This window comes from Nicotiana tomentosiformis, chromosome 11 (assembly GCF_000390325.3).
Source record: "Nicotiana tomentosiformis chromosome 11, ASM39032v3, whole genome shotgun sequence".
Lineage (NCBI taxonomy): Eukaryota > Viridiplantae > Streptophyta > Magnoliopsida > Solanales > Solanaceae > Nicotiana > Nicotiana tomentosiformis.
In genome coordinates, this window is record NC_090822.1 from 122,040,298 (window position 1) to 122,184,476 (window position 144,179).

General features: G+C 35.8%; 8 protein-coding genes across 16 annotated transcripts; 5 read left to right on the plus strand and 3 right to left on the minus strand.

The window, feature by feature from the left end:
- The first annotated feature begins 16,661 nt into the window (after positions 1–16,661).
- Positions 16,662–29,086, plus strand: LOC104104237 (COP9 signalosome complex subunit 2). The gene is made up of 12 exons (XM_009612258.4): positions 16,662–16,802; positions 16,920–17,012; positions 23,706–23,784; positions 24,593–24,833; positions 24,940–25,014; positions 25,098–25,232; positions 25,920–26,107; positions 26,598–26,666; positions 26,821–26,911; positions 26,997–27,131; positions 28,477–28,589; positions 28,678–29,086. The coding sequence occupies exons 1-12, from the start codon at positions 16,793–16,795 to the stop codon at positions 28,766–28,768; spliced, it is 1,320 nt and encodes a 439-aa protein (XP_009610553.1). The 5' UTR covers positions 16,662–16,792; the 3' UTR covers positions 28,769–29,086.
- A 7,619-nt stretch (positions 29,087–36,705) lies between these two features.
- Positions 36,706–46,055, plus strand: LOC104104238 (OVARIAN TUMOR DOMAIN-containing deubiquitinating enzyme 5-like). Of its 2 annotated transcripts, XM_009612260.4 has the most exons (4): positions 36,706–36,878; positions 39,308–39,421; positions 40,116–40,998; positions 45,753–46,055. In XM_009612260.4, exons 2-3 carry the CDS (start codon positions 39,318–39,320, stop codon positions 40,993–40,995), a joined length of 984 nt encoding a protein of 327 aa, XP_009610555.1. In that variant the 5' UTR covers positions 36,706–36,878; positions 39,308–39,317; the 3' UTR covers positions 40,996–40,998; positions 45,753–46,055. The 2 variants fall into 2 exon arrangements, with proteins under 2 accessions (XP_009610555.1, XP_009610554.1); XM_009612259.4 differs by lacking the exon at positions 45,753–46,055 and having other exon boundaries at positions 40,116–41,313.
- Positions 46,056–63,907: 17,852 nt separating this feature from the next.
- LOC104104239 (CBL-interacting serine/threonine-protein kinase 3-like) lies at positions 63,908–70,773 on the plus strand. 6 transcript variants are annotated; one of them, XM_009612263.4, is made up of 15 exons: positions 63,908–64,056; positions 65,341–65,574; positions 65,826–65,888; positions 66,822–66,893; positions 67,108–67,215; positions 67,330–67,410; positions 68,137–68,190; positions 68,323–68,448; positions 68,536–68,625; positions 68,730–68,852; positions 68,957–69,067; positions 69,482–69,595; positions 69,711–69,767; positions 69,909–69,983; positions 70,382–70,773. In XM_009612263.4, exons 2-15 carry the CDS (start codon positions 65,404–65,406, stop codon positions 70,451–70,453), a joined length of 1,317 nt encoding a protein of 438 aa, XP_009610558.1. In that variant the 5' UTR covers positions 63,908–64,056; positions 65,341–65,403; the 3' UTR covers positions 70,454–70,773. The 6 variants fall into 6 exon arrangements, with proteins under 6 accessions (XP_009610558.1, XP_070044188.1, XP_009610556.1 ...); XM_070188087.1 differs by having other exon boundaries at positions 68,960–69,067; XM_009612261.4 differs by having other exon boundaries at positions 63,943–64,172.
- A 1,062-nt stretch (positions 70,774–71,835) lies between these two features.
- LOC104104240 (probable serine/threonine-protein kinase PBL3) lies at positions 71,836–76,479 on the minus strand. The gene is made up of 6 exons (XM_009612266.4): positions 76,179–76,479; positions 73,795–74,120; positions 73,559–73,694; positions 72,795–72,931; positions 72,566–72,689; positions 71,836–72,418 (listed from the first exon to the last, which is right to left on the minus strand). The coding sequence occupies exons 1-6, from the start codon at positions 76,237–76,239 to the stop codon at positions 72,012–72,014; spliced, it is 1,191 nt and encodes a 396-aa protein (XP_009610561.1). The 5' UTR covers positions 76,240–76,479; the 3' UTR covers positions 71,836–72,011.
- Positions 76,480–93,887: 17,408 nt separating this feature from the next.
- LOC138902102 (uncharacterized) lies at positions 93,888–94,322 on the minus strand. The gene has a single exon (XM_070189914.1). The coding sequence runs from the start codon at positions 94,320–94,322 to the stop codon at positions 93,888–93,890; it is 435 nt and encodes a 144-aa protein (XP_070046015.1).
- A 5,464-nt stretch (positions 94,323–99,786) lies between these two features.
- On the minus strand, positions 99,787–107,744 carry LOC104104241 (stomatal closure-related actin-binding protein 1). 3 transcript variants are annotated; one of them, XM_009612267.4, is made up of 13 exons: positions 107,596–107,744; positions 106,331–106,625; positions 105,975–106,103; positions 105,260–105,352; positions 104,707–104,847; positions 104,221–104,289; positions 103,067–103,150; positions 102,468–102,645; positions 101,889–102,005; positions 101,693–101,751; positions 100,751–100,885; positions 100,219–100,368; positions 99,787–100,128 (listed from the first exon to the last, which is right to left on the minus strand). In XM_009612267.4, the coding sequence occupies exons 2-13, from the start codon at positions 106,610–106,612 to the stop codon at positions 100,084–100,086; spliced, it is 1,482 nt and encodes a 493-aa protein (XP_009610562.1). In that variant the 5' UTR covers positions 106,613–106,625; positions 107,596–107,744; the 3' UTR covers positions 99,787–100,083. The 3 variants fall into 3 exon arrangements, with proteins under 3 accessions (XP_009610562.1, XP_009610563.1, XP_018628967.1); XM_009612268.4 differs by having other exon boundaries at positions 107,592–107,744; XM_018773451.3 differs by lacking the exon at positions 107,596–107,744 and adding an exon at positions 107,352–107,527.
- An 11,127-nt stretch (positions 107,745–118,871) lies between these two features.
- Positions 118,872–123,077, plus strand: LOC104110901 (uncharacterized). Its single transcript, XM_009620459.4, has 3 exons — positions 118,872–119,612; positions 121,257–121,420; positions 121,525–123,077. Exons 1-3 carry the CDS (start codon positions 119,003–119,005, stop codon positions 122,614–122,616), a joined length of 1,866 nt encoding a protein of 621 aa, XP_009618754.1. The 5' UTR covers positions 118,872–119,002; the 3' UTR covers positions 122,617–123,077.
- Positions 123,078–134,595: 11,518 nt separating this feature from the next.
- LOC104110902 (early nodulin-like protein 18) lies at positions 134,596–137,259 on the plus strand. The gene is made up of 2 exons (XM_009620460.4): positions 134,596–134,932; positions 136,590–137,259. The coding sequence occupies exons 1-2, from the start codon at positions 134,734–134,736 to the stop codon at positions 137,090–137,092; spliced, it is 702 nt and encodes a 233-aa protein (XP_009618755.1). The 5' UTR covers positions 134,596–134,733; the 3' UTR covers positions 137,093–137,259.
- Positions 137,260–144,179: the final 6,920 nt, after the last annotated feature.

Consider the following 144,179-nt stretch of genomic DNA (forward strand, 5'->3'; position numbering starts at 1 on the left):
GACAAATAAATAAAAGAAAATATATGAATCTTATACATTTTCCAAGGACTAATAGTACAAATCATGAGCTTCTAAGATTTAGATTTCACAAAGCTAGTGTAAAATAAATATATCATCTGTCCGAATTATACATAAAGCCATTTTTCATAAGTCTAGAGCTACCATGAACAAGAGGCAGCCATTATCGGAATGCATGTACATCTTCAATGCTAGCTCCCGTCATACACAACAGCGTCAGCATCCAAGTTTGCATGCAAGGTGCAGAAGTGAAGTATGAGTACAACCGACCCCATGTACTCAATAAGTAACAAACCTAACCTTAGGTTGAAAGTAGTGATGAGTTGGGACAAGGGTCAGAGTCCAACTCTAATAACCAGCAATAATGCATAACAATATAGTAAAAAATGATACACGAAGTAACTCAGAGATATGATGCTCGGCTTATTCACTGTTACGGAAAAATAGGCATGTTTTTCATGTATAACAGTAAATCCCAAATCTTTCACCGAATACACCAAAAGTATGAGTAAGTTTGGAAACTGTAATTTTTCTGAAAGCTTTCAACAAGTAAATGTTACATTTTCAAATGGCATGAGAAAAATACATCTCTATGCCTACATGTCAATATGTATAAGAAGTCATGAATGACGTGATACCGTACAACATGAGGAAAATGCATATCTATGATTGTATGTCAAAGGTGCATGTCGAATACGATGCAACTCAGTGATAAAACTACATGCATACTCTCAGAGTATAAATTCACTCAGTCTTCTCAGTCACTCGGTCCTCACAGTCACTCAATCCTCCCAATCACTCGGCACTCGCACTCAGCAGGTATGTGTGCTCACTGGGGTGGTGTACAGACTTCGGAGGGGCTCCTTCAGCCCAAGCTCTATAATAAGCCAATCATGGCATAAATCAAAATAACATGCTATGGGGTGCAGCCCGCTCCCAAATAAATATCACTCACAAACAGGCATGAGGCCTCAATCAATCATCAATCTCTCGAGTCTCTCGGGATCACAATGTCATGAAAGATCAGCCCAAAAATATTGATGTGATGTATCAATAAATGGTAATAGAGACTGAGATATGATATATAGATGAATGCATACGACTGAGTATGTAATTTCAACAAAAAGAGGTAACTCAACAGTAGAAATGACCCCAGTGGTCCCAACAGGATAAGCATATAGCCTTGACATGGGTTCTAACATGGATCACAGCTCAATTATTCTTGCACGTAGAGATTTCATGGATACAAATAAGATTAGGTGACTACACAGTACCACAGAAATAACCGAGTCACAATTCACACGGTTCACGCCCACACACCCATCACCTAACATGTGCGTCACCTCAACACAAAACATATATCATGTATATTCGGGGTTCATACCCTCAGCACTAAGTTTAGAAGTGTTACTTACCTCGAACAAGCCAAATCCCACATCGAGCAAGCCAAACGATGCTCCAAAAATGACATCACGTGCGTACCGACCTCCGAACGGCTCGAAACTAGCCAAAATAACCTCAAATACGTCAAATAAAGCCTAAGGAAACAATTTCAATTGATAAAGGTCAAATCTTTACTCAAAAGCCCAAAATCAACCAAAACGTCCAACTCGGGCCCGTGCCTCGGAACTTGACGAAACTTATAAAATCTGACAACTCATTCAATTATGAATCCAAACATACTAGTTTTACTCAAATTCGACTCTAATCGATATTCAAAACTCAAAAATTCACTTTATAAAATTTTACACAAAACCCCCCAACTTTCACTTTTGAAATCATCAACCAATTGCCAAAAATGAAGATAGATTTATGAAATATAATAAAATATTAGTATAGAATACTTACCTCAATCTATGTGGTAAAAATTACTTCAAAAAGCGTCCAAATACGAGCTCCCAATTCAAAATATGACCAAATAAACAAACCCTTGATTTATATGCTTCCGCCCAGCTGTTCTGCCTTGTTTCTCTTTCCAAACGATCCCTAAACTCACTTTTGATGCCTCCAATGGATGCCTTGTGAAATTCCAGTCAAGTTAGGCTTTTGAATCACTCCATTTGACCTTATAATGAAGGATATATGTTGGTTTCAATATTTGCAAATAGTGCAGATTTTTAAATACGAATTCAATGGCAATTACGTAATTAATCTGCAAAAATCTAGCAACCCAATTCTTAGTAAAATGATCATAAATTCTTCATACGATGTCGAAACTTGATGATTGCAGTTGCTATACTTCCAAAATTACGATACGGATCTAATGCTTCAATCAAAACAAAAATTGAAGCTCATTTGCTTAATGTGGTACCATTTATTGCTTGAATAAACGACGTCGAAACATAAAAAAACGAGTGCAACACAACCCAAACATATCTGAAACTCACCCGAGTACCTGAGGACCCCGTACGAACATACCAACAAGTCCCATAATATAACATGGACTTACTCGAGGCCTCAAATCACATATAACAACATCGAAATGACGAATCGCACCTCAATTCGAACTTAATTGAACTTTGGACTTTCAACTTCCAAAACTCTCACTGAAACATATCAAATCAACCCCGAATGAACCCAAATTTTGCATACAAATCCCAAATTGAATAACGAATCTATTTCAATTCCCGAAACCACAATTCGAATCTGATATCATCAAAGTCAACTCTCGCTCAAACTTATGAACTTTCCAAACCTTCAAATTTCCAACTTTCGCCAATTTGCGCTGAAACCTTCTAGAAACATCCAAATAGAAATCCGGGCATATGCCCGAGTCCAAAATTACCATACGGACCTAACTGAACCATCAAAACTCCAATCCAAGGTCAAATATTATAAAAGTCAAAAACTTGGTCAACTCTTCTAACTTAAAACTTCAATCATGAAGTTTATTCTTCCAAATCAATTCCGAATAACCTGAAAATCAAAACCGACAATTCATACAAGTCATAATACATCATACGTAGCTACTCATGCCCTCAAACTACCGAGCGAAGTGAAAATGCTCAAAATGACCGATAGGGTCATTACATCCTCCCCCACTTAAACATATGTTCGTCCTCGAACGTGCTAGGAGTTGTTCCAAAGCCATCAAACCGTTGTGTAACCTTACCGTGCACATACCCAAGGTGATTCTATGTCACCCTATTCCATATAGGCCCGACAACACAACATAACTGAAGATCATTACTTCAACCTCAGCCCGTAAACCACAAAATCCAATTTCCAACACTTGGAATTTCCTACAAGACCCGAATCTCGCTTCCACACACTATATAAGTCCGAACAAGTTGTATCAAGCCATAACCATAACTGAAGATGTAATACCATGACATACCATACGACTCACATACTCGTAGCAAAATTTTCGATCACATTAGCTGCTCAAAATAACCCAATGCCGGTAATAAACCTCATATCAAACAAAACCTCATTTTAGAATCTTCGTACACTGTCGATGATAAAAGAAACATGCAGAAACTCATAACCACTCATCAGATCAACAAGCCATGGAGATCCCTCTCCTTCGACAAGAACTATAGCCAATTTATAAGTCAATCAGAGACATTGTCCTTTCAAATATACCGCAATCAAATCTGATAGCACCCATTCTAGGTCCGACGATGTTATCTTATGAAATACAAGCTACTCTACTGACACGCCATACCAATACTTCACAGAGCCACAAACTGTGCAATCCGTGCACCAATACGCAACAATTCAAATGTACTCAAACATGAAAAATAACTCAAATGAGAGAACGGTCTCGCAAGTTCAATAAATACCACCACAACCACAATGCCATGAGTCCATCATACACAGTAGAACCACGACACACGAATCTACCAAAAAGGATCATATCTCCACATAACTCCGTTGCAATGAGTGACCCCATCCAAACACTATCCATATGGAATACCTCAAGCCACCATGCCCAAAATTAACAACCACGCACAATATAACCTCAAGTACCCAAGGTGCATGACCATAACCACAAAGGAACCAATAACACAATACCACAGTCCGGAAAGAACATAACCAAATGCAAAATCAATCATTCAACACCCTAATATCCATCTCGCCCAAATTTCGCTATAAGGCCCAAATAGGACCACACCATGTGTGCCTATAACCAACGGATCCCAACCCCTTGTAGAATAGAAGGGTAACTCATAAAATATCTTAGAACACGAATAAGCTCAACTCTAACAGAATGGCACATCCCTCAACAACAGTAGTACGAAGTCAACCAATCTGACCCGGTGTAGAATACACATACTCATTGGACCTGCAAGTGGACCCCAAATCCATTCTGGTCACCCACAAATAGATACATAACCCTCCGAAAGTCTACAACGACTAAACCATAACACATACTATCATCTGGCTAGCTTTTTCCACATCTTCACATTCCACAACTACGAAACGATCTGTTTCTGAGAACTTCTGGTCTCCAAGTCCATAGAACACATGAATCACCATATCTGATCCCAACTCCACCGCCTGAATGTCTAACACATCTCTCATACACGATCATCCCACGAGGAATACTTCTATAATTCTTTTGTGCCATATAGCAAAATCTGAATATCAGCAGGTCATCAACCATGCGAAAACCGTAATACCAATGAAGCATCCTCAAATCTGAACACAGTACCTTTTGAAATGCGCACCCTTCTCAGGAATTACTAAATAGTTATAGCATTCATCTAAACTTTGGAAACTATTCATATTGTCTAAGAATTTATGATCTTCCCTTTGAAACGAACCAATGACCTTGCACATGCAAATCTCAATCCCACATAACACGCCACATCTATCATACCATCATAGGAAAAGTACGAGAATCTCATAATCAACTCTGAGTCGCAAGAAAACTACATACTTAATTGGCCAGGAACCTTTCATTTGATCTCATCTAGGAGAAAATCACAATACGCAACATGTTCCTCACGCCGATAGGAAATATACAACTCTAACCGTGGTAGAAATCCTCGAGAGCACTTTGAAATCCATTTGCATACAATCAAGCCATCATAACTGAATCTCTCTAACTTAATCAAGCCACATGAGTCACCAAATCGAAGAGTACTGCTACAAAACACCTGTAGAGACTCACCTCATCATGAGAACCAAAAGAATCAAGCATACCATTAATCTATTGATCCAATCTACTACCAGGCTGCCCTATTTCTCCGAGTTCCTTCTGAATTACCCTCAAGTTGACACTCCTCCTCGCCATAATACCATGATACTCAACCAAGACTCACCCCAAAAGATCCTAGAATAAAACCACACTGCCCTAAGACCCATACACCACTGTATTCCCTCTTAAACATCGCAAAAGTACCATAACCGAGACAACCACTCTAAAGAGACCTTCTGTGAATCTAAAGTCATTTTCCTTCACCCTCCTGATGTCGAAATGTAGAATCCATAATGATATATAAATGCCATAAGTCTCGACACCATCCAATGAAAAATCTCAGATCCTAGCCATTTACAAATCCGAAAAAATTCACAATTGCTACATAAAAATCTTGAATCCATTAGAACTTTCTTGAGAGTCAACCACTCTGCTCATATATCAATTGCACCGCCCCAAACAGGCTGAACGACTTGTGCCCCATTAGCACAACAACACCTATAGAAGTAACCCTGTCTTAATGCAACCGAGCAAATTTCTACTCCATGTGCACTACATCCTTCACGAATGACACCTCAATCATTCCATGATTTCCATATACCCATAAAGTGTAACATAACCCATATCCAAAAATTCCTTTACTTGAGCCATCCTCGATCTTAATCTCTGCAAGTCATAACCGATTCACAAGTATGTGTCAAGCCAAAACCAGTATAACACACAACCACGCTATCAAATCGCCGATAGTAGACTCCCCCACTTGTCTCAAAGCCATAGGACAAAACACTGGATAACTTATAATACCCATGCTCTATTACTACCATTATCCCGCACCAAAATTCAACTCAATCCCTCATAAGCTCATGTAACACAAACCCTCGAGTACCTAAAATCATCTGCAAACCTCGCATTCATTCTCGTGACGGTCAGGTCAGCTATTACCACTGATCCAAACTCAAATCACACAAGTATAACCCACTTGGTAGAAAAGAAAGCCTTCACACAATATCATAAAAATCACACATCCGTAGATTACCTCGCAGGTTATAACTCACATGTTTAGCCCCAAACTGACATCTCTCTATAACCTTTCAGATCCACGACTAGTATGCAATCACTTAATCTTCCTGAGTCTGACCTCGCCAACAAGGCATGAGAACCTAATTCGTTCCACAGTTAAACAACATGAAAGATCCTCCAATACACTTATAACTTGAGACTATACGTCACATCAAGACAGAAATCAAGCACCCAATAGTCCTTTTCATATTTCAAGCAAACTCTTCTTGTCATATTCAATCCATCTGAAAACATCCTGCAATCACATTATACTCATCATATAGCTATCTAACCACTCATCGAGCCACAAATTCCACTCATAGGGACACTACCGGACATATAAGTTCTAAATCACGTGCTCATACAACCGAAATCCTCGTGCTTAAGCTACAGCCAAAACCCGACCTCAAGTCCTCCAAACTGGCCCATCATCAGCATACATGAATCACATCTCGCACCTCATCCATGGAAATCACAAGACATCGATGCACAGGTGATACTGAGTGCTCACATGCACATACGAATGTGTGTAAGTAATACAAAGAGTTATGTTTCAAGCTGAATTAATTTTGCATGATAAGGAAAGAAAGATGGAAAATTATCCTAGATGCCCTGTAGCCTCTCATAAATAGGTATGGACGTCATCATACCGATCCACAAGACACTACTAGACACTTGCTCATGACTCGTAGAACCTATGAACCTAGAGCTTTGATACCCACTTTTCACGACCCAAAATACAACTAGTCGTAATGGCACCTAACCCAACCCGCTACGTTAGCCAATTGACAATAAACCAATTCCAATGAAATTTAATAAACAAATAAATAAAAGAAAATATCTCAATCTTATACATTTCCCAAGGACTGGTAGTACAAATCATGAGCTTCTAAGATTTAGAGTTTATAAAGCTAGTGTAAAATAAATACAGCATCTGTCTGAATTATACATAAATAGATTTTTCATAAGTCTAGAGCTACCATGAACAAGAGGCAGCTATTACCGGAATGCAGGTACGTCTTCAATGTTAGCTCCCATTATACACAGCAAGATCAGCATCCAAGTCTGCACGCAAGGTGCAGAAGTGTAGTATGAGTACAACCGACCCCATGTACTCAATAGGTAACAAACCTAACCTTAGGTTGAAAGTAGTGACGAGCCGGGACAAGGGTCAGAGTCCAACTCTAATAACCAACAACAGTGCATAACAATATAGTAAAAAATGGTACATGAAGTAACTCAGAGATATGATGCTCGGCTCATTCACTGTTACGAAAAAATAGGCATGCTTTTCAAGTATAACTGTAAATCTCAAATCTTTCATCGAAAACACCAAAAGTATGAGTAAGTTTCAAAACTGTAATTTTTTCCAAAGCTTTCAGCAGGTAAATGTTTCATTTTCAAATGGCATAAGGAAAATACATCTTTATGCCTACATGTCAATATGTATGAGAAGTCATGAATGACGTGAATATCGTACAACATGAGAAAAATGCATATTTATGCTTGTATGTCAAGTGTGCATGTCGAATGTGATGCAACTCAGTGATTAAACCACATGCATACTCTCAGAGTATCAATTCACTCAGTCCTCCTAGACACTCAGTCATCACAGCCACTTAGTCCTCACAGTCACTCAATCCTTCCAACCACTCGGCACTCGCACTTAGTAGGTACCTGCGTTCACTTGGGGTATGTACAGACTCCGGAGGGGCTCCTTTAGCCCAAGCGGTATAATAAGACAATCATGGCATAAATAAAAATAACATATTGCGGCGTGCAGCACGCTCCCATAAATATCACTCACAAACGGGCCATCGACATCCCTCAGTCATTAATCTCTCTAGTCTCTCAGGCTCACAATGTCATGAACGATCAACCCAAAAATAATGATGTGATGTATCATAAAGGGTAACAGAGACTGACATATGATATGTAGATGAATGTGTATGACTAAGTATGTAATTTTAATAAATAAATAAAAAGGTAACTCAACAGCAGAAATGACCCCAATGGGTCCCGATAGGATAAACATATAGCCTTGACATGATTTCTAACATGGATCACAGCTCAATTACTCTAGCACGTAGATATTCCATGGATATAAATAATATTAGGTGACTACATAATACCACAGAAATAACCGAGTCACAATTCACTCGGTGCATGCCCACACGCCCGTCACCTAACATGTGTGTCAGCTCAACATCAAACACATATCATGTATATTCGGGGTTCATACCCTCAGCACCAAGTTTAGAAGTGTTACTTACCTCGAACAAGCCAAATCCAACACTGATCAAGCCAAACGATGTTCCAAAAATGCCATCCTGAGCGTACCGACCTCTGAACGGCTCAAAACTAACCAAAAGCAACTCAAATACGTCAAATAAAGTATAAGGAAACAATTCTAATTGATAAAGGTCGAATCTTTACTCAAAAGCCCATTTGACCTTATAATGAAGGAGATATGTTGGTTTCAATATTACAAATAGTGCAGATTTTTAAATACGAATTTCGTGGCAATTTCGTAATTAATCTGCAAACATCTAGCAACCCTATTCTTAGTAAAATGACCATAAATTTCTCATACGATGTCGAAACTTGATTATTCCAGTGGTTATACTTCCACAATTACAATACGGATCTAATGCTTCAATCAAAACAAAAATTGGAGCTCATTTGCTTAATGTTAATCCATTTATGCTTGAATAAACGACGTCGAACATAAAAAAACGAGCGCAACAAAACCCAAACATATACGAAACTCACTCGTGCCCCTCGGGACCCTGTCCGAACATTCCGACAAGTCCCATAATATAACATGGACTTACTCGAGGCCTCAAATCACACATAACAATATTGAAATAATAAATCGCACCTCAATTCGAACTTAACTGAACTTTGGACTTTCAACTTCCAAAACTCGCGCCGAAACATATTAAATCAACCCCGAATGAACCCAAATTTTGTATACAAGTCCCAAATGACATAACAAAGTTATTCCAATTCTCAGAATCACAACTCGAATCCGATATCATCAAAGTCAACTCTCGGTCAAACTTATGAACTTTCCAACCCTTCAAATTTCCAACATTCGCCAATTTGCGCCGAAACCTTCTAGAAACATCAAAATGCAAATTTGGGCATATGCCCGAGTCCAAAATCACCATCTGAACCATCAAAACTCTAATCCAAGGTTAAATATTTAAAAAGTCAAACTTGGTAAACTCTTCTAACTTAAAGCTTCAATCATGAAATTCATTCTACCAAATTGATTCCGAATAACCTGAAAACCAAAACTGAAGATTCACACAAGTTATAATACATCACACGGAGCTAATTATGCCCTCAAACTATCAAGCAAAGTGCAAATGCTCAAAATGACCGATCGAGTCGTTACAATAGTCCAAACATTTACGAGATTATCTTTCCACTGATGCCCGACATTTTATATGGTACTTCTGATCTGTTTGTTATTGGTAATTGATGCATCTGACCTGTTGAGGTAGAATACAAGACTGCGAAATTCATACTTTAAAAGAAATATTTGGAAGGTTGGGTAACTTACAAATTTACCCCATTATTGATGTGTGCTTCATATCTGCTTATGATTTATCATATTGCTTTGTTGGCCCTCTAGTAAGTGTCGATGTCGACCCTACGTCACTACTTCTCCGGAGTTAGTCTAGATACTTACTGGGTACGCATTGATTTACATACTCATGCTACACTTCTGCACTAAATGTGCAGGATCTGACAGGTTCAATTAGTGGTCATTTTGGCGCGCAGGCGCAGCTGCTGAGGAGACTTTATGTTGAGCTGCATTCCAGGCTATGTATCGCAACCCACAAAGTCTCTATCATACCTTTTACTTTATCCTACTTTATTTACATTCCGTACAGAGGTTGTATTATTTTTGTAGTCCTTAGTAAAAGCTCATACACTTGTGACGTCGGGTTTTAGGGATGTTCTAGAATTTGTTATGGATTGTTTTACACTGATTCACTTTTACTTATTATTTTAATGAAATTGTACGTAACTACAATTTATTTTAATGCACTAACCTAGTTATCCAAGAAAGATTTATTATTTTAAAAATCATAAAATGAATAATTAAGTATTTGCTTGCCTAACGGCGATGTCTGGCTCCATCACGACCTATAGTGGATTTTGGGTCGTGACATTCCATTATTGGTTATGAATTTTAGAATTGTAGTTTTCATACTTTTATGAGTAGCTAATTCTGTTATCTAGGGTTTTGATTGAACCTTTTGTAGGATAAATTCTTGATATGTTTTGATATAATTGAGTCTTTGAATTTTTATGTTTGTTCAACTACATGCTTATTTTAGTTAATTGAAGAGATCTCAATTAACGGTGCCTATTTATTATGTATTACTCGAAAAAGAGCACATATTTAGCTGGTTGTTGAACAACGTCACTCCTAACGTATATGAGAGATCAATACGACAGGTTTAAAAGCACGATTAGAGATAATAAAGTTTTGACATGATCATAGTGAGTGGTGAAAAAGTGTGAGCTAGCGTAATTCGAGAGAATTTGACTAGTACATTATTGTAGTTGCTCGAGAGAGAATTACGATAAGTCGAGTGCTCACGACAGTAGAGAATAATTAGGCAAATTTATAGAAGACATAGCGGGAATGATTCCAACAATTGGGGAAATCATAACTCTAGACCTCCTTAATCTTGTCTCCAACCCTTATTATCTCTAGTTGTTAATCTAATTTTTTTTTATTTATTAGTTAATTAGTTAGACATAAGAATCTTGATATTTATAGCTTAAAAATTGTTCGAGCTTGTCTTCTTAGTGATAGTGAACAGTTGTAGTTAAACCTTAATTCTCTGTGGGACTCGACTCCAGACTCTTAGACCCGATTATATCTATAGCGACCGCTTATCCTTTTTAAGACTAGAGTTGGACGTGATCAAATTTTGGCGTCATTGTCGGGGGACTAACGGTGTAGGTGTAGTTGTTTATGTTACCAGGTTTCAAGTTTGGTTTTTTATTTTATTTTTATTTTTTAATTTATTTTATTCTACTTTTTTATTTGAGATACATGACAACTTGGAATTCTGGGAGTTTAGGTGTTGGTCATTGTACTTTTGATCCTTATACATATTGCGAAGGAAACCACCCGTGGCAAAATTATCAAAATATTTATGAGAGCGAGTTATGTGCACTAACTCAATCTTATTTGTGGAATGTGTGTGATGTGTATGGTGATCAAGATGGACACTTTCATGGTTGTGCCTATAATTCTTATCCTCTACAAAACCCTTACTATGATGGTTCTGCTTTTTCTTGTGAAGTTAATAGGAACAAAGAACCCGGGGATGATAACCTGAAAGAGATCAATGATATGTTAAAGTGTCTTGTGGAACAAAATGATGAAAGACAGATGCAAATAGAAAGGCAAGAGGCAACTTTCATCTCATAACTTGTGTGGTTGCGGGAGGTTACATGAGTTTTTGTAGTGAATCGTGCTCATTACGTATATTCTTATATGTAGGAGAAAGTTGTTGAAGCTTTTAATGCTCAAAAAGTTAATATTATGGATAGTAGCCAGGATCAATGTACATTAGAGACAAAAATTAAGGTGCCAATAGAGGGGTCCAGAGTAGAACATCAATACTCTAACCAGCTAGAATTTGATTATGTCAATGATGAAGAAATGATACTAGAGTCGGACAAGGACATTGAGGATACAAATTTAATTGACTCTAGTATAATTTGTGTCGGGGAGGCTGAAAAACTTAAAGTTTAGGTATTTGAGCATGTCGGACCTCATTCCAAAAACTTCTCTACAGTATGTTCGGATAGTGAAATGAGAATTGATCCTTATGATCATAAAAAGAAGTCAAAGGAAGAGGTAGATGAGCCTTATATTTTGAAATATGCAAGATCGTCTAGGCAAGGTGACCTCGGTCGAGAACCAAAAAGTGCATGAGAATTTACTTAAATTTCAACTCTCAAGAAATTGTGCCGCCCCAGGAGCATAATCATAAGCTTGAATCAAAACTTGCGGTTTAATTCATAAGTTCGAAGTGGAGGCAGAATGTGGTTCACGTCGTGTCGCGACGTTAAATCAGGCGCTTGTTGGGAGGCAACCCAACTTTACTTGTTTTCATTGATTTTTAGTTTTTTTTCAATTATTTTAATTGTGTTAATTTTTTAGTATAGTTTATGATTTTCTAGGAGCATGAGAAGCAAAGCCGTTGGAAGGAAGCAAAGAAAGCAAGATGGTTGGAACTAAGTGTGGGGTGCTCGCATAAAGGACTAATGTCCACAGAGAAGTTTGAGTACCCCATGAGTTGCTAATGCTTCGGCCTTTGGCCTACCGGGGAGTTTCTTTTACCCTCTTATTATTTATAGTGTGCATTAGGGATAATGCACAATTTTAAGTGTGGGGTAGGAGAAGATTGTTTGGGTGATTTCTTGTGATATGTTATGTATGTTAAAACAATATACAAAAATAATTAGGTAGAAATAATCCCTCTTATTTTTTCTTATGGCCACAGTTCTTTTCCAAGGGATGACACTTTTAACCGGGTAGTAGTTTATTTAGGTAGAATTTTCAAAAAAATTGAACTTTTTTTGACAATTTCTTAGACCGTTTTCTTGTGGGAGTAAGGTCTAAAGAAAAAAATACAAAAAGATTTTCCTTTTATTTTTAGAAACGTTAACGGAATGAGAAGAACTTGAGTATCTATGCTTTTTGGCATGTTTTATGCTGGGACTTAGAGTTGTAATATTTGAGCTGATTATCTTCCTTGTGTTCTATGTGGCCACATGCCTTGAGAATATATGTGACTTTCTTTTGACGCTTAAGTTCATTTGTTGACTCCTGTAATTACTTTCCATGTGTTGAATTAATACGATGATTGTGCTTAGTTGTTTAACTTGAGTGTCAGGTTTGAGCCGTCTGGAGTGAATCATATGCATTGTATGATGTGAGGTCTTGATTACATTTTGTGATATCATGTATTAGTCTAGAACTTATCCCGTGTGTTAATCGAAGCGAAATAAGTAAGCTTTGTGAGTCTAAGAGATGATGTAGGCATTTCTTTGATTGTCCATTGAGCTAGTATGCCACTATAAAATTATCTTTAGATAGCCCATTTGAGCCTATAAATCTTTTCTTTGGTACCCACATTACAAGTCGATTCCTTTTTTGTTCTTAATTATATCTTTTTGAATCTTTACCTCCAAGAGAACTTAAGTCGCTAGAAGAGTAAGGTAAGAATTGAAGTAGCTTTTAAGTGGAACCACAGGAAGGCCAAATGGTGCACGTGTATTTTGAAAGATCATTAATCGGGCAACCCAAGTTTGGAGAGTGTTGAAAAAAAAAGAGAAAAATATCGAAGAAAATACAAAAAGAAAAAAATAGAAAACAATTATTCCTCTTAATTCGGGCTAGTGAATGCATAGTTATGCCTAAAGAAGAATGGCCAAATTATATATGATTTCGTGGCATTGCGTGCGTTGGTCATGAAAAGTGTGAATTTGAAAGTTAAGCGTAGTGTATTAAAATGCTTAGGAGGGTCAATCACTATATCCAAATATATCCTACTCATCTCATAGCCTACATTACAACCTGGAAAGATCTAATTGATCCTGAACTTCGCAAGCTTACATTAGTAGAGATATACACTATGGGCAAACCTATGGTACGACCTCGGGATGCACATGATTCTTTTTCCTGAGAGCGAGTGAATTCTTTCGATTTGTAAGTCCTTAAATTATACTTGAATGCTTATTTGAGTGTGTGGACTAATTTCTCCCTTTGATCGTGGTGAGCGCACATGATTTACAAAGGATTGGTAAAGTCCGGGCATATTGAGTTGACACAAGAAGTGAGTCATAGTAGGACATATATTGGAGTCACCTTTTGAGGTTATGATGTTAGAAGAAGTCGCACAAATATTTAAATAGACTTGGTATGAGTCTAATTTTGAAGAAAGATGTCAATAGTTCTTATATTGAGTTCTAAGTGTTGGTGTAAACCATTGTCATTGGTGTGATGCTCGAGTAATTTTTATTGGAAAGTGTTTCTTGCCATTGTACTTAATTTTGAAGGTTGCTAGAGGACAAGCAAGAGTTCAAGTGTCGGGTGTTGATAAACGGCTAAAAATGCATATTTTTCGGTGTATTTTCATCTCATAACTTGTGTGGTTGCATGAGGTTACATGAGTTTTTGTAGTGAATTATGCTCATTATGTGCATTCTTATGTGTAAGAGCAAGTTGGACGAAAGGTGAGCAAAAAAAAGTTAATTCGGCACCAAAATACAAAAGAAGAACTTTGCTCGTCCACTCTCGTGTTCACACGAGAGAGTGAACGAGCTAGCTGAGGAAAACTTGAAAAAACAAACAGCAAAAGGCATGGAAGTGCACAAGAGATTTAGGAGTAAAAGAAAAAGAGAAGTACTTCGCTCGTTCACTCTCGCGTGCATACAAAAGAGTGAACGAGCTAACCTGAAAGTCTGTTCCAAAGTTGGCTTGTATTATTTCTCCCCATCCTAACTGTATCCCATATAAATAGTCTTTAAACTCGCTTTTGAAGGGGGAAAATTCAACCTAAGGAGGCAAAAACACGCAAGGAGCAAGACGGAGAATTCTTCTACGAGTTTTTCACTTTCTTTGTCCTACTTCCATTATTGGTTATGAATTTTAGAATTGTAGTTCTACATACTTTATGAGTAGCTAATTATGTTATCTAGGGTTTTGATTGAACCTTTTGTAGGATGAATTCTTGATACGTTTTGATATAACTGAGTCTTTAAATTTTTCTATTTGTTAAACTACGTGCTTATTTTAGTTATTTGAAGAGCTCTCAATTAACAGTGCCTATTTATTATGTATTGCTCGAATAAGAGTACATATTTAGGTGGTTGTTGAATTTCGTCACTCCTAACGTATATGAGAGATCAATACGACGGGTTTTAAAGCGGGATTAGAGATAACAAAGCTTTGTGATCCAAGTGAACAGTGAAAAAGTGCGAGCTAGCGTAATTCGAGAGAATATGACTAGTATATTATTATAGTTGTTCGAGAGAGAATTACGATAAGTCGAGTACTCACGATCAGTAGAGAATAATTAGGCAAATTTATAGAAGACGTAGCGGGAAGGATTCCGACAATTGGAAAAATCATACTCTAGACCTGCTTAATCTTGTCTTTAACCCTTAGTATTTTTATTTGTTAATTTAGTTTTTTTAATTTATTAGTTAATTAGTTAGACATAAGAATTTTGATATTTATAGGTTAGAAATTGTTCGAGTTTGTCTTCTTAGTGATAGTGAGCAGTTGTAGCTAAACCTTATTTCTCTGTGAGATTTGATTCCGGACTCTTAGACCGGATTATATTTGTAGCGACCGCTTATCTTTTTTAGTACTAGAGTTGGGCGTGATCAACTAGAATAGAGTAGTGGGTAAATTGAACTAAGTAATTGTTCTGGATTTTCTAAAACAACAAGTATTCTGGAACAACTACTTATAGTAAAAACGAAAGTAGAAAACATAGGATCAGAGGAAATACTAATTAATACTTATTTTATATATATTATCTTTTATATGTCTTTTACACAGTGAAGGGCTGTCTGGTCAAGAATAAGGAATTACAATATTGGAATCAATTGTGACATTAGTTTATAGTTTATACCACTCTATGTGAAAACAATCCAGAGATTACTAATCTGGTGATTAAAGATAAAATGATATATTTTCTCTTCTGCAAAACTTTTGTTCTCAAGTCTTCTATGAAAATCAAGGTTAAAATTTAAAATAAAAATTTATTCAGGTTTATGTAGAATTTGTTTTAAATATGTTAAATTATCCCTCATATTACCCATTTTTAGTCAAGTAAACAGATGTTTAATATTAATTAGAAATATTCAGTGTTATAGCTTTAGAACAGAATATCGTTCGCCTTTACTTTGACTTAAATATTTACAAATAAAAATACATCTACTAAATAATCCCCTCATTAATTAATTTCTATATTATAATTTCATATTATAATCCAAGTATAGCTGTTCATAAGCACTTTAAAGCACCAGAAAATCTGATAATCACCCGAAATATGGCGCCCGTCAAAATTTTGTGGCTAATTGCATAAATATTTTGGCAACCATCAGAATTTTGTGACGATTAGCATAACTTGCAAATTTATAACAAACCATTATATTTTTTATAATGATCACTTTAACTTGCAAATTTATGGCAACTGTCAAAATTTTGTGACAATCACCATAAATGAAAATCTTCGACTGCAAGAATATTTTCCCCAAAATCTTTCTAAATGGGGTCAAAATTTAAACCGTGGCACTAAATGATCCTATTTGTGCAACTCTACCTTTTTACACTTTTGACCCGTAATCTAACCCAAGGCCCACAACCCGAATTAGACCTATACCCCTTTCGAAATTCATAAAACTGTTTCAATACTCCGAAGCGAGAGACAGTGACGATTCTCTTTTCAATTCACAGCTCAAAATCTCTCTTTTTACCTTCGTTTTCGATCTTCTCTGTCATTCTAATCAGCCATGGGTTCTGGTAATTTACTCTCATTTACCTCAATAATTTTTTTGTTAATTTTCTGTTTAAACAAAAATACTTTATTTAATCCGATTTTGTGAATATAAATGTGTGTGTGTGTGTGTGTTTTTGAAGATGCGGATATGGAGGATTATGGATTCGAGTACTCGGATGAGGAGCCCGAAGAGCAGGATGTTGATATTGAGAACCAATACTACAACTCCAAAGGTTTTTTTTTTTTCAAGTTTAAATTTTTTGTAGAGAACATGTGTTATAATTTTGAAATTTCAATGTCATAGATATGCTGATAATTCTTTTTTGCTTTATGTACATGGGCTATGCAAAATTGTGGTTTTATGTTATTTTCTTTTATATCCTTGGTGTTTGGGCCAAGTTTGCATGCACCTCGACTAATTCAGTGGGTACCTGCTACCTCCCACTCTATCCACCGAGGCTTGGACAAATGGAAAGAAACCTTCTACTGTTTTTGCCCCGGGATTTAGACTTCATGATCTCAAACAATGTGGTACTGTGCTATTATCTTATTAGTTGTCTTAGGAGAGGAAAATGGGGTGTGGACTCTCAAAGAGGCATTTGATTTGGCCAATGTATTAATTCAGAATTCTAATTTGATTGTTAGGTTTTACCATTGAACGCATTATACTTAAGAAATTATGGTTCAAAATCAACAACTAACAACAACAAACCCAGTGTAATCCCACAAGTGGGGTTTGGGGAGGATAGTGTGTACGCAGGCTTTACCCCTACCTTGTGAGGGTAGAGAGGTTGTTTCCGATAGACCATCGGCTTAAGAAACACAAACAGGAAGCAACCAACAATAACAACACAAGAAAAAGCAAAGACGCTATGTGTAATAACAAAGATCTAGGAACACGAAAATGTAAGAATAGTACTAATATTACTGGTACGATTAGGAGAAACTCTTAACTACCTATCAACCTACAATCCTAATTCTCGACCTTCATACCTTTCTACCGAGGGTCATGTCCTTGGTAAGCTGAAACAATGCCATGTCCTGCCTAATCACCTCTCCCCAATACTTCTTTGGCCTACCTCTACCCTTCCTCAGACCCGCCATGGTCAACCTCTCACACCTCCTAACTGGGGTATCGATGTCTCTCCTCATCACGTGCTCGAACCATCGCAGCCTCGATTCCCGTAATTTGTCTTCCACATGGGCCACTCCTACCTTATCCCTAATAACTTCATTCCTAATCTTATCTTTCCTGGTATGCTCACACATCTATCTCAACATCCTCATTTCTGTTACTCTCATCTTTTGGACATTTCTTGACTGGCCAACACTCAGCACCATACAACATGGTCGGTCTAACTATCGCTGTGTAGAACTTGCCCTTAAATCTTGGTGGCACATTCTTATCACACAAAACACCAGATGCGAGCCTCCATTTCATCCACCCCGCTCCGATACGATGTGTAACATCCTCGTCAATCTCCCCGTTGCCTTGGATAGCAGACCCAAGATAGTTGAAACTATCTCTCTTGGGAATGACTTGTGTAACAAGCTTCACGTCCACTTTTGCTTCGTGCATCCCCTCACCGAACTTGCACTTCCAAGTATTCTGTTTTCGTCTACTCAACTTGAAACCTTTGGACTCCAGGGTCTGTCTCCAAACTTCCAGCCTAGCGTTAACCCCGCAGCGTGTCTCGTCAATCAGCATTATATCATCTGCAAATAACATACACCATAGCACCTCCCTTTGGATGTGTCGCGTCAACACATCCATTGACATAACAAATAAAAATGGTTCAAAATGTAATATTTAAAAAAAAATTAGGGATCTTTACACAAATAGCAAAGATTCAGTATTTACTTTTCCTAGCTGGTATGAATATATATAGTTATCCATATGTTATACATTTATTATATATATTATACATGTACGGGCTATTTTTAGGTTAAGCGGTTGGGTGGATGACTATTTAGGTTAACTAGTATAGCACCTGTGCTATGCGCGGAGAATATAAATCTTGTTGTGTGATCTAATTTGTTTGACCATATTATATCATATTGCTTGAATTAAATTTTAATTTTCTTTTTCTTATCCAATGAAATATGACCAATAAGAAAATCGGATGAAATTAGAAAAAGATTCATAATAGTCATCGAATAACTTTTCGGTTCCTCACTTTTCTTTATTACATAATCTACTATATTTATTATTATTTTATTTTTTATTATGATGTTTTATTAGCTTGTTACTTGTCTTAATATTTTTGTTAATTATCTCTTTTTAATATAATTATATTATATATATAAAAAAAAATTTCTTACTCCTAAAACTTTTTTTTGAAACATTTTTTCCATTGTACATTTTCATTTGAATTCGTCAAAAATATAAATTAATTTTTTCTTTATTAGTTATAATCTACCAATTTTTTAAATAGTTGGCATTTTTGTATTGGGGCGGGATGGATGAAATGGAGACTCGCTTCCGGTGTTTTGGGTGACAAGAAGGTGCCACCGAAACTTAAGGGTAAGTTCTACAGAGTGGTAGTCATACCAACGATGTTGTATGGGGCTGAGTGTTGGCCAGTCAAGATCGCTCGTGTCTAGAAGATGAAGGTAGCAGAGATGGGGATGTTGAGATGGATGTGCGGGCACACCAGGTTAGATAGGATCAGAAATGAGGTTATTCATGACAAGGTGGGTGTGGCCCCTATTGAGGATGAGATGCGGGAAGCGCGACTTAGGTGGTTTGGTCATGTGAGAAGGAGGAGCACAGACGCCCCGGTGAGGAGGTGTGAGAGGTTGATAGTGGAGGGCCTACGGAGAGGTAGAGTTAAGCCAAAAGAAGAGGTGGGGAGAGGTGATTAGGCAAGACATGGCGCAACTTCAGCTGACCGAGGACATGACCCTTGATAGGAAGGTATGAAGATCGAGGATTAGGGTAGTATAGTAGGTAGTCTAGAGTGTTCATAACAATAATATTGGCACGCAGTCTCGCTTTCTGTTGGTAGTAGGTTTTTATGACTAACCGTTCTTTCTTTCATTGTTGATCACATTACTATCTAGTTGTTTTTATTCCGTTTTTATATGGCTTCTTGATACTGTCCCTTCTTGTCTATATTTTCATTAATGTGGTGTTTATGTTTTCCTAAGCCGAGAGTATTGGAAACAACCACTCTATCCTCACAAGGTAGGGGTAAGGTCTGCGTACACACTACCCTTCCCAGACCCCACTGTGTGGGATATTACTGGGTATGTTGTTGTTGTTGTTGTTGTAGTATTATATGCCTAGAAATTAAGTTTTACTTTTCATTTGATGTCTTAGTAAAATTTTAATTTTTAAGATTTAATTATTAAATTTAATTATCTTTTAAAACTATGCTTTATTGCTTGATATTCTTTCATTACCTAATATTTTTGAATTTTGACTTTATCTATTAAGATTTAAGTTATGTGATATTTTAGATATGTACGATTTTTGTCATTATAACTCAAAAACGCTTTCTGATTTGAAATTCTAATACATATTATCATTTTATATTTTATACCATTTTTTCTTCTTTTGTTTCTTTATTGTTATTGATTTATTTGTTGCATTATCATGTGAATTTTTATTAGTTTGTTTTTAGATTTAATGTCCTTGCTTATTACCTCATTTAATTTTAATATAATATAGATTTCCTATAACATAGATAATATAGATTTCCTACTCCTAACAAAGTTGATTATTAATTTAATACTCTTTTACTTGAAATTCATTCAGTGTTCTATATCTTTTTTTATTTTTGACTTTATCTATATACAAAATCTCGAAATGATATAATGTAATAAGAATATTAAAGATTATGTATTTTAACTTTTAAGATTTTTTAGCATGCCAAATTATCTATACAAATCTATAATATAGATATAGATTAAATTTTGTAATAGAATCTAGTTAAATGTAGCCTTTAAAGTGCGAAGTAGTATTTTCTCTATATGATACTTGACTTGACTTCATGCTTCACTATCACCATATTAGGAAAAAACTACTCCTCAATTTGAATTGACAGTTTTTTTCTTCTTATTATTTTCGTTTTTATTTTAGAATAATTTTAAAACTCCAAATTTATTGACTCAAAGAGAGTAGCTAATTATTAACAACACATAATGCATAGTTTAAATTTTTTAAAATTTAAATTTAAAAAAAACTAATTATTACCTAACTTAACTGACTTTGTCCTAAGTTTCCAAGTGGCCTATTGTGAGGTTGCGACTTAGCTTAATGTGGAGGCTTTTTTCTCTCCTTTTAATAATAATATAGATAGATATAGATTTTTTTATTTTATATATTATTCTATTATTTTCAATAATATTTTCTGAATAAATAAACTTTTTATTTTTAGAAAAAAACAAAAATTATTAAATCGGTCCATGGATTTTCCTTCCTTTTCTTTTGTCGCATTTCGCTCAAAGGGTTGAAGGGAGATAGTGCATGTTCATAAGGGCCAACTCGATCTTCTTCCCCAGAGATCTCAGATGAGGGAACCCTGGGAGAGCCGCCGACTCCAACTACCGTCCATGTACGATCCATATTAGATCTTACCAACTGCCCATCCTACCTCCTCTTCGTTCTTGACAACCCATCTTTGTCTCAATAGAGTCTTTCAGTGGCACGTTTCGGTCCTCTTCCCCATTACTTAGAAAAAGTGAGCCATTTTAAATTGGCAATTTTTTATTTTTTATAATTTTAGTTTTTTATTTTAAAATAATTTTAAAACTCCAACTTGAAACTACTCTCCAATTTGAATGGACAGTTTTTTTTAAATTTTTTTGTTTTTTATTATAAAATATTTTATTTTATTATTTTATAGATATTTAAATTCAAAAACAATAACCAATAACTAATTATTAACTACGTATGCCATGAGGCTTTTTTCTAGACTGTCACTTGGTTTAAGGAGAGGGCTTTTTCCTCTCTTTTTACTAATATATAGATTCTTAAAAAATGTAGTGATTTTTTAACATATATATCTATATCTTTGCATAAAAATATTGAGTTCAGTTGAACTCGTTGTTTACATGCTACATCCGTCTTTGTGTATTATGTCTGGACATTGGAACAAAGGACATGTGTTGTAAGTAGTTTGTAGAGTTAGTGAAAACTAATCGGGCACTTGAGTTTATTAAGGAAAAAGGCGGAGTAATAGACAGGCGTTCATGGTTAGTTCAAGTGGCAAAGATTGAGGGACTTGTGACTTAAGTTATAAAATCGAGTTCGCCCCCTGCAAACTAAGACCGATATATAAGTGGATAAGGGTAGAGGGATGGATCCATTATACCCGAGTTTCGAAGACTACGATTGATCCTAAGAGTCAGCCCCATACCTAGGCCATCACCGAAAAAAAATCGCCCCAGACTGCAATTGATCCTAATGGTGTGGTCTAATGGTCAATGAAGTGGGTTGAGAACCATGAGTTCTCACGTTAGAATCTCAGGGGATGTCAAAATTGATCACATCAACAATAACGTCACCAATATGAGCATATCGACGATTGCTAGCTCCTATGATTCGAATACACATCAATTCTTGAGCCCCGCTGTTATCGCTACTTTTAAATGCGTCTGAGGTTGAATCATTTTTTTAATCCGTTCTTTGAATGCAAAGGGCGAAGAAAAGAAAAAAGAAATATTTTTGTCCAAAAAAAAAAGAAACATGCGGTTTTGTTTCATATCAAAGATCTTATTCAAAGAGAAAGATCTCAAATATTTGGAATTTCTTTTTGTATATTATATGGATGATCCGATGCGCAAGGACCATAATTGGGAATTGTTTGATCGTCTTTCTCTGATGAAGAGTCGAAATAGAATCAACTTGAATTCAGGACCGCTATTCGAAGTCTTAGTGAGACATTGGATTTCTTATCTCATGTCTGCTTTTCGTGAAAAAATACCAATTGAAGTGGAGGGTTTCTTCAAACAACAAGGGGATGGGTCAACTATTCAATCAAATGATATTGAGCATGTTTCTCATCTCTTCTCGAGAAACAATTGGGCTATTTGGGTTGTAAACCATGAGGTCTCAGGTTAGAAACTTAGGGGAGGTAAAAAACTAGGTGATTTCTTCCCATTTGTCAAAACCTTAGTAGATAGAGTTACCGGTACTTTTGCCGGTGGGAGGTAGCAGGTATCGCTTGGATAGTCAAGGTGCGCACAAGCTGCTCCGGACACCACAGTTATCATTAAAAAAGAAGATGAAAAGTTCACTGATTATGTTTATTGGTAAAAGGGCACTTGGAGGGGACTTGGAAGGAAGCTTAGCTCGGTAGTCTCTCTTGAGATTTCTGGGTCATTATATTGATTTTGCTTTGCTTTAGTTTCTGTTACTGGGGTTTTATTGCTCACTTGTATCATTAGGTTAAGACGTTAAGTACAGGAGTAGTACTTTATTTATAGAAAATTGGAGTATGGTAACAGTGCTGTTTTGCTCATTTGCATCCCATCTCTTTCTATATGAGGGCACCTATGAAGTGGGAGTTCTATGTGAAGAATTTGGTGCACTCTGTTCTGTCTTATTGTGGAAGTTTGTGCATTGCCCTATGTGAAAGAGATCTTTGTTTAGTACAATTTCTTTTCCCAAAGGTTCCATTTGAATGTGATGACATACGATGGTGGAACTTGCCAGTAAGTTGCTTAGAGATTAAATAACCTTAAAAAAGAAACATACTGTAGCAGTAGTAGCAACAGGAAAAAACCAACAGCTGAACCCTGTAAAGTACTCCGTGGTTGTTAGCTGGTATAGTCATGCTATACCCCATGTAGTGGTGTTGATTTTATCAACTGTGTGCATACTCTATATATGCATCTTGACTACTTATCTTGGGCTAATAGCTCTTTTCCTTGTTCCTCTGTCTTCTCACCTGGTTACAAACTGATATCTGTGATTATAGGCTTGGTTGAAACAGAACCGGAGGCAGCACTTGAGGGTTTTGCTGAAGTAGTTCGTATGGAACCTGAGAAGGCTGAGTGGTAAGGAGTTGAAAGTTATATGCTTTTTGTGCAGTGTTGTAGCTGGTAAATTGTTCAGCTAACTCCCTTGCATGTTTGCTTTACCTATATAAAGAGAATAGACGAGCTGTGTATTTGTGAGATTTGTGATGCTGGAGATTGATGTGATGGATCTGTTCCATGTGAACCTCACGGTCCTTAGCAACTGCACTTTCTCATTGAGTTAATAATTAATTTTCTATCTCAAGCAAACTACTACTCCACAGTTTTGTTTTATTAACACGCAGCCTAAGACTCAAGCAGGGGTTGAACTAAGAGAAACAGTCTTATATGGCATATGTAGGAAAAACTCCAGTTATTTTATTAAGCTATATCGTTATCTTACAAAACCTGTGGGGGGGGGGGGGGAAGATACAATATATGCCATGTGTAGATGATTGTGCGACAGAAACTGGAAAGACTATCAAGTTTCTCCTTTTCAATCTCTCACTCCTGTTTAGTTTACGCGTATGACTTAATAACTTTTCAGAAATTGTTGGTATGAGCACTTAAAGGTGAGACTTCTCTAGTTGATTGTCAGATCTGATAGTGCGTAGACACACTTTGTCATTGTAGGCCAAAAGGTGTGGTACTGTTAAGACATTTGCTTCTCGTTCATGTGATTTGATACTTCTTAGAGACACTGTAATGTGATTTGATGCTATTTCACACATTAGCTTCTTGTTTCATGTGATTTGATACTTTTTAAGCAAAGGTCTCCCACAAGTTTTAAGATTCTCTAGAATATGCTTTTGTATGAAACTAATCAACTGTTCTTATTGTTTTTCAGGGGATTCAAAGCTTTAAAGCAAACTGTTAAGCTTTACTATAAGCTTGGGAAGTACAAGGAAATGATGGATGCTTACAGAGAGATGCTAACCTACATTAAATCAGCAGTGACAAGAAATTATAGTGAGAAGTGTATTAACAATATCATGGATTTCGTCTCTGGATCAGCTAGTCAGAACTTCAGCCTCCTACAAGAGTTCTACGAGACAACATTGAAAGCCCTTGAAGAGGCAAAGAATGAGGTCAGAACAATATTCCTTCCCGCCGGTGTAGTAGGCTGGATTTTAAGGTTCATACTTGAGTTTATGTCTGTTTTGTCAAGGGTCTCATAGTGTCCTTCTTTTGCAGAGGTTGTGGTTCAAGACAAACCTAAAGCTTTGCAAAATTTGGTTTGACATTGGGGAATATGGGCGAATGAGTAAGGTAGCATTCTTTTTCAGATTAGTATCTGCAGTTATAGTGACACTCTATAAATTTTCCTACCAATAACTTTAGTATTCAATTAGATTTTGAAAGAACTCCACAAGTCTTGTCAAAAAGAAGATGGCACTGATGATCAGAAGAAAGGTACGCAGTTGTTGGAGGTGTATGCAATTGAGATCCAAATGTATACGGAGACGAAAAATAACAAAAAACTGAAGGTATGTTATAACCTTTTTATGATACTGGGTTTTTTGCACCTTTAGTGACAATCCTCTTAGTTGATATGGCCTAAATATCCATCTCTCTATTTAATGTCAGGTTCATATGTAGTTCTTTGTTCTAAGTTACTCTCTGGTTTTATTTTGTGCTTTTACCACCTTTTTTAAAAAAAAATCTTTTCCCACTGCGAAACCAGTTGTTATACTTCATCTAGAAGGTAGTGAAAGACGTCTCCAAAAGAGAAAAAAAAAATGATCAAACTTTCACAGAAGATGAGAGACTTTCTACATCTATATATTTGTATAGAGGGTAATTAAATGCCCATTTAACTGCCTTCAAGAGGTGCAGCAAAAATTCAAAGATGAACTCCCCTCTTTAATTCTATGCTACTAAAGAATCTGTCAACATGGAATTCCAACTCTGTTAAATTGGAGATTCAGTGCTTCCAAATTTTATCTCGGAGGCTTCAGGCTTCTCTCCTCTATCTTTTAATATGCCTTGTTCATTATTTTGTCATTTTCTTATTTTGATTCTGGATATGTCATAAAGATCTAATTTATTCATTAAAGAGGATGCATGAATGCTGGAAGACATACTGAAACATGTCCGTGAATAGCTCAATTGCTTTTCTTTTTATCACTAATTGTTGCCTACTGAGATTCTCAAACAAATGTATATAATTTCAGGAGCTATACAACAAAGCACTTTCAGTCAAGTCGGCGATTCCTCACCCAAGAATAATGGGAATAATTCGTGAATGTGGAGGAAAAATGCATATGGCAGAGCGGCAGTGGGCAGAGGCAGCTACAGACTTCTTTGAAGCTTTCAAGAACTATGATGAAGCCGGGAATCAGAGGCGCATCCAGTGTCTAAAGTATGTATGCTGTTTATCATTGTGCTTGTTATACTCCTTGTTTATTCTGGCATTTTCTTCTGGGTTAGGACATATGGGAAGAGTATATTTGGAAAAAAATGAATCTCTCATAGACTACAAAAGTTAACATCTTCAACTATGTGATATTTTTTTTTTACTAAGAATCATCTAATGATACTTGAGAAAAAAGATTTAAGGTCATCGTCTGGGTTTGTTTTGTTGTTGTTACCTATGCTTCTTCTGACACATGCACTTTAATGCATTTCTGAATACAGCTTCATTATGTGATTTCTTTGACATTTTTTCATTCAAGGGAGGATGTGTCAGAACTTTCTTAATTGCATTATAACATAGAATTTATCTCTTCACCTCAGTTGTTATGTGGACCCAGAAAATTATTTTGCAGATTTCACCTTCATTTCTCTCCTGCGCTCCGGCAAAGAAACATTGCCCTTCCTAATATTTGTAGTCATTTTGTTTCATCTTACAGGTACTTGGTTCTGGCAAATATGCTGATGGAGTCTGAGGTAAACCCTTTCGATGGCCAAGAAGCAAAACCGTGAGTAGTCAAAGAGTTTTCTCTTCCCTTTTTTTTTTGTATAAAGAGATTGACCTGTATTCTATGAGTTTTGTTATTGGAGTCACTCGAGGAAGTACTGCACCTTAACTAAATTGCATTGCTATTGGTGCTTGACTGTATTTATACTTTTCAGCTACAAAAATGACCCTGAAATACTTGCAATGACAAATCTTATAGCAGCATATCAACGAAATGAGATCTTGGAGTTTGAGAAAATTCTGAAGGTGCGGCTATTAGAATATTGCTTCTATAAGTCCTTCAATTTGTAGTTATTATCATTCTGATTGTGCTTTTCATGGAATCCTTCAGAGTAACAGAAGAACAATAATGGATGACCCCTTCATTAGAAATTACATTGAAGATCTTTTAAGAAATGTCAGAACCCAAGTGTTGCTGAAGATCATCAAGCCTTACACAAGAATCCGGATTCCCTTCATTTCCAAGGTGATAATAGATTTTTCTTTCTTGCTAGAGAATATTACAGGGAGATCTTCCCCTATTAGCTCTCGTAGCTTCTCAACTTTGACGTTCCTATTTATCAATTAAATTTTCTGTTTTATTCTTTGTGTGTGTTGGGGGAGAGGGGGGGGGGGGGGGGGTTGGCAGGGCAAGGGAAGATTGAACAAGGTGTTAGTTTATCAACAAACTATCTTCAAGATGGGATAATGGTGGTGTACCACTTAGGGCTGGCAAAAATGGCCCAAGGCCGCCCAACCCGCCCAATATTTCATGGGTTGGGCATGATATAATTTTCTGATGGGCTGACTTTGGGCATAGCCCAAGTGCAACCCGTGAAATCAGATGGCCCAAGTGCAACCCGTGAAGGAACCCAAAGCTAACCCGTGCCCAGGTTTTAATGACAAAGAAGAAGATGATGAACTCACAAATGAAATTCTCTTTGCTCCATTTCCCAATATCAGTTAGTCTTTCTCTATTTCGTTAATAATAATACATTCACTATTTGACTAACTCACACTTAATTACTGAATTTGTATTCAAGAAAGAACTGAAAAATATTGTTTTCATGTTTTTTTTTGTTTCAGAAAACAATGCATAATGTTAAGTCTAATAAAATATGTAAACAAATAGACCTAGAAGTATTAGCTATTTTTTTTTCATTCTTTAGAAAATTATTAGACTAGAAAATAATAGCAAAATATAAAGAATTTTCTGATTGGTTTTGATTAAATTATTTCTTTTTTTGATAAGGTCAAATTAAATTATTTAGATAATCACTAAATATCGGTGTTACATTAATTAATTTTATTAGAGAAATATGTGAGTACTAGTAAAACTTATGACTAACAAAATCTAAAACGTCAACAACTCAACATAATTAGTTATGTGATGTCAAATTCTGAAATGTTTGCACTATTATAAAAATTTGCAATGGATTGTTTTGCTGCTGCAATTTCACGAGAATAAGTACATACTAGTTAAACTATGCTTTGAAAATTTGTAATGAGAAGATTGAAATTGTATTGTTGATTTACATTGGACAAATGTAAAAGTTGATAACATTGTAAAATTTTGGATCAAACTGGACGGGTTGGGTATTGACCCATTTATTGGTTCAACCCATCCTAACCAGCCCAAACATAACCCATTTGCCACCCCTAGTACCACTTTACCAGATAACGTATCCGAATTTGGGATATTCGTATATTAGCCAGGCATATTCTCGTTGGTTCTTATAAGTATCCATCGTCTTGTGCTTTATCATGAACTATTGTTACTAAGCTGTGCGTGTAATAGAATTCCTAATTGGCTGCTATTACCTAACATGCAGGAGCTTAATGTGCCAGAAAAAGACGTTGAGGAGTTGTTGGTATCACTGATCTTGGACAACCGTATCCATGGGCACATTGATCAAGTGAACCGGTTGCTAGAGTGTGGAGACAGGTGAAACACTGAACTCGATGTTGTGATAATTTGGTTGTTTTTGGCTGACATTACATCTAATTTGTTTTTCATGCTTTTACGCGTGCAGATCGAAAGGAATGAAAAAATACGCTGCCATTGACAAATGGAACACACAACTAAAGTCACTATACCAAACCGTTGGCAACAGAGTATGCTGAGAGTACCCTGACATGAAAAGAGTAGAGTGATTATATTATAGACTCTTAATTGTTTTTTTTGGGTTATTTCTGAACTGAACGGGATTCATGTTCTGAAATATTACAATGTTTAGCTGCTCTTTTTGACATGTAGGTTTTATGTACAAAATTCGATATTTCTTCCCCCTTGTTCGAAGAAAAATTTTGTTCATTGGATTGGTGTAAACATGGGACGCTGGCCGCTGTTTAAAAACCGAAGAGAAACCAACGGAGTATTGAGCCGCGCATGTCAAAGCAGTGAACTATTAAATAGCAAGAGCTTTTATCTGATTTGTGTTACTTTCTGCTTCTACTCTGTGACGACCAAGCAGCGATGAATTGCTGCCAACGCAAACGAAACAATTTAATTTTTTACTCCCATCTCATTTTTTTTTTTTTTGAATTATACTAGCTATCTGGAGAATTCTTTTTTTTTTTAATCTTTTTTGGTGAACATGGAATATTTATTCATTACTAAGTAGCGGAATTACGTAGTATTGACATCCATTGGAAATTTGGAATCGTCAATAGATTTGAGTAACATCCCTACTGAGATAACTAAACTAAGACCACTCAATTTTCCAAGCATAGACAAATTATTACAAACAGAACTAGAAACATTTCTAGTAATAGCTACTCCATTGCTATCTGCGAGGACGAGAAGAATGATATTTAATGATAAATTTATTCACGTATAATCTTTTTTCCATGAAAAAGTTGAGCATTCATGGTATGCTTGATTGGAGAAAGAAAATGTTTTTCAATTTCCATTGGTTAAAGATGTTTTTTTTTTCCTCTCGAAAATCAAGTTCCTTAAAAATCAGAAAAATGACTTTCTTGATAGGAGTAGGTAAAACAAGTTCCATAAATGAGTATTCTACGTAGGGGTGTTCATAAAAACCCGAAAAAACGAAACATACCGACCAAAAAAATCGATATTTTTTAGGTTTGGTTTGGTTTTGGTTTTGAATTTTAAAAACCGATCAAATTTGGTTTGGTTTTGGTTTTAATCAAAAAATAACCAAACCAAACCGACTATAGAAGTAGCTATTTAAATTTATTATTATACCTATATATATATGTATATTTTTATATAAAATTTCTAAAATTTTATGGTACATATTAGTCATTTATATTTTTAGTCTAGTTTTTTGCTATTATAATAATCTAATTCTTTGCCTTTAGATTCTAGTTTGGTTGGTAGTTTTCTTTTGCTAAGTACAAGAATTTATTTCATGTTAAAATTAATCAATTTTTAATTGAATACTTAAATTATTCATCACTATTTGATTCAATTATCATCATTATATCTTGGTAAATGATAGATTTCTCAATGAGCAATTGGTTTGATAGTGTTACGTCGAAAATGTAGTCTTCGAAATATGTGTTTGGTAGTGTATGTCTCATATTTTGAGAAAAAAATCGATAAATAACCGAAAAACAGACCAAAACCGAATCGATAGAAAACCGATTTAATTGGTTTAGTTTGGTTCTAATATGTGAAGAACCGAGTTACTTGGTTTGGTTTCTTTTTAGGGAAAAACCGATCCAAACCGAACCATGAACACCCCTAATTCTACATTCCGCCCCCCAATCCCCATCCTAACTGCGGATCCCCACCCCCTCACACCCAACCCAACAATCCTACCTAGGGGTGTCAATGGTTCGGTTCGGACGGTTATTTTCTAAAATTTGTACCATACCAATTTTTCGGTTATTCTATTATGCATAACCAAAATTAGACTTTTCGAAACCGTCATGTCGGTTTCTCTTCGGTATCGGATGGTTCGGTTAATTTTCGATATTTTTTTAAATGTCATGTAAAAATCACTAGTAGAAGTAGAATGCAATAACATACGTACTTTTATAGGACTTATCAAACTCTCAAGATATTTTTACTCTTTAAAGGGTGATGAATTAAGAAAATATTAAAGATGGTCAGAGTATATATTCATCAACTATTCTACAGCAGCGTAAAAGAAACTAAACAAAGATATTAAACGAGTAAAAATATATTAACCAAGTTGGAACTCAAGAATAAACTCTATAAAAGATTAAATATTCAAACAGATAAATCTAAATCAAATGAAAGAAAACATATTCAATACATTGTAGTTTGCTACGAATCGCTAGAATAACTTGTGTCTTGCTAGTGAATATGTTGGAAATAATTTAGTTTCAATAGGAGTAGCATTATATGTTTGAGAATTAATATTTTGAGTTTAATTACTTGTTTGCTTGTAACCGTTTTCACAATTCCAAAGCTCAAGGAAAATTTTAATACACTATTATTCTTAAACTTAATATATAAATATATTTTTCACATGTAAATTTATTCGGTACAATTCAGTATTTTTTCAGTTTATATTTATAAAATAAAAAACCTACCCTAATTATCGGTACGGTTATAGATTTATATAAAAACCTACGGTTTTATTAAAAGAAACCTAAAAATCGGTTCGATACGTTACGATTCGGTCGGTTTACTCAGTTTTTAAATATCCATTGACACCCCTAATCCTACCATCCAGGAGCGAATCTAGTGCAATAGGTATGATTTTACGTGAACCCAGTAACTTTTGCTTAGATCTTATTTTTTTATATAAAAGTTCATTAATTTTGTAAGAATATTTAGCTTAGAACACAGTTCACTCATCTGATTATTAGTGTATAATAATTTGAGATCATGTGAAATCCATAAGCTTAAAATCCTTATCCGCCTTTGCTATCGTCTTGCCCTCCATTCTATAGTTATTTGTCTATATTATTACATGTATGTTATAAGAAAAATCAAATTATGGTGGATGTCTACTCTTCCTCCATGATCTTCTCAAATGCTTAATGACATATTCAATGACATATTTATATGCTTAATGACATATTCAATGACATATTTTTCTTCACTTTTCATGCTTATATAAAGGCCTTGTAATAGATAGGAAAATATACACAATTGAAGAAGAAAATCTCTTCTTTCTCTCTATCTCCATTTCTTGTTCATGTTTTACTAAATTGCTTTTATTTCATAACAACATATCTTGTTCATGTTTTACTAAGTTGCTTTTATTTTATAACACGTTATCAGCATGAATTGCTCATTTCATGATCTTCTACGTCAAGACTATGTAAATTATAAGCAGGCAATGAGATCAAGTACAATGAAAAATGTCTTGGATGATAATACAAAGATAAGTTTTACATCCATCTAAACCCATTCATACTTTCATATCTTTGCATTAACTTTATGTGCAGTGTTTAGTAAAAATATTTTTTTTCAATTGTATCCAGTGAAATAAAGAACTGGAAAGGTATGTCTTTATTTACTATATCTCTTATAGGACAAATATAATATTCCAGCGTATATATATTTTTATGACCTTTTACATACTATGATAGATAATTATTAAGGTAATTTAGTAATAATATTTTTACCATAACATGATTATTTCATTGAAAGCAAAATTGGCATATATCCTAATGAAATACATCATGTTATGCCAACGCATTATGGCCTAGCATGCCTTTATATGGGTAAGGCATTGGGTTTGAGTCCTAATGCACCATATTGATAATAATAATAATAATAATAATAATAATAATAATAATAATAATAATAATAATAATAATAATAATAATAATAAATAAAAAAAAATAATAATAATATAATTTTCATGAAAAAGCATGAAGCTTGTCCCACTTGATTTGCTCCATTCTTAAAGTTCATGTGATAGCAGTGCATGATAAGTCTAAATAAAGACAAGTGGTTGACCAATGAATGCGGGCGTGCGAAAGGCCAAACTAATAATAGTTATCACTATGGTAATTATAAAAAGGGAGAAATTCTTTGAAAAGAATGTGACTTGTGATAAACATTGAGATTGCATACTCATTCCTGAAAGCGAATGTGGAAATATATATATATGATAAAGATTATGCATAATAATGTACTTGTGCATAGTTGAATAAATACTACAACTCACCTCTAAGGGAGGTTTGAGACAAAGAAAGATAATGAATATTATTGTGTAGTTACATGAATATATCATTGGTCGCATGCATGTGATACGCCAAAAAATATTTTGTCATGCCTTATGAAAGTTATTAAAAGCAAAATTAAAGCAAGAAATTATTTTGCTTGTGATGATTTTAAACATGACAATTATTATGATATGATTATCTTTGTGAAAGAGGCATTCATTATATGGATGGTGTGACAAAAGATCTTGTAGTACAAAAGCAGTTAAGAGTTCTGAAAGAACTAATTTGTTACTACCCGGATGAATGAAATTATTCATGACATTAATATTGTAGTAAGTATCAAAAAAAATATTTTGATTTACAAATATATTAGCCAAAGTGGTTGGCATATTGAGATTATAAATGAAAAGAATATTGAATATCTTTATATTACTATAATCATACTAGGTAAATATGAAATGTTACCTGACTTTTCTTCTATTTATACTACACAAGTATAAGCATGATGATGCAATCACAAGCCACAAGTAAACTAGAGGTTTACTGAAATAAATATTAGTTGGCATGACCGGTTGACCATCTCGGTTCAATTATGATGCGAAAAAAAAATTAGTTGAGAATTATATTGGCATATATTGAAGAAATATAAGATTCTTCAAGAATTCTCTTGTGCTGCTTATTCTCATGATATACCAGTTAAGGTTGGAATTGAATCCTTTGATTTCTGGAACGAATAAAAAGTGATAAATATATGGGCCCAGTCGCCTTCCATGTGGACCGTTTACTATTATATGATTTTAATAGATGCATCTATTATATGGTCATATGTGCATTTGTTATCAACTTGTAGTTTGACTTTTACAAGATTGATTGCTCAAATTATTAGAGCACAGTTCCAGAATATAAATTATGATGATTTATCTTGATAATACTGGTTTAAATCCAAGTTGGTTTAGCAGAAATTGTATGCCTCCAATTATATCTAAACCATTGGTTATGAGAACAAAATTGCCAAAATAAAATTTGGTATGTGATGTATTATTTAATATACAACAGCACTTGTATGCATCTCGCCAAGATATGATAAGTTCTCCCTATCACAATCGGTTCAGGGTCAGGAACCAAATAATTTCCATCTAGAAATATGAATGTGCTATATGATTTAATTATTCCACCACAATGCACAAAGATGGATCCCCAAATAAGGCTAGGGATATGTGTTGGTGGTCTCAACAATAGGGGGAGAAAATGGGAAACTGAAAAAGTAATGCATGTAATGAATTATTATGAGTACATCGAGATCCTCGTAAGAGAAAATGTGAACTTGAAGTTCAAGTGATAATTCATTTGTAAAATATTACCAGGCGTATTTGCTGACCCAAAGCTAAATATCATATTCAGCTGCTAATGCTCCAAATAAAATAAAGTTCATAATGAATAGAGTCCATGGCATGCATAAAGCATAATAGACTAATCGGTTCCAAAGATAAAACTCCTTGAAGAAGGAGAGGAGCAAATGTTCAAGATGGTCATAATAAGGAGGCAAGTGCTCTAGAAGAGTACCACGATATAACACTTCATAAGACCTCATGGGAGAGGCTCAGGTACCTGAAAATAATAAGATAAAGAGATCTCAATAAGTTATGTCTTTATTAGGTAATAGTAGAACCGATATAAAATGATCATCGACGATATTGTTAATATAATGTAGCGCTCAATATTATTAATATTGACGAGGATCTTGAGCTCAAACCTGTCATGAAATTTGGACAGATAAATGATTGGCCAAATAAAAAATACGCAATAAAAATTGATTTCACCTGAAAAATATGAAGTTGGACGGATAGTCCCAACACCTGAAAGTATAAAGTCACTGGAGGTATAAATGTATTCTTGTGAGGAAAAAAAAGGTCAAGTCGATAGACATAAAGACGACTTGTGTCACAAGAAGATTTGTAAATATTCTGGCATTGATTATATAGAGACATGTTCTCTTGTGGTGGATGTCGCCATTTCAGGTTTTAATCTGGCAATACAAGAAAAATGTGATATGTGTATAATGAAAATCATTGAAGGATTTAAATTGTTCTGAAGCATATTAAGGTTTTCAAAAAATTTATTAAATAAAGCTTCAAAAATCCTTATACGGATTGAAACAATCAGGGCGCATGTGGTATAATCACTTGAGTGAGTACCTGTTGAAAGAAGGGTACAAGAATGATTCAATTTGTCCTTGTGTCTTTATAAAAAGATTTGGATCTAAATTTGTTATAATCACCGTGTATGTTGATGATTTAAATATCATTAGAACTCCTAGGGAGCTTCCTAAAGCAGTAGAGCTTCCTAAAGTAGTAGACTATTTAAAGAAAGAATTTGAAATGAAAGATCTTGGAAAAATAAAATTTTGTCTTGGTCTACAAATTAAGTATATGAAAGATGGAATTTTTGTCCATCAATCAACATATACTAAAATAATTTTAAAGTGATTTTATATGGATAAAGTACATCCATTCCGACCTCATGAAAATAATGAAGAGCTTCTTGGTTCCGACGCACCATATCTTAGTGCAATTGGTGCACTAATGTGTCTTTCTAACATTACAAGGTCTGACATAACTTTTTCAGTTAATGTCTTAACAAGATATAGCTCTGCTCCTACAAGGAGATATTGGAATGGAATCAAACACATATTGCGGTATCTAAAAGTGACTACCGATATGGGATTATTTTATGGCAATGACTGCAGTCTTGATCTTGTTGGTTATGCCGATGCTGGGTATTTATATGACCCACAAAAGGTTCGATCTCAAACAGGCTATGTGTTTACATATGGAGGCACTGCCATATCTTGGCGATCGACTAAGCAATCAATCGTGGCTACTTCATCTAATCATGCTGAGATAATTGCTATTCATGAAGCAAGTCGAGAATGTGTATGGTTGAGGTCTATAATACACCTTATTCGAGACAAATGTGGTTTGAAGTGTAACAAACTACCCACAATTTTGTATGAAGACAATGCAGCATGCATAGCCCAGTTGAAGAGAGGATTCATAAAAGGGGATATGACAAAACACATTTCACCAAAGTTATTTTTCACACATGATCTTCAAAAAAATGGTGATATCAATATGCAACAGATCCGTTCAAGTGATAATATGGCTGATTTGTTCGCCAAATCTCTACCGACGTCAACCTTCAAGAAACTAGTGTACAAGATTGGGATACGAAGGTTCAAGGGTGTGAATTGATGCTCTCATCAGGGGGAGTTAATACGCGTTATACTCTTTTTTCCTTACAAGGATTTGTCCCACTGGGTTTTTCTTGCAAGGTTTTTAATGAGGCAATCAAAAGGCGTATTTCTAAATATGTGTACTCTTTTTCCTTCACTAAGATTTTTTTGCCATAGAGTTTTTTCCTAATAAGGTCTTAACGAGGCACATTATCTATGGACATCCAAGGGGGAGTGTTATAAGAAAAATCAAATTATGGTGGATGTCTACTCTTCCTCCATGATCTTCTCAAATGTTAATGACATATTCAATGACATATTTCTATGCTTAATGACATATTCAATGACATATTTTTCTTCACTTTTCATGCCTATATAAAGGCCTTGTAATAGATAGGAAAATATACACAATTGAAGAAGAAAATCTCTTCTTTCTCTCTATCTCCATTTCTTGTTCATGTTTTACTAAATTGCTTTTATTTCATAACAACATATCTTGTTCATGTTTTACTAAATTGCTTTTATTTTATAACAATGTAAACATTGTTGAAATATAATTCTTTTTTACTTAAGAGAATTATTTATTTTCCGGTAAAAAAATTTTTCCTACCAAATACAACTACTAAGAAGGCAAATGAAAATAAAAATAAAAATAAAGAAGGCAAATATTTTGGGAGGATAGATATTTCATCAAATCTAAGCCCTAATTGCTATTTTGGGGAAGAAAGTAACTTCAGAAGACCTATTATGGGTATTACCTCGCATGTTCCGTGGCCACTCTCAAACAAAATAGTGTACTAACATTCACAAAAGCCACTGTTCTCAGCGTATCTCTCATCGCTCAAAGGCAAAGAAGTATTGCTGCAAAATTTTCATTTTTTGGTGAGTGTTTTCTTTTCTTTCACTTTCAGAAAAATTATAGGCGATTTTCTCATAGAATAACTTTGGTATTTACATCTTTGCTTCTTCATCTTGTACTGTTGTCTAGTTAATTTTTGCTTCTTTTTTGGCAATTGGGTTTTGAGTATTTTCTGTAAACTTTTATGGGTATATACACTTTTGCTATTTCTTTGCTTTTTCATGCTCAAAAATGTTTTTTTTAAAAACTTGGGGTCTTTATTGTGAGTTATTGAGCCTAAAGTTTTGATTTTTTCTAATTTTCTAATTTTTCTAATGAAACCAATTTCATTGTTAGTTACTTTAGTTTCATTCTGGATATTGTGGAAAGTAAGGTATCATCTGTGAAATGGGTCAGTAAGGATTCATATAGCTGAGTAAATATTATTTTATTGAATTGAGTGAAACAAATCTATGTTGCACGGACTCTCCAAAATGCTGCCGCACCTGTGTCGGATCCTCCTAATATACACTACATTTGAAGGATCCGACAAGCACATTTTCGGAGAGTCCGAGCAACATAGAAACAAATGAAACATTGTGATGTGATGAGAGAAGGTATCTCCTATCTAGGAGTGATAAGTGGAAGCTATCATTTTGGTTCTTTTTTCTTTGCCTCACTTCAGATTCTGGTTGTATTTACTTAGTATATTTGTTATTCATTTATATCAAGTCTCTTTTAAGGTAAAATGGCATCCTTAGCTTGTCTATGGAAAGTAACCACTAGCGACTAATAGAGTATGGTCAGCTTCAAGCATTTGAAATAGCCATTTTTTCATCATTTTCAAGCCTCTTTTTAGGGTAAATCCATCCTAAAGCTAGTTTATTTAATGAAATTTCGCCAGTTTGGTCCCGAATTAGTAAATACCACTTTTGAACTACCAAAACTGTCATAGTGCGTTATTAAGTCGGGGGATGCCCTATAGATGGAATTGGTATTTTGGGGGCTGGGGCAGAAAACTTACATAAACTAGAAAGCAAATGATGAATGAGGAAAGGGACAAATATGAAGGACAAAAAACTGAGATTTGATAGAAAAATGAGTAGGAATCCATTTTCAAGGAATTAAGACGTTAGGGGTGACAGAGCAGGTGGCATGTAGTTTATGGCGGAATAGATGGTTTGGTTGGTTACCACAGTGTTATTAAGTCATTGAAATTAGTTCGAAATGAGTATTTATTGCTTCATGAATGAAGTCATGAGCTTCAAAGAAGAGTACACTTCAAACTATGACGTACAATTCTAACAAGAAGCGGTCGGTTCTTCGAATCTCAACGTTGAGAAGTTGGATTATATCTGCGCTATAGATACTGGATTTAGTTATTTAATTACATCTTGATTATTATAGTACTAAATCCATATATGTTTGATACTTTTAGCTTTTTCATTAATTATGCGCTTCACTTTAAAGAAGCGTGCTTTTAATTTCTCGTTTATTCGCTTCAAACCCCATATACCTTGTGGCTTTTCTGCACTTTTAAATTATAAAAACACTAGGTCATCAGTGGATTCAAGATGATCAACGTGAGAATACTAGATTTTATGGGGTAAAGATTAAAGAAGAGTTAATTCTGAAGGAGGATATGTTTTTAACACAAGCTTTATCATGCCACTTCATACATTTGGATAAGGATTTTGAATGGGAAGTTTATAGCTATGGGAGATGTGAACATTCACTCACCCTAGGAAGAGTGGTATGTAGTAAGCAGAGAGTGTAACTACCGTGGATAATTGCAAGGAATTTCAACGTTGTGAAATTTGCCCATCTGTTAAGATTGTGTTGGAAAGAAGGAAGAAATTTTGGAATATGCTAATAACTGTTGGAAACTTATTTTCATTTATCTATTGCACCTCACCTTTGCTCAACTGTTTGAAACGTTAGTTTTTTGGTGTACTTGGTGGCAACTTGTCACAAAACTCGAAGTGTTTAGTACATGGATTTTGATCTTCGTGAGAAGATGAACAGCACTGAAAATTGAAGAATGGAAGTCTTTTTGTTATATAATTGTGCTCGAAGAGATAGTCAAACACTTAATTTTTGGCTAGCTGAAGTGTTATTACCGATCATTCCATCACCCATTTCTGGTAAATAGTAATTTTGCTGCTTCATACCCTGTATATACCCTGATGTTTCAAAATAAAAGAGAACTTGATTTATTGGATACATATCCAGGTCTAGATATTCCCTGATATCTCGATTTTCTGGTTAATTCAGCAATACCTTCAAATAGTAGTGGACAGGTTGATGGACTAATGTTATTATAGTAATAATACTACTACTGATAATAATATTAATAATTTTTTTTTGTTGTTGTTGTTGTTGTTGTTCGTGTTGTCCTTTCCTTCATTATTATTGATTACTAAGATCTTGCCGTCTATATTGGGATGCTTATTTGTTGTCCATATTGTTTCAGGGTTTTTGAAATGGAGGATACACCTAAAGTAGAAGACCTATTGCCTGAGGGGCCCGCAGAAAGTGCGTCTGAGAAGATACCAGAAACCCTTGAGGAGATGCTTTCTAGGCATAGGTACTTCATAAAGCTCTTTTGGGACTTGTTGCCTTGGTTTTTGCTCTCCTCTCTTTGTATTATTGATATTCTCTGTATAACTTTCGACATGATTATTACATTGTTCTGCTTGTAAGACCAGTCATACTCTGCTCGCATCCCATCGTATTTATCCGAAAATGTTTTCAACTTTGTCAGCAATTGCTCGTATTGCTCAAATATGAGCTTATGGGAGGATTACTAACCTTTTAAAATGCTGATCTGCAGAGAAAGAACTGAGAAGTTTTTCTAATTGCAGAAATGAAAATTACAAGCTCTCCTCCCTTCATTCTTATTTAGTTGTCATGTTTACTAACAATAGTTTATCCAAAATACTTCTCATTTTAGACAACCAAGAAAGATTTAATTAATTTTTTCACCTTCACCCTTTAATAAATGTGGTGAGAGATTAATATAGTGAAAGCAAGAACAGTAATATTAAGATCTAAGAATTAATAAGGGCCATTTAGTCAAATTATCCTTTTAATTAATGTTTTCAGGGGGCATGCAAAAGCCAAACATGACAACTTGACAAGTAAAAGAGATAGGAGGGTAATTCAGTTATTGAATGTATGAGCGTTGATTGTGAAGCACTTGCTTAATTTATCACTTCAAAGTAATTATTTGGGAGCTTAAGTTTTTGTTGACACATATCACATCATATCGTTGTATGCAGGAAAGAAATCTCTCAGCTACAGGACAAAGAAATTGCGATGAAAAAGGCAGCGGCTAAAGGCAGCAAAGCTGAACAGAAAGCTAAGAAGAAACAAGTGGATGAAGAAGTAGCTAAACTTTCCGCGAATCTCAAAGAAAGGCATGCTGGGGAGCTTTCTTCTTTGGGCTACAGTGGTGGTAGTAATAATGGGAAGGAAAAAGGGAATCTTGACACGTTGGTGAAGGCTATTGCTGGGGTTTCCGTCGGTGGAACTGACCATTCAAAACCCAGCAAGAGTGTCAAGAGGCGTGAGAAAAGAGCTCAACAAGAAGCAGCCCGAGAGCAGAGAATACAAGAAGAGCAGAGCAATATCGTAAGTGATCGAGTTATTGAGAATGAAAAGTTAGAAAGTAAACTTGAGCCCCTTGGATTGACAGTTAACGAAATAAAGCCTGATGGACACTGTCTCTACCGAGCTGTTGAGAATCAGTTAGCCGTCCACTCTGGTGGTTCATCTCCTTATACATATCTTGAACTGCGACTGATGGTTGCAGCTTACATGAGGAAACATGCAACCGATTTTCTCCCTTTTTTCCTCTCTGAGAACGCGGAAGGAGGAGGAGAATCAGATGATTCTCTTGTGGAAAGATTCGAGAACTACTGTAGAGAAGTGGAGTCAACCGCTGCATGGGGAGGACAACTTGAGCTTGGTGCTCTAACTCACATCTTAAAGAAACATATAATGATATTCTCTGGTTCATTTCCTGATGTGGAGATGGGAAAGGACTACAAATCTGACAACAGCTCTGGCTCTTCGACTTCCAGTATAATGCTATCGTACCACATGCATGCTTTTGGGCTTGGAGAGCACTATAACTCCGTTGTTCCCAGTTCAGCCTAACAGGTTTGATTTCTATTATGTGCAACAAAGTGTTTACATCGACATGATAATAGCTCAACTGATGTCATGGTTTACAACAAACCTATCTACAGTTGATATACTTTTTTCTCAAAGCCCTCCGTTTTGGTTCAAGACTGATGGTGGCTGTTTATGCTAAGCGACAGTTTCTTTTATGTCATTTTGAGTCGAATGCGTTTTGTCATTCACAATGCTATTGGAGGACTAAAATCCTAACTTATGGGTTTGGTTTTCTGTTTTGTGATTTTACTCATACTTCCTTTTGTATTCCAAATTTAGAGCTTCTTTGGTTTGTTGTCAGTACGCGCATGCATTGTAATTTTTTCTTGTTTTTCTTTCTTTTTGGTGGGCTGTTATCATGCTACTCGAGTCATCCTCAAAATCAACCTCTTCAATTCGTAACCGATCCACAAGTATGCCTCAGTCCAAAACTAATTTGACACATGACCAGGTTGCAGCCGCACTTGCTAGACTGCTATTCTCATATCTCATCCTACATATACATGATGTGATAGAATACCAGGAAATATCTACGGGTTCTTTAAAATTTGTGGAGTTGTGGTATTTGTATTTTCTCACATCGTAGACCAGAGAGTCCATCTGAAGCAACCTCTCTATCTCACACAATGTAGGGTTAAGGTTTGCTTACGCTCTACCTTCCTCAGACCTCACATGTGGGACCACACTAGGTATGTTGTTCGCATCTTAGACCGCTTTAAAAAAAGAGAGAAGTTTGCCAATATGATCAGAATATCGCTTATTGTTAGGGGTTATTTGGTTGGGAAACAAGTTATTACATGATTAATTATCTCGGGATTAGTTATCTCGTCCTCCCATGGTGATAAAAAGACACTACATTCCTGGAATTAGTTATACCGTGATTTTATCTCAACCTAAAGCGGGATAAATTTATCTCAAATTTAATTCAGAGATTAATTATTCCTCCTTATAGATCAACTTGTACCTTTTAAATCATGAACTGGGTGACACTTCAATCCAGTAATAAAAAATGGGTGGCTGCTATCTTAATAATTCGAATACACATTAATCGAAACTCTACATTAGATTAAAAACTTATTAGTTTGGCTTCTTTTTTTCCCATTAAACACTTACAAATAACATAATTCAAGTGTAGTAATCTTCTTTCTCATTTGTATATATACTCTAAAGTCTTAAAGATGGAGAGAGTTAAATATATTTACATAATATTGTGGGAGAGAATGTGGTTTGCACCCTTATGTCAATATTGAACTTTCTCGCTCTAAAGTTAAATTGAAAAGGAGGAAGCATAAGTAATAAGAGCGTTAAAAACATGCATTTTACGGACAATTGTAATTAAGGACGATCCCTCGTGTTAAATTAAACATATATTGCATGTTTTAATTTTACATGAGCATTAATTAAGAGCTACTTTCTTCTTAATTTGTTGTCATGATATCATAGAACGAGAAGCCATGTAAAATACATATTATATTGGTATAATAATAGTAAATGTAACAAAATATTATTGTCATATGTTTATATTAAATGATCGCATGAGAAAGTGACACGTGGAGTCGAACACAGAAGATAGTTGAATCCGAGGGCAACGATCTCATCTGTTACCAGAGAGAATGATACTTATAAAGATGAAGTAAATGCCTGCCACCCGGTAGCATTTAATGAGGAATATTCTACAGTATTAAGTATACATATCGTTACAAGGGATATAGCATTCACTGCATGTCGTTACACATTCTTTAATGACCCTCATAATTGACATTAAAGAGAAGCTTGACCCTGTTCCCTAGGTGCAACTGTGGTATGTTGATTTGCCATTTCCCCCTCGTTATAGTTGATACATTAGCATCATGTTTGATTAAAGAAGCTATTGTTTGAATTCATTAAAAGGAAGGCATTTGGTTTTTCTCCTCCTCTCTCAATGTCTCCCTCTTTTGTGTGTTTTTGTATGGTTGTCCGTTCTTTTTTTGTATTTGGGGAGACAGGGGTTTAGTAAGTGAGGGAGGTGAACGGGGACAAAGAGTGGGGGACATGTGTGGGGGACAAGGAGTGGGAGACATGAGTGGGAAAGTGGAGCGAGGTAAGTGGGAAGTTAGGTATTGGGAAGAGTGGAAAAAAATTCAAGCACAATCAAAAATTAGGTGCTCACAACAACTATAAATAGTGAGCTCTATTTTCATTAGAAAGGAGGATGAATTTTTTGGCAAATACACGCTACACTCTATTCAAAGCTCAATATAATTTTTATCTTCTTGTTTATTAATACCGTTGCTATTGTCCCCGGAAGCCCTGCTCCCCGAATTACCATTTCTGCTATTTTATCTCCATCTCAAGGCCAAGTATTATATTTTTGTCTAATTCATTTGTTATTTCAGGATCAAATTAATTCTTTTGTTGTAACGACCCGACCGATCGTTTTGAGAGTAATAGCCCCGATCCCCTATTTACTGCTTTCCCCGTATCTGTTTCAACTTATGTGACTTGCCAGGAGGTTTTGTTTTGGTTTTTGGGGTGTTTTGGGACATTTAGTCCCTAAACGGAAGCTTAAGCCTTAGGATTTTGACCGTACTCGGAACTGTGTGAAGACGACTCCGGAATGGAGTTCCATCGGTTCCGTTAGCTCCGTTGGGTGATTTTGGACTTAGGGGCGTGTCCGGATTGTGTTTTGGAGATGTGCAACTCATTTAGGCTTGAAATGACGAAAGTCGAATTTTTGGAGATTTTGACCGGTAGTGAACTCTTTGATATCGGGGTCGGATTCTAATTCCGCAAGTTGGAGTAGGTCCGTAATGTCGAATATAACTTGTGTGCAAAATTTGAGGTCAATCGGACGCGATTTGATAGGTTTAGGCAACGTTTGTGGAAGTTCGAAACTTTGAAGTTTATTAAGTTTGAATTTGAGGGTGATTCGTGTTTTAGCGTTGTTTGATGTGATTTGAGGGATCTACTAAGTCCGTATGGTGATTTAGAACTAGTGGGTATGCTTGATTGAGGTCACGGGGGCCTCGGGTTGATTTCGGATGGTTAACAGATCAAATTTGGTTTTGGAAGAATAGCTGAAGCTGTTGCACCTGGTGTAATCGCACTTGCGCAACATTGACCGCAGGTGCGAGCCCGCAGAAGCGAGCCAATGGACGCAGGTGCGGTTTGGAAGGAAGAGGCCAGAGGTCGCCGTTGCGGAGGTATAACCGCATCTGTGCATCCGCAGATGCGGAAGATGGAGCGCAGAAGCGGAAGGGGCCAGGGCGTGAGGGATCGCAGAAGCGAAAGAATTTCTGCAGGAGGGGGCGTAGCAGGTGCAACTATGGGCCGCATGTGCGAAATTTCTAGACAGAACACTTAAATGCAAGGGTTCGCGATTTTTGCTCATTTTTAACATTTTGAGCTCGGGTTTGGCGATTTCTTGAGAGCAATTTTTAGGGATTTCTTGAGGTAAGTCCCTTGTGCTTATTTTTTATCAATAATCTTGCTTCCCCATTTATTTTTCCACCTAGTTAGTGTGTATTGAAGGTGAAATATGGGAGTTGAGACTAGAGATTTGGAGAGTTTGATTTGAGGATTTGAAGGACCATTTGGTGTCGGATTTTAGTAAATTTGATATGGTTAGACTCGTGAGTGAATGAGTGTTCATATTTTATGACTTTTACCCGATTCCGAGACGTGGGCTCGAGTCGACTTTTTAGGGCGAATTTCGAAATTTTTGTTAAAGTATTGATTTCATTAATTAGATGAGCATATTATAGTTGTATATATAATATGCAATTGTGTTTGGCTAGATTTGGGCCATTCAGAGTCGGATAATCGAGGAAAGGGCATTCTTACGGATTGATTGAGTTTGGTTCGAGGTAAGTGACTTGCCTAACCTTGTGTGGGGGAAACCCCCTTAGGATTTGGTATTGTTATGATATGTGAGCGCCGTGTACGCGAGGTGACGAGTGCGTACACGGGCTATTTGTGGAAAAACCTTATTTTAATTAAGTAATAGCATGTTTTTCATCTTATCTGAGTATACTAGCATGTGTAGTTATCCTGTTAGCCTAGAATAACATGTCTACATGTCCTAATTGCCTATTTGAACTCTTTGCAGCATGTTTAGTAAGACCTGTTACTTTCTTGACTTGTACTTGGCCTAAATTGTAGGTTTTCTTGTTGTAACTGTTATATTCATTTGCTTGAGTTGCGTATTTATTTTGGGACTACGGGACGGTATCCCGGGAGATTCCCCTGTACTGCATATTTACTTTGGGACTACGAGGCGTTTACTCGGGAGATCCCCATGCATTGCATATTTACTTTGAGACTACGAGGCGGTTCCTCGGGAGTTCTCCCTGCACATTTACTTTTGAGACTATGAGGCGGTTCCTCGGGAGTTCTCCCTACACATTTACTTTTGAGACTACGAGGCGGTTCCTCGGGAGTTCGCCCTGCATATTTACTTTTGAGACTACGAGGCGGTACCTCGGGAGTTCTCCCTGTATATTTACTTTTGGGACTATGAGACGGTATCTCGGGAGCGCCCCTGTTGTTATATCATTGTGCGGTGTTGTTATTGCTTTGTGAATACTTGTTGTTGTCTTCTCCGTTTTTACTTCATGTTTATCATAACATCTGTCTTATTATTATATACCAGTAGAGCCCAGACCTGACCTCGTCACTACTTTACCGAGGTTAGGCTTGACACTTACTGGGTACCGTTGTGGTGTACTCATACTACTCTTCTGCACATGTTTTGTGTGCAGATCCAGGTACTTCTTATCAGCCCCGCTACTAGCTGAGAGTGCTTGTTGCTGTACAGAGACTTCAAGGTATATCTACCGCGTCCACAGACCTCGGAGTCCCCCTCTATTCCCCCCTATGTCATTTACCTTCTTTACTTCTTTTATTAGACTCTGGTGTATAGAGATACTAGTTTCCTCCTGTAGCTTGTGACTTATGATGTTCCGGGTTTTGGGAATACTATGTATTATTAGAGTGTTGGTTATTGTAAATGCCAACCAGCATTGTTATCAGTTATTTAGTTATCTGTTACAGTTAGATGTTAAGTTTTGTTTCCCTTTTTGTTATTTTCGCATTTTTATTAGGCTTACCTAGTTGTAGAGATTAGGTGTCGTCACGACATCTTACAGAGGGAGAATTGGATCGTGGCAAGTTGGTATCAGAGCTCTAAGTTCATAGATGTCGTGAGTCATAAGCAAGTTTAGTAGAGTCTCGCAGATTGGTATAGAGACGTCTGTATTTATCTTCGGGAGGCTATATAACTGTTAGGAAAAATTACACTTCGTTGATTCCTTGTCGTGCGAAATTGTTGACTTCGAAATTCTAAACTTTTGTATTCTATTCTCTCACATATGGTGAGGACACATACAAACGGATTTGATGACTAGACACCCACGCCCCCTGCTAGAGCCGCGAGAGGCCGGGGTCGAGGTAGAGGCCGAGGACGTCCACACGATGCAACCAGAGCACCCGCACGAGCTGCTACAGAGGAGCCCCTATTAGCTCCGGCTGGAGGGCAGACACCTGAGATACCTGTTGCCGCACCAGCCCTCCAGGAGACTCTAGCCCAGTTTCTGAGCATGTTCGGCACCTTAGCTCAGGATGGATTGATTCTACTTACTCCTGCCACATCTCAGGCCGGGGGAAGAGCACAGACTCCCGTCGCCGGTACTCCAGAGCAACGGGTTCAGGTCGACCAGGTTCCAGATATTATACCGATGCAGCTGGTAGCTCCGGTTCAGCACGAGACTAGGACAACCGCTTCTGAGGTGGAGCAACTCAGACTTGAGAGGTACAAGAAGTACCACCCACCTACCTTTAGAGGATTGGCTACAGATGATGCTCAAGGTTTTCTGGAGGAGTGTCATCGTATTCTCCGTACTATGGGCGTAGCGGAGACAAGTGGGGTTTCTTTTACCACCTTCCAGCTTAGAGGAGCAGCCTATCAGTAGTGGTGTGCTTATGAGTTGGAAAGTCCGGCTAAGGTAGCTTCACTTACATGGACTTAGTTCTCGGATATGTTTTTGAGAGAGTATGTCCCTCAGAGCCTCATGGACTCATGACGCGCGGGGTTTGAGCAATTACGCCAGATATTATGCTCTTCCTGTTCGTACAGAGGCAGTTGCTTCTGACTCTGTCATTACATATATTATTCCGGTTTGTCATAGAGACGCGTCAGTCTTATTTGATCCAGGCTTTACATATTCCTATGTGTCCTCTTATTTTGCCCCGTATTTGGGCGTATGTCGGGATTCCTTGAGTTCCCTTGTTTATGTGTCTATTCCTGTGGGAGATTCTCTTGTTGTGGACCGCGTGTATTGGTCGTGTTTGATTGCTCTTAGTGGTTTTCAGACCAGAGCCGATTTGTTATTGCTCAGCATGGTAGACTTTGATATTATTTTGGGCATGGACTGGTTGTCGCCCCATTATGCTATTCTTGATTGTCATGCCAAAACCGTGACGCTGTCTATGCCAGGATTAACGCGATTAGAGTGGAGAGATACCTTAGAGTATACTCCCAGCAGAGTTATTTCATTTCTTAAAGCTCAACGAATGGTTAAGAAGGGGTGTGAAGCGTATCTAGCTTATGTGAGAGATGTCAGTATTGATACCCATACAGTTGAGTCAGTCCCAGTAGTGAGGGATTTTTCAGATGTATTTCCAGCTGATCTTCCGGGCATACCGTCCGACAGGGATATTGATTTTGGCATTGATTTGTTGCCGGATACTCAACCCATCTCTATTCCTCCATATCGTATGGCTCCTCCTGAATTTAAGGAGCAGTTACAAGAGTTGCTTGATAAGGGCTTCACTCGGCCTAGTGTGTCGCCTTGGGGTGCTCCTGTCTTATTTGTGAAGAAGAAGAAGGATCATTCTATGCGGATGTGTATTGAATACCGCCAGTTGAACAAAGTCACAGTGAAGAACAGGTATCCATTGCCTCGTATTGATGACTTATTTGATCAGTTACAGGGTGCCAGAGTGTTTTCCAAGATTGACTTGCATTCAGGCTATCATCAGTTGAAGATTCGGGAGCCAGATATCCCGAAGACTACTTTCAGGACTCGGTATGGTCACTATGAGTTTCTTGTGATTTCATTTGCGCTGACCAATGCCCCAGCAGCATTTATGCACTTGATGCACATTGTGTTCCAGCCCTATCTTGACTCATTCGTCACTGTGTTTATTGACGACATTCTGGTATATTCCCGGACTCGGGAGGATCATGAGCATCACCTGATGAATGTGCTTCAGACCCTGAGAGAAAAGAAGTTATATGCAAAATTCTCAAAGTGTAAGTTTTAGCTAGACTCAGTGGCATTCTTGGGTCATGTAGTATCGAGTGATGGGATCCAGGTGTATCCGAAGAAGATTGAAGCAGTGCAGAGTTGGCCTAGACCATCCTTAGCTACGGAGATCCGGAGTTTTCTTGGTTTGGCGGGGTATTACTGCCGATTTGTAGAGGGTTTCTCATCTATTGCAATACCTATGACCAGGCTGACCCAGAAGGATGCTCCGTTCAGGTGGACAGAGGAGTGTGAGGAGAACTTTCAAAAGCTCAAGACAACTTTGACTACAACCCTAGTACTGATATTGCCTTCAAGTTCAGGGTCTTATACAGTATATTGTGATGCGTCGCAGATTGGTCTCATTGCGGTGTTGATGCAGGACAGTAGGGTGATTGCCTACGCGTCCAGACAACTGAAGGTACATGAAAAGAACTATCATGTCCACGACCTTGAGTTAGTAGTTATTGTTCATGCCTTGAAGATTTGGCGACACTATTTATACGGTGTTCCTTGTGAGATCTACACCGATCACTGGAGTTTGCAGCATCTGTTCAAGCAGAAGGATCTTAATTTGCGTCAGAGGAGGTGGTTAGAGCTGCTTAAGGATTATGATATCACCATTTTGTATCATCCCGGGAAGGCCAATGTGGTGGCCGATGCTTTGAGTCGTCGGTCAGAGAGTTTGGGGAGTTTGGCATATCTGCTAGGAGCAGAGAGGCCATTGGCATTGGATGTTCAGGCCTTAGCCAGCCAATTTGTGAGATTGGATAGTTCTGAGCCGAGTCGAGTATTGGCTTGTGTGGTCTCTCGGTATTCTCTTTATGATCGTATCAGGGAGCGTCAGTATGATGACCCTCATCTACTTGTCCTTAAGGACACGGTCCAGCACGGTGATGCTAAGAAGGTCACTATTGGGGATAATGGTGCATTGAGGATGCAAGGCAGGTTATGTGTGCCCAATATAGATGGTTTGCGAGAGTTGATTCTTCAGGAGGCTCACAGTTCGCGGTACTCCATTCATCCGGGTGCCGCAAAGATGTATCAGGACTTGAGGCAGCATTACTGGTGGAGGAGGATGAAGAAAGACATAGTGGAGTATGTGGCTCGCTGTCTAAATTGCCATAAGGTTAAGTATGAGCATCAACGGCCAGGTGGATTGCTTCAGAAGATAGAGATTCTGGAGTGGAAATGGGAGCGGATCACTATGGATTTCGTTGTTGTGCTCCCACGGACTCAGCATAAGTTTGACGCAGTTTGGGTGATAGTGGATAGGCTACCCAAGTCAGCTCATTTCATTCCTGTGATGACTACCTGTTCTTCCGAGCAGTTGGCTCGAATTTATATCCACGAGATTGTAAGGCTTCATGGAGTACCGGTATCCATCATCTCTGACTGGGGTACGCAGTTTACATCACTGTTCTGGAGGGCTGTGCAACAGGAGTTGGGTACTCGGGCTGAGCTGAGCACAACATTTTACCCTCAGACGGACGGACAATCCGAGCGCACTATTCAGATACTAGAGGATATGCTCTGCTCTTGCGTGATAGATTTTGGGGGTGCTTGAGATTAGTACTTGCCACTTGCGGAGTTTGCCTACAACAACAGTTATCAGCCAAGCATTCAGATGGCACCGTATGAGGCTCTGTATGGTAGGCGTTGTCGGCCTCCAGTGGGTTGGTTTGAGCCGAGTGAGGCTAGATTATTGGGTACAGAGTTGGTTCAGGATGCCCTGGATAAGGTGAAGGTAATTTAGGATCGACTTTGCACAACCCAGTCCAGACAGAAGAGTTATGCGGATCGGAAGGTTCACGACATTGCATTCATGAGCGGGTCTTGCTCCAAGTTTCGCCTATGAAGGGCGTCATGAGGTTCGGGAAGAAGGGAAAGCTGAGTCCAAGGTCCATTGGTCCATTTGAGGTGTTACGGCGAATTGGGGAGGTTGACTTACCTCTTAGTCTAGCAGGAGTTTATCCGGTGTTCCATGTTTCTATGCTTCGGAAGTATCACGGTGACCCGGCTCATGTGTTGGATTTCGGCTTAGTCTAGTTGAGCAAAGATCTATCTTATATTGAGGAGCCAGTGGCTATTTTGGACAGGCAGGTTCGAAAGCTGAGGTCAAAGAACATTGCTTCCGTGAAGGTTCAGTGGAGGGGTCAGCCGGTCGAGGAGGCGACTTGGGAGACGGAGCATGATATGCGCAGCCGTTATCCTCATCTTTTTACCACTTCAGGTATGTCTTTATGCTCATTCGAGGACGGACGATTGTTTTAAGAGGGGAAGGATGTTACGACCCGGGCGGTCGTTTTGAGAGTAATAACCCCGACCCCCTATTTACTGCTTTTCCCGTATCTGTTTCAGCTTATGTGACTTGTCGGGAGGTTTTGTTTTAGTTTTTAGGGTGTTTTGGGACACTTAGTCCCTAAACAGAAGCTTAAGCCTTAGGATTTTGACCGTAGTCGGAACTGTGTGAAGACGACTCCAGAATGGAGTTCCGTCATTTCCTTTAGCTCCATTGGGTGATTTTGGACTTCGGGGCGCGTCTAGATTGTGTTTTGGAGATCCGTAACTCATTTAGGCTTGAAATAGCAAAAGTCGAATTTTTGGAGATTTTGACCAGTAGTGAACTTTTTGATATCAGGGTCGGATTCCGATTCCGGAAGTTGGACTAGGTCTGTAATATCGAATATGACTTGTGTGCAAAATTTGAGGTCAACTGGACGTGGTTTGATAGGTTTAGGCATTGGTTGTGGAAGTTCGAAACTTTGAAGTTCATTAAGTTTGAATTGGAGGGTGATTCGTGTTTTTAGCGTTGTTTGATGTGATTTGAGGGCTAGACTAAGTCCATATGGTGATTTAGGACTAGTGGGTATGTTTGGTTGAGGTCTCGGGGGCCTCGGGTTGATTTCAGATGGTTATCGAATCAAATTTGGTTTTGGAAGAATAATTGAAGTTGTTGCACCTGGTGTAATCGCACCTGCACAACATTGACCGCAGGTGCGAGCCAATGGACGCATGTGCGGCTTGGAAGGAAGAGGCCAGAGGTCTCAGGTGCAGAGGTATAACCGTATCTGCGCATCCGCAGATGCGGAAGAGGCCAGGGCGTGAGGGATCGCAGAAGCGGAAGCATTTCCGCAAGAGTGGGCGTCGCAGGTGCGACTATTGGAGAGTTTGGAAGTTGAGACTAGGGATTTGGAGAGTTTGATTCAAGGATTTGAAGGATCATTTGGTGTCGGATTTTAGTAAATTTGATATGGTTAGACTCGTGAGTGAATGTGTGTTCATATTTTGTGACTTTTACCCAATTTCGAGATATGGGCCCGGGTCGACTTTTTAGGGTGAAATTCAGAATTTTTGTTAAAGTATTTATTTCATTAATTAGATGAGCCTATTGTAGTTGTATTTATGATATGCAATTGTGTTTGGCTAGATTTGGGCCATTCTGAGTCGGATAATCGAGGAAAGGGCATTCATACGGATTGCTTGAGCTTGGTTCGAGGTAAGTGGCTTGCCTAACCTTGTGTGGGGGGAAATTCCCTTAGGATTTGGAGTTATGATATGTGAGTCCTGTGTACGCGAGGTGACGAATGCGTACACGGGCTATTTGTGGAAAAAATGATTTTTATTGAGTAATAGCCTGTTTTTCATCTTATCTGAGTATACTAGCATGTGTAGTTATCCTGTTAGCCTAGAATAGCATGTCTACGTGTCCTAATTGCCTATTTGAACTCTTTGCAGCATGTTTAGTAAGTCATGTTACTTTCTTGACTTGTAACGACGCATTGGTAATCTTTTTAAATGTATTAGATTTTAAAATCAAACAAGTTCTGGTGGATCCAGGGAATTCGGCCAATATTATACAATGGAGGGTATTTGAGCAAGCCAAGCTCACCAGAAACATCATTCCGGCCACAAGACTCCTCACCGGGTTTAATCTAGCAAGCCTGACAACCCGAGGAGAGATCTTGCTGCCCACGAATGTTGAATGGGTGATGAAGACGACCCTTTTCCATGTGCTGGATGGTGATATGGGCTACAATATTATCCTGGGAAGACTATGGTTTCACGAGATGAAGTTCGTGCCATCGACATATCACCAATTGCTGAAATTCCCAACTCCTAAGAGAATTAAACAAATAAGAGGTGACCAACCGGCGGCAAGGGAGATGAATGCAATTTTGGTCTCCAGTAGCAAAGGGAAAGAGCATGCGACATAGCAATTATAGGAAATGGTGCTTGCTCCCAAGTCAACTGAAGTCAACCAGATGGAAAAGGCATCAGAATCTTATCAGGTGCCAAGGTATTTCCAGGTACCAGAAGAGTCGGATGCAACAAAATTCACAACGGAACAACTTGAGCAAGTCGCATTATTCAAAAAATTCTTGGAGTGGAATTTCACTTGGGGACAGGACTGTATCGCTAACTAAGGTATGGATTTATTGAATTTCTTAAATTTAACGTCGATTGTTTTGCGTGATCGCATGCGGATATGATAGGTATCCCGACGGAAGTGGCCGTACACAAGCTGAGCTTGGATCCCAACACTCCTCCGGTAAGACAGAAAAAAGTCCTATTGTTGAGGCCAGAAACAAATTCATCAAAGAATAAGCAACTCGCCTACTTGATATCGGTTCAATACGATAGGTAAAGTATCCAGACTGGTTAGCTAACGTAGTAGTAGCTCCAAAGAAGAACAATAAATTTCGCATGTGCGTAGACTATAAGGACTTTAATAAGGCGTTCCCAAAGGACTCGTTCCCATTGCCGAACATTGATCAGATGATTGATGCACCGGTCGGGCATGAGTTAATGAGTTTCCTTGATTCTTTCTCCGGGTACAACCAAATTAAAATGAACCCGGAGGATTAGGAAAAAAAACTTCGTTCATAACGAATTTCAGCACATATTGCTATAATGTGATGCCCTTCAGCCTAAAGAACGCCGGAGTCACTTATCAGCGGCTCGTAAACAAAATGTTTGAAAAACAAATAGGAAAAACCATGGAAGTTTATATAGATGATATGCTTGTTAAGTCTTTGAACGCAGGTGATCATCTCAAACATTTACAAGAACTTTTGACATCCTAAGGAAGCATAACATGAAGCTTCACCCCGAGAAGTGTGTGTTCGGGGTCAGCTCCGGCAAGTTCTTGGGATTCCTGGTGTCACAGAGGGGGATTGAGGTTAACCCCGATAAAATCAAAGCCATTGAGGACATCTCAGACCAGTTATCAAGCGTAAAAGAGGTTCAAAGGCTCACGAGGAGATTGGCCGCGTTGAGTAGATTCATTTTCCGGTCTTCAGAGAAATGCCATCATTTCTTCTCGTTACTAAAAAAGAACAACTTCGAATGGACCCCGGCATGTCAGCGGGCTTTGAGGGATCTGAAAAGGTACTTGTCAAGTCCTCCGCTATTATTGAAGCCTGAGGAAGGCGAAAAACTTTTAATCTACCTAGCAGTCTCAGAGGTAGCAGTAAGCGTCGTTTTAGTCCGTGAGGACAAAGGTACGCAATCTCCTATTTATTACGTTCGTAGAATTTGAACGGGAGTAGAAACTCGCTACCCACATTTGGAGAAGTTGGCCTTAGCCCTCGTAGTCGCCGCTCGGAAGCTAAGGCCTTATTTTCAATGTCACATGATAGTTGTGGTGACCACTTTTACCCTGCGGAATATGCTTCATAAACCCGAGCTTTCGGGTAGGCTGGACAAATGGGCCGTCAAAATGAGTGAATTTGACATAGAATATAAACCTAGGACTGCGATTAAGTCACAAGTTTTGGCCAACTTTGTGGCCGATTTTAGTTCGGGATTATTACCTTTGGCTACCAAAGAAGCAGTGATGGCGTCAGAATCGACATTAGGACGTTAGACCCTACTATGGACTGAGCTTCCAACGTAAAAGAGTCCGGGCTCGGCATAGTATTAACCACTCCTTCGGGAGAAACCCTAAGGTAGGCCATAAGAACGGTTTATCTGACTAACAATGCAGCGGAGTATGAAGCTTTGATTGCAGGGCTAGAATTGGCCCGGGGACTAGATTTCGAGGTCATAGAAATCAAATGCGACTCCCAACTGGTGGTAAATCAGGTCTACGGGATCTTCAAAGCCAAAGAGGAACGCATGCAACAATACATATGGAAGGTTTAGGATCTTCTTTCTTGGCTTCGGGAGTGGTCAATTACGCATATCCCAAGGGAAGAAAATGCAGAAGTAGACGCATTAGCTAACCTTGGCTCGCCAACGAAAATGAAGGGATCGAACTCTGGTACGATTGTACAACTTATGCACTTGGTTCTGGACGCAGATAGCTACTATGAGGTAAACACGACTAATTTGGTATGGGACTAGATGAATGAGATCATTGATTACCTCAAGCACGGAAAGTTTCCTGAAGATCCCAAGGCATCCCGGACGCTGCGCGCTGAAGCAACGCAGTATAGTTTCAAAGGAGGCCAATTGTATAGGAAATCTTTCCAAGTCCCATTGGCCCTATGTGTGGGAACCCCCTAAGATAATTATGTTATGTGAGAAGTCCACGAAGGGATCTGTGGAAATCATTCTGGCGCGGATTCCTTAGTACTAAAATTGGTAAGGGTGGGATATTATTGGCCCCGAATGGAACAAGATGCCAAAGCTTTTGTTAAAAAATGCGATAAGTGTCAACGCTACGCACCGTTGGTACATCAACCAGCAGAACCATTGCACTCAGTTTTGTCTCCATGGTAGTTTATGAAGTGGGGAATGGATATCGTCGGACCGCTGCGGTTGGCCCGTGGTAAGGTAAGGTTTCTTTTGATTTTAACTGAATATTTTTCTAAGTGGCTTGAAGCAGGTCCTTATCAGAAGATCGGTGAACATGAAGTGGTGGATTTCTTATGGGAGAACATAATTTGCAGATTTGGGATACCAAAAGAGATAGTCTGCGACAACGTGCCACAATTTATAGGCGCAAAGGTTACGAAGTTCCTTGAAGACTTGAAAATCAAAAGGATCACATCTTCACCCTATAATTCGAGCGCAGATGGTTAAGTGGAATCAACGAACAAAGTGATTATGCAAAATCTCAAAAAGAGATTGGAAGCGGCTAAAGGCAAATGACCCAAGGAGCTGCCCGGTGTATTATGGGCGTACCGAACAACGGCCAAATCGAGCACGGGAGAGACTCCTTTCTCCCTTGTATATGGAGCAAAAGCCCTGATCCCGGTGAAAGTAGGGGAGCCTACCTTAAGATACTTCCAGATAAATAAAGAAGCAAACAATGAAGCAATATTGGTCAATTTGGAACTGCTTGATGAATGCAGGGACTTGGCGCATATAAGGATGGCAGCTCAAAAGCAGAAAATAGAAAGATATTGCAATCGAAGAGCCAACCTCCGTTATTTCAAAGTGGGAGACTTGGTTTTAAGGAAAGTAACTCAAAACGCCCAGGAACTCAATACAGGGAAGCTATATCCAACATGGGAAGGCCCCTACCGTGTTTAGCTATCACCGGGAAAGGATCATACGAGTTGGAGAAAAGTTGCCAAGCAACTAAACATGGCACACCTCAAGAGATATGGTTGCTGATGAACTTCACCTGTACTGAAAGTATGTGCTACACTCTTTTTCCCTTCGTCCAGTTTTTGTCCCAATTGGGTTTCTCTGGCAAGGTTTTTAACGAGGGAGAAACGGAAAGCATACTACTAAGGAAGTTTCAACGACAACAATAAGACCTTTTAATGATAAGTCACACAAGCGAAGAACCACTCCGGAGCGGTTAGATAATCTTTTGCTCGATAGAAAAGTTCCTACCAGGAAGTTAAGTTTGCTATCGAACAAATATTATCCGACCGTTCACAAGTGTAAGCCACTAGGGGATTGTTAGATAATCTTTGAATTGATAGCATAAATTCCTAAGGGGAAGTGAAATTTGTTATCGAATTGAAGATTATCTAGCAATTCATTAGTGGAATCCTCGAAGGTGTAAAACTTCCAGTGTTCAAACGCATTCTTCGCATTCGAACACTGGGGGGATGATATGAGGTTATAGCAACAATGACTGTTGCCTCGAGCGGAATACGAAACCCGGAAACATAGTTATGTCATCAGGACCGGGGACTGCGTGACCAGCCCCATAGAAACAAGTTGTACAAGTTAGCCACAAAAAAATGGCAACTTCCTTTTAGCACAATGAATGCTTATGTACTTTTGAAAATGGAAGGAATAAAGTAAAGTTCTTTTATTTCTATCTTGTTTCTTGTCTGAACGATAAATTGATTTTGTCATTTGAATGTTAAACAAGTACTTCAAATTCTAGTGCTGTAATGAACAGGAGACGTCTTCTTCAATAGCACCATAAACATAAGAGGGCCCTCTCTTATGAAAACCCTCATGATAAAGGGTTGATTTCGGAAGAACTTGTGCCCGAAATCCAAACGCTTTCGGGAAAAATACACCCAAAGCCTTGCATGATCAGACGCAAACAGTAAAACTTGCAAAACACTTAAACAAAAAAGGACGCAAACATTAAACTTGCATAAATGTGTAAACGAAAGTACGCAGAAAGGAAAACTCATGCAATACTTGAGGAAACATGTTTTTATTTACAATGAATTTTCCAAACGGAACAAGTACAAAAGTTGGAAAAAGAAATCGAAAGCTAAGTTGTTGTAACTCCGGAACCCGGAGGAAGAGAAGCATCCACGCCCCCAGGAGAAGTGGGTAGATCCACCACCGACTCGATGTCTTGGCCTTCCGGTTCCTCTTCAATTCTCGAGAATTTGAAACCGGAACCAGAAGAATCGGTAGCATCAGGCTTGGCTGGAAGACCCCTTTTAGGAGTTGACTCCAGCTCACGGGCTTTAGAGATTTCGGCATCAAAGTCAATGACACCCGCTTTAGCCTCTTCCAAGGTGTTTCTCCTCATGTTGTACATAACATATGTTTTTTCAACAATGAGGGAAGCCGCTCGGCGCTTGAGTTCTTCTTTAAGTTGGTTAACCTCGGCAGAGAGATTCTCCCGCGCGGATCTAACAGACCGGAGGCTAACATTGAGATCACAGGAAGTGGAGCTGAAAAGTCTATTATGCTCAATGGTCTTATTATACTTCTCCTCCAATTGGGTATCTTTTACCCTGGCAGCAGCAAGCTCTTCAGTTTTGGAGTTTAAGGCTGCCTCCAAATTATTTATTCTTTCTGCTGAGCCAGCCTCGCGATCGGATGCAGCAAGAACGACACTATGAACTTCAGCCCATTTGGCCCCAGCCTCTTCAAATTGAATCCTCAACGGGGCGATCTCTTGGCTTAGGGTCTCTACTTCTTGCTCATTTTGCTGCAACCGAGCCTCCAACACAACAACCTCAGCAACTTTAGCTTCCAGTTCTGAGAGGCAAGCAGCAGTTTGGTCCCGCTCGGCCAAAAGTTGATCCCGCTCGGAGGTAAGTTACTCCTTATCTCGAATCAACCTTTGGAGTCCCTCGGAAGCAAGAAAATTGGCCTGCAAAACAAAAAAGGCAAACTCAAAATACTATTGTATCAAAGATATAAGAGATAGCAAAGGAAACGAAGAATTACTGTTGCGACATTATGCATATAATTGTTCAACAAACACTCTCTCGAGAAAGCTTGTATCTTTTACCTATTTTTTTCTGAATCCAAAGGCTTCAAACAGTTAGAAAGCTTCACCGGTCGGGACAGCAAATTGCATCTGGTAGAGCCCGAGAGAGTAACGCTCCTCCTCCTTTACATATCTTCTGAGGGGGCGGCATAATTTTGCCCCAAGTTCCCATGAACTAGGGACTGGGGAGATGAACACCCTCTTCTCGGACAGATACAACTGGTGGAGATGATGTAGTAATTATTGGTGGTAAAGGAAGAGTTGGTGAGGAAGGAGATGAAGCTAATGGCATTGAAGGATGATAAGTAGTTGCGGCAAGCGCAGTGCTAGTTGTTGGTTGCTCGTCAACTGAAGACGACAGAGACCCCGTTCTCAGCCTCACGGTACCGGGCGCAGCGACTGGTATTCGAAAATAGGAGCTGGCATTTTCCACCATCTCAAACTCCTCCCTAGAACGCCGAGGCATCGTCCTCGGTTGGTGTAACTAACTCAACAGATTGAGCAGTTTGTTGAGCTGAGGAAGGTCGTCGTCTTCTATGTAGAGAAGCCCTCTCCTCGCTGGCTTCCCCATCATCGTCAATCATCACAGTGCCTATGGCCGGCCCGGGCGGGGGGATCGTTACCACAACTTTCGGAGACGACTCAGGAGCGACCTTTTTTGCCCTCTTATTCTTTCCCCCGGCCGCAGAGGAACGTCTTCTCTTTGGTTGTTTGTTCTTCGGCCGGGAACTCCGAGAAGAAGCACTCGCACTAAAAGTATGCCCGGAGACACCTGTCTGTGTAAAGGCCTCCTGCAGCAGCCTCACCGCATTAGCAGGATTAGCCAAAATGTCTTCCTCAGGGACGACAACTGAGCCAAGGGTAGACCTGAATTCAATAGAAGAGAATGGTCAAACAACCTCCTTATATGAGAAGGTAAAAACAAGATGAGTTCGACTTACCATGATTTTTGGCCTTCCACCCGTATTTTAGGTACAGTCCTTTCCACGTGCGGGTTTTGGGCGTAGTGACGTCCAAGATGTTTTGGACCCATTGGTCCAAGCCTTCAACCCTAGGCGGAACCCAACGAGTCACTGAAATAAGTAAAAGAATAAGGGTCGATAACGATGAGGAATGATCTTTAATGGAAGAAAAGAATTAATGGTGGACTTACGAGTACGGTTCCATAATTCTGGAAAGGCTGGAGTGGCGGCCAGGATGATGTCACTGCTGGCGACTGAAATAAACCGTTCCATCCATCACAGTCGTTGTCATCATCCATGCGAGATAGCAGAGTATGGTGGCCACGCTTGCTGAAATTTATCATTCCCCCACGGAAGATCTTGGGAGAATAGAGGTTCATCACTCAAGCTAGGGATAGCTCTTCTCCCGTCTCCTGGCACATGCGCCGAAGACAAGCGATTGTCCTCCACACGGAAGGACTTACTTGTGCCAAGCATACCGGGTAGTGGAGGCAGAACTTAACGATGACGGAGTCAAGATCCCCACTCAAAGAAAACGCTCCCAAAGTGAAGGGATACGTGTAAAAATACTTAAAACCCTTCTTGGGTAAGGTTATCTGCTTCGCTGGGTCGGGAGCGATAATGTCCAAATCTTGACAGTGGTACTCTTCCTTCACAACATGGATAATAGAAGAACGAATGGAATAAGGGTATACGCTAACAACTCACATACGAGGGTAAACAGAAGGATATTTCTCTTCAAAATCTTTGGTAGTAATTAGATTCTTTGGGATAATGGTACTCACCATAGGGGGAGCATCATCATCAGTTTTACCTTTGCTCTTTGAAGAGCTGGGTTTCTGGGAGATGAAGCCATTTTTTATCAAAAGGAATGTTTTCTCTCAAAGAAGAAAATTAAAGAAAGCTTAAAAACGAAGTATGAGTTGAGTAAAGAAAGTTTGAGAAAATTTAGAGTATTATGAAGAGTAAATGAAGGAGGTTGATGCGTATAAGTAAATGTATAAGCGGCTAAACTCGTGGCCATAATTACCTCGATAACCGAGAAAAGTGATGTTAAATCGTGGGATGACGCGTGTTCGGCTCATTAAATGCGAAGAGACGTACGTCTAATCAACCGTCAAAAACTTTTCAGAGGAGGTCAATGAATTTCCTGCCAAAGAGGGTGTTTCTACCAACTTTCTGGTGACACAAAGTTATGCCACCGGAAAGCAGGGGACTATCTGTATAGGGTAAAATATGTTTATATTAAATGATCGCATAAGGAAGTGACACGTGAAGCCAAAGACATAAGATAATTGAATCCGAGGGCAATGTTCCCGTCTATTACCAGAGAGAATGATACTCATAAAGATGAAGTAAACGCATGCCACCCGATAGCATTTAATGAGGAATATTCCATAGCATTAAGTACACATACCGTTACAAGGAATATAGCATTCACTGCAATAGTGAGCTCTATTATCATTGCAAAGGAGGACGAATTTTCTGGAAAATACATGCTACACTCTATTCAGAGCTCAATATAATTTTTATCTTCTTGTTTATTGATATCGCTGCTATTGTCCCCGAAAGCCCTGCTCCTGGAATTACCATTTCTATTATTTTATCTCCATCTCAAGGCTAAGTATTATATTTTTGTCTAATTCATCTGTTATTTCAGGATCAAATTAATTCATTTGTCTATAAACCACGTATAAATTCAATTGTACCGTTTTACGGGTAAACACATATACTGGTGGAACGTAGCAGACATCTCGTGGAATTAGTCGAGGTACGTGCAAGTTGACCAAACCATCACGGTTAATAAGAAAATATTATGGTCACATATTGATGGGAAATAACAGATATCTTGTGAAATTAGACGAGGTGCGTGCAAGTTGGTTCGGACATCACGATTATTTTTAAAAAAATATTATAATCACATAAAACACGATATGAACGTACCAATCGTTTTTCATACGAACATTACAGCATATTATGTGGTCAATACAGCAAATCAACTTCTAAAACCATACAAATACATGGTTATATGTCGTTGTCCTCCTCTTGAAATAAATATAAGTATAGTTAACAAGTTTTTAATATATTATAGTATACATATATATTATATACATATATTACAATATATCAAGTTTATTTCTGTCATAAGAACGTTATGATACATGCATTCATAAATTTAATATTTCAAATCCATCTCTAAATGAAACTAACCAAGCTAACAACTTGTTTGGATAACGTTTTTCTTCCTCCTTTGTTCTCTATTAGGATTGTAATATATTCGTTCAAATCCAATTGTAGGTAAAACTGACTGAAACCCCTGTTTTTGCCAGCATGACAACAAGCACGGATTGGCAGCAAGGAGTTAATTGAATGATCAAAGCATCGGTTGTCGAGTCTTATGTCGGTCATATAGAACACCAACACATAAAAAAAGGGCTGAAGTGACCGCTTCCATGTTTTCCCCGAATTTCATCCGTTCCAGGCTCAAGTGCATGTTCATCCATCTTCATTCCAAAAGAAAGGTTATGTTAAAAGAGATGGCTATGAGACTAGTGCAAACAATATGTTGAAATAGTAGATTGTTACGTATCGTTTCATAATGTATCGTATTGTACTGTTTTGTACTGTATCGTTTGATGAATACAATGTTCAGATAGATTGTGTCATTTGTCGTCGTTTCATGATATCACGCACCAGTAATATGAAAAATAAAATTACAATATTATAAAGAAAAATTATGATACGGGTTAAAGTTAATAAAAAGGCAGGATAAATGATAAAATAAAATTATTTAACAATAATTAAGTGTGAGATCGAGAGAAAAAGACAAGGTAACGACTCGACCATATCAAATCGGTCGTTACATAAAGTGACACATTTCGTCGTTACGTAATAACATATTTAACGATACGATATAATAAAATTTACGTAATAATCAAAACAAACATCGTATTTAAAGTAACAATATTATACAATACAATAGATAACAACCATCCAAACAACCTATAAATGAATAACATAACAAGGATATTTAAATGAAAACCAAAAAGAAAAGGTAAAAGGAAATGATAAGGAATAACAAACAAAGAGATAAGTACAAGAACACAGTACGTACATAATAAGGACAAGGGAAGATAAGTGCAGTTGTTGTCCCTAAAGATTTTTCTGAGTTCAACAAATAAATTGTTGACTCATTGGACCCACTTACCACATGTAACACATGGACTAGATTCTCCTTTCCAAGATCATTATTTTTTATTTTTGGCCTGCCAAAATCATATCCTTTTAATAATATTGTGATGATTAAATTTGCCACCTAAATAATCATAGATATAATCAAGGTTATAGTGGACAAATATAATTCGTCCACCTTTAATTACAGGCTTCGCCTTCGAGTTCGATGACTTAAAAAAATCCTGATAGTTAACAGTTTTACTTTAATTAGTTTTATGTATCGTGAATCCGAATTATTCAAGGTTCCAACGATGATAACTAACATTTGGTGGGAAAAAAAATTGTTAAGACTCAGAAAATTGAGTAAAAAACAAAGAAAAAAGTACGACATACCACGAGCAAAGTGAAATAAACATATTAGCATGTCGAATTTAATAATTAATTAATTTTATCTAGGAGTCACAAATTAAAGTGACATATTTATTACTTAATTATGGTTTAAATAATAAAAGTTTTATATTCAAGATACACATATGTATTTATTGATTTGATATAGACATTGCATGCAAATAAATATTTTTCATAGCATAAGTGTGAACCTTTTTCATATTTGTTACTTAATTAGGTGTCTCTCTAATTTAAGTTTGTTCTGCAATTTTTTATAAAGTTTTGAACCGAATGTCCACTTGCTGAAATTAACAAGTGTAATATTGACTATTCAGATGAGATCTAGCTTTACGTTACAAATAAAATATACATAATATGTTACAAGATTGAGACAATTTTTCTTTTCCTTTTCTTGCTGAAATTAATTACTCCTAAAAGAATAATGTCCACTTGCTGAATATAGGTACAAGAACTCTCAAGGTAATAGTTTATTATTAAATTTAAGAATATAATATACCAAAGATACCATGTGCTTTCATATGCTTACTGAAACAGATTAATTAGTTAAATAGTTTGACTAGAAATAACAGAATATTTGGTAAAAAATATGGTTGGTAAGGCATGTAAAGTTCTCATAATCTACATGAAACATATTATATATGGAGCAAGTATTAAATGTATCATTGATGAGGTCAATTTTCTTTATTTCTTTTACATTCTTTTAATATCACATAAAAAGAAGAAAATTAACTACCAAAAAGACTCTGATGCACCTAAGGTGTGACCTAATAGTCGATAAGATCGATGAAAATCACGAAAAATTTACGTTTAAATCATCGCAAAGACAAATGATAATTCTAGGTAGCGAGTACACGATAGCAAAATAAAATGTGCTTGCAAACTAACCTATATATCACTGTCATAATTTTTTCTTTTAAATAAAAATAATAATTGCAAATCCAATTCAGACGATTACACCTACTAACATCAATAATAACAAACTCAGTGTAATTACATAAGTGGGATCTGGAGAGTATATTGTACAAGCAGACTTTATCCCTACTTCGTTTAAGTTAAAGATGTCGTTTTCCGACCGACGTGAGCACACCTACCATAATAACCGAACTATAAGCCATCATAAATCAATAAAAGTTTTCTGTACATGTATATAGAGACATAAAGACTAAAGTCTTTTAATAGATGAATTTTTCACTCCACTTATAAAATATACAATTAGACCTCTTTATAATAGCATTCATGTATAACAGTCGTTCATTATAAAAGTCACAAAAAATTAGGAATTGATATTTTATGTTATATTATAACTTATGTGCTCTGTAAATTATAATAACACTTCACTATAATATCCAAAAAAATATCGGAACAAATGTGGACCTTTGTATATTATTCCAATTACTACAACAATTTTAGTTGTGTGGTGGTGATACAAAAAACCACTTGACATTCATTTGAAGAGAGGTAAACTACTTTTTTTTAATATAAAAAAGAATCATTTTTTTTATATCTTTTGTTGGGACAAATCACAAATATTTGCAGTGGCATTTTACAATGCTGAATTTCAAGATTTGGTTGCTGGGATTTTTCCACTGACCATATATTTTTGTCCAAATCATTCAGAATTGTAAGCTGCTGTAATCTTCATATTCTTGACCCAATAAAACACCAAAGGCCTCCTTCCTTCTTGTTCCTTCTTCATATTCATTTTCATAATATACCCCATTTAAATTTCTGCTCAAAGTATGTCTATTTTTTTTTCTCTTTCTTGCTTTTTTGCTTTGAATATTTTTTTAATAATCGTGTGTCTCGACAAACTTGCATGCAAAATAGCTACATATTAAGTTTTCTTTTTTTGGCTTTGGAATTTGTTTGGAAGATTGGAATATTTGTATCGTTTTTATATGTTTATGAGTTTTGTTCATGTGAGGAATTGGCTGTATTTAAGAACTTTGCTTTTGGGTTTTCTTGAAATTGTGAACTTTGGGATTCTGAATCTTATTAGATTGAGATCTTTTCCTCCTTTTGAAGTTCCCTTGAAATAAAAGCTTTCCCTTTTCTGCATTTTTTTTTGTGTACTTAGCTTTTGAAAAAAAGGGTTATTTTGTTGTTGCTGTTTCTTTAATTGGACTTCAAATTTGGCTCCTTTTTTTTGAGCTTCTCCTTATTTTTATCAAGAAAGTTTGTATTTTTATGAAAATTGTGAAGCTAGCTGATTTTGGGTTTTGTTGGTTGATTGGATTTGAAGTTTATTTTTTGAGTTCCCTTTCTATTTCAAGAAAATTGGGGTTTTTTCTTTGCATTTGTTTCTGGAATCTGTTGTGAAGCCATAGAACTCATTTCTAGCTGCATTTTGCTGTGATCTTTTGCTGATTTTGCCACAAAAAGGTTTTGGGTAGTGGCATCTCTCTCTCTCTCTCTCTCTCTCTCTCTCTCTCTCTCTCTCTCTCTCTCTCTCACACACACACACACACACACACACAATGAGACCAATGTCGTTTTGGTTATTGATTGAATCAATAATTCTTTGTTTTTAATTCAAGTCTCACTTTTTTCTTTATTCATTTCCTTGAAGTGTAATACTATTATAATTGACTTATTTTAAGTAAATGGTGTTGCGCCTTGATTCTTGCCCCTTCTCCTTAAACATATAAGAGAAGTAAATAAACAAACTTTTGTGATTATAAAAGCATTAGTTGTGTGCTTTTATGCGCAGTTAGTCAAGTTGTTTTAGAATATCTGTTTTATTTTAATTTTATAATTGGTCTGAGAACTGTCCGAATTTACGGAATGAATGTGATGACTAGTCTGATTTATTTGCTTTACTCCAATGGTTTGCTATTACCTGAGGGTAATATATGTTAGGAACTAGGAAGTCGGGTGTCTTACCAAAGTTTTAATCATTGTGCAGTAAAAAGTTCTCTAAGGAGGATTGCGACTGAACTTTTTAGAGGATCGTCCCTGTATCTTAGTAATGAATCAGGCAAAAATCAAGCGTAGAGTTGGTAAATATGAAATGGGAAGGACAATTGGTGAGGGAACATTTGCTAAAGTCAAGTTTGCAAGGAATTCAGAGACAGGAGAACCTGTAGCAATCAAGATTCTTGATAAGGATAAGGTCCTTAAACACAAAATGGCTGAGCAGGTCAGTCTTCAATATATTCATACGTTATGCTTTCTCGAACTTTCATATCTTTCTATTGTATGATGTTATCCACTTGCAAATCATAACATAGATTACATGAACGCTATGTGAATAATGTTTCTTCGACATCTGACATGACGATTGAGTTGTTATCCATTTGTTATCCTTCCTTTTACAGTTTTAAGTTTTTTGAATGATTGATTCGTTTTGGCAATGTTAACTATTTATAACTCTTGTTCATAAATTGACAGATAAAGCGGGAGATAGCTACAATGAAGTTAATCAGACATCCACATGTTGTTCGATTATACGAGGTTGGTCCTCTCTATGTCAATGCGCATGTGCTTGTGTGTGTTTGCGCGCGCCTATGTATGTGGTCTCTGTGATCATAATGGATGTGTAATTGGATCCTATGCCACTGGTTTCCGTACATCCAACCTTTAGGTTAATTAGTAAGCAACCCATTACTTTGCATTTGGTTATGCATAATATGTTGTGAACTTCACTTTAGATCTTCACATCAACAATTTGTGAGAAGTCTTTAACTCACTATACCGGAGGGATAACCAACTGGCCTAGCAAAACATATTTAGCATTCTGTTGAGAATTTATGACTCAATTTTGGACAAAACAAGGTCCATTGTACAGCATGTATTTTCAGTATTACTGACATGCATTAAGACAGATTCTGGCCTTTAACATAACCTATATTGGCATGCAGATAATTTGCTGGTATCCATATACTGCAGTGGAATTGGCTAATATACTGGAGTAGTTAGTTAATCTTCTTGATCTACTCATATGGTACTTTCCAAATTTTCAAGAGTTATACTCTTTTTGAGATGCACCATCAAAATCTTGAAAAATGAGAGAGCTAGAAAAGTTTAAGTCAAAATTACCCAAAAGGGAGCTGGAATTGTAAATTTCCCATGCGGGAACAGACCTGTATTTTTCTCTCCTGTTAAATGTTCAAAATTTTGTTAAAAGACTTTTTGGGATGTTGTATACCAAATGCTTGCCTAATATAACAAATCCGTTGACGAACATCTCAAGTATCGAATATTTTGTGTCCTTCGAGTTTTTAACAAGGCTGTTAATCGTGCAAAAGTCTTATACTGGCAATAACCTACTTTTGTTATCAAAATCGGCAATAATGTACTAAAGAGAAGATGCCGTTGTGGCTTATGATGACGGCTGGGGTTTCACATATTAAACTTTGAATCCATATCCTTTTCATCTGCCTGCAGGTGATGGGTAGCAAGACGAAGATATTCATTGTTCTGGAATGCATTACAGGTGGAGAGCTCTTTGATAAAATTGTAAGGGCGATTCTTCCTTTCTTCTAATTCATTCACTCCTCCCTACCCTTGGAGATAAAGAATTTGACCAAAGAGCACAAAACTTGTTTCTCACTGATTGCGAACTTAGTTTTCATGTATCCTTCTGAAGCTATTCAAACCTATTCGGCACTTAAAAATCTCTCTGGCGACTTAGCATGTGATTAAAGATATTATCTGTTTTATTGGCACACAGGTAAATCATGGACGGATGCATGAAAAAGAAGCAAGGAAATATTTTCAGCAGCTCATTAATGTTGTTGATTATTGTCATAGCAGGGGAGTCTACCATAGAGATCTAAAGGTGGGAAGTGTTACTTTTGTAGCATTTTTAGTTGTTAATTTCTGTTCTGTTTTTGCCTTAAAGCTTCTGGCTTTGTTTTTGCGACCTTTATTTTGACATTCTTTAATGATGCAGCCTGAGAATTTACTGTTGGATGCCTCTGGAAACCTCAAAGTTTCTGATTTTGGATTGAGTGCTCTGTCCCAGCAAGTCAGGGTAAATATCTGATCATATGTTCTCCCACCCTTTAACATATGTCTCCAACATTTGATACGAGTCGTTTAAGTTGTTAATTTGTGGTTCTCAGAAGTAATTCAGTGAATCTTCAGTTGTGTAACCTGCTAGTAGATTGTGTAACAATGTCTTAAGTCTTAACGTCCTTTACTGATCGCCTTTTGTACATTTTGCCTTTGAGAATTGTGGTAGTGATGACTCATCCCCCCCCCCCCTCCCCCCCAAACCAAAAAAAAAGAAAAGAAAAATGGGACCAGAAATCTCCATGGAAAGCCCATCGACAATCAAGTGATAGGAATTTTAAAATCGCAAATGGCTATAGAAACAAGCCAGCACGATACTAATATCTATTTCTGCTTCTTCCTATGATGTTAACTAGTCTAAACATCATTTTCGGTTCACTTTTTTGAAGCAAAAATGGATGGGCCTTGGGACATTGGCAGTTAATTTGTGATTGACGGATGATTTGTTCTTTGCTTTAACTACTCTTGAGAATTGTTCAATAATGGACTTTTTTTCCTTTTAGCTAGAGAACCCCAAAATCATGCTAGTCATTACTTTCTCTACATATATCATCTTGTGATTAGTTCGGATTTGAAATATAGCTTCAAGCAGCAGTAGTACTGCAATATATTTCTTCCATTTTGGTGATAGTTAATCTTTCGTTTGGAATCAAATGTAGTTCTTACTTTTAACTCAAATTTCCAGGATGATGGTTTACTCCATACCTCGTGTGGAACCCCTAACTATGTTGCTCCCGAGGTATGATGAAATTGGTCTCCACTACTCTCTCTTCTTGTTCACTTCTTACCCCACACACAAAAAAAAATCCTGTTCATGTGCACCTTTTTTCTTATTTTTCTCTTCATCTAAAAAATCAGATTCCTTTCTTAGGTACTCAATGATCATGGATATGATGGCACAACGGCGGATCTTTGGTCGTGTGGAGTCATACTCTTTGTATTGCTTGCAGGTTACTTGCCTTTTGATGACTCTAATCTTATGAACCTGTATAAGAAAGTGAGCATTTCTTACTAATTCATTGTAAAGTCAAATCTACTTTTGTTTTTGTTATTAGTTCCATAATGTCTATCACGGTCTGTGCAGATCTCCGCTGCTGAATTTTCTTGCCCACCTTGGATGTCTTTTGGCGCTATGAAGTTAATTACTCGCATTTTGGATCCAAATCCTATGACAGTAAGCATACTGAATTTCTAAATACAGCTTCTGGATTTATAGCTTGCAATCGAATATATAACGTCATCTATTTCTCTTATTTATTACATGTGTTTTCTACGCAGCGTATTACCGTCCCAGAAATTTTGGAGGATGAGTGGTTCAAGAAAGATTATAAACCTCCTGTTTTTGATGAGAAAAAAGATGCCAACCTGGATGATGTTGAAGCTGTATTCAAGGATTCTGAAGTGAGCATAGCGGAATATGGAACAAATTTTGCATTGACTTCAGAGGAAAGAATTGATTGATGTATGAAGTTATCCTCACATGGTTCTCTCTTTTTGGCACAAAGCAGGAATATCATGTAACAGAGAAAAAGGAAGAGCAGCCAACTCCTATGAACGCATTCGAGTTGATCTCAATGTCAAGAGGACTCAACCTTGGGAATCTCTTCGATGAACAGGTTACTGCCTATGAACTTCTGTCTGTCTGTTATTTCTCTTGCATATTTTGGAACTTCTGCTTGATTAGCGTGGTGCTTGTGCCTGGAGTTACATCGTGTACGATTATTCTGTCTCAGTAGGACACGCTTTAATGAAATTATTGTGAATTTCAGACAATTTTGGTAACTCGGTATAAGGATATGGTTGATGAAAAGTCACTTTTTATTGATGATAATACCTTGGATTATTTTTTGTTTGTAAATGTTCACCAGTTATTCATATGAGCGAGGATGAAAATACGGAAGTTAAAAACATAAAGTTTTTAAACATTGACGATTACGAAGTAGGTCCTCCACTTTGTTGGAAACATTGATGATGTGTATATTACGATATCCTTCCTCCATTGACAGATGTTTTGATTCCATTGTTCGCAGGAATTTAAGAGAGAAACAAGATTCACATCTAAATGTCCGGCCAATGAAATAATCAGTAAGATTGAAGAAGCTGCAAAGCCCCTTGGTTTTGATGTTCACAAAAAGAATTACAAGGTGGTGATGAATTTCAAGCATGCATTTCACTCGGCATCTAGATCCCTAATTAGTTAAATTAATATTATCTAATATTGATTCTGTGCACTAGCCTGATTTTACTCTTTTACCTCAGATGAGGCTGGAAAATGTTAAAGCTGGAAGAAAAGGGAACCTTAATGTTGCCACTGAGGTATGTTCAATTTATTAATTGGTCATTTTTTTAATCTTATTTGTTATTACTTTTTTCTTTTTGTATTAAGATTGCCATCATTATTTCGAAATGTGCATCTTTTGCCGTTGTATCCTGAACATTGTTTGGCCTGCAATTTAGGTATTTCAAGTCGCCCCTTCTCTTCATATGGTTGAAGTGCGAAAAGCAAAAGGAGATACTTTGGAATTCCACAAGGTACCATATTTTGCTAATTGCCAAAAAAAGTTATCTAAATGACAATGCTGAACTGTGTATACCACTATTAGTAGGCTTCGATAGGCGAAAGCATTGTATAATCACAAGCCGATTGCTCTAGCAGGAACATGAACCTCCTTTGAAAGAAGTAATGATGTTTAGCTAATAAAAGATCATGCTTGTGTAGTAGCAATCTATCTACTTATTTCCGAAACGCATAGGTTCTTGCTGTGTTTTGCATAACCTGAAATTCGTTAATACCTCGTTTTTTAAATCCTATTAGTCTTTGCATTATCCTCGTGTTCCTGACCTCTTTTAGCTACTAATCAATCTCGAACGATATCTATTTTTCCATCAATTATTCATTGTTTGATGATTTTGTTGTACACTTCATGCAGTTTTACAAGAATCTTTCAACTAGTCTAGAGGATGTAGTGTGGAAAACTGAAGAGGACATGCAAAATAGGTAGTATTTACTACCATGTGAAGAGCAATAGCATTAGCTTTTGCTGGTGCTACCACATATGTAAAAACTTTTACAAGTTCTTTCTTTCTTTCTTTCCTCTTTTTGTTCTTTTTTGGTCTGTTCTTTGTAGTGGGACTTTTTTCTCCCTTGAGAAGTGACCATGTGAGGAATTTCCATTTGTTTTATCATGAGTAGGACTTTGTTCCTAATCACTTGCTGTTTGTGTAACTGGTATACTCTTTTGACTACTGTATAAAGCTTATCAGCTCCCTCAACCAAAAAAAAAAAAAAGAAGGAATCCACCAAGGAGAATTATCATTTTCATTTTCCTTGTCACATTTGTAGTTTGTATAATTGGTATACACTTTTCACAATTTTTAAAGATTATCAGCTCCTCTTATGCTTTCCTGAGCCGAGGGTTTGGAAACAACCTTTCTTTCTATGCTCACAAGGTAAGGGTAAGGTCTGCGTACACACTACCCTCCCCAGATCCCACGGTGTGGGATAATACTGGGTATGTTGTTGTTGTTAAAGATTATCAGCTCCCTCAAGAATGATGTGTGCAATTGGAAATGTTGTTCAGTGCTCACTATAAGCATAATGAACCTAGAAGTCTAGAACCACTAGTCATATAACCTTATAGCTTATTAGTGGTATACATTGTTAGGTCAATGTGATTTTTGCTAAATTAATATACACAGACCAAGTAGATCACTTTGTAATATTTAAGAGCATATGTTTAGCTTACGGTCCCTACTTAGAAACTTAATAAGCCATTGATGCTTGTATCAAGTCTTCAGGGTAGGCTACCTATATCACACCTCTTGGGTTGCGGTCTTATCCTGTGTGAATGCCGAATAAAATATATATATATATATATGTTGTATTTATGTATTAATATAAACCATGAAGGACCCACTTTTTGTGTTTTCAAAACTTTATGAACAGCCAAAACAGCTTTCAAAACAATAAGTCATTGAAAACTATAAGGATAAACCATTGTCAAAATTGGACAACACCAATCAAATGAAGGAACTAGAAAATGTCCCAATTCAAATGTCATTTGGCCCACTCTACTTATTTCCTTTTATAACCTTTATATATACCACCTACTCCTGTCAATTCTCTTTGTTGAAAGAGCATGCCTAGTATCATTAGCTACTGCAAAATCATCATCATTATTACACGGTAAACTTTCTCAGTAAAAACTTACTTGCACCCGGTGTGTTTACACTACCCCAATTAATACACTACAATCACCAAATGGTTTAACCATGGTAAATTAGTATAGTTTGGTGTAAATATCGGATGCGGAAAGTTTTACTATGCTTTCCCTTTTTGAGGAAGAAGTCATTCTCTTTGCGACAGAAAAAAATAAAACATAAGTTCTGAAACAAAGAGTACTATAAATATACATTCTAAATATATACATTTTACATATTACACTCGAGCACTATAGTGATATATTTCTTCCTCATCAAACAAGGGAAACAACAAACAAATAAAGAAGAAAAATACCACATATCTTCCTTAAAATATATATGTAGAATGCGTTGGTACAGTTATCTTGAATGTGTGACAACTCTCTTTTGATGATGACTTATCTTGTTATTTGCTGCATTATTTGCCTGTAGTGGTGAAATCCTAGGAATATCTTTTGGTGTTGGCAAAAGCTCTAGTGTAGCTAATAATACCTCATCCATTATTGGTCTAAGTTTTGGATCTACATGAAGGCACCGTAAGGCGAGTGCTGCTGCAGCTTGTGCACCTTTCTTCGAGTACTGCCCTCCGAACCTTGTATCCATGATTCTCAGTACTCGTCTGCTATCGCTTAGGAAAGGTATCGCCCATTCTACCAATGTTTCCTCAGCGCCTCCAGGGTTTTCCTCGCCTGTAGCTCGTTTTCCTGATAGCAGCTCCAATAGAACAACCCCAAAACTATAAACATCGTTCTTTGGAGTCAAATGACCTGTTACAAGTAATTGGGGGGTTGACTTGAGATAAGATATACAAGATACCAACCGTGTTCAACATGGTTAAAAGTCTCGAGTCACAGTAATCTCAACACGAATAGTTTAATGGAGAAGGATTAGTTGACAAACTGATTGAAATTTACCTGTTGCGACATATTCTGGTGCAGCATAACCCCGAGTTCCTATGACCCTGGTTGAAACATGAGTTCTATCTCCATCAGGACCATCCCTTGCGAGGCCAAAATCTGACAGCTTCGCATTAAACTCCTGCAGATGTTCAATGGAATATTTCAGTTGTGACCTTAGCAGGTTGTATGATCGAAATCAACAGTTTTCTGATGCTAATCAATATCTCAGGCGTAGAGATTGTACCGAATCAAGTAGAATGTTTGATGCCTTGAGGTCCCGATAGATGACATTAGCATCCAGACTGTGCAAGAAGGCCAGTCCTCGTGCAACATCTACTGCAACGCGCATCCGTTTACTCCAAGTCATAAGCTGAACTCCTTCTGCACAAAAATGGAAACATCACTAGTCTTCATCAGCAACTTTCTGGAAAAGCGTACTATGCACTGATTTTAAATGTATCAAATGGAGGCAGTAGATGAGACATGCTACAAGAAAAAATAGGATTATAATCGATGAGAATAAAAGCAAGCAGGGAAGAAAAGCTTAGAAAAAGATTCTCAAGTCAAGCCTAGATTGAGTTGGCTTTGTTGTCCAAGCGTTCGAGTAATGAACTGCTTTCTTCAGAAGATCATAGAAAAGATCCTTCAATTGCATGAACCATTATCTTACTAAGAGATAATACCAATTCTGGAGTATTAGCGTTATATCAATGCTTGAGAAAAATGTTTGGCACTGCTACACAAATAAAGCATACAAATCAGACACGGATCCAGGATATGAAGTTTACGGGTTCTGGTCCTTCTGGATTCTTTTACTGGGTTCTAAATTTATAACTTCTACACACTAAATGAATTTTTCATGATAAACATAGGGTGTGAGCCAAAGTTATTGGGTTCTGCTGGTGCCGTATACAGTGCATACGCCCCCGTAAAAAATCCTACCTAAATGACAGGAAAAATTGAGAAAAGTGATCATAAGAATTCGGCAAATGAAGAGATTTGACTCACTTCTGAATAGATGATTTTCCAAGCTTCCTTTGGTCATATACTCGTAAACAAGAAGCCTGTTATCACATTCTACACAATATCCAATCAGCCTCACAAGATTTTCGTGACGAAGCTGCCCTAAGTAGTTAACCTCTGCCTGCAGATTTGATGCGAGTGAGACAAAGTTATTATCACTGAGAACAAGTGCCACAAACAAAATATTAAGAAATTTTCTGAAGGCTTAGAAATGAACATACAAGCCATTCTCTGTGCCCCTGAAAGCTTTCTGGCTTAAGTTTCTTGACGGCCACTACCATCCCTGTCCCTGGTTTGCAGGGCGTAAGCGTATTTTCATCCAGCCATCCTTTGAAGACATATCCAAATCCTCCCTCACCAAGAAGACTATCAGCTCGAAAGTTCCTAGTTGCATTCTTGAGGTCATTGAAGGTAAAGGACTTGAGATGGCTGACGGCAGATAGATCACTTTTGCAAGACTTGAGAGCATGTCCTAAACTGCCCTCAAGTGTCTGCTTACAAGGACGATTGTATTCCTTTCTCTCACTTCCAGGGCCTGTTCTAGAATCTAGAATTACAATTACAAAGAAATAAGCAGATAAACAGAACTCGATTTGCAAATATTAAAAGCTAAGTAACATTTTTTTTTCGTTTAAAGTTCCAAGTCACTCTTTTATTGCCAATGTTGTGCAAAGCACTGTAAACAAGTCTTACAAAGTGGACAATATCACTAGTGAGTCCCTGGGGGCATGTAACACCCTAGGTGAATCCCACATCGACAAAATACGGGAGAGTTGCCGGGTATATAGCCTTAGACCCTAATTACGCGTTTTAAAGTCGTGCGGGCCTACGCCCAAAGCGAACAATATCACTAGTGGACTGGGTTGTTACATAAGGAGGGGATGACCTAACCTTCTTGTACAAAATGATAACCTGCTAATCAGATTATACAGTATGTTTTAATACATTGTAGTGGTAACTGCCAAAGTAATACTCGATACAAAAAGCTAAGTAATATTCAATACAAAAAACGAACAAGTCATGGCACAAGCCATACATGCTTTCACAATGTTATGTATCTTATCGATGCCAGTGCTGCTACTAAAGAGATTTCCCAGAACCTAGAAAATGGCTTTTAGACCCAAAATTTCAGGGGTCAGTATGATGCAGGAGAAGCAATGTCTAAAACACCAACGCGCAAGATCACTTTGAATAAATTTAAGTAACTTCTTTGCTGTAACATATAATTGCTCTCACTCTCTTATTTGCAAAGGGATGCAATAAGTAAATTCACGAGAATGATTTACTATACTCCATGAGCCTACTTTAACAACACCAAACTAGACCAAGAACAAATACACACACACAACTCTTTGAACAAAATTGCAGGATAGCACATACAGTGTCCCCATCCAACCTGAAACTCTGCAACCTTCTGGACTACGATATAACGAACAATAACCTCGCATGTCTATTTCTTTTGCTTAGTTTTTGTTTCCAATGTGGAATAGAACTTGAGATGCAAAGGGGGGAAAGAGTACACAATTACTCCAGAGTCAAAACTACACAAAGCTCTTGGGAGCCAATTCGCATAACTTTGAAATGATAGTGAGGATTATCCAAATAATTGGATAGCAATAGCACAAAGTACTAAGAAGCAAATAACAAAACAGCACACCGTATTATTTGCTTCTTAGCCAACTAAATTCAGACTTCTAAAAGATGATAGAAGGGTAACACCAAAATCACCAAACAGCAATTTGGGCACTTGAGAAGTATCCTTTTACTCAAGCGAAACTTAAAGACTTCTCAAAATGGAAACTTTTCTACACAGAAGTGACTTGAAAAGCAATCCACATCTTTTTTCTTATGATGTGGTGTCGGGGCCAACTTTCACGCTCCTCGACTATTTCACCAGATACCTACTACCTCAACCAACACAGCCACACAGGTACCATTAACTTTGCCCGCGAAGCCTTAGGCATATGTAAAGCAATCCATATCTTTCTAGTTCAATGCTTCGTAAAAGCTATTCATTAGAGCATACTGCATACCTATTCTCAATAGCTAACATACATATTCTACGAAATCGCAAAATCTAACTCTAGACTTAACCCTGAACTATAAATAAAAATAAGGTCTTGAACAAATTACAAAAGCAATCCATATCTCTCTAGTTCAATGCTTTCTGAAAGCTAGTCATTACAGCATACCTATTCTCAACACACCCCCCCCCCCACACACACATATAAAAAAGGGCAACCGGTGCACTAAACTCCCGCTATGCACAGGGTTCAGGGAATGGCCGCACCACAAGGGTCTATTGTACGTAGCCTTACCCTGCATTTCTGCAATAGGCTGTTTACACGGCTCGAACCAGTGACCTCCGGGTCACATGGCAGTAGCTATGTCAAGGCCTCTTCACGCACGCACACACACACTATATATAAATATATATGTGTGTGTGTGTTCTACAGAATTGTAAAATTGCTCAAGAATTATCCCTGAATTAGAAATAAAAATAGGATCTTGAACAAACTACAAAAGCAATTCAAATATGTTTAAACTGAAACAAGAGGGAAACATGCAAAAAGACAAAGTGAAAAGAGAATGTTGGAATTCATACCAGACAGCAAGCTAGAAGATGCATGAGCAAGCTTTACAGGTTTACCATAGCAAATCCCCATATTAAAACAAATATCAAGATTCTCACTTTATAACTAACTTTTCCTTTAGAAAATTTGAAAACCAAGAAAACCCCAAAAAGGATAAAGGAGAAGGAGGAGGAATAAGAAGAGAAAAGGGGTTGAATTAGTACAAGAATAGAAAAATGAAACCATTGTTAATTGTTATTGTTAAAGAGGAAGAAGCTATGAGAGAGAGAAAGAGAGAGGCCCTTTTAGTCTTCAGTCAAGAGTGAGGAAAATCTCCATTGAAAATGTTGTCACAGCTACGGTTAAACATATGGTCATATGTGGGGTCCATTTTTGAGGATGTGGGGCTTAGTTATGTCTATGTCGTAGGGGTGAAGTATTGAACTGTGCCATCACAAATTTTGACTATCCATAGCCATTGAACGTTGTGATTTTCAACTCGTTGGCCGTTGCCTACAGTAAACACCACCCAAAAAAACAGATAAGACATTTTACGTTCATAATCCTAAAGTATAAACTACCTAATCTAATGTAAGTATTAGTGTAAACGATACCCACTTTTCTTTTCTTTTTCCGTCTCATTTAAGTGAATCAATAGTATTTTCACTTGTTCTTGACTACTAAATAAAGAGCTGGATGAAGAGATAATAGAGCATCTTCGACAATTGGCATACACAAAAAATTTCGTAAGCAATGTTAATATTTGAAAAAGTAATCAAATAAATAAATTATTATAACAGTAAACAGTGTTATTTATACATATATATTACGAAAAAATTCGACAAAACCATATCACGTGACATTGTTTGGAACAAGGTGTCTATGCCATGCTCTTCGGCCAACTTCGGAGCGAGCTAGCCAAAAATAAGCTAAGACTTACGGTTGAAAGAGTCAAAATAGGGACAAGCGTCCAAATGATCTTATAGACTTCTTTTTAATAATACCAATTTCGTAAAAGAATTGATAGTATCAACTTCTCCTAAAAAAAATTAAAAGTGGACGTAATTTAGCTTGAATAAAGTGAAAGGGGTAATAGACTTACCGTTCTCAAATGAAATCATGCTACATTCAATTCAAGGAATACTACGAAATAAATTATCTTAACTACGTCTTAATCTTGAAATTTCAAATAAAACGAATAAAATAGAAAAATAATGATAGTTCTATCATATAAGCAACTTGTAAATTAGCTTAAAAAGAAATACTAATCATTTGACTAGTCGTAGGTAGCTGATTTTTTATTCTAAGTCAACCCTAGCTTTCTTGTTGGTTATATTTTGACCACTTAACTTGTCAACGACTTCAATTCTATGTGCTTCAATAATATCAAAATTAGCCTTAGCAAAAGTGGGACTAATTTGGCATAACATTGAGAATTGGAAGGAAAAAATTGTAGCAACCTTTAAAGCATATTTCAATAACATTATGCAATAAAGATTGCTATAATAGAATAGTTTCAATGTTCTTTTTTACTTTATCTATAGCCAGTTGAGTTTATTTCTTTCAAAATTCAGAAGCATTTAATTATGCCTTCGAAACATACTTTTCATAAAATTTCACCCGCATTTGGATATATTCATGCAATATGTTTGTATATAGACTCCTCTCACGACGAAAAAATATATAAACTCCTATCACTTAACCGTGGTTGATTTATAGATATTCTTACCTCATTAAATTGCTTAACTACTACAAATTTAAGTAAGTTTAATTTTTACACATATTTTCTTGTTTCCCTCCACATTCTTAGAAAAGGACAACTGTAAACTCTATAAATAGAAATATTTAAAGGATTTCTTTCCCAAATGGTGGCCTTACTAAAAGGAGAAATTAAAGAGGAGAACAAGTTGAATCACAACCCTACTATATTTGAAGGACGACTTCGTCCATATTTGACTTTTATTCAATAAAAAGAAAATAAGGCATAAAAATACATTAAATATTTTTAAAAAATTAGAGGAGGCTATACACTCAAAGATTTATACTTACACCTAGCTATTCCGTTTCTCACGTGATAAATTCAATGTGTTGGTCAAATGAAAAATAATATAGTTGTCTTTGAATTCCATTAAATTTTATTTTCGAAAATTTATTTTTATGGAGCTTTCAATCATTTTCAGCAATAGGGCAAATTTAGTTTCTTCCGCAGCCCTTAGCGTCGGCTGCTCAAGAAATTTGACTAATTGCTTCTTCAATCTAAAATGAATTCAGAGCGAAAAACAACGTCGCATTTTATAATAAAAAGGTGTTCGTTGTTGTAGGCTTGTAGCAAGTTCAAACTAAATAAGAGGAGAAAAAAAGAATCCTCTTTTCTTAGCGATGTGACATAAGATAATTAATGAAAAGAGTTGCAACAAATTAAAAAGTTACCATTCTTCTAAAGTGGAGTGCATGCACTTGGAAATGATTTGGTCTTTTTTTAATTTTCATTTAAAGCAAACTTTCTAAATTGACATGCTACGTTCTTTTGTAGCATTGAATAATTAAATATATCAAATTAATTAGAGTTACAAAAGAAGATTTAACGCATGTACTACAAATTTTCTGTCACTTTAAATAAAAGAATAATGGAGTAGCTTTTTAGCTTCAAGAGAAAGATTTTAACTTTTTGGTCAAAGACAAACTTTATTTTTTCAATCCTAAAAGTTTGCAAAATGTTGAAAAAACTTACTCCATATGAACTTTTCTACTACTTTGACTTGTCTCAGTTTATGGGTTTAATCGTTATTTCATTGGTTAAACTTTTAACTTGTTACCAACAAACTTTTATTGTGGAATGATAAATATTTCTTCTTCCTTAATAAGAGGTATCTAGTTCAAGCCTAAGGTATAACGTTGTCTTTGTTAGGGAGCGCTTTACTCTCCCAATGTAGGACTTCTCGGCGCAAATCCGAATTTAGTCGGACATCAATGCAAGTAGCGGACACCGGATGAAAACCTAAAAAAAAAAAAAATTGCTCTTCTTCTTTTTTTAGGATTATATACTCACTACAACTTACAATAACTCTTATACTTAATCAGGGGTTAGATTAGAGCCTTGAAATGAAATGATTTTTACGTTGCACGAATTCGAATTAATGATAACTCATTTTAAGAAGCATATACTTGCAAAAGGCAGATTGCAATCAACGATATTCCAGTAGGTTTAGGACATTGTTTAGAAACTTTTGGAAAAGAATGACTTACTAGTCTGGCAAAGGATATATTGGGACTTATCGAAACAAAAAAGTACTAATTGGTAATTTTTGCATTTTTTAAATTTTATTCGAGAAGCTATATTCTTGTCATATATTATGACTCATATTTTTTATCCTACAGAATATCCAATAAATATTTTCTTCTTAATGTTATCATTTCAATCAATGAGCGGATTAATATCCAAATATATCCATTTATTATGACTCATAGTTTATTTGTGAATTAAATTTGACTTTCCCAATAATCAAAGGATAAAATACTGGTCAATCGAAGGGAAACGTCATAGGTGATGATTGAATTTTATTGTTTTTTCTTAGTTTTTGGCTATAGTCAATTACAAATAATTTTTTAAGTGAAAAGAATCTTTAGACTTATTTATTTCTTCTTAAACTATAACAAATTTGTAGACTTGTCTTTTCTCATATTTGATTGCTGAATATGGAAATGGGTTCTTCAAAGAAACTAAATAATTATTAAGTTTTTCAACATTTTTTTAATCATTTATTAATTTCATATAAATTATTTTATTGATCACCAAATTTGGTTCCACAAAATGACAGTTTAGCAGTCAATTTAATGAATCCAACATACAAAACAGATTTTTTCTTAATTTCCTGTCTTATTATATTAGGTAGGTGCACATACTTCCCCTTTTGGACAATTCTAAAACTTTTAACCTTATTATAAATCGGAGAAGAGGATTTGCACTGAGCCATGACAATGATATCAGTGTACGGCAACTATTGTTTGTCCAATTTAGGAATGTTCACTAAAAATCGAAATTCAATTCAACTCGAGAAAGAAAACTAATATTTTTTTTGTTTGATTTATTTTTTGGTTCTTTAATTTTAAAAACGATAAAATTCAGTTTGCTTTTGCTTTTAAGTTGATAAGAAATTATCAGACACTTGTTATGATCAACTTGTATATAACTCGACTATTCTATCAATTTGGCATTGGCTAACAGATGAGAAAAAGTTTGTATTTATTCGAATTTGAACAATAGTCTCAAAATTTTCACCTACCTAACTAATAGCTAGACGATACCGTTGAGTGCAATACTAGAGCTATATTACAGACCAATATAATGAAGGGCAAAGGTCCAAATATGTTCTTGTACTGTACGAAATTAAGCACATTTGCCCTTCGTTAATACTTTAGTTCAAATATGCCCTTACCATCACATAATTGGTCCATATATGCCCTTAGAGTTACATAATTAGCCCATATATGCCCTTTTCGAAACGAAATTCACCCAAATTAATTAGCTCTTTCGTTAATTGTATCAAAGTGTATTACAAACACTATTTCCTTTTTATTAGTATTTTTTCTTTACCTTTCTCTTTTCTTTCTTCTTTTTTCTTTTCTTCTCTTTTTTTTCCCTTTTTCTTTCTCCCTTATTCGTTTCCTCCATTATTGATTTCTCCATTTTTGTCACAAATTTCACTTGACAAAACTCATGAATTCCAATTACTAAGAAAAATCTCCCATAAAGTAATCAAGTTCCAGTTTCACTAGCCCTCTAAATAAACGAAATTAAATTGTTCCAAAAATTATAGTTTAAACTTTAAAATAATAAAAACATCTCAACCCTTAACGATACTCAAAAGACCAAAATATTTAAATTGTTTTCAGAAAGATAATTTAATGATTAAAAGCCTAGAGTTCAAGTTGTAGTGTTATAAATTTGAGTTTTTAGTCTTTTTTCAGCTTGACATTTTTTTTTTTATTAACTATGTAAATTAGGGGTGTACATGGAACAGGTTGGTTTCGCTTTTGTCAAAACCAAACCAAACCAATTATATCGGTTTGGATTGTTTGGTTTTGTAGGATTTTTTGGATTTTTTGTTACATAAATATTATTTCAATCTTACTTTGTTAAATTTTTTGGAATTAAATATATGTTTAGTAAAAATTAAAAAATTGACAAACATATGATCTATTAAAATATTCTTATGCGAGAATTTTCTTAGTAATTAGAATTCATGAGTTTTGTCAAGTGAAATTGGTATAGAAAATGGAGAAGACATCAGTAATGGAGGAAATCGGATAAGGGAGAAAGAAAACGGAAAAAAAAAGAGAAGAAAAGAAAAAAGAAGAAAGAAAAGAGATAGGTAAAGAAAAAAAGTACTAATAAAAAGAAAATAGTGATTGTAATACACTTTAATACAATTAACAAAAGAGCTAATTAGTTTTGGTGGATTCCGTTTTGAAAGGGGCATATATGACCCAATTGTGTAACTCTAAGGGCATATATGGACCAACTATGTAACGGTAAGGGCATATTTGAGCTAAAGTATTAACGAAGGGCAAATGTGCTCAATTTCGTATAGTACAAGGGCATATTTGGACCTTTTCCGTATAATGAATTATATCAATGGTTCAAAATTGTAACTATCTTAATACAGTGGTCGTTTGGACATAAGAAATTTTTTTTTTTTTTCCAAAAAATTTTTACTTTTTTTTCGAAATCAGCGTTTGTTCATAAAATTTCTAATTTTCGCTTGAAGATACATTTTGGAAATTTTCGAAAATTTAAAAAACTCCAAAAAGCTGTTTTTCAAAAAAAATTACTCAAATCACTCACAAAACTTCAAAAATAACCCAAAATTATATTCATGTCCAAACACAACTCTAAATTTCAAATACCATTTTCATTTGAAAAATAATTTTCCTCTATTTTGAAATTTTACAATTCTTATGTCCAAACGCCCACTTAATCAAACTCAAATTTTTGCTTTAATATTCTAGCCAAAATAATAGATTATAACCTTTGTTGGTAGGGAGCCATATATATTTGTGTGATATCACAACGTGAAAGATCTTTGTATTCAGCCTTTGTCTTATAGGTGGTTCTCGGTTGCCTCCACATCGGCATTGTATTGGGCCACCCGAAGAGAAATTACAAGAAGGCGCTGGAAAAGTGAAGACGCGATGTTGCCAGAAAGGAAAAATTTCATATGTACATTCCAAAATATATTTACAAAGGCCTGATAAAGCGACCTCAAGACAAACAAAAAAGAATATACATAAGAAAAAACAAAAAAAAACTGAAAAGATGCTAAGGCATCTACGATTGGTCTTCACCAGGGCCTGACTCGTCACCGGAACCATCGGAGCCCTCAAAACCCTTAGAGCTTTCGGCACCCTCGGGCTCATAAAGCTCCTTGGCCTCAGCCCCGAGCCTCTTAGCTTCCTCGATCTCAGCCGATAAGTTGAAACCTCGGGCGTGAATCTCTTCGAGGATCTCTCTTCAGGAAAGTCGCTTCATGTATTCAGCCTTTGTCTTTAGGCGGGTCTCGGCTGCCTCCACATCGACCTTGTACTGGGCCTCTATTTCCTCGGCATCAGTGGAGATTGTGTCCAATTTGGACTTCAGTGCCTCATATTCTCTTCCGAGTGCATCGCGTTCTGCGACGGCCGAGCTCAACTGTGCTCGGAGATCATCATTCAGTTGAGGCAACTTATCAGCTTTGTCCTTCGACACCCGTAGTTGGTTCTCAACCGATGCCAGCTCCGCCTTCGCAGTTTCCTTCTCCGAAGCCGGCATGTCCATCCTGCCCTTCCACACTTCGGTCATAGCCTTGACCACGTTCATCTCGGCTCGGAGTTGGTCGATCAGGTCGATCTTCTGTTGAACCTGCGAGGTTGTGTTGTTAGTCACCATGACTAGCTCCTCGTATTTAACTTCAAAGACCTTTACCTTTTCAACCAGGTCGGCATGCTCCCGCTTCAGTATCGAGGCCTCATTCTGAACTTTGTCCAGCTCGGTCTAGAGGTCTTTAAGAGCCTCGTCCTATTGCTCACTCATACTTGTACATGTCCTTCTTCCGGACCTGTTCTTTGAGCTCGAACTCGAGCTGGCTGATTTCCAAGCGGTACCGGAGGAAGCTTTCATGATGAAGCACTGAAGCCTGTAAAACAGTGAAACTAGTAAGAGATATCAAGGGAAAACTTAGGTGGGATTCATGAAGGGAGTATGAAAGTGTTAAAACCTTACCTGGTTCAGCGCATGCTATGCCTCATTAAAGAGACTTGGCGTGCCCACCTCGTTCATCTTTATCTGGTCCTCCTCGGTCACCAGGCATCGGAGGTAGCTGACTACATCCATCGGAGCAGACAGGATCCGGGCATCCTCCAGGACTTTAAGAACAACCGTTCTCTTTCACTCGGGGTCCACGCTCGGGGCAGGGAATTGTTTCACCAACCTTGGGCTCGTACTCGGCCCATTAGCTCTCGAAGGCATGTCCTTCTTCGGGATCTCCAGGTGACCCAGCCCGGAGAAATCTTCCAATGTGGACATGTCCATGCCATCGAAGAACAAGTGGAGAGGATCATATGTACCCTGAAATCCTTCACTTGACTTTTCCTTACCCGTTTCGGCCTCTTCAAGCATGGACTCGGTATAGGATGGCTTCTCGATGATGTCTATCACACTGGTCGCCTTCTTCAGAACAGGAACGACTTCCTGGGAAGTCACAGCCCCCATCTTCATTTCGGCCTCTCGAATCGGAAGGGGATCGGCCTCGTGTCCCCTTTCCTTGGTCTTCGCCTGCTCCCCAGCAGGGGTTGATCCATGGGCGACAAAGATGCCGTCTTGTTCGGGCCCACCATGAATAGTATGAACTGAGCCTTACCCGGTGGATCAAACGAAGTAAGAGTACTAATATATGAGATCGAAATCGAAGTTGGGAACTCTTTGTATCAAGGTCCGAATGGGGTGCCCATCATCGGACCAGATGAGATAACATTCCCCGAACCCAGAACGAGATCCAAGACCTCGGAAAATATGGCAAACGACTGCACACGACTAACAGAGGACCGTGATATCCGTACCCAACCGGATATCATGATGCAAATCTCACCCAATGTCGGTAACAAATCAGTAATTAACGAAAAAGGGGGATTTTTACCTTTTCTAGAATTGTACTAGGGATGAAACTCCCCTACTATATAAAGGGGAAGTTTTTTATTTAATAGGACATAATGTAACACACATACCAAGGCAATACAATTTCATTTTTTGCTCTCTAGCTATAGCAAAGCTATTACTTTACTGTTTGTTATTCATTCTCTGTTGGCTCCGAACCGGGGGTCTGATCGAGGGCAAAACTATTGTCCAATCCAAGTTCAAGTTGGGCCATAACGTTACGACTGGTTTGATTAATCATTGTGTCTTTAATTCATTTATCTAGCATTCTTGATTATTTGTGTTGAATCTATCCGCATATCCTTAAAATCGCGTACAAATTTAATTATTATCCGTTTTAAGGGTAAACAATCTTCAATATGAAAATATCAAGTATTCGTTTAGATTAATGGAAAAGGATTTAGAATTAATAGCAACAATAAATAAGGAAAAAATATTTAATAAAAACATTGAATATGTATTAGGTTTTGGACTTCAAGTTCAGAATTTTTGACATGATATTGAGAATACGATTATACTGAAAAACTTACATTAAAAATGTTACTTTTTCCCCTCTTTTTTTTTTTGTGATTGAAACTTCTCAAATGCCAAATAAAAAGACCAATAACTTCAAAAAGATTTGCATCTGGAGAACGAATCTTTTAATTCAATTTTTCAAGTTCTTAATGGTAAAATTTTATCTAATATTTTGGACTTTAAATTAAACTACTCAAATTTTTATATCACTCAATAAAGTTTTTCACAACAAAATCCCGTGTATTACATTATATCACATGGCTAATATTTGTTTAAGAACTAAAGGTTTTGTGTCTTGTAAAAATAGTACCACTATAAACTATTAGTATGAAAAGAATGCGGCACTAACTCTACTTGAGTTTCTTTTGTATAACTAAGCAAATTAATTTCCTTCCAAAAATTATCACGCTAACCTTGAATATGTGATAATATTAACTCTCGTATGATTTAATCCACACTAGGCTAGAGTGTTGCTCACTTGATTCTTTACTGCTTCAAGTTTGAACGTTTGACGTAGAAGTTTCTTTTAACAAATGAACCTTTTGGCCTTATTAAAAGGAACTTTACAAAATTTGAGATAGTAACACAATTTAATACAAGACACTCATTTAAAATAAAAGAAGATTATTTATTGATGAAAAACTTACCTACAAAATTTGTTGACCTTCATGTGAAGAAACCTTCCAACACAATTCACAAAGAGGTTTGTTTCTACAGTTCTTACAAAAATAGGTACAATATTGGTTATTGTGTGTCTCACATACTATTGACTCGTCAAAATCAGTTCTTAATAAAGTTGACAATCATGGTGGATAATTACTCCTCTTCGTATCAAAAATTTAATTGAACAAATAGTACCCGGGGCTTTGGCAAGAAGAATGAAAAAGAATATTAACTAATTACTTCAATATATAGTAGCATAATCCCAAACTAGACAAGCGCTAAATATATATAGACATGTCAAAACCTTAATCCTAACCGGTAATGGATTTAAATCCATGTAGAACAATATATTGCTTTTCCTAATAATTTTCGGAAAAGGAAGAAATTTGGAAATATAGAACCTCCACTTAAACTATTTTTTGTTATAAATTTAGTGTTCGGACAGACTTGCATGCACATTAGCTAAGAGGCATGTTTAACTAAGCTTTCAAAATTTGCTTTGTTATGTTTTTTCGTCTAAGTGAATTTTCAGAGAATTATTTTGGCCTTACTAAAACTATGTTGGTAAAGGAAGGGATGTGTGATAATGAAGGAGGGAACTCAGTCATATGGTCGCGAGGCCAAGAGATGTATGGAACAACAACACAACAACAACAACATACCCAATATTATCCCACACTGTGGGGTCTGGGAGGGTAGTGTGTACGCAGATCTTACCCCTACCTTGTGAGGATAAAGAGACTATTTCTAATAGACCCTCGGCTCAGGAAAGTATAAGCACCACATTAATGGGAAAAAAAAAGACAAGAAGGGACAGTACCAAAAACCATATTGTATTAGTAAAAAAAATAAATATTACACGTGGAATTATATGAGGATGACAGGGCAAGATACGTGGATTACTAAGAAGATGACAACTGGAGTGTCGCATTAAAAGATTCACAATTTATAACAGGTACGAGCAAATCACTCACGAGACAAAAGGGTACGGTTGCTCGAGCCTAAATTACTCAGTGAAGAGAAATAGGCAGGATGAATCAAGACAGTAAAGAGGAAAGATTCATGAACCTCTAATTAATGTGGAAGAAGAATCGGAACCGTTACAGAATCTTCATAAACAGTTTCGGTTGCCAATTATAATATTTCATTAATGTCATTAATGCTCATAATGATTCGGTCATAAAAGGGAAGAAACGTTATATTTGTAAATTCCTATATAAGAGAAGGGAATTTCACTTGTAAAGACAGGCTCTGATTACTATTGGAATATAACTACTTTCTTGTGCTTTCAATCGATTATTTTGTCATTTCTTGTTCTAATTTCCTTTCTTATTTCTGAGAGAATATTAAATTTTTTGATTATCAGTAACCCGAGTACTTCTAAAAATAGGCTTTGATTGAGAATCAAATTCTTTGGTTAAACAAATTGGTTCTGTTACCGGGAATCTGATAATTTTCTCTTACTTTCTAAATCACTCTCTCTCAACTGAATCATGTCGAATGTCAATGACAACAACCAATAGGTGGAAGGAACTCCAGTTCCATCACCTCAGGGAACCCCACGCAATTCAAGAGAAACATCACCAGAAAGATCCACTGCTCATAACAATGAATAACATGGAAATGAACAAATTGTCGAGCAGGATGCTGTGAAGCAGTTAATTGATGAGTACGTGAATGATGCTCTCCATGCTTTCGTGAGGGGACTACCAGTTGTGCCACCCACACCTCCACCAAACAATACTGCAACTGTGAAAATTTCACAGTCAGGGTTGGTTAATTCTGGAAGCGGAGGAACTCCTAACGAGTCACGTGATGGGAGACCAGGTACGCCTAATAATTCTGATTTACAAACTTTAATATTAACCTTGCAGAAATAGGTTCTGGAAGAACAAAACGACCATATTGAGCAAATACACGGCGTACCACCTGTGATCAAAGGAGTTGATTTTGATAAATATTCACAACAACCATGGAAACCAAGCACAGCTCCATTACCAATTCCCAAAAAATTCAAAATGCCTGACATCCCAAAATACGATGGAACGACCGATCCACGTGACCACATCACTGCATTCACCACGGGAATAAAAGGCAATGATTTAACCAAGCAGGAGATTGAATATGTGCTGGTCAAAAAGTTTGGGGAAACACTTACTAAAGGAGCGTTAACATGGTACTCTCTTTTACCTGAAAATTCTATTGACTCTTTTGCTGAGCTTGCAGATCGATTTATAAAAGCACACTCGGGTGCACAAAACATTAAAAAGAGAATGGAGGATATATTCAAAGTAAAGCAAGGAGATACAGAATTGCTTCGAGAATTCGTAGACAGATTCCAACGTGAAAGAATGTTGCTACCAAGAGTACCCAACAATTGGGCAGCCATGGCATTTGCAAGCAATTTAAACGAGAAAAGTTCAAAAGCTACGAGGAGGCTTAAAGAGAGCCTACGAGAATTCCCTGCCACGACATGGAATGATGTCTATAATAGGTACAGTACCAAATTATGAATCGAAGAAGATATCGTAGCTCAGTCAAGGGTTGAAGAAAAAACAGGTTCGAGGCGGTCTGAATCTGAGAAGAGGTCCGGTAAGAATAGGTACGAGCCTTATATGGGACCTTCGGGGCGAGAAGCTCGTTCCAAATTCTAAAACACGCGGGCTGATGACAGGTTCGCAAATAGAGATTCAGGTTCGTCATCGTCGAGATTCAGCAAATATTGAGGTGAACGCAACAGAGATGCTAATACAAACGCAAGGATTGGGGACTACAATTTTAACGTAAGTACATCCGAGTTGGTCGTTGTTTTAAGAAGCATGGGGGATAAGGTACGATGACCTAAAGAGATGAGATCAAATCCAAATAGAAGAAACCTAGACTTTTGGTGTGAGTTCCATAATGACCACGGCCATAGAACATCAGACCGTAGATTATTACAAGGTGAGGTGGAATATTTATTGAAGCAGGGCTATCTGACAGAATTGTTCAGCGAGAAAGGCAAACAAGCTTACATGAAAAATAGGCAAGAGCCCCAAAAACCTCCATCTCCAAAGAGAACAGTAAATGTGATAAACGGCGGAGAAGAAGTCAACGGCGTAACCTATACAGCTGCGAGAAAAACAACAAAGTTCACAATAACTCACGGGAAGCGAACTCGCCAAACTTTGGAAGACGGCAACATAACCTTTGATGATGCAGATGCCAATGGATTAATGATTCCTCACAATGATGCATTGGTAATATCTTTACTTATACATGATACTAATGTAAAACTAGTTTTGATTGACTCAGGTAGCTCCGTGAACATTATTATATTACGAGTGGTGAACGAAATGATGATGGGCGATCGTGTAGTTCCAAAAGCACGTTCCTTATCTGGGTTTGATAACTCAACCGTTGTTACAAAGGGCGATATTGAACTAACCACATACACAGAAGGGGTCATCAAAGAAACAAAATTTCAAGTGATAGACACGGATATGATCTATAATATGATTCTTGGGAGGCCGTGGATTCATGATATAGATGTTGTGCCATCCACATTACATCAGGTTATCAAATTCCCTTCAAAATGGGGAATTCAACAAATTCGAGGAGATCAACAAACTTCAAGGAGCATCAATTCGGTGATACAGCCAAGTCAAAAAGATACGAGTGCAAGTCAAAATGATGCGGGTGCGAGTGAGAAAGATGCGGTAAATCAAATTTCAACAGAAACTATATCAAAACAAACAGACGTGGATTCCAGACCACATGTAATTCAAGAGCCAGAGGAGAACGAAAACATTAAAACAACAATTGAGGAGCTTGAAGTTGTTCCACTTTTCGAACAATGGTCAGATCGAAGAATTCATTTCGGAGCAAGGTTAAACCTAGAAAGGGGAGGTAAGTTAATTGAATATTTAAAAGCTAACGCTGATTATTTTGCATGGTCCCATTCAGATATGACAGGTATACCTCCAAAGGTGATGACTCATAAATTAAATGAAGATCCATCATTCATACCTGTCAAACAAAAGAAGAGGAAGCAAGGATCATTCAAAAATCAAGTGATCGATAAAGAGGTACAGAAACTCTTAAAGATCGGTTCAATACACAAGGTAAAATATCCTAATTGGTTAGCTAATACTGTGGTAGTTCCGAAAAAGAAGGTAAATGGAGAGTTTGTGTAGATTACACTGACTTAATTAAAGCATGCCCGAAGGATTCATTCCCTTTACCACATATAGATCAGTTGATTGATGTTACCATGGGTCACGAATTATTAAGCTTTCTAGATGCGTATTCTGGTTATAATCAAATAAAAATGGACCGCTTAGACGAAGAAAAAACTTCATTTATTACAAACAGGGGGACTTATTGTTACAAAGTCATGCCTTTTGGCTTGAAAAATGTTGGAGCCACGTATCAGAGGTTGGTGACCAAGATGTTCCAAGAACACCTGGGGAAGACGATGGAAGTGTACATTGACGATATGTTGGTCAAATCTACACAAGCGGAAGATCATTTTCAAGATCTTTCAACTACCTTCGAGATCCTCCGCAGATACAATATGAAACTGAACCCAGAAAAGTGCGCTTTTGGCGTAGCTTTAGGTAAGTTTCTAGGCTTTTTCGTATCTAATGGAGGAATTGAAGTAAATCCTGCACAGATTAAAGCTATTGAAGAAATACCCTATATACTCACAAGCAAAAAAGAGGTACAAAGATTGACAGGTAGGATTGCAGCTCTGGGAAGATTCATTTCAAGATCTTCAAAGAAAAACTTTAAATTCTTTTCAGTATTAAAGAAGCAAAATCAGTTTGAATGGACTGAGGAATGCCGACAAGCCCTCAATGATTTGAAGGCATACTTAACAAATCCTCCCCTACTGTCTAAACCAAGGGATGGAGAAAGACTATTTGTATATCTTGCAGTTGCAGAAGTAGTTGTAAGCACAGTTTTAGTAAGGGAGGACAAAGGTAAACAATCTCCTATTTATTATGTTAGTAAATCTTTATTAGATTCTAAAACTAGATATCCTCATCTAGAGAAACTAGCTTTAGCATTAGTCATGGCAGCTAGGAAATTGAGACCATATTTTCAATGCCATCCTATCTCCGTAGTAACTGCATATCCATTAAGGAATATTTTACATAAACAAGAATTGTCAGGCAGACTAGCCAAGTGGGCAATAGAACTAAGTGAATATGACATTATTTATCAACCTAGAACAGCAATAAAATCTCAAGTTTTAGCAGATTTCGTCGCAGATTTTAATACAAAAATAATTCCTGAAGTAGAAAAGGAGTTATAAATTTTTACTAGAGCTAATCCAGGTACGTGGACTTTATTTATTGATGGCTCTTCAAATGTCAAAGGAGCCGGTTTGGGTATTGTCTTAATCCCACCCTCAAGTGAAAGTATAAGACAAGCAATTAAATATTACCCTATTACTAACAATGAAGCAGAGTATGAAGCTGTAATTGCAGGTTTGGAACTAGCACGAGAACTCTCTATAGAGCAAATCGTGATTAAAAGTGACTCTCAATTGGTAGTCAATCAGATGCAGGGGACTTACACTGTTAGAGAGCCACGAATGCAACAATACTTGGAAAAGGCACGAGAACTAGTCAGGCAATTCCAATTATAGAAGATCGTGCAAATACCCAGGGAAGAAAACGCAGAAGCAGGCGCGTTGGCTAACCCTGCTTCAGTTGTAGAAGTAACGAGTGAAGAAAATGCTATTGTAATACATTTATTTCATTCAGCACTTGACTAGGATAAACATGAGGTAAGCTTTAACAATTTAACCTGGGATTGGAGAAACGAGATTGTTAATTTTTTTGCAGTACGGGATCGTACCTGAAGGCAAGAAAGAATCTCAAGTGCTTCGACGAAAAGCTGCTCGTTACTGCCTAATTCGAGATAATTTATATCAAAAAATATTTGGCGGTCCTTTAGTAAGGTGCCTTGGACCCAATCAAACGTTGATGAGGGAAGTACATGAAGGACATTGCGAAAATCACGCAGGTAAAAGTTCTTTAGTTAAAACACTAATCAGGGCAAGATACTACTGGCCTAAAATGGAAGAAGATGCAGAAAATTTTGTAGCCAAATGTGATAAGTGTCAACGATATGCCAACAATATGCATCGACCTGCAGAGTTATTACATACAGTTATTTCCCCATGGCCATTTATGAAATGGGGAATGGATATAGTAGGGCCTTTACCACAAGCTAAAGGAAAGGTACGGTTCTTATTAATATTAACAGATTACTTTTCAAAATGGGTAGAAGCAGGAGCTTTCAAACAGGTACGAGAAAAGGAGGTGAAAGACTTCATTTGGTGAAACATTATATGCCGGTTTGGAGTTCCAAAAGAAATCGTATGTGATAATGGCCCACAATTTATAGGCTTGAAAATCACTGAGTTCTTTCAAAGTTGGCAAATCAAACGAATAACCTCTTCACCTTACTATCCCGTGGCAAATGGACAAGCTGAGTCAACAAATAAGATTATCATAAATAATTTGAAGAAGAGACTAGAAAAATCGAAAGGGAATTGGCCTGAAGAATAACCAGGAGTGTTATGGGCTTATAGAACCACAGCAAAAACAGCCACGAGAGAAACTTCATTTTCGCTTGTGTACAGTTCAGAAGCTTTAATCCCGGTTGAAATAGGAGAACCAAGCATGAGATTCACATTGGCAACTGAAGAGTCGAACGATGAGGAATTAAGGACAAACTTGGATTTACTCGAACAAATAAGAGAAACAACTTTAATACGGATGGCAACACAAAAGCAAATCATAGAACGATATTACAACAGAAAGGCTCACGTCAGGTACTTCAAAATTGGGGACTTCGTTCTTAAAAAGGTTTTCCAATCAACGAAAACAACCGGAGCAGGAAAGTTAAATCCAAATTGGGAAGGACCCTATAAAGTTTGAGGTATCACTGGAAAAGGTGCCTACGAGTTAGAAACCATGGATGGCAAGGTTTTACCCTAGAGTTGGAATGATGTTCATTTAAAGAAATACTATTTCTGAGCAAAAGAAATACCCACAGTCAGGTATCGTTCAATTGCGATTTTTGTTTTGTACAGTTAAAATTATACTAACAATTTTAGATGATAGGCAAAAAGCTAGCCCGCGCCAAATGATGATATTAGACCTGAAGGACATGCGGAAGCAACATTATTCTCGGTCTAGGGTTGCAACCTTTTTTATGAAAATATAAAGGGTTAAGCAGTCATCATCTAAATTATATATACCTCCGAGTCCCGTATGTTTTTCCTTTTCAGGAAATGGACCACATGGAAGAAATAATCAAGTGCTCGAGATTTCATACTTCAAAGCTCAAAAACTTGGGGGACTATATATATATAAGGAAGGCAAAGAAGACTGGAAAAGTCAGAATTCAGGTCAAGCCTATGGTCTACCCAACAAATCAAAAGTTAAGAGCAAAGTCAAGAGCCAACAATGCAAGCGTGATTCAAAAACTTATAAAGAATACACTCGTGGATGTAAACTTCAAAATCTTACAAATGTTTAGGTTAAAGGCAATATTTAATCATGGGTTGCAATATATACCCTTGAATTTTGTAAAATCTGTTGTAAAAAAATAGTTATGAAAGAGTTATAGATGATACTTGAATACATGTAAAGTATTATATAATTTGAAAGTTCGAATGATACAAAACTTCCCCAAAGTTATCCAAAGAAACGTGTGTGTTCCTATTTCTTCTTTAGTATGTTTACACCATTATGAAGTTGAGACGGCTTCTTCATTAAGTGTTGTTTATAAAAGAGCCCTCTTTTATAATTCGTACATGTTCAAAAAGTCAAGGAGTATTGAAGCATTTTTAAATGAATAATAAAAGAGTAGAATAGAAACTCAAAATGAAATATTATAAGAGTAGAACAGAAACTCAAAATGAAATATTATATAAACCCGATTAAAACTAAGTGTAAACTTAGTTCAAACCAAAGTATTTGATATTGAACCCCAAAACGGATTAGGGGTAAAACTTGCCAACCATTCCATAAATAAAAAAACAAATACAATAAACTTTCCAAACACAAGTTCATTACGGGGTAGATTCTAAAGTAGTACTATCAGTAGCGGGAGAAGTCATGATGGCATCAGCAGCAGCAGCAGAAGGTTCGACTTGAGCAGAAGATATTTGAACCCTAACTTCACCAGGAGTAAGTTTATCACCCTCGGGAATGCCGACCTCAGGTGAAGAAAAGTTTTGACTTTGCTGAGTTTTTCAATGGTTTCCTTAGTTTTTGCAATCTCAGCAGTCAAGTCAAAACCTTCCTGGTTAGCCTCCATCAAAGTCTCGAGGCGCGCGTTCAAGAAAGCCCAACCTACATCAAGAGTTGATTTATCCTCTCTCCCATTGCTCAATTTCGGCCTCCAACTCTTCTTTTTCAGTCAAAGCAACATCATAAGAAGTTTGTAAAGGGGCGAGTGATCTCTCTAAGAATTGAACTTGGTTAGAATACGCACGGAGATCTTCTTGAGTTTGGGTGAGCGTTTGAACAAGATCCCAGGCGTAAACTTCTTTTTGGTTCAGTAGTTCCTTCAAGCCCCTAATTTCTTCAGTGGCTTTGGAAAGCTGCTCAGCAAATGAAGACTCGAGAAGGTCTTTATCTTTGCCCGCTTGACTGGATGAGGCTTTCTCAACTGCCAACTCTACTGACGATATCTTCACCTGCTGCTCCAAGGTACACTTTTCTTCCTCTAAGACTTCTTTCTCAAACTGAAGACCTTCGAATTGTTCCTTCCAGTTGTCCGCTTTGGTGCGACAGTCGTTCATTAACTACTCAGTATAGACGATCCTCTTCATCATCTCTGTACCAATCAGGTTGATCTACACAATGAAAGGAAAATGTGATTGTCAAATATAGATGAAAAGGAAATCACATGCAAAATAAAAAGCTAAGGCTTATACCTTTAAAGATGAATGTACAATATCATTCATCCACGTTAAAGAACTGTGGTTTTCCAATTTAGACTTCTCAACTGGGCCAATCAATGGTTTCAACCATACATGAGCTTGGCCAGATTTCTTCATAAGACTACCATCCTCAGGAACCTCGATGGTAACTCTTTTCATTACTTTACTGTTACTGGAAGAACCAACTTCAACATGAGAAGTTGTAACAAAAGGGGTAGTTAAGGGAGTCAAAATAGCCATGGGCGAAGCAGTGGTAGCAGCAACAGGTGCCGGGAACTGAGCATCAACTGGAACAGATACAGAAAAAGAGGCCAAAAGGAGTTTCCTCAGAAACAAAGCCGAAGTCTTCATTATCAAACCCATGAGAAAAGAGCTGTTCAGTAGAGTCACGGGGTACAACAGGCATCTATTCATCAGAGCTCACTAAGGTAGCACCTTTGGGCTCGTGCATAGGAACAGAACTGGGAGAAGGAGTAGCTTCGTCATCTGAAATGACACGTCTCCTAGCTTGAGGCTTACGAACTAACGAGCCTTTATCACGTTCCTCGTCACCCTCAGAATTGTGTGCTCTATCAGCTTTTCTTTTTGATGAGGAACTCAAGATCATCTCTTGAGCCATCGATAGAGAGAGTCTCGAAGTGGCAATAGATGTGGCACTCACACCTCGAATGGAAAATCCTAGTAAAGAGAGGAGTTAGTAAATTGTTTATGGAAGTAAGTTAGAAAGTATAAGAGAAAGATACCATGAGTCTTCACTTTCCAACCAAACCTATTAGAAAGGTACTTCCAGGACCTTTCTTCCATAGGAGCAACAATTAACAATGTTTCTACCCAACCACGGAAGTTTGGAATCTCCTCAACAGCTTTCATGGTTGCTAAAAAAATAGGAAAAGAAAAACAGTCACGAGATTGCAGGTTCTTCACAAAAAAAAAAGAGAGAAGGAACAAATCTGAAAAGAAACTTACGTGCAAAGTTCCACTTTTCTGGAAAAGACATGTTCTCTTCACCCGCTAACCCACTTGTGGGAGCAGCAACAAATCGGGCATACCAACCACGATCCTTGTCATCTTCAGGGCTCACTAAAACTCTCTTACTCCTGACCACGAGAGTAAAAACCCCAGAACGAAATAACTTGGGGGAATAAAGATGAATCAAATGATAGAAGGTGAAGGGTAAAGAGGCCAAGTTTGACAAGTATCTCAAGCATGCCACAGCTCTCCATACAATAGGGTCAATATGTCCTAAGCAAACGTTGAAAAAATAACAAAATTCTATAATGACTGGGTCGATAGGTGGTCTAAAGCCTAATGTAAAGGGATATGTATAAATAAAAGAATAACCAGCTTTGTATGAAGTGATCCTTTGATTTGCATTAGGGACTAAAATTGGGAAATCAAATTTCCAATGACATTCTTTTCGCACAAGATAAATCAAGCCCTCAGAAATCTGGAAAGGGTAAACATCAGCACGATCATGAGAAGTCATGGAAGTAACTTGATTTCTAATCGATTCTCTATCAGTAAAAAAGGAAAGTTTAACGGGAATAATTTCATCAACAGTGGGTTCATGAAGCGGTTCACTAGACTCCCTATTTCTGGCAGAAGATCTATGAGTTGAAGAAGCTCTAGTTCTAGAAGAAGGAGGCATTGCAACGTTGGGTTAAGAAGTAGAATCACGAACAGATAAAGATCCTAAGCTACGCAACCTACCGCCTCTTCTACTCCTAACAGGAGCAATTGAAGGGGGAAGTTCATCTACAATTACTACTCTGCAAGGATCAGGGTTCGATGAAGACATGGTTGTACTGTAAAATAATATGTGTTGATGTATAAGAACGATTATGGAAGAAGAATACTGTAGATTGAAGGTTTTCGTGAAAGCAAATGCACAAGAGGTATTTATAAGAAGAAGCAACTGTCATGTAAAGGGAGTCATGGCGGAAACGTCATAATGAAACAGTCACTTCGTGACTGACGCGGCCGCAAGAAAGCCCAAAAAACCGCTGAAGAATCGCAGACCCGATCGATAAATGCCACGTGGCACATGCATTAAATGGAAGTGACATACGACGCGTTGGTTCTGAAAAAGACACAATGTGTGCCACTTCCCAAATATTCAATTGCTGAATATTTGGCAAGTGGGGGGACTATCTGTATTAGTAAAAAAATAAATATTACACGCGGAATTATTTGAGGATGACAGGGCAAGATACGTGGATCACTAAGAAGATGACAACTTGAGTGTCGCATTAAAAGATTCACAATTTACAACAGGTACGAGTAAATCACTCACGAGACAAAAGGGTACGGTTGCTCGAGCCTAAATTGCTCAGTGAAGAGAAATAGGCAGGATGAATCAAGACAGTAAAGAGGGAAGATTCATGAACCTCTAATTAATGTGGAAGAAGAATCAGAACCATTACAGAATCTTCATAAACAGTTACGGTTGCCAATTATAACGTTTCATTAATGTCATTAATGCTAATAATGATTCGATCATAAAAGGGAAGAAATGTTATATTTGTAAATCCTATATAAGGGAAGGGAATTTCACTTGTAAAGACAGGCTCTAATTATTATTGGAATATAACTACTTTCTTGTGCTTTCAATTTGTCATTTCTTGTTCTAATTTTCTTTCTTATTTCTGAGAGAATATTGAATTACTTGATTATCAGTAACCCGAATACTTCTAAAAATAGGCTTTGACTGAGAATCAAATTCTTTGGTTAAACACATATAAAAGCAGAATAAAACAACAAGATAGTAAGGTAATCAATAATGAAAGAAAACAACGGTTAGTCATAAAAACCTACTACCAACAGAAAGCGAGACTACGTGCCAATACTATTGTTATGAACACTCTAGACTACCTACTCTACTACCCTAATCCCCGACCTCCATACCTTCCTATCAAGGGTCATGTCCTCGGTTAGCTAAAGTTGCGCCATGTCTTGCCTAATCACCTCTCCCCACCTCTTCTTTGGCCTACCTCTACCTCTCCGTAGGCCCTCCACTATCAACCTCTCACACCTCATCACATGAGCGTATGTGCTACTCCTCCTCACATGACCAAACCACATAATTCCCGCATCTTGTCCCCAATAGGAGCCACACCCACCTTGTCGCGAATAACCTCATTTCTTATCCTATCTAACCTGGTGTGCCCGCACATCCATCTCAACATCCTCATCTCTGCTACCTTTATCTTCTAGACATGACCGATCTTGACTAGCCAACACTCAACCCCATATAATGTCGTTGGTCTGACCACCACTTTGTAGAACTTACCCTTAAGTTTCGGTGGTACCTTTTTGTCACACAAAACACCGGAAGTGAGTCTCCATTTCATCCATCCCGCCCCAATACGATGTGTGACATCTTCATCAATCTCCCCATCCCCCTGAATAATAGACCCAAGGTACTTAAAACTTCCTCTCCTAGGGATGACCTGCGAGTCCAGCCTCACCTCACATTCCCCTCCTTGAGTCTCGCCACTGAACTTACACTCCAAGTATTCCGTCTTGATCCTGCTCAACTTGAAACCTTTAGATTCCAGGGTCTGCCTCCATACCTCTAATTGCGCATTGACACTGTCTCGACTCTCGCGTCTCGTCAGTCAATACAATATCATCTGCAAATAGCATGCACACGGCACCTCCCCTTGAACGTTGCGCGTCAGTACGTCCTTCGCCAGAGCAAATAAAAAAGAGCTAAGCGCCGACCCGTGAGTGGAACGCTTTAGTTCTACTTCTGTTCAGAGTCTACATGTGGTTGAAATACTGGATGAAAACCCCATTAAAGTCGAAGCATTGTGCAAATATGGCATGAATGTGTATTTCACTATCTTTCTTGTAAGGACTTCGAGAATGAAGTGATAAAGAGACGAAAGCTAAACGCTAAGAGTTTTCCTATCAAAGTTGTCGAGATGAAAATGATAATTTGATTTCAATAGATAGTGATACATACCTGCAAAACTACATTATGAGATCTTTGCATTAGGATTATAATATTCTTTTTTGAATCAAATTCTTCCTTTGACTAATTGTAAGTGTTATTTTACCCCAAAAACTGCATTAAAATTATTATTTTAGAAAATCAAGATAAATTAATTGCGTTTTTCAACTTTATTCTTGCTATTAATAGCTCTAAAGTGATTAATAGTACTTACTTTCTCATAGTAGTATTTAAATAGTCAACGAACATGTGGCTAATTTAGTAAAATAAACATTGTACTTAATAATTTTCATTGTACGCACTAAAAATTTACTTAAAATGGACAAAGAAAGTAATTTACTTCTCGAGCATTAACTCCTCAAGTTCATTTAAGTGCCAAGTAATTTCTACTTTGAAATAATTGGCTATTCTGTTCTAACTTTGACCAAGTTTAGAATGTGCGATCACCTTATATGATGAACTTCGCAGAAGTTTATTCTAGGTTTGTCTAGAATTTTGGGTACAATTTCTTTTCTCTAATATTTGGATAAATTTGGTGTATAACTTCATCATTTATAGATTTTAAGTCAAAACAGACTGTATAAAGAATCAGGTAGTAAGCTATCTCATCAAGAGTACGTCACGACACAACCATTTCATTTTACGGACCGATGCCTGCTGCTTCATTTGGGAGAAAAGAATCATAGATATGCCGGTAATTAGAAGGAAGAACCGCCATAAAAAGATTTCTCGTATATCATCTGTAGCAAAACTATGAACGGGAGCTAGCAATCCGGACCGTATTGAAAAGGTTCCTGAGACACAGCATGGAAAAGTAACAATATTAATAAACGAGGTCCAAGAATGAAATTCGCACGTAAATATTAGGAAATGAAGTTTTTCAAAAGACCTACAATTTCTTGAAATTTACTCAAGTAAATATTTATTATCATTATTTATTTATTTATTTATTTATTTATTTATTTATTTTTGTACAAAACATCTAAGATGAGTTTAAATAGAATGGCACAACCAATAAGAATTTGTCCATGTTTCCTCAATCTGACAATATCCTATTATTTGACAAATATCTTAGGAGTATTAACCATAAATTGTTAGTCTATAGGCTTATTCGCACATTTTCAATATTTCCTTATTTATTTGACAAAAACTAATGAAAAATATAAAGTTTTAGCAGTTTATCCTGGTAGAACTACAAGGATTGCAGTTTTAGTTAGATTTTGCTAATATATTTAATACTCTATTGCAATATTCAAAACTTTAATGTGCGTCTAACCCCACACATAACATGTTGCACTCTTACCGGGAGACTAAAGCCTTGCAAAAAAACATGACTATAGTCTTTTATTCAGCTAAAACAAAGATGGATTGTCATTTGAAGAGCATAGACAATCATTAGAAGCCATTCCAAACTCAAAGTAGTGAGAAGCTCAATTACAATCACTTGTCAAAACAAAGAAACCAGGACCAAAGAATCATTACAATCAAATGGAGGCAGGTAAAAAAAACAATGCCTTGCTATCAAGATAGAGATAAAGAAGAAAAGAGAAGGTGGTGAAAAAAGCCACACAGCAATCAAGACTATAGCATATTCACTACTACAAAACCTATAGATACATCAGAGTCAGTATAATTACAACTTCTCCCGCGAAAATTTATAGTTTCTTAAGATCCAAGAGCCGCTCTATCATCCGGACCAGCTAGCATGATCTACAAATTAAAGTTACGTAAGTCGTTTTTGATAAAGATAACAAGAACAGCAGCTTTTCGCTAGTTGTTTAATGATAAGTCTATGCTTACATTGCAGTCATAGGCAAACCTTCTGGCCAGCATAATAGCTGCATTTCTTTCTCTCTCCGTTTCAAACGCTAATACAAAAGAAAGTCCTGTCTTTACTTGCCAAAATGCTGCCTGAGCTGCAGCATTTCCACCACCTCTGACTCCACATAACTGTGGTAAAAGGGCAATGTTACAAATGAGTTAGGGAAAGAGAGTTGGCAATTGTTTAAATGCTCGCGTATAAATCGCCTATTGTTTATGGACAAGTTTGTGGGCAGTCCTATCCTTTTGCTAGTTATACAACAAGATACTATTGTTCTTTCCGTTATTCTATAAGCTCTCACAACACTATCTCTAATTTACATAATAAAATACATGTTTTCGCCACATTTCCAAGAGCTCAAAAAAGCTTCAAAATACTTGGTTCATCTTCTTTATCCCCAACTTGAAAAAACTCTTTTAAGTATTTCAAAATTCTGATCAGCAATAAGTGGTCACTCAGTTCGATCAATACCTAATGAACGAAATGGCTAGGGAGTAGGCTCCTAAATACCTGCATTGAAGCGGAATAGTATTCTTTTGCTACACTTGTCTTCCCTTTACGAAGTTTCATTCTCATCCTTCCAATGTGTAGTACATGGATACTCTCTGATGTATGATCTGTTCCGTTCATCTGGACGACAACTACCTAGAAGACATCACCAATGAAGATATGCGTTAAAGGAGTTGGAAAAAGACAAATGCAACTACAATGTCAATAGACCAAGATGGAATCCTTCTTATTCTTATTCACATTCTCAGGTTTATGTTCTTTCAGAAATTGGAAAAAGTGTTGATGAATTATGTTATCGCCTTATTTAGAAACTTAAACTATTAAAGGATAACCACTTTTATTTATTTAATATGGCCAAATACACCCCATTCGTATGCAAATACATTTTGTTATTGGGTGGTGGTGAACCTTAAGCATATGACATTTGTCTACTTTGATACCATGTTGAAATGAGCGAAACAAGAGGAGACAATGAAAGAAGGCAATTGGTGGAATAGCCCAAGGCCTAAAAATCCCTTTAGCAGTCTTCACCCCCAACTATATAACTCAACATACTCACGCACATGTAACTTAGTTTTGGTGTTCATGTGGGAATTATAATGTGGACATACAAGCATGAGAACAGACTAACATTGATACAAGTATTGAATGTGTAATCGCCTCATCTAGACGTTAATCTATTAAAGATTTGGCATTTTTATTTATTTAATTATGTTAACGTGTGCAAACGTGATGTGTCTGTAGGGAGTGCACAACTACAGGGCAGAAGGATGATTTAAATTGGTGAATAGAGAGAACACGCTGAGACGTCTTGGTAAAGACAATGCAGCCACGCGGAAACAATTAGAAGATACATAAAAGTAGGCGGTAAATTAATGAATAAAGAACTCAAGTTTCATTTATTCCTAATAAAAGTGCAAAATTAAATTGAAGGACACATACATTGAATTCAATGTCATGCCTCCGCACCAGAGCTTCAACATAGTTCCCTAAGCCTGCAGCTGTTAAAGGAAAGCCGTGTCAATCATTATAAAGGTATGGAAATATAGAAGTAATTTAAGCTAAGCAAATATCTAATTCAGGCCAACAGCTACTAGAATTGAACAGCACACAGAAAGCACTACATATCGAGACAAACCTGGATCAATAGCACTAGCAGTTGTCACTGATGTTATCTGGTCTCCATATGTTATCTCGGCTTGCAAAACTCGTCCAACGTCAAATGGTTCTGGAGCATAAACCAGTTTGGTGGCCCCTGAACTCAGATAGTTGAACACGTCAGAAATGGACAAAAGTTAATACTACACGTTAAATTGCAATGCAAGAGCACGTGTCACTTTAAAAAATGAGGAAGATACTTCATCAAGAAATATGAGGAACATATTAATAGAGAACCTTTAAGCCAGAGAGAAGAGCCATGAGCGGTTTAATTTTAGCTAAACATGAATATAAGAAGAAAACCATAATAAAGCCAGTAGGAATATTTCAACATGTACAAGCTCTCTAGTGTGAAGAACTGAAGACGGTAGGAAAATTTCAACATGTACAAGCTCTCTAGTGTGAAGAACTGAAAATGGCTATTTGAAAAGCTGTGTAAAAGATCATCCAAAGAAAAACCCATGACAAAAATTCCCTTTATCTTAATGCATGAAGTATCTAGAGAACATTGATTAAGCAGCATAGACAAACAGGGCAATGTAAACTAACTCTCAGCTACCTGAAATAGGTTCTTTTTTTCCGCCTTCACAAGCCAAGCGAAACCACTGAATTGAACATTCTGAAAGTTCTGGAGAAGCCAGAGAACAGGGCTGTATTTGCAAAAACGAGCCCAGGGCTTCTGTGCCATCTAATTCATATAACTGTGATACAGTTTCCTCTCCCATCTTCCTTGCCAGCTGACAAACAAGATGGTATATCAGAACTATTTTACTCTGATATTACAACTTTGCCTAGCATAACTTGAACTCTTACCAAACCCTGTTAGAGAAAATTTTATAAGAGACAATAAGAAAAAGAAATTGAAGTAACATTGTTTTGACTTATTTTCATCGACTGTATTCTCATCAATGTCTTGTGACTTCCAGTGTTTCTTAAAGACGTAGTACTTTCATTTCAGTCAAACTGCTGAAAACTAAGACTGCCCTTGTCTGTGGAACTGAGAATAGTTCCTAGAGCCAACAAATTTATTTATTTTCTTTAATATACACAAGTGCTTCCGTCAGCAACGCTATTCACCATACTCAAAAGTACCCATATATGAACCACATAGCATCTAAAGATACATGCATATACTTTTGAACTAGGTTCTGCAGATACCTCTTTCTGAAGCTGTACTGAATACTTGGCTTTCTCAGCAAGCTGCACTCGCAATGCTTGAAGCTCATGCTCCATGTCCATGACCTGTCAACAATAGCATCATGTATTAGATATGTCGTAACTCGAATTTATTTAGTCATATATTAGAATGTTCTAGATCACCATCAATAGTATAGGATACTCTTTCCAACTCTGTCATAATTACGAATCTTGGTTTTAGTAATTTTCGTTGTTCAATGACTGTCCTTATTTCATAAGGTAAGTTTAGTATGTCAAAACTTGCTGAAGACTAAACTCCTAATATAGAGAGCTTCTTGTATATTGTCTACAATAAAACCTCATCCATGTATTTATGAAATGAAAAAAAACTACCAACTCGCACATAAGCAATCTAAGGAAGTTTCCAGTTCAGAACTATTAAAAACATACAACATCGACAAATATTTTGTGCTTTTACTTCCTCTGGCACTGGAAAACTGGGCTTTTAGCAATTTCTGAAAGTAGCACACTTGGTCTTCAATTCTTCCACTGTGGCCGTTTTAGTGTTATTAGCAAAACCATCCTAATTCCTTTAAATGTTATGGTAACCCCGAATTTTAACTTTTCTTTACTTAGAGAGAATTAGAAAATATTGCAAGAGGGTAAGGAGAGGTATTAGCTGGCTGGAGCAGAAAGAAGTTCCCATGGACTAGGAGTGAGTGTGACTTGTGTGAAGTGCGATCAGCGGCGGTTTCTTTCGTCAAGTAAAATAAGTTCATGTTTTCTCAAGTAAATAAAGAAGTTCCACGTTTAAAGTGCCACATTTCTCTCGACTACAGAACATCATTTGGAAGTCTTTTTATTATCTTTGGCTGGGTTTTTTTTTACAATTTGGATAACATAAGGCTAAGCTCCAGACTATAGAAGCTAAAATATGAATGTTGTGTTATCTTGGGGATCAAAGGCACAAAAAGATGATTGAGTATCCGTAAAAGGTCATTTCCTAAGGCTAAGAATTCTCCTTCATATATATGCATATGTCGGCCAGCACATATATTAACCAGATATATGACCAAGAGTAAATAATATAACAAAATAGAGAACAAAGAAACATGTGGGAAATGTTGAATGGAATTAATGCAACATCACAGTAGAATAAGTCAATATGCAGATACCTTACTAGGCTGATGTAGCATTTTGATTCGCCTTGCCTCTTGCACTTCCTTCATTAATTCTTCCATGTCCTAAAATCCACCAAATTATATTAGGTTAGCAATGATCAAGAGACAAAAAGTTGCGGGCTCAAAACAAGCTGCTAATATTAAAGATTTAAAAAAATGTGAACTATAACCAGGGACGACTCAATAAAATTGCCTAAAGCCAAAATCTAATAAGATATAAACTTTTTAATATGTTCATGTATATTTTCATTTAAAGTTCACTCTTCTACGTTTTTGAGATGCAAAGATATAAATTAATCTTTTTAAGAATTAATACCTTCAAAATTTTCTTTTAATGAGATATATAAACAGTTGATTCAAAAAAATCGAGTTAAAATTGGAAGTCGTCATAACCAGGAAAAATGGACTTTATTTATAGGGTGAGATACATGAAGAAAATATTGACTAAGGGAGAAAAGACAATCAGAATGCTAGGAAAACCTGCTTTCCTGAGGCCCCGGACATTCGTTCATACTCCTGAAGAGCCTCTTCCACTCTCTGAACAGCTGCTCTTGCATTCTCAATTTCGGCCCTTGCATAAGCTCTTTCTTCCTCAACAAGTTTCTTAGCATCTTCAGAAGCCTGTGAACAAATTGCGTTTAAGATCATAATCAATAAGGACAACTCATAAAGACGAACATAGTCACTAGTTATCCCTAGAGATTGCTTCTAGATTATGACTTTTTAAGTTACTCGTACAATCTATTTAAAGCACATTAAAGAACTAACTACTTGGTCAATATCTGAAATTGGTAAAATTTAACGACAGAAATGATTTCCTAATAACACCAGTCTACTGTCAAAACAGCAATAGCTACTTTCTAAATAAGACCCTCTTATTAATTATGTCATTTACCATGAAACTATTTACTCAACAGACAGAATAAGCATCCTACAATCCAGGAAGCATAGTAGACTCGATTAAGTTTTATTCAGAGTCCATAATAGGAAATGAAAAACTCATGACCATTTCTCAACACATACTATGTTTTACCTGCTTCAGAAAAGTTGCAAGCTTTTTCACTTCGGTCTTTTCCTGAATCAGTTCTCCTTCCCTCTGACTTAATTGTACTGCTAAAGCTTCAACCTACGAAAAAAATCAAGATGACAAAGATATACTGCTAAAAAGGAGGGTCAGGAGAATTTTTCAACAGCAACTACTGCCAAATACGGGAGATTATTCACACATATTTTATTTTATGAGATTTATGTAGCATAAAAGCATAAGGAAATGCAAACTTGTAGCACTAAACTAAATGTGACAATCATAAATCACATATAAGCAATCATTCAAGCAACTTGATATTTCAGCTCAAAACCTAAAGTCATCAGTAAACTGAGGATGCTGAGAGTCAAAATATGAAAGTGTGGAACTGATCTGCTCTAGTGTCATACATAGTAGTGAGTAATGACAATCTTCATTTTTTATTTTTTTTATTTTTGATAGGTAGTAATGACAGTCTTCATTGCATATATACTCTATTTGTACATAATATTATTTCCAAATATTCTACAAATCACAAGCTATTTTAGCACCGACATGCAAGCATCAATAAGTAGCGTACCCTTTATCCAATGTTACAACTTACATTACGAAGTAGGTTTCAGATTCTCTCCTAGCAGGAATATTTATCTTGCAAAGAAGCATATCACTCAAAAAGGGCATACCGAACTAGTCAAAGAAAGCCTATAAAGGACACAAAACTAACCATTGCAATAGCTTCCTCCACATCATCCTTGTTTTTCCCCGCCACACGTCCTCTCAAATCTTCAAGTGCATCTCTGAGCTTCTTTAACAGCACATGCTTCTCCAGTGAAGCTGCATCTTTGAGTCTTGCCTGAACCCCACGTATAAGATACTTATAAGACACTTCTTTATGACAAACTCAACATTACCAACGGGGAGTTGGCCAAAAAAGGAACATATTCCATGTTCTTTTCTTATCCCTTTTTTAGTTTTAGATTATCACACGGGTAATTGGCCGATAAGGAAACTCCTGAGTTATAACTATGGAACTATCCATTCAAGAGTAGTGGAAATGCAAACTCATAATTTAGGCCGTACCTCATCAGACAACTTGGCGGCAGCAGCCAAACCCTTTTCAAATTTACTGGCTAGATCGCGAACAGAGAGTCGTTTTTGCTGCTCTAGTAACTGGGCAGTTTCTCGAGCAACCACCTCTTTCATTGTAAGAGCCGTAGAATCCTCCTTCACCTCCACAATCTGATTGTTAGCTCCTATTTTGTAATTTGGAAAGCGGCTAGAAGGGAAGATCACATCTGCTGATACAGGAGGAACAGCATCCCTTTGCATCGTATCGCCAAAATCACGAGTTACCCTTGTCATAACTCCAAATTATCTACACCAGAAGTCCTTAACCAATCAACCATAATCTACCAAAAGCAGTGATATATGGTCTATCTAACTTAAAACTCACACAACAAAAACAATCTGCACTGTTCATTTTTACAACTAAAAAACATGGAGGTTACTATCCACCAACCAAATATTACCTACATTACCAAAGTAATCCAAATTTAGAGAGTAAAAATCAAGTCTTTGGATCTAAAACTAGCAACTAACAGCCCAAAGATTACAACTTTACAGCAGTTCATGGCTAAAACAACCCAATCCCTGAAAATTACCTACATTACCAAATTAATCCAAATTTAAAGAGTAAAAATCAAGACTTTGGACCTAAAACTAGAAACTAACAGCCTAAAGATTACAACTTTACAACAGTTCATGGCTAAACCAACACAATCCCTGAAAACTACCTACATTACCAAATTAATCCAAATTTAAAGAGTAAAAATCAAGTCTTTGGACCTAAAACTAGCAACTAACAGCCCAAAGATTACAACTTTACAGCAGTTCAACGCTAAAACAACCTCATCCCTGAAAATTACCTACAATACCAAATTAATCCAAATTTAGAGTAAAAATCAAGACTTTGGACCTAAAACTAGAAACTAACAGCCTAAAGATAACAACTTTACAGAAGTCCATGGCTAAAACAACACAATCCACGAAAATAATTCACCAAAACATCAAAACCTAAAAAGTAACATTCATAAGTTCATACCCAAGTCGACTTTTAATTAACATAGGATTCCAAAAATAGCAAGAAAAATTGTTCCATAGCTAGAAAAATATTCCAAATTACAAATATGGAAAGTTTTCAAGAACGCCAACAACTTGATACCCTAAACTCCATATTTATTCACCAGAAAAGAGAGAGAGAAACACAACCACCAACACAAAGAAAAAAAAGAAGTGCAGTAACAAACAGATAACAAAAATAAAGTATAAAGATTGTACATACTCACAGATCATACAAGTATGGTGGAAGCAAAGTTATATCAGTTAAATAAAAAATTTGGGTCCTCTAAAAAAGTTGAAAAAATGGATTCTTGAATTGGTTAGCAGTATATAGCATGAAGGCTAGTCTTGATGATGTTTTTCAGACAGAAAATGTGAGGAGAGAGAGAGTTAGAGAGTTTATATGCTTTTTAAAAAGTTAAGGGAAAAAAGGCCACCCCAACCCCACCATTACCCAGGCCCCAAGGCCAAAGGTGGGGGGTGGGTGGGGTTAGGCCTGAATGGCTCTGTCTCCTAGGCAAATATATGGAGTAGTAAGTATAGCATCTTTCAATATGTAGTACTAGTATTTGTTTGGTAGCTACTTCAAAAGGGTGCTAAATTTGTAGTACTATTTTAAGTATTTTTGTTGTTATGTTTTTTATTAGTGTAAGAGTATAAATTTTTTGGTAGGTTTTGTCCATGGCTTAAAAATAAGATGAAAATTATTACAGAAATAAGCAAGTAGTCAAAGGGTATTTTTCTTGTCATCTTTTATATACAATGATTAAACTTATAGTACCTACTACCTAGTATGGTCAAAAAGGATTAGCTTATTTGGATTTCTACAAGTCTAAGTAAAATATCATTAAGTATTGTGAATTTTCAAAAAGAAAAAAAAAGTGGAAAAAGATCTCAAGTGAATTAGAGCTGTGGTCGGACATGAATTCATCTTGAAGTAAAATTTAAAATTTTTATTGATAAACACTGATTCCGAAAAAAATAAAAATATTTTTAAAAAAAAATTTGGCCAAGCAGGCCCTAAATATTTCTTATGTGTTTTTAACATTTTGCGATGGAAAATCTGTAATTGTATAGTATGTTATGTAATTAAATCTTCCAAAAGATGATTGATTCATTTTTAATTCACTTTTTTTTTTGTTTATAGAATTTGCCCTATATATTAAATCTTTCAAATTGTTTCATCTGTTTAAATATTTCAAAAAATGATCTTCATTTTTAATAATTTAACCATTGATTTCAAGAATCCTCAGTCTAATGGGGTTTTAGTGCTTCGTAGAAAGCTTAATTGCAAGGACACGGAACCTGAATAAATCTTCATTATTTAGCCACACCCTTGGTATATAAAATAATAACAACATACTCAGTATTATATCACACCATGGGGTCTGGGAGGGTAGTGTGTACGTAGACTTTACCCCTACCTTGTGAAGGTAGAGAGGTTATTTCCAATTGACCATCGGCTCAGAAAAATATAAGCACCAATTAAAAGATAGACAACGACGAACAACATCAAAAAGCCATGTAAAAGCAGCATAAAAACAACACAATAATAAGATGATCAAAATGAAAGAAAGCGTCGGGTAGTCATAGAAACCCAGTACCAATAGAATACGAGAGTGTGTACTAATACTACTCTTATGAATAATCTACCACATAATCCTCGATCTCCACACTTTCCTATCAAGGTTCATGTCCTCGGTCAGCTTAACTTGCGTCGTGTCTTGCCTAATGACCTCTCCATACTTCTTCTTCAGCCTACCTCTACCTTTTTGTATGCCTTCCAGTGTCAACCTCTCACACCTCCTCGCTGGTGCATTTGTGATGCTCCTACTCATATGTCCAAACCACCTAAGCCTCGTTTTCCGTATCTTGTCCTCAATGGGGGTCACGCGCACCTTGTCGCGAATAACCTCATTCATAATCATATCTAACCCAGTGTGTCCGCGCATCCATCTCAACATCCTCGTCTGTGCTACCTTCATCTCTTGGACATGGGCGATCTTGACAGGCCAACACTCGGCCCCATACAACATAGTCGGTCTGACCACCACTCTGTATAACTTACCTTTAAGTTTTGGTGGCACCTTCTTGTCACACAAAATACCATAAGCGAATCTCCATTTCATCTATCATGCCTAGTGGCGAAGCCACATGGTCACGAGGGTGTCAACTGACCACCCTTCGTCGAAAAATTGTACTATGTATATAGGTAAAAAATTACATTTTAGAGGTATGTAACACATATTGTACACCCTTTGTCGGGAATTTTTTTTCACTTATTTCAAATTTGAATACCCTTGAAAAAATTCCTAGTTTCGCCACTGATCCTACCCGATATGATGTATGATATTTTCATCAATCTCCCCATCCTTTGAATAATAGACCTAAGGTACTTAAAACTTATGCTCTTAGAGATGACTTGCGAGTTTAGCCTCGCCTCCCCTTCCTTAGTCTCACCACTGAACTTACACTCCAAATATTTTCTCGCTACTTAGTATAGAAAATATTTTCGTCAAATAGCTATCAACATAGTCGTATATGTATTTTCAAAGTTTATATTATTACTGCAACATTAAAAATATTAGATGTCTTATTATCAATCAGAGCATTTGATGAAAATTTAGATTTTCTTGTCAGTTGCTTCGTACATTTAAAACTTGTTATAATTCTCTCCGAACATTAACAAATTTGATTACTAATAACTAATGACAAAATAGAATATAATTGTGAATTACAAGGAATATACTATAATTAAAAGAATGTGCTAGTTCTATGTTTACTGATTCAATTTAAGAAAATGTACAATAGAAAGGGTATATGACTTTCCAATATATTGAAAAGTTATCAAAAAGGTCTTGAAATCAATTATTTAATTAGGGATGTATACGGTTGAACCCACAAATTAATGACGAACTAAAAAACAAGAGTTAGAATGGAAATTCCAGAAAGTCCAAAATCAACCAAAACTTATATGGAAACAAATTAAAGAATTGGACCATAATATTAGTTGGGAACTCGTACAAAAAGGCAAATTTAAATAGTGGACCATAAATTTTAAAAATGTTACAATTGTGGTTAAACAAATTAAAGAGCTGGACCTAAAAATTGATTGACAATTCTTACAAAGGCAACAAAATCTCTTTCTAGATTGTGGAATTTTTACTAAATAAGTCAAGCAATTATGGTTAAGCCTTATAGCTAGTTGTAAATTGTAATACTCCAACAAATGATAAAATTATTACTAGACTCTCCATCAAATTGTATATCAACGACCATATATGTATTATAAAGATTTTTCAAGAATTAATTAGCTTATGACAAGTATCCCTTTTTATCCGAACTTAGGACTGATAATACGAGCAAACTCGCATAAATGGATTAGTTTTTTATTAACTGATTGTCTTTTATAGAGTCAAAAATAGGTATAAAATAAATAATATAAAAGAAAAAGGTCACCGGGTTCAAACTTGTACCAAGTGTACTTATTGTCTCGAGCTTCAATTTTTTAAGATATTTCTAATTATTTTTTCTCGTTAATAATTCAATCAATCGTTAACTTCTTAATAATATTTCAAATAATTTTCAAGCATGTTATAGATTTTCTACTCATAGCTTTTTATTTATCTGTGCTTAACAAGTTAATTTTTTTATCTATTATTTGAAAGTACATCAAAACAATAGTATTCTTTACTTTTAAATTTTTTATTTTTGATAGTTGTGCGACGACCAAAGTTAGAGCTGTCAATTTCTTAGGAAGAATTTGTTAGGCAGTTGAATGTACTTAATTAAAGTAATTATGCTTAAATCTTAAATCACCTGTCAAATGGGCTCCACCTCTTCCAAATACCAATTTCCTAAAATACCCATAATATGTCTCTTATTTACTGAAATATCTCAACTAGACGGCTGACGTAGGGGCTCCCCATAATTTGCCACGTGTCCGCCGACGAAGGGGAACATACGAAAGACCGCACGCAAATTTGTTTTTCTCGTGAATTTTAGTAAACCAATATATTGTACTATTTGTTGTCTGTATCTCATTTAATAAAACATTTCACATTTTATTTATTAAATATTTAATAACTTATTTAATTGAAGTGATTAATTAATTGGAGATTGAAAATTTGAAAGCAGTCTTGAATGGGCGGTTTTCAAATTTGACTTCAAAAAGAGTTGCTTTTGTTTAATAATTCTCCACCACAAGTCATCTCAAACCTTTTAAAACTTTATTTGAAAAGTTAGGCAAGGAAAGAGGATGGAAAAAATATAAATTAAAGACAATAATATCATTTAGTTTATTAATATCATTATTATTATTATTATTATTTTTGGGCCAGCTAATTGAAAGGGCTAGCAGCCTTTAATTTATGCAATAGAAAGTTCTTCAGAATATGTTCGAAGAATTGCTCAATATTTGTTAAGTTAGTGGGGTATTTAATTGGGATTTGGAGTTATTAAGTCTTTTAAATTATAATTGTTTTTTTTTAACCCCAGAAAAACCCGCAACTGCTACGGTCTCTGTCACAGCCTCTGCCCTTCGGGTGAGCACTCTGTGCGCACTGGGTAAACCTCTCACTGTGTAATAGCCTGCCAAACACATATGGGATGTAAACCACACTAGGCAAGCACCGTGCGACGGGCTCAGACCCAAAGGGCATTGAGGGGAGATCGAGCGCCGCCCGTGTGGACAACACCCTCCAAACCAACTGGCTCTTATTATACTCGTAGTCTCTAGAGGATGAGAACCAACTATGTAGCATCTACATCGAGAATTCAAGTATTGCATACGTCATTAGTCAGATCCTTTGTAGGAACTACCCGTAATAACGAACTTGCAAAATTGATCTGTTTATCATAAAGAGATTCGTCGTTCTTGACTCTGCTTCACCTTAATTATTATTTGGACAAGTAAAAGTTTTGTCTTGGTCCGAGTGGGGATAGCATTTCTCTTCTGCATGTCCATAGAGTATTGAAAAATCCAAACATCTCAGAGATATACAAAGAGGTAGTAACTTCTCGAACGAACCGCACTCCTTCGTATACGTCAGGAGTCCATTGATAAGAAGGGGCTGGGGAAAGCTTGAACCCAATTCCTACGGTAATGAATATGAGTGCAGTTTAAATTCCTGGGGAGTTATACATTTGTGTATTGATAAGACCGTTTACTATTTATTTAAGCTCAGTCTCTCCCCCGGATGAACCATATAGCCAAGAGAAACCATGAACCAGAATAGAAGAGTTTGCCCCACCCATGAGTAAATATTTCATAATAGCCTCGTTAGACCGTACATCTTTCTTGGTATATCCAGATAAGAGGTAGGAGCATAAACTGAAACATTATGAGGCTACAAAGATATTTATTAAATCGTTAGCACTGCATAAAAAATATTCCCTCTAGAGTAGTTGTTAATACGAATAAGAGAAACTATGTTATAGCCATTTCTGTACATTCAATGTACTATACGGATAGAGGAATGCATAGAGTTGAACATAGTAAAATAAAAAATTGAAAGATTTCGTTGACACTGTTCGTTTGGAAATTTTCCGAAAAGCTAATCATAGGTTCTTCTCTCCATCGGAACAATAGGGTTGTTATGCTCATTACTAAACTTGTTGAAGAGATGAAATATAACCAAGGTATATCTTTTTTATCATAGGTTGAATCGATCATCAGAAGAAGAATTAGGCCAAAAAATAGGATACATTATGGGAAAATCAAACTTCCATCGAGGAGAAGCAAATGAAAGGCTTTCATAAAAATTCTCATAGAATCGAGAATGAAGTTTTCATTCCGTACATGCTAGATCATGAATTAGTAACTGCTTCCAATTTTCAAAAAAAAATCCAATTTTGTCGAACTTTTCATTTTTGGAATAGTTACTTAATCTCCATGAATAGGATCAAACATTATTCCATGGTATTTACATTAGTATTTACATGAGGCTACCTTCACGGCACTATAATTGTTAATTTGATCATAGTTTAATTAATAAATGTACTCCCTCACGTCCCTTTAAAGCGATTTTTAAGAGTTTGATGCACAAAGTTAATTAATATTTTACTAGAAGACTTTATCTCTCCTCAATGATTTCTTTCCTGGATTTTTTTTTACTTTATTACACATTTATTGTATTTTAAAAGTCTATAAATACCCGTTTGTTTGTACATCCATTCTATTTCTGATGTTTGTCCTTCTCCCTACTATGTCTAAAGCAATCAATATAATTTGGAACTAAAATCTAAATCAACGTTGTATGGGCCAAAATTCGCCTAATGGCACTCAATGGTTAGTGGTGTTGCTAAAAGTAATTTGGCCGGGGTCGATAAGTAACTAATGGGACTCATCGCCTAGCAGCCAATCATGGCCGAGGTCAAGTATTAAAAGGAGCAGTAACGGCTAGTTTAGTAACAGGACCTTTAAGAGAATATTCCGTTGGATATTCTTTATACTTATACTTTTAGGGTTAATTGGGAGCATGTCCCTATAAATAGAAAGGGATTCCCTGATAAGGGTGGCAAGTGGGCCGGGGCCGGTCCTAAGTGGGCTTCGCGGGCCCGGTCCTAAATGGGCTTCACGGGCCCGGTCCTATGCGGTCCGGTCCTAAACGGTCCCGGGTTTCACGGGCTTATTGTTGGAACCGACTCGAGACCGGGACCACGAACTAACGGTCCCGGGCCTAAGTGGGCCGGTCCCGGGCCTAAGTGGGCCTAAACGAGCTTAAGCGGGCCCAACAGAAACTTTCTATTTTTTTTTATTTTTATAGAAGTTAGAGAAAAAAAAATAGTAATAAAGATATATAAGCTATATATATATATATAGTAAGATGTATATATAGTATATCTTAAGATGTATACCATCGAATATGACTTATAAACTATGTATATATATTATAGTATATATATATATATATACACACACACACACACACACACACACACACACACACACACACACACACTATACTATATATGCATAGTATATAAGTCATATTCGATAGTATACATCTTAAGATATATATAATATATATAGTAAGATGTATATATATTATAGTATATACTATAATATACAACTTAAGATATATAAGCTATATTCGATATATCCGATATACACACACATATATATAAGCTTATATATATACTATACTATAATATAATATATATACATCTTACTATATTTAAGCTATATTCGATATATCCGATATACACACATATATATATATATATATAAGTTTATATATATACTATAATATAATATAATATATATACATCTTACTATATATAAGCTATATTCGATTTATATACTATATATACATCTTAAGATATACTATATATACATGTATATCTACTATACTATACTATATATATATATATCTAGTATACTATGTATATATAGTATATCTTAAGATGTATATATAAGCTTATAATATATATATGTATATCGAATATACCTTATATATCTTATGAGATGTATATATAGTATAGTATAAATATAAACTTATATATATATATATATATATATATATATATATATATATATATATATATATATGTGTGTGTGTGTGTGTGTGTGTGTGTCGAATATAGCTTATATATCTTAAGTTGTATATATAGTATATATATACTATACTATACTATATATACATAGTATATAAGCCATATTCGATAGTATACATCTTAAGAGATACTATATATACATGTATATCTACTATACTATACTATATATATATATATATCTAGTATACTATGTATATATAGTATATCTTAAGATGTATATATAAGCTTATAATATATATATATGTATATCGAATATAGCTTATATATCTTATGAGATGTGTATATAGTATAGACTATAGTATAGTATAAATATAAGCTTATATATATATACATATATATATATATATACTATATATATATATCTTAAGATGTATATATAGTATAGTATAGTATATATATAAGCTTATATATATATATATGTATATCGAATATAGCTTATATATCTTATGAGATGTATATATAGTATAGACTATAGTATAGTATAAATATAAGCTTATATATATATATATATATATATATATATATATATATATATATATATATATATATATATATATATGTATGTATGTATATCGAATATAGCTTATATATCTTAAGTTGTATATATAGTATATATATACTATACTATACTATATATACATGTATATCTACTATACTATACTATATATATCTAGTATATCTATTATACTATGTATATATAGTATATCTAAAGATGTATATATAGTATAGTATAGTATAGTATATATATAAGCTTATATATATATGTATATCGAATATAGCTTATATATCTTATGAGATGTATATATGGTATAGACTATAGTATAGTATAAATATAAGCTTATATATATATATATATATATATATATATATATATATATATATATGTGTGTGTGTGTGTGTGTATATCGAATATAGCTTATATATCTTAAGTTGTATATATAGTATATATATACTATACTATAATATACTATATATACATAGTATATAAGCCATATTCGATAGTATACATCTTACGATATACTATATATACATGTATATCTACTATACTATACTATATATATATATATATATATATCTAGTATACTATGTATATATAGTATATCTTAAGATGTATATATAGTATAGTATAGTATATATATAAGCTTATATATGCTAGAAATAAACGGCCATGTGTGACGTGAATTAATTATTCTATAAGCAATAATGCGCTTTTGCATTATCCAGTGCTCATCTATCCAATGACTGGTAACAGTAAGGTAATCACAGTCATTACCACTTCTACCAATATCAGTTGTAATAGCAAGATGATAATTTATATGAGTAAATAAATAGCGCAAATATTGTTCATATTCATGTTTATATTTATAAATATCACTCTTTACGGTTGTGCGAGGAAAACCTTTATAAGTAGGATTATAAACTTTTCTAATATAATGCACAAAGTGGGGGGTAGAAGGAAAACTATAGGGTAAGCACATAACAGTAACCATTTTTGTCAATTCTTCCCGATCTTTTTTTGGATCATAATATAAAATACCACCGGTAATAGTGTTAATTCCCGGTTAAAATTGATTTGACTCGGTACTAAGGTCAGCCTGACTAGGTGCACTTGTCCCCTCAGCCAAAGCTTTCATACGAAAATATCTAGCTTTATCTTGAGGGTGTAGCAATATGTGTCTAGTCAAACTCCCCCCCCCGCCCCCCCCGACTTCCAACATATTGAAAAACTAACTCTTTGCCACAAGTTTTACACTTAGCCCTATTTTTTTCTCTTAGTTGAGTAAAAAATTGCCAAACAAGAGATGTTTCTGCCCGTTTAGAAGGTTGTCTAGAAAAAGTAGGGGCACTAATAGGAGGGTCAGACGGGGGATCATCTGGATTATTATTAGTTGGGTTAACTTCAGGAGCATGACTAGTGGGTGTATCGTCATCCGGTTGCGTTTCATCAAAATCTATTTCTTCATCATCATTTTTATCAATAGTTGGATTACCATAAAGAGCATTCATATATTAATAGTTTAATTGTTCACCGGGTGCAATATTATGGCAAAATTGACTCTCGGTAAATTGTAATAAACTATTATCGCTATCAAGAATAGGAGGTGTAGGACGGGTAACAGGTTTGGATCGGGGAGCCGGGGGAAGTGGAGGAGGAACAGATTGGCCACTAGATTCACCACTCTTCGATTTTTCCTTATTTTTACTAAACATATTTTTTAAGGAATAAGCCATCTTAATTAATCAAGCAAAGTAAATAAAACAAACAAAATTATAATATTAAAACTTAAGAGTTGGAACGAGTTTACCGAATTGACGAACAACTTGTTGGAAATTAATTATCGTTGAAGACTTCAATTCACCAACTTTACAATTGTTTCACAAATTGTAACAATAAAGTAAGCAATAGTAGCGATTATAGAAGTAAATTAGAGAGAGATTGTGATAGATTGATGATTTTGTAAGAAAAAATGAAACAATGATGGGGTATTTATAGTTGAAAATAGGGAAAAAGTGTAATTATAAAAAGTTTGGGATTAAAACAAAGTTGGGGGGGGGGGGGGGGGTTAAATGACTATTTTATAAATAGCCAACGACTATTTTTGATAGCCCAACGGCTATTTTTTTAATATAAAAAATAGCCGTTGGGACCGTTTGGCCCGCTAAGGGTAGTTAGTAGATATACATGCAAAAAAGTTCGAACAAATTATGCTGAAAATTTTTCTGATTTTAACCAAGGGTATTTTTTTTTTCAGATTTTCTTTTCACATAAAAAATATTATATTTTAATTGATTTTAAAATTATAACTTTCTAATTAGCAGTTAAAAATTAATTGTTATAAATCAGGCTAATTCTGAATTTCTAAAGAAATAAGATAAAAGAAAACATTTGAAAGGGGGTAGAAATGACACCGTGTAGCCATTCTAAATGGGTGCTATTTAAAAATTAGTAGTCTATCATTAATTTCATTTTTTTAGTTCATTTTTTAGGACAAAAAGTCTTGAAATTAAGATTTTTAATTAAAATTTTCAGGACAAAATAAGTAATGGCCAAATCCTAAATAGCAGTCCTAAAAATGGCTATTTGTGTACTTCCCACTTGAAAGGGAAGCGGGCCACGAGGACTAGGCACCCTGAATAGCCCAATTCTAGTAGGGCTGCACAAATATAGTATGACCATTTTAGAGGACACACTTTAAATTCTGGCCTTGTTAATTTAGTTGATCAAATTTCTCCTTTAGAAATAGTTTGATGAATCTTCCTTCCTTTTTTCCAGACAAATTAGTTCATTGAGCTAATATGAGACAATATTAAAATAATTACACTAATTTGAACTTCCCCCAACTTTATCAGTATAATATTACTAAAATCATTATCAATGTTATTTTTATCATCAATATAAACGAATAAAAAATTAGTTTAGGTACAATGCTCAAGTTCGAAAGATTTACAATCATGACTTAAATTAATTATTAAATTAGTTAAAGTTAAATGCAAATTGGATTTACTAAATTCGCATCAACCTTTTAAACTAGATTATTCCCATTGTCTCAAATTATCTGTCGTGATTGCTAAATAGTTGTTTCAAATTATCTGTTATTTTAGAAGCTCAAGACAATTAATTTTATTTTTCTCATTTTACTCTTAATAGTAATTGTTCTTGAAGATGGTAAGAGCACATAAACATAGTTAATATTCAATGAAGAGAGATTATATTTTAAGATATTAGTAAGGATAGAATAGTTTAAAATCTCTCTTAATTAATATTTTCTTAGGTGTGTAAAAGAGAAATTAGATAAATAATTTGAGACGGAGGGCTGAAATTGCATCAGAGTAGAATATCAGATGTTATGCTGAGCTCAAAAAAACAAACTCAGGGGACTACAATTGTAATTATGACAAAGTATTGGGGTGCAAGTCCAAGTAAAACTCCCTTTGATCTTCAGTATTCACACTCTTCTTCTCCCTTCTTCCACTCTCAAGCACAACTCTCAAGATCCAACATGAAAACTTTCTGTGTTATAAAATCCACAAAAACCTCAAAAAAGTGATGATACAATTCATCAAAATTACAATCATATGGCACAACCCAAGAAAACCCTGAAAAATTTGATCCCACTTTTCATTCTCCTTACTCTTTCTGCTTTTTTCCTCTTCTCTTTTCACCCATCAAACTTAAATTCCACCAAATCTTTCTCCTTTAACCCCTACAACAACCCCCAAACTCACCAAAACTTCACTTTCATCATCAAAGTTCTCACCTTTAATCGCTTTGAGTCCCTTTCAAGGTGCCTAAATTCACTTTCCAAAGCAAAATATGATAACCATGTTGTTCATTTACATATCTACATTGATCATTTTCAAGATTCCTCAAAAGGGTATGTGGAAATTGATCAAAGATTGAATCTTGCGAAAAAAATTCTTGATTTTGTTGATGGGTTTAATTGGGAATTTGGTGAAAAGTTGGTGCACTATAGGACTTCAAATGCTGGACTTCAGGCTCAGTGGTTGGAAACTTGGTGGCCTAGTTCAGATGATGAATTTGCATTTGTTGTGGAGGATGATCTTGAATTGTCACCTCTTTATTTTAGGTTCTTGAAAAGTTTGATTGAGAACTATTATTTTAATGTGTCCAATTATAGTCCTATGATTTATGGAGCTTCCTTGCAGCGGCCAAGGTTTGTTGCAGGTAATTTTGTTGATTTTTTTTAATTGCTATTGCTGCATTCTTTTTGTTGTTGTGAAACATTAGGAATCTAAGTGTTGCTTAACTTTTGTAGAAGAGATTACTTGATGGTGTATTTATAATAGAGTCAGCTGTAATTATATTTCAGTGAACTTATAATGCTGGATAGAGTGTAATTACTTCTAATTATATTTCTGAATGATGGGATCTCGTGTTCGATCCAAATGGCTGCAGAGAAGTTGGTCTTGATACAACTGTAGGAGTTGTCTCATTTGTATATTTATAATTTCGTATTGCTTCACAATGATTTTTACTTAAAACTATACTGAATCACCTATATATTTGTTTTTTGGCGTTGTCCCGACACTGACGAGCATCAATTAGGCCTTCATTCATGATACTCTACTAGGATCTGCAGCGCTTCAGTAGGCCCTAGGCACTGATGTTAGGTTAAAGTTTTAACCAATGCAACATACTATCCATAAACAGTGTACTCCCATAATATAATAAGGAAAGAAAGCGGAAAATTTCAAAAAAGGAAAATGGAAAAAGTGCCCCCTTTTGATTAGCCAGTTTCCAAGAGGGAGAATGTCTTATGAATCTCAGCCATACCCAAAATCGATTATTTTTCAAGCCGTGGAAACAACCTCTTGCAGAAATGCAGTATAAGACTGCGTACAATAGACCCTTGTGGTCCGGTCCTTTCCCGGACCCTGCACATAGCGAGAGCTTAGTGCACCGAGCAACCTATGAACAGTTGTCACCTACATAACCTACCTCCCAGAGCAAGGGAAGAAGGTATCATATCACTTTTGAGCCCTTTTGTTAAACTGGTTCCTTTACAAGATAATGCATAAGGTCCCAGCCTGCTCTCTCTCTTTGGCATTCACTATTGGAAAAACAATTAATGGAAAAAGAACATAATTTAAGAATTAACTGCTATCACTTCCATTATAAGCAGATTTTACTATCAAGTGAGCATGTTCAATGAAGAGTGCTGAAGTCCAACATATTAGCTAGACGATTAGTTCCTTCGCAGTCTTCTCCATTTGGAGAAAACTTAACCCTCGATGCCCTTAATTGTCAAAACCAGATCTGTGTTCCTTGAGCTATTTAATATCTTTTTATAACACTTTCATGCAGATTGTCTTTTTTCATAATTTTAATCATCAAATTTCACTTATAGCCTTTTGAGCTACCCCGCCAGCATTGTTGATGTGATTCTATGTCCATAAAACGAGGTCTGTTAATGCTTTGCTGAAACCCTCATGCTGAGAACTTGGGATAAATGTGTGCTTTTCACATTACCAAGTGTGCGTTTATCATTTTGCGATTTGAAATTGCAGATATGACGGAACTCCTAGATCTATTGCAATTAGCCTTTTAACACTTCTAATATTTCACAGTTTTTGTTGCATTGCTTCCTAATATTTATACACCCTATAACTTACTCATTTTAAGTTTGTTTTTTTCCATTTTGAAGAATACATGTCCTTTATTGTTGTTTGATGGTTTATGTGTTGCTTAGCATAGTGGAGTACTTCTATCCTCGGGGAATCTTTTTCCATTCTTAAAACATCCTTCATAACAATCTCTACACTCATCTGCTACTCGAATTCAGATAATATAAATTGGTTTTGTTAACAGGTAAACATGGAAAGAAGATGCAGATTGATGATGGAACTCAACTTTTCTTGTACCAGTTGGTCGGCACTTGGGGTCAACTTCTGTTTCCAAGACCTTGGAAAGAATTCCGCATATGGTATGACACACACAAGTCCAAGGGATTGAAGCCAGTTCTTAACGGCATGGTATTGTTTCGCCTGAATTTTCTCTTCTAGTTTTATTTATTAGAGAAGATAATGACAAACCTATTATCTTGAAATCTTACGTTAAAATGTAATTTGTTTTGTAGGTGACTACAGGATGGTACAAAAAGATGGGGGAAAGAATCTGGACACCTTGGTTCATCAAATTTATCCATGCCCGTGGTTACTTTAATATTTATACCAACCTTTTGCATGAGCGAGCTTTTAGTGTGTCTCACCGTGATGCTGGTGTTAACTATGGGAAATCAGCTGGGCCAGATTCTTCTTTAGTGGACGAGAAGTTTTTTGATCTCACCCTTTTGAAGCTGCAGTCTTTGCACAATCTGAAATGGTACGATTTCTGTTTCAGAGAAGTCTTTCCTGGTAGAACTGTACACAGTTCTGATGATCTGGTCCCCGTTCTTCATGCGGTTCAGACATTGAAGACTATAATATTTGTGAACCTACAACAGGTGTCAGACTCAATTACTAGGAATCTTCTCTGCCACTTTGAAAGATTTAATATCCAAAACTATGTCTTGTTGGGTCCACAGTCGGATTTGCTTCTTGATCTTGCGAGAAGGGGTTATCCGGTGATTGACACAGATCAATTTTTTGACAGTATTAGGTTACAAAACTCGATCAACTTTGACAAATCGCATGAAAAATTGGGTAAAGAGATTATTGTGAAGGCCCATGTAATAAGAAAGTCATTGGAACTTAAATACAGCACATGGGTTGTGGATAGTGATGTGATTCCTCTCAGCGGTGATTCATTTCTTGATTCTAATGATCCGGCTAATGACTTTTCCTTGGGGAAGAACTTTAAACTTATCTTCATTAGAAATTCATCCTCAGCTTTAAAAGTTTGGGTTGATGATGTTTTGGACAAAGTTGTTGCTTTGGTTGCCTCTTTGAAGACAAGAGGTTCAATTGCGACAGGGGGAAATTTTGTAAATTTAGTCGGGAAGTTATTGGAACAAAAGAGAACTGCATTTAACAGGGTTGATGAAACTGATTTTAGTTTGAACATCAGTTATATGGATTCTAACCAAACCTCTTCAAGGAATGGAAAGAAGTTTGCCTTTTGGTCACCTGAGATAGGTTCAGAGACGATACAAAAACGACTTGAACAGTTTGCTATGTGGGTTGTGGATAGCGATTTATCTTGTAATGCAGTTGTTTGTCATCCATCATAGCGCGTTCTTCAGTGTATCTACTGTTAAAATTTTATGATTTCGGCCTATTATTTGATGGATCATACATGTTGGCGTTGAAGACAAAAAGAGTGGAGGAGAACAGAAAGCGCAAACTGAACTGCTACGTGTTTGAAGAATTTGTTCAACTGAAGGCATTCGTTCCAAGTCAACATTATGCGGTAATGACATTGTGATTGTATTGATAGGCCATATTTGGCTGCACATTTTTGCTGAAGACCTTTGCTAAAATCTTGAAATCAGTCGAGCATTTGCAGTTGGCTCTAGAAACCCTGTTGCTCAAATTTGCTAAAGGAGGCACAGATAAAATATCAAGGCTTTCATTTTTCTTTTACCTGAGAGGTTTCACCTAATTGTATGTCTTGAATTAGCTAAAATTCTTTCATATTGCCACTCAGAACTTTGGTTATTTTCAGAAATATATGTTGATGTTTGGCAGCCAATATCTCTTTGCTTTTCAAACTTCTGTAACTGAGTTTTTTGTGCATTTTGCCTGTGAAGCTTTGCTGGACCTGTTGTTTTTCTTCTTTTTCTTTCTTTTCCTTTTTAATTTTTTTCTAAAACCTTGGCATAGATATTTATTTTTGCGACAACTGTTTTTTAGTGCAAAGGATAAATTAACCGTTGGTTCCAGCATAAACAGAGGGCTAAATATCAAAATCCTATTTTTGTTGCTTTGTATAGATTAATGATCGTAAAATGTGATACGACATCGTTTGTCCGGAGAAAGATCATGAGTGAGAGGAGTAAAAATACTCGCACCTGGTGTATGCACCAATTCAATAAGTGCATGACATGTGTCTGGAGAAAGATCATGAGTGAGAGGAGTAAAAATACTCGCACCTGATGTATGCACCAAGCCAATAAGTGCATGACATGTGTCTTTTGCATATGATGTACATCGCTTAATTTTACCTAACCATGATAAATTAGCATAGTTTGGTGCATGCTCCTCACTCTATGATCCTTCTCAAGACAAATGAGGTTGTATTACATTGTATGATCATTTATCCAAGCTTACAAATTTGGTGCCAAAATCATCTTTTTTTTTCTTTTTTTTTAAATGTTTGATAAAGAAGAAGAAAATATTTACTACTAACCTTTTTTGGGCCCATTTCTGGCCCAAGCCAATCCCAGCCCTTATATGGAGTAGAAATGGCATGGTATAGCCACTTTTTTAAGAGGTATTTACTTTTTAGTCAGTGTTTTTAATATTGAGCAAAAATAACCACTACTCTATTAAAATCGATACAAAAAGTCATTTTTACCCTTTCTTCATGAGTGATCTATAAATATTAAGGACGCCATGTCCTTAAGATTTACACAATACTCATAAAGTTAAGGACACTATGTCCTTAACATTTACAATGCACACATGAAGTTAAGGATACTATGTCCTTAACATTTACGCTGCACATATGAAGTTAAGGACATGATATCCTAAAGTTTAACAACAGAAGTTGCAAACACAAGTTAAGGACATTACGTCCTTAACATTTATATTGCACACATGAAGTTAAGGATACCACGTCTTAACATTTACACTGCACATATGAAGTTAAGAACATGATGTCCTAAAGTTTAAATACAAGTTAAGGACATTATGTCCTTAACATTTATATTGCACACATGAAGTTAGTGACACTATGTCATTAACATTTACGCTACACATATGAAGTTAAGGACATGATGTCCTAAAGTTTAAGAACAGAAGTTGCAAATACAAGTTAAGGACATTATGTCTTTAACATTTACATTGCACACATGAAGTTAAGGATACCACGTCCTTAACATTTACACTGCACATATGAAGTTAAGGACATGACGTCCTAAAGTTTAACAGCAGAAGGTGCAAATACAGGACACTTTGTCCTTAATATTTACACAACACTCATGAAGTTAAGGACACTATGTCCTTAATATTTACACAACACCATGGATACCACGTCCTTAATATTTACACTGCACATATGAAGTTGAGGACATGATGTCCTAAAGTTTAATAGCATAAGGTGCAAATACAGGGCACTTTGTCCTTAATATTTACACAATACTCATGAAGTTAAGGACATCGTATCCTTAATATTTACACAACACCCATGTCTAGCATATGGGTATTTTTATCCGGAGGGTAAAAATTTATTAAGCACTGGCTAAAGAGTAAATACATTTAAAATAGTGACTAAAAAGTAAAGACATCTCTAATTAGTGGCTCTGTGTGCACTTTCCCCCTTGATGGATTGGGCCAAACACTATTAGCCCACAATTAATGCGATGAGGCCCGACCCCGTAAACATCCTTATTCGGACCGGTTTCATTCCAATATTAAACGAGTCGTCTTTTAAGGCATATAAAGAGTGCTTTCCATTCGTTCCGTTCTGTTTGGACCGACTTCATTCCAATACTAAATGAGTCGTCTTTCAAGGCACATTAAGAGTTCTTAAAAATTAGGTATTTTTAAACAAGTCTCTCATGATATATAGATCTCTATCCAAGCTAGAAGAACTTTTAACAAACATCAAACTTCAATGTAACTAGTTAGTATCACCTATATAGATTTTTTATGCATACTATTATGCTAGTAAGTCCACATTGATTTCATGAGCTAGGACATCTATTTATAGCTCGTTTGACAAAGCTACAAAAATCAGCTTATTTTGAAAAGCGTTTTTTCCTAAAAGTATTTTTCTCAAAGTATTTTGGTGAGAAGCAGTTTTTGTTTGGCTAATTAATTTGAAAAGCCAACAATTAGTGTTTGGCCAAGCTTTAAAAAATTATTTCTAAGTATATTTTTCTGAAAAGTGCTTTTCAAAAAAGTGTTTTTTAAGAGAGAAACTACTTTTTTCTGTTTCTCCTAAAAAATACTTTTTTTTTCTTTCAAAATCTTGGTCAAACACCTTAATTTTAGAAGAAGAAAAAAAAAGTACTTTTGACAACAACAAAAAAACGCTTTTGCCTCAAAAGAAACTTGGCCAAACATGCTATTATTAGACAGTTTTTTCGCGAGCAATTTTAGGTCTACTTCATCTACTTTTGCGTCACTGAATATGAAGATGGCTTTTACCAATTAGGAGTGTTTGATGAGCTCATTCTTTCCTAATTTGCCAAGTTAATATAAAATCGTTTCAACGTATATGCATACAAAAAAAGTTGCTTACTGAAAAAGGCCGAGATAGAAGAGAATGTAAGAGATAAGTCGAATTATATTTGTATTCAGTTTTGGCTATTTACATGAGTTAAAGTAAATTCTCCTTTATAACTATATCAAGTCTAACTTTATATACCGATATTGTTACAATAATATTTTTAAAAAATACAATATGCAACGTAAATATAAATTAATCAAAATTATAATATGAATATTGAACACGAAGTAGGAAATAAAAAAATATTAACAAATTGAAGGACATAAAATAGGGGCGGGTCAAAAATATAGTATAAAATTATCTATATTATTTTTCGTACGTACGTGGAGTACGTTGATGGAAACCACATGAAATACGTACGTAGAGTAGTTTGGAGAAAAGCAAAGCAAATGATACAGCTAATAATATCACATGAATAAAACCATAATATAAAGATCTACAGCCGTATTATTCCACCGACACTCTCACTTTCATACCAGTAGATAAGATTCTTATTAAATCATTCACAAAATATGATTGCTTTGGAGTTTGGAGTTTGGAGTTAGACTCACCTTATTAATATATATAAATATATAATATATAAAAAGTATGTATTTTATATATAATCAATATATATTTTTTGCATATTAGCTAGTAAATATAATTATTTTTGTTTGATCGGTCAAATATGTAACTTGCCCTAGTTATTAGGATGGGATTTGGTGGGATGGATATAATTTTTTCACTTTTAATAGGTCAAAAAAAATTCAGTAATAAGTATTTTCTCTTTTAATGGATCTTATGCGGCACGTAAGGGTGTACAAACCGAACTGGAAAATCGCACTAAACCGAAAAGTCAAACCAAATCGATTAAAAAAATTCGATTAGGTTTGGTTTGGTATTGCTTACAAAAATTCGAACCAAACCGACATATAAATATATAATTTTTATATGTACTTTTAAGACTTTACATAGATTTTTTTTAAAGGATGTCTAAAGATATTTGGGATTCTCTTGTGGGGTGTAATATTTAATAGAATATGAAGTGCTCCATTTTTATTAGCAACTTTAAATAATGGGTTGTATGATCACTTTCTTATCAAGTGTTACTGAAATGTATCAATTTCTTTGTTCTTCAATATTCACATGTCAAATTTATTAAAGATATATTATTTAGGTATCATATTAATTTTTTATGTTTAATTATTGAATTTGGTTAACCTTGAAAGTGTACGTAAACGAAAAATTATTGTGAGACGACTAAAAAAGTAACTATCATGTGTTACTATGAAAATTCTCCCATAAAAATATTTTAATAGATCGTATCTTTGTCAATTTTTTTAATTTTTACTAAACATATATTTACTTATTAAAAATTTAACAAAGTAAATTGAAATAATATTCATGTAACAAAAAAATTCGAAAACACTGACAAACCGAATCAATCCAAACCGATATAGTTAGTTTGATTTTGTTTTAATAAGAATCGAACCAACCTAATCCATGTATACCTCTAGGCCGGTACGAATCAAAGGAAATCAAAAGGAAAAAACTCATCTTTAATTAGTTTTTAATTTTAAGTTCAAATAAATATAGGATAAAACAAAATATACACAACACTAACTTTCCATGTCATTTATTTGAAGATCAACATTTCAATAGTGAAATATGCTTTTTTCTTTTGCTTGTATTTTGTTTTCCTTTTAATGTAGGTAGTGCTAACAAAGGGTTTTAGTAATTTGAAGTTTCTAAATAGATTAAAATTCTTATCATATTTCAGAACAAATAATATATTAAATTTTAAAATAATGAAAGTGTAAGTCATATAGTTTTTTATTTTTTGAGTGAATTTACATGTTAGAAAATACTTCATCCGGTCAATAATAAGTGATTATTTTATTTTTGGCACACCCATTAAGAAAAAATAAACTCCGAAGAGAAGAAAAAAATGTATTCACTAAATTAACCTTAATTAATTGTAACCTTGACACGTTGGAATATGTAAATAAGGAAAAATTTTGGAAAAAAAAATTAATTTCTTCTTAATTATGTAAATGAATATTTATTTTAGATTAAAAAAATTTAAAAAAAAACTTATTGTGGGTCGGAGGAGTAGTAAAAATACTTTTATTTTAGCAAAGCACGAGAATTCAGTGTACTTGACCGTCACCAAGAAGTAATCTTGACTGAGATATTTTTTGGGAATATAAAGATAATGTTTTTTCAGTAATAAGTGAATATCAAAAGAGAAGAGGACACGCGACCCTTGAAGCACATGGAATGTTAAATTCTCTGCAAAAGTACAAAAAATAGTAAAGTGTTATGAAAATATTATATTGTAGATGTTCATTCATTACTCCGCTATAGATAATCTTCTTCAAGAAGATTATTTATTTAGTATTCTGTTGAAATTTATCTACAAGCAGCTGATACAGGTAGGTTGCAAGCAACTCAATAAAATGATTTGCAGCAGCTTCTTATTAAACATGCAGGTTGCAAGCAACTCATGCAGACAACTTACAAGCAGCTCATGCAGGCAGGTTGCAAGCAACTCAATGAAATAATTTGCAACAGTTTCTTATTAAACATGCAGGTTACAAGCAACTCATGCAGACAGCTTACAAGCAGCTAAAAAAAAGCCTTGCAGTTGTTTCGTGAAAAGTTTCGCAGCTGCTTCCTTTCTTCTATAAATAGAGAAGTTTTCAGTTCATTATGAACATAACTTTGAAAGTTGAATAAAATATCAATCTCCCTCTATACTTGTCTTCAGTTTATTTCTTTTATAGTCTTTATTTTATTACACGTTATCAGCACGAGACTCTGCCATCTCAAGCAAATACTCCAAGGTACGAAGTTTCTTTTTCTAAATATATATTTATCATGCATGTTCATCACGTCTTTCTAGCTAACTAATGATGCGTATGTCATTTTACTTGGATGCGGTCTCGCAAAATTGGAAAAAAATTGATTTTACTTAAAGCTATTATATGATCGCGAGACTACATATGTAGTTTATGTGGTAAATAGTTGGGGACTATGTATACTTATACAGTTGCTATTTTTGTACTTATTTTCCTCTTTGATCGTTTAGTGAATGATTAAAAGGTGAATAACAATGTCAGATCTATCTAAACTCCAGCAGAGTTTATGACAAATATATAATTACCAATGGTGGTAATATTTCCTAAGTCTCGTTATGACTTAACTTCATGGTTCACTTGAATTCTAGCAGAGTACGGCCACCAGAAGCGGCTATATTTTATATATCTCATTGTAACTAAATTTTGATAATCACCAGAAGTGTTATATGCCTATGACCACCAGAAGTGATAATTTAGACTTGTTATGATTACAATGAAGATAAGTTAGAGAAAATTCTCTATATTATATGCATACAACGATTTGCTTCTGAAGTAGCAAATATCTTAAAAGAGGTTCGAAGAATCACAATTTGATATGATTATGCACGTTCAGATAATTATGTTCTATCTCCTGAAGGAAGAAAACTTTTGATAAATATTAATCCATTCCCTGAAGTGAATGTGATAATATTAATAAAGCCGTAAATATGAACGTACTCTTGATGTAAATATATTATAATTCACTTCCAGAAGAGTTAATATGATTGAGAGAATATATACTCAATATTCCGTATTTTAAATTTGCTCCTAGAGAAGTAACACAATTAAAATTTCCTCCTGAAGTAGGAAAATATTATGAAGAGATGTTTTCTTGTGCTTAAATAATTATTTTATATAGTTTATTTGATCGTGATTTTCTCTCCTGATACCAGAAATGTCTGAGTAATATTTGATAGTACAAAATATATCAACAACTCATAAAGAACTAACTGTTTGTCTAGAAGACACATGGCACCAGAAGTGTCTAATAAATATTAGACTGTGGATAATAAATAAAGGCTCTCGAAGAGCTTATATACAAATAATATGTCATTCATATTATATGATTATGGTCAAAACATATGTTGTAGTAAATCTGAAGTTTACTAATACAAATAGCTATCATATTGAGACTACAAATGATTGAAAGATTGAAAATCTTCATGTTTCAACAATCGTAGAGGGTAAAATAATATGTATGTGAGAAGTGACCCGCCTTATTTTTCAATTTGTACTATATCATATATCGCAGTAAACTAGAAGTTTACTAATGCAAAAGTGGTCACAGTAAACTAGAAGTTTTACTGAGGCAAAAGTAGCTACTGTAAACCAGAAATTTATTGATACAAAAGTAGCCACAGTAAATTAAAAGTTTACTGATACAAAAGTTTATGCCATAGTAAACCAGAAGTTTACTTAGAGATAGCACGTGTCATGATAAACTTGAAATTTTTATTTGTCATTTTTAAATGAGCTATTTGAGAATTTAGATAAGCATATACTAAAGAACTAGAAAATTCTTCAAGAATTCTCTTGTGTTGCTTGTTCTCATAATAAATTGATTATACCAGCTAAAGTTGGGACTAAAACCCCTGAATTCTGGAATATATAAAAGGTGAATATGGGCCCATTCACCTATCATGTAAACCACTTATAGTTGCATATATGCGATGGTTACATGTATGTTTATTGTCAACCTGCAGTTTGGCATTTGAAATTATCTTTCTCAATTAAGAGAATAATTTTCAGATTATGAAATCAAGATAGTTCATCTTGATGATGCTGGTTTATATCCAAGCTAGTTTAGCATTAAATACCTCCTATTAATGGCTAAACTAATGCTTGTGAGAACAAAACCTCATGTGTTGGTCTAAGATTTTATAAATTGCATACAACAACACTTGTATGCATCAGACCAACAAAATATGATAAGTCCTCCCCTCACAATTGGTTTAGGAACAAAAACCAAATATTTTTACTATCTAATAACTTTTGATGTGTGGTATATGATTAATTTCTCTACCACAATGCACAAAGATATGTTTCCCAAAGAAGATTGGGAATATGAGTTAGTTTTCTAACATTTGGGGGATGGAATAAAATAGCTGAAAAATATGCTATATGAATCGAATTATCATTAATATGATCCTCGCTTAGAAGATAGTTCAAGTCAAATGCCAGAATTATTTGTTGATCCAAGATTAAATATCATATTTCAGCTGCAAATGCTCCTATTTAAATTAAAGTCCGTGAAGGATAGAGTTTACTGTACGCATGAAGCGTGGTAGACCAATCGGTTCCAAAGGTAACAATCCTTGAAAAAAATAGGAGCAAATGATCAAAATGATCATAATAAGGAGGAAATAAGCTCTAGAAGAGCCTACGACATAACATTTCATGAAACTCTAGAAGAAGTTCAGGTACCTGAAAATAAAGAAAGTGATGAGATCTCAACAAGTTATGTCGCTTGCGAACTGATACAAAATGATCATCGATGATATATTTGATACAATATAGTGCACAATATTGTAAAAGATTGTGAGGATCGGACCTGTAGTCCAGACACCTGAAGATATCATGCCATTTAAATGTAAGTCATTACCTATATGACTCATTTGATTAATTCTATATGAAGATCCCTGAAGGATTTAAAATGCCTGAAGCAAATTCAAAATCTCGGGAAATGTATTCAATTAGATTACAAAAATCTTTGTACGACTTAAAGCAATCTGGGAGCATGTGGTATAATCGCCTTAGTGAATATTTTTTGAAAGAGGGTTACATAAATGATGTTATTTATCCATGTATTTTTATAAAGAAAATGACATCAAAATTTGTTATACTCGTTGTTTATGTTGATGACATAAATCTTGTTGGAACTCCAGAAAAGCTCCAAAAGGCAATTGAATATCTTAAGAAAAAATTTGAGATGAAAGATCTTGGAAAGACAAAACTTTGTCTTGGTCTGCAAATTGAACATTTAGCAGACGAGATCTTTACCCATCAATCTGCCTATACATAAAGGGTCTTAAAATGCTTTTACATGGACAAAGCGCACACATTGAGTACAACAATAATTGTTCGATCACTTGAAGTGAATAAAGACTCGTTCCGACCTCCAGAAGAGGACGAGGAACTCCTTGGTCCTGAAACACCCTATCTCAGTACAATTGATGCACATATGTATCTTGCTAATGCTACAAGGATTGACACAGCATTTTCTGTTAATTTACTAGCAAGATATAGCTCTTCTCCTATACGGAGACATTGGAATGAGATTAAGCATATATTGCAATATTTAAAGGGAACTCTTCATATGGGTTTGTTTTATGCTAACAAAGGTAGTACAGATCTTGTTGGTTATGCAGATGCACGTTATTTATCTGATTCCCATAAAGCTCGATCTCAAACCGGTAGGGAATGCGTATGGTTGAGATTAGTGATTCATTTCATTCGAGAAAAATGTGGTTTGGAATGTGATAAAATATCCACAATTTTATACGAAGACAATGCTGCATGCATAGCCCAATGAAAGTAAGGATTTATAAAAGGAGATAGAACGAAACACATTTTACCAAAATTATTCTACACACGTGATCTTCAGAAAAATGGTGACATTGATGTGCAACAAATCCGTTCAAGTGACAATCAGACAGATTTGTTTATTAAATATTTGCCAACTTCAACTTTTGAGAAGATGGTTTACAAGATTGGAATGCGGAGACTCAAATATTTGAAACAAGATTTTCATCAGGGGGAGTGAAATACGCACTGTACTCTTTTTTTCCTTACTACGGTTTTTTCCGATGGGGTTTTTCTTGAAAGGTTTTTAATGAGGCAGCTAGAAATGCGTATTATTAAATATGTGTACTTTTTTTCCTTCACTAGGTTTTTTCCCACTGGGTTTTTTCTAGTAAGGTTTTAACGAGACACATTATCTTTTAATGAACATCCAAGGGGGAATGTTATGAAAATATTATATTGTGGATGTCCATTCATTACTCCGCTATAGATAATCTTCCCGAAGAAGATTATCCATTTAGTACTCTATTGAAATTTATCTACAAGCAGCTGATGCAGGCAGGTTGCAAGCAACTCAATGAAATGATTTGCAGCAGCTTCTTATTAAACAGGCAGGTTGCAAACAACTCATGTAGACAGCTTACAAGCAGCTCATGGAGGCAGGTTGCAAGCAACTCAATGAAATAATTTGCAACAATCTTATTAAACATGCAGGTTGCAAGCAGCTCATGAAGACAGTTTACAAGCAGCTAAAAAAAAAGCCTTTCAGCTGCTTCCTGAAAAGTCTCGCAACTGCTTCATTTCTTCTATAAATAGAGGAGTTTTCAGTTCATTATGAACATAACTTTGAAAGTTAGAATAAAATATCAATCTTCCTCTATACTTGTCTTCAATTTATTTTTTTTATAGTCTTTATTTTATTACATAAAGTACCATTTGTTTTGAAATTTATCTGCAATTCTTGAATTAACACTTCAACTTCTACTTCTGTCTTTTGTTAACAGGAAAAAATATAAAATAATTCTGCCTAAAAGCAGAACGGTAGATTCTTTGCCGACCAACAAGTAGTTCTCTTTTATAAAGGTTTTTAATTTTAATAAAAGCATATACCCTATTATGTTTTAAAATGTTTTTCTCCATATTATATAATTTGATCATGTCTGGGTAAACCTCAAGATACAACAATTCGTAAGTGTGAAACTATGGTGAAATGACGTGCTTAAAAACAAGATAGATCTAATATTACATTAAAAAAATTATTTCGAAAGACTTTCAATCTATTGAAATTTATTAACACTTAGTTAAAACTAAAATATTTATATAAGTGATACCTATTAATGGTACTATATTTCAGTCAACTAAGCATATTTACTTTAAGTGTTTATGTTCTTTTAAGATCTTTTAATCCTGTGTGATATACTTATACCAATCAAAAATACTATAGAGAACTTCTATTATTATTATTATTATTATTATTATTATTGAAATGAGCTAATAGTACAATGAACTTGACATTTAACCAAACTCTACTTGCCCCAAATTTAAATTTAATTTGCCCCAACTACTATACTATATTAGACAGTTACCCACCTATTTAATTACTTCAAAACAAAAACCTTAGTTCATTTATTTAATTTGATGTTTGAATTATCATTTTTCTAAGTTAGCTAGTAATATTTAGATAGTGAAAGAGCACATAATATGTATTAACTAGTTGCTACTTTTGATATTAAAAGTTTTATGTTCAAAGACATTATTAAGTAATAGAAAACGAGACATTCAAATTAAATAAGATGAATTGACTACACTTAATATTAGTTTCATGCGAGTTATTCATTCGCTTTGTTTGTATGTGTGTAAATATAAATATTTCCTTGATTTTTAATCTATTGAAAACACACAAGCAAAAAAAATGACGAATGAGAGTTTAATTTTTATACATTGATAATCTAAAAAATTACATTATCAAGTCATTAAAAAGATAATTATGGATGATCATCCTTAAAATTTAAAAGTGATTAGTTAGAAATTAAACCTAGAAAATACGTTAAATTACAATCGATTAAACTACATTGATAATATAAAAGTTTTTTGACATTATCCATGTATAACAAGACTTTAAACATAAACAATGCCTAAAAAAAGCAGCTCGGTTCATTAAACTCCTATCACGCACGAGGTTCGAGGAAGGGCCGGACTACAAGAGTTTATTGTACGCAGTCTTACCCTGTATTTTTGCAATAAACTGTTTCTACGGTTCGAACCCGTAACCTCCTGATCACAGTACAACAACTTTAATTACCAGTTACGTCGAAACCCCTTTTCCAACATCACCAATGCCTCTAATTGGAAAAATCTGCAAAATTAAGAAGAAAACACAGCTCAAATAAAAAGAGAACCATTCTAGTAAATTTAAGAAAGGAACAAGGTCTTCTATATAAAAACAAAACAAAAGGCTTTTGCCACTGTGCCAGCACATTTCTTACTAATACATCTTTGCCTTTATTCTTCTTCTTGGACTGTTTCTTTTCCAAAAAAATTCCAAACAAAAAATGGGAGAGAGTTTTAACAGTAAACTTCAATGGTTTCTTCTTCTACTTTTTTTCTTCATTTCCTTTTCAAGATCAGCTGATGCTTACAAGAATTACACAGTAGGTGATTCTTTGGGTTGGTTTGATAATCTTCAAAAGCCTACTGTTAATTATGGAAAATGGGTTGCTGGCAAAAACTTTAGCCTTGGTGATTTTCTCAGTAAGTTTTCTTGATCAATCCGTTTTAAAATTCTTTAGGGGTCGTTTGGTACGCGGACTAAACTATCTCGGAAGTATTGTCTAGAGATTATAATCTCCGACTAATTTATCCTACCTGGAAGATCAATAATCCCAATTCCAAGTTTGATGGGACAAGATGGAATATCTAGGATTAAGTCTATGAAAAATTTATATTATGTTTGGTTGATGGTACCGTCAACCAAATATAGTATAAATTTAATCAGATACTTTATCCCACCTTATCCTGCGTACAAACAACGACGGTCGTTTGGTATGAGATATAAGGTGGGATATGATGTAGGATCAAATTTATACCTTGATTGGTTGGAGGTATAAATTTATACCGCCAACCAAACAAGGTATAAATTTAATCATAGACTTAATCCAGAATATCTCATCTTATCCCATCTTATCCAGCATTATCCCATCAAATGTGAGATTATTTTATCCCATCTCTCATGTGGTATAAATTAGTACCTAGGATTATATTCCTGAATAATTTAGTTCGCGTACCAAACGACCCCTTAGTTAAGATAACTCTGTATTTCAGTGTCACAAGCCATACAGAAAATCTTGATTGGAAATGGTTTATGGATCTTCCAATTAGGATATAGCTTATGTCTGCAGAAAATTTCGTGTACATGAGACTTATGAAATATTTATATTTTTGCATTACCAGAGTGATAAATGATTTGCATAAAGTTGTACCTAATGAATTTATCTTTGCATCTACTATTTTTGGAATTACCAATCTGTCACTTGATTTTTGGTGACTTTGGAATTTTATAATCATAAATAGCTGTATTTGTTAGCATTGTTTTAACGCAAATTAGCTAAGGCTATGCTGTTTTGATAAGTTAGTTGTCGAAGTGTGTGTTATGATAAGGTATTGTACAAGTAACATGTTACTTGCACATGTTCCGAAAATGAAGCCATTTCATCATTCTGTGTCATAACCCCCCCCCCCCCCCCACATATTTTTTATGTGGGTGTTAGAGCAGCTTATACGCATAGTATTTTATCTGATACATGTACATTCTAACCTAGTAGGCAGTGGCAAAGCCATTGGCACACTTTTGTCAAAAACTTACACCGTTTAGCTAGATAAAATATTATTTTTATGCATATACAGTCAAACATCTTTATAGCATCAAAATTACATTCTACATTCTAGTAGCACACTTATCACTGTGTCATATGTTCTTAGTAGTCAATGGCACAGCCACTAGCACACTTTTACCGAAAAATTACATTGTTTAGCTAAATAAATTATTGTTTTTATGTATACATAGTCTAACCTCTCTCTATAACACTCATTCTTTATAATGGCATTTCACTATAATGGCCAACAAGTTTATTTTGGAACCGATTTTCATGTTGTCTTATTATTGCATGTTCTCTATAACAACATTTCGCTATAGCAATCAAAAAATACCAGAAACAAATGATGATGTTATAGAGAGTTTAACTATATATACTATATATTAAATTCCCTTGATTTTTCGTATGTTTGCTTCTTGATGTTTTGACTTCTCACAGTGAAAATCTTGGATCCAACGCTGTAAATCCTCCTATACTTTTGAATATCATAATTAAAAAATTTCTTTTTCTAATTCTTTTTTTGTTTAATAATGCAGTTTTTAACACGGACAATAACCATTCAGTCATTCAAACTTACAACTTTACCACATACAAAAGTTGTGATTACGACAATGCCCTAAACAACGATACTATACAATGGTCATCAACAGATCCATCATCAACTTCAGTTTATCCTGTTTCAATTGCCGTGCCACTTCTAAAAATTGGAACTACTTATTTTTTCTCTGGCGATTACGACGGCGAACAATGCCAAAACGGTCAGAATTTTAAAATAAGCGTGACACGTGGTCAAGGATTACCTCGGAGCCTCAGAAATCCGTCTGACGACGATTCAGAGGCTCCGATGAGTCCGATTTCCGGTGACGATGAATCGGTACCGGATACAATAGTTCCTGCTTCTTTTGATCATCCACATGAAGTGAGTGATGATAGTCCTGAACCTTCAAATTCTGTTTCACTCTCAACATTTTCTAAGTTTTTTGGTACACAATTGAATTGGATATTTGTTGTAGTTGGTTTAGCTTTTAGTATTTGTTGATTATAGGATTTTTTTTTTCTTTTTCTGTGTTGTATTTACCCTTCAATTCACACCTATAGTACAGAGCGTAGAGGTTTTGGCATTATACTATTGATTGTATAATATCACCGTTTATTTCTTTCAATTGTTAGCTCTCTGTTCTTTTTTAATATACTACATTTTGGAGTCGTTTGGTTTGTGACAAAATTGTGAATGTATTCTAATTCAAAGATTATTTATGTAGTGAATAATATGTATGAATTTGTTAAATAATGAATAATAATGTAGAAATGTTATAGTGGGACAATTTATATGTATTTTTACATTCTATTTCGCATAAAACAATCACACATTTATGTGTAACTAATGCAAGTGTTAGCAACATGGAATTTAATAAGGCCAATGGGACGATACTGTGATTTTTTTCTTGTACAACTAACCAAATATTGGAACTTATACGAAATTTTAGTAGAAATGACACCAGATAGTCACTCTAAAGGGTTGTTATTTAGTAATTAGTCAGTGCGTCATGAAATTCAGTTTTTATGTCACTCTAAAGGGTTGCTATTTAGGAATTAGCCAGTACGTCATGAAATTCAGTTTTTATTCTGTTTAATTTTTCAGGACAAAATTATTTTAAATTGTCCTAAAATTAAGTTTTTTAGTTTAAAATTCGGGTCAAAATAAATACTGGTTAATCTCTAAATAACATTCTTAAAAATGGTTATATGTGCACTTGCCTTTGAAATTTTATGTGATGATTTTGGCTAATAAGGTAAAACTCGACCCCTTGTAATTTAACAGAGAAAAAAAAAAGGAATACGGAAAGAATTATTACATAGTTTTATTTTGGTTCTTGTCTGTTTTTCTTTTTGTAATATTTATAGTTTATTTACTACATTTGAGAAGTGAAGTTAGTTAATCATTGATAATTGGTTCAATGATTACCAAACTAGTCAAGGGAGAACAAATGCATGTGACAAGGTTGGGTAATAAGTCCCACCTGAATAATTGGTTCAATGATTGCCAAACCAATCTATCTTGGCTTTTTATTGGAACCATTTATTGATTAAATAACGACCTTAGTTTTAAAAAGATGAAAAATAGAAAAAGATTTACTAGCTTTCAAAGCATGATGGTCAAAGCATAAGATTCTTAGATTTTGTGTAAATAATGCTTATTGTCTCTGTCAGATTGTCATAAAAGAGTAAAAGAGATCTTTTTTTCTTCCAAACGATACCCAATCAACTAATTTTATGGAGAAATAAAAAAATCATTTTCTTTAATAAACTTAATAGATGTTGAATGTGACACACTGAATCAAACTTATTGGTGTCATTGTATGTTACCATAGTGAAGATGAACCAAAATTGTGGTACTTATAATCTAGCAGAAAAATGAAGCTATAATGAAAATATGAGAGATCAAGATTCAAATTCGAGTTTAAAAACTAAAGGAATTTTGTCCAGGGCATTGCATAAGTTCAAGTTCAACAAAGTCGTGCATGTGATCACTTCTTAAATAAATTAATTTATTTTGTGATATTTTGAATAAGTTCAAAATAGACTTTTATTGTGTTGGAATCAAATGCATCCGAATAGAGCAAAATGAATATAGACGACTAATGTAGCACGCTAGTTTGGGATTGTAGGACCAACCAACAAGTTTGGGATAGAAGCTTAGTTGACTAAATCAAATTATAAGAACAACGAAAATCTCTTTCGGATCTTTACTCTTTTTAGCTGATATACAAAGATTATAAGCTAATCATATACGTTAGATACATATTATATATAAATTATACATATTTTATGTATTTACTGTTTTTCTTTAGTTTAATCAATTGAGTGGATGACTATTTCGGCTAAATATTTAAGAATCTTTAATCTTCTTTTTATTGTAATCTTCAGGGAGAAGTGCACAGTTAGCCACTAATTAGAAATGTCTTTACTCTTTAGCCACTGTTTAAAATGTATTTACTCTTTAGCCGATACTTAATAAATTTTTACCCGCCCGAACAAAAATACCTCTATGCTAGACATAGGTGCTGTGTAAATATTAAGAACATGATGTCCTTAACTTCATGAATGCTATGTAAATATAAAGGACAAAGTGTCCTGTATTTGCACCTTCCGTTGTTAAACTTTAGGACATCATATCCTTAACTTCATATATGTGCATTGTAAATGTTAAGGACATGACGTCCTTAACTTCATGTGTGCAGTGTAAATGTTAAGGACATAATGTCTTTAACTTGTATTTGCACCTTTTGTTGTTAAACTTTAGGACCTCATGTCCTTAACTTCATATGTGTAATTTAAATGTTAAGGACATGTTGTCCTTAACTTCATGTGTGCAGTGTAAATGTTAAGTACATAGTGTCTTTAACTTTACGAGTATTGTGTAAATATTAAGGACATGATGTCTTTAACTTCATGAATGCTGTGTAAATATTAAGGACAAAGTGTCCTGTATTTGCACCTTCCGTTGTTAAACTTTAGAACATCATGTCCTTAACTTCATATGTGCAGTGTAAATATTAAGGACACGACGTCCTTAACTTCATGTGTGCAGTGTAAATGTTAAGGACGCCATGTCCTTAATATTTACACATCACTCATGAATAAAGGGTAACGACGTCTTTTCGTATTAATTTTAATAGAGTAGTGGCTATTTTTGCTCAGCATTAAAAATAATGGATAAAAACTAAATATCATGTTAAAAAGTGGCTATCCCACGCCATTTTTACGAAATCTTCGAGTGATTTTGGCCCAAAGTAAGAGGCTAAGAAGACTAACAAGCCCAATAGAAGACGAATTGGGTTTTCATTATTCAACGGGGTGACAATGTCCTATTTCGACAGGCAAAAACATAATAGGCAAAATTTAAGAAAAAATTTCAGAAAAATAGCAGCAGTAGCTATTTTACACACATGGAAACTAAATAATTATATTCCTAGCAGTCACCTTTAAACCATGTACCTGTAATCACACACCTAATGCATTTATTTCCTTAATAAAAACGCTCATAGTACTTTTAACATTTTTTCCTATATATTTCCTCTTGAAACCAATCCTTAACTAGTGGCGGAGCCACATGCACCAAAGGGGTGTCAACCGACACCCTTTCTTCGAAAAATTATATTATGTTGCTCGGTAATGACACGCACACATACTATGTAATGACATCCCTAGATTTTTGTTGAGTTTATATCTTTATATTTTGACTCCCCTTAATGATAATCCTAACTCCGCCACTGTTCTTAACATATTTAAATGATAATATTTTTTCCTATTTTCATTGGAAACTAATTCATTCCATAACTGATTTTATACTTTCCATATATGGATCGTTTTACTTGAAAAAAGAGTAATAATACCTTTTTATACAACATAAACTCTAGCGAAAGTATACTATAGGCATATAAATTTTAATAAAATTAAATTCATAAAATAATTTGAATTATATTTTATAGTTCAAGATATATTAGTCCAAATAGATATTATTGGCTAATATAATTGGATTAATTATATATATCTAATATATATGGATTAAATAAATAAGTCTTAATCCATTGGGCTAAAGTGATGAGCCCACTTCATTAGGCCCAAGATGACATCTTCAAAGAGCCCAGTTGGTGCCACATTTGAAATGACGTGGCACGCCAAGTCAAACGGAAGAGCCAATAGGATCATGCCACGTGTCAAAATGACAAGGCATGCCAAATCACATTAAAAGGCCAATGAAACAGCGCCACGTGTGCAAGTGACATGTTCTGGCCAATCAAATGCTGCCATGTCACACTCCAATTTGATTGGTCGGAAAGAGTTTGTTCTAATCACAACTCCTCCGTTCCGCAACTATAAATAGGGGTATTCATAACCTAGAGAAGATACCGGAAGTTATAACAAGAAGCAAGAGAGCTCGTGGATCAAACGCCGCAAATTTCTCTACAAGTTTCAAGCAATCAAGTTCAAGTTCAAGCTCAAGAACGAAGAACTTCAAACTCAAGTAATCAAGTTCAAGCTCAAGAATGAAGAACAAGTCAAGATTCAAAGAGTACGAGTTCAAATCAAAGTTCATGCTAGTTGAATTCAAGATCATCGTTCGTGGAAACAAATATAGATTCAAGATCAAGCTCAAAGGTCCTTGAATTTATTTACTATTAGAAAGAAGAATTAGAGAATTCATAGAGATTGTACACTCAAATATTTGAAATCAAATACTACAATTGTTGCTCTATTTTTCGGTCTCGATTATTTTCCTGACCGATCATTTCAAATTTTCAATCACCGAAGTTCAAGAACATTGAAATGGCTTCAAAGAAAATCAACTCCAGTTCAACTTCCACCAAGGCTGCTAATTCCAGGTTCTATGCTGTTGTGGAAAGCATCCTCGATGTTACCTTTGGAAGCTTTGGACCTGTTACGAGGAGCAAAGCAAGCTCGTTAGGACAACAAGCACCCCAAGTGACGTCCGCATCAACCTCTGTTTTCGGATCTTCATCCTCAAAAGGAGCAAGATCTTCCACAAACGTACCCAAAGGAGCAAGCGATGTTGCTGAAAAGATCAAGAAAACTCTTGCTCTGCTTGACCTCTCCGGATCCAAGAACTTGGCTGTGAAGGAAGATGACGATGCTTCAAGTGACGGATCCTCCCCACTTACACCGCGTAGCATGAGCCATTTGAAAATCAATCTGTATGACAATCCATGCTACTCCCCATCATCTACAACAATCATGCAAGCCATGGTGACAGACAAATATTTCATCTGCGGAATAGCAGTTGGCGAACTTAACGGAAGCAATCGCTAGCTTGACCAAGTGCATGCAAAATCAAGATGCTAGAATCAACAAGCTAATAGACTGGGTGGGATTCTTGATGGAAGAAGAATCCACTCATGCACCTAGAAAGCTCCCAGAAGTTCCAGAGATTGATTCTTCCCCGATACGAGTAACATCCACTAAGGCTATCCCTGTCTCATCTGAAGGGATAATTCCCATCGATCAACCGAAGGAGTTCATTGAAGGAACTATTAAGAATAAATATGAAGTTGCTGCCAAGTCCTCCCTTACATACGCAAAGCCATACACTGCAAGGATCGATATGTTGAAGATGCCTGCTGGCTATCAACCTCCAAAGTTTCAATAGTTTGATGGTAAAGGCAATCCAAAGCAACATGTGGTGCACTTCGTTGAGACATGCAACAACGCTAGGACTTATGGAGATTACCTTGTCAAACAGTTTGTCCGCTCACTAAAATGAAATGCTTTTGATTGGTATACTGTCACACCCCAAACTCAGGGAGCGCGACCGGCGTTCAATCGAGGGAACCCGGCCGAGCAAGCCTATTAGACTTACTTCTACCCAAAACTCATCCTTGAATAAAGAGGATATGTACTCCTTTAATAAATCACTGAAAAGATTTTATTAACAACTTCCTTTTCATTCCCATTAGTAGCTTCATTCATAATTTCCAAAATATTGTGAGTTTATAGAATTAATGAAAAACATAATTTTTAAGTACCAATATTTCTAGTTCAATTCCTAACATCAACCATAACCAACAATCACGGAGCCTCTATATACAATAGAAGAGTAATATGAAAATGTCGGCAACAAGGCCGCGGCTATACCTCAAAACACTGTACATGAGAAACAAAAGATACATGACCCCGAAATGAAGTGGGGTTCACCAAATCAGCTGAAAAGAGTGTATTGCTATCATTGATCAATGCCACCTGCTTAAGAACCACCTGCATCCATTAAAGATGCAGCGCCTCCGGCAAAAGGGACGTTAGCATTGTCGAATAACACTAGTATGTATAGCTAAAAATCCTCTTTCAAAATAGAATGCTCATATAAGAAAAGGCAACACATAGAAACAGCAAGTCACAATCAACAATATCCAAATGTCCAGTTAAAACATAATAATTTTCAAAATACAAACTTCATATATAATTTTGGTTAGGAGATTATTAGTACCGATATACCATCGTCTTTGTTAGCACGGAGTCCGATCACACCCGATCGGCTAGGCTATCTCCCCATGAACAATGTGGTTTGACATGTGATGTGAAAGAAAGTTGTTACCAAGAGTAGTACCACCATATGCGCAATATGGCATCTGATCTCCACCCGATCAGCTAGGCCGCCTTCCCACATATGTCGTGCGGGTTGACTTTTTCAATTCACAAAGGTTCCAGTTTCATCCCAATTAAGGGGAATAATATCACAATTCACCCCTACACCGGCACGTGTAGTTTTAGATGTGGGCCTTATGACCCACCCTTCCTCGGTATTGCTAATGATGCTCCCAAAAATAGTTTTGATTTGATTTGCAAACAGAAATATCATAAATACAATTGTACTCACCTCAACATCTTTCACATTATATGAATTCTCATTAGTATTTCCAGTCATTCACAACGACAATATTTTCTTGGCTCATTAGGCCATTCACAAGATTCTTTATTCCTTGCACAATGGCCGTATTTCATATTCCACACCTTCTCCTCTTTCAATTTCAAAGATCACCATCAAGTATCAATATATAGGATATTTTAAAAATCATATACTTCAAATCCATTTGAAATGGAAACTTCAAACACAAATGGTTTCTTCCTAAAGAATGAAGCATACCAACCAACAATAGAAACACGCATGAAAAATCATAAACAGTCAATACACCATTTACTCTTGCAATACTCTCCCCCAGAAATGACAATGTACAATTTCAACACATGAGTATATAGAACTCGAATCACACTGGATATATTTATAAATCAAAGCATTAGTTAAAGCAACTACTAATGGACATGGATTTAGTACAAAAGCTTTTAGACAATTCTATCTTTTATTGAAACACGACTCAAAGCCATAACCTTTTAATCCGTAGCCTACACTTTGAAACTTACAGAAACATTATGGAATTCAATTCCAAGAGAGAAACTTTAGCCAACATACCCCAATTGCGCTTCTTTAGACTATATAATTTTTCGGAACCCTTAGCAACCTCAATCTAATTTAGCAATATACAAATTGAACCCAAAATTAGAAAAACGTTCATGGTTCTAGTTCACTTCTTATTTTCCTACACTCTTTATCA

Excerpts from the sequence above, each read along its gene's own strand:
- LOC104104239 (XM_009612263.4), top strand. The coding sequence starts at position 65,404 with ATGAATCAGGCAAAAATCAAGCGTAGAGTTGGTAAATATGAAATGGGA. Across the intron at positions 66,894-67,107 it reads GAGAGCTCTTTGATAAAATT|GTAAATCATGGACGGATGCA; the intron begins GTAAGGGCGATT and ends ATTGGCACACAG. Across the intron at positions 69,596-69,710 it reads TTCACAAAAAGAATTACAAG|ATGAGGCTGGAAAATGTTAA; the intron begins GTGGTGATGAAT and ends CTTTTACCTCAG.
- LOC104110902 (XM_009620460.4), top strand. The coding sequence starts at position 134,734 with ATGGGAGAGAGTTTTAACAGTAAACTTCAATGGTTTCTTCTTCTACTT. Across the intron at positions 134,933-136,589 it reads TAGCCTTGGTGATTTTCTCA|TTTTTAACACGGACAATAAC; the intron begins GTAAGTTTTCTT and ends TTAATAATGCAG.
- LOC104104238 (XM_009612260.4), top strand. The coding sequence starts at position 39,318 with ATGGAGGATACACCTAAAGTAGAAGACCTATTGCCTGAGGGGCCCGCA. Across the intron at positions 39,422-40,115 it reads GAGATGCTTTCTAGGCATAG|GAAAGAAATCTCTCAGCTAC; the intron begins GTACTTCATAAA and ends CGTTGTATGCAG.
- LOC104104241 (XM_009612267.4), bottom strand. The coding sequence starts at position 106,612 with ATGACAAGGGTAACTCGTGATTTTGGCGATACGATGCAAAGGGATGCT. Across the intron at positions 102,646-103,066 it reads CAGTACAGCTTCAGAAAGAG|CTGGCAAGGAAGATGGGAGA; the intron begins GTATCTGCAGAA and ends CTTGTTTGTCAG. Across the intron at positions 100,369-100,750 it reads ACTATTCCGCTTCAATGCAG|TTATGTGGAGTCAGAGGTGG; the intron begins GTATTTAGGAGC and ends CTTTTACCACAG.
- LOC104110901 (XM_009620459.4), top strand. The coding sequence starts at position 119,003 with ATGGCACAACCCAAGAAAACCCTGAAAAATTTGATCCCACTTTTCATT. Across the intron at positions 119,613-121,256 it reads GCGGCCAAGGTTTGTTGCAG|GTAAACATGGAAAGAAGATG; the intron begins GTAATTTTGTTG and ends TTTTGTTAACAG. Across the intron at positions 121,421-121,524 it reads AGCCAGTTCTTAACGGCATG|GTGACTACAGGATGGTACAA; the intron begins GTATTGTTTCGC and ends TTTGTTTTGTAG.
- LOC138902102 (XM_070189914.1), bottom strand. The coding sequence starts at position 94,322 with ATGAACGACTGTCGCACCAAAGCGGACAACTGGAAGGAACAATTCGAA.
- LOC104104240 (XM_009612266.4), bottom strand. The coding sequence starts at position 76,239 with ATGGGGATTTGCTATGGTAAACCTGTAAAGCTTGCTCATGCATCTTCT. Across the intron at positions 73,695-73,794 it reads AGGGGCACAGAGAATGGCTT|GCAGAGGTTAACTACTTAGG; the intron begins GTATGTTCATTT and ends TCAAATCTGCAG. Across the intron at positions 72,690-72,794 it reads CAAACATTCTACTTGATTCG|GAGTTTAATGCGAAGCTGTC; the intron begins GTACAATCTCTA and ends GAACATCTGCAG.
- LOC104104237 (XM_009612258.4), top strand. Across the intron at positions 23,785-24,592 it reads GAACCTGAGAAGGCTGAGTG|GGGATTCAAAGCTTTAAAGC; the intron begins GTAAGGAGTTGA and ends ATTGTTTTTCAG. Across the intron at positions 27,132-28,476 it reads GGATTCCCTTCATTTCCAAG|GAGCTTAATGTGCCAGAAAA; the intron begins GTGATAATAGAT and ends CCTAACATGCAG.